Here is a 142,416-nt window from a genome sequence, read left to right as displayed (position 1 = left end):
TTAGCAGTCAATTACATTAATCAAAACTAACAATCACATTTCTACTTCTTCTAAGACTTGAGACCTTTGCTTCATTAACGTAGTCGTCTCTTTAGCCACATCAGCCGTCATAAGCGCATCTTTGTTCTCCGGGGTTGTACAGATGGTTGACTTAGCCATGTCGTATGCTGAGCGAGATCCGTAACCTTCTTCAGATGAAATGTAATTCTCACAAGCATTCTTAACGTTTTGGGAGCCATAATGAGGGTTAGCTTACTAAAAAAGTACAAAAAAAAAAAACTTATAAAAGGAGGACACAATGATGAACAATGTAAACAACATAGAGTACTACACGAATGCCACTACACTACAAGTTTGTTTGATAGTGTGTTCATGCACTGAGGCTTGTTCACAGCTCGATTCAAAATTTGATTGCAAACCTTGTCTATCAGTCATTTTTTTTTTTTTTTTGTGATTTGGGCATTCATAGGTAGAGATTCTGCTGTAGTTAGGGCAAGGCTAGATGCTAATATATTGCCAAATGCTTACTCTGCTGATGGATATCCAATGATGCATCTCTTCCCATATCTTCCTCCCTTCCACGGTACATGATGATGGTAACCTTGTATCTTCTCCAAAGCTGTTAGCCTCTCTCAGTCTGCTGGATTCTAAGGTGTAGCTTGTGCTGTCATTGTATCATATCAGCTATTAGCATGTAGCGGTTAGTGTTACTGTTATTTTGAGTATGAGATCAAACTAGCGTGTGTGTCCCCCACCCCATTTCTCGATCACACTCTTGTTTTTTATTTCCCTGGCCTTCGTTGCGCTGTGATCTGTCCAAGGTTTCTTCCACAGTAAAGTCCAATTGTTTCCTCGCCGCTATGGCAAAAGTGTTTGCACGTGGGTGATTGTTGAGTTTGTGTAAATCATCTGGTCCAGACCTACTGTACATGGAAAGCGTCAGCAATCGTGATCGGCCGCCAGCTGTGTCTTCAAAGAACGAGCGTCCTCGCTATTTTCCTTTCTGTTTTCTTTCCTCTTGGGAGGGACGGTCAGACAACAACCCGTCAGCAACATCTCACCCCTTTATCAGCCCCCCTCCTCAATTTGCAGGAGGTGCCGTCGCCTCTTCAACCATAGCGTTGGAATGGCTGCTTGCAAGTGTGTGTGTGTGTGTGTGTGTGTGTGTGTGTGTGTGTGTGTGTGTGTGTGTGTGTGTGTGTGTGTGTGTGTGTGTGTGTGTGTGTGTGTGTGGTTTGAGCCCGGCGGCCTGACGTTACTTTTCCTCCCTCGTTGACGTCAGCTCGCATTTTGTTGTTACCCGTGCTGCTGTCTCCTGCCGCCCTTCCAGTTAGCATCTACCATGGATAGAAGCTAATAAACAAAGCCCTGGCTGAATGTGGGAGGAAGAAGTTTGCTGTGTGTGTGTGTGTTAGCGGGGGGAGGGAAGCGTAATTAACATTTCATCTCGTTACAGAGCACAATGCAGGTCGTTATGAAGTACTTTTACTTTGAACGGTCAAATAACACAATAATACACCAACCAGCCTCATCCATGACAGAGCGCCATGCTCCTACTTGTTACTCTCAGTTTGTTTGAAAATGGATGTCCATACACACACACACACACACACGCACGCACGCATGCATGCACACTCTAGGAGGCTGGAATACACAAGAGTGTTTGACTGGAATACACAAAAGTATTTGCTCCTCACTCTTTTGTGTTTCAAGCGCAAACAGAAAAGGTCAAATTGAAGGAAGCTTTTCAAATACAGGTGTTTCGGGGCTGCAGTTCGATACTGACACAGTTCGTTATTCATTCATTCACTCATTATACACCCCTTAATCTGCGGGGGGGCGTCACCCTCTCATTCAGAACTGCAACTATTCACCCTCTCATTTACACATCACAAAGATTGTTTAAGAAATTGTTCATCCTCTCATTCCTTCGTCATAGAGACATGCAATCATTTGTTTATTCACACATCTCCAATGACCCTCCTTGCATGCTTCTGGACTGCGGGAGGAACCCGAGAACCCTGAGGAACCCCACGCACACACAGGGGGAGAACATGGAAACCACACAGAGAGGCTCCTCTGCGGGAATCCAACCTTTTTTATATAAAGCTGATGTAAAAAGCTAAAATGCGCTTCTCTTTTACCTCGGGTAATGATTCCTTGGATGGCGATGAGCGCCAGTCCCATAACAACCCCAACCGCGGGTTCTGAAAAACCTCCAGCTTCATATTTGTCACTGTCACGTCCGGGCGTTCTCGCCGAGCGCCGGGGGCGAGGGAGGTTTGCAGCCAAGCGTTGGAAGCAGCGGGCCGAGCGTGGAGCGGCGAGCGGCCCCACAGCGGCGGATTTGCAAATCAGTCTTTGTTATTGCAGGAGGCCAGGAAGGAGAGCAGATGCTTTGCTTATTCAACCATGCGTGGCATGCTGGCTGTGGAGCGCCGCCGCTTTTACAGCGCTCTCCCCTGGCTGTCCATGGCCGTCTCGTGCATGTGTGTGTGTTTGTGTGTGTGTGTGTGTGTGTGTGTGTGAGTGTGTGTGTGTGCGTGCTGCGGGAAAAAGAAGTTACATCTGGTATCTGGTGCTAATCTGAGCCAGGTGTTGGAGGAACCCACTGCCATTGTCACGAATGTGACAACAAACTGCACCTCCAGCAGCTCACACACACCGACCCCCCAGCATGGAGGAAGTGTGTGTGTGTGTGTGTGTGTGTGTGTGTTTTACCCTGAAGGTATCTTAATATCCTGAGAAGACGAGGGTGAACCATCAATTGAGAGGCTCGTTCCTTGGTTATCACCTAGCTTTACTTGTGTTTATGGACAGACAAAGGAGAGAGAGAGAGACGGAGACCTGATTTAGAAGGAACTCTATGCTGACTGTCCCTGTGTGTGTGTGTGTGTGTGTGTGTGTGTGTGTGTGTGTGTGTGTGTGTGTGTGTGTGTGTATTATCGCTCAAGCTTATTTTGTCCTTTCATATTTGACAATGGAGAGAGAGAGAGAGCGAGAGAAATGTATGGTAACTTTATTCTTGTATATGTGTGTGTTTATGTGCAAGCATGTGTGTGTGTGTGTGTGTGCATGTGTTTTATCATCCTAGCTTTATTTGTTCTTGCTCCTTTGACAACATAAAGAAAGTGAAATCTATGGTAACTTTTTCTCCTGTTTATATGTGTGTGTGTGTGTGTGTGTGTGTGTGTATGTGTGTGTGTGTGTGTGTGTGTGTGTGTGTGTGTTTGAGTGTGTGTGTTTCATCGCCCAGCTATATTTGTTTACTTCTTTCCTTGAGAAAGGATAAAGGTGGACCAAACCAATTTTTAGAAGGAAATATATGGTAACTTTTGTGTGTGTTTGTGCGCGCACGTGCGCGTGTGTGTGTGTGTGTGTGTGTGTGTGTGTGTGTGTGTGTGTGTGAAGCTCACCCGTAACTTGGCACACTGGGGTGATCAGGGTCCTGCTGGAGTGTCAGCAAGTGTCAGAAGGCTGTTTACCTACCATGACGGATGGGAGTGAGGTCACCACAGAGGCAAGCATTTCATCTCCCACCAGCTCTGACCAACACACACACACACACACACACACACACACACACTCGAAGACAACCGCAAGCCCAATCTCATTTCTCTCCATTCACTCATTCAGATATTTATATTTCACATTTTTCCGACAACGGGCGCGGCATTCATCAGCCGCATGTAAATCTGGCACGTTTCCACGGCAATTTGTTTATTACCTCATTGCAGCAATTTCATCCCACTCCCACGAGGAAGCACTCTGAAACCCGGGGTCCGTCGTCCGCCAGATAAAACCCACGTTACATTTTTTTTGAGAGCTGCGTGGCGCTGAGTGCATGAGAAACGCAATAGTATGTAATTGGTAGCCATATCAGCCGGTGGGAGGTCGGGGTGAATGAAACAAACGCGCCTCGCCAACAGGTGAGCAAAATTACAGCAATTGAAGCTGGTTGTCTGGTTAACATCGGCATGGCTAATGCAAATTCGTCTGCGTGTGGTGCATGTAAGTACGTGTGTGTGTGATACATCCCCTTTGCAAATAGCTAATGCAGATCTGCAAGTGCGTACACGCATGTGTGTGTGTGTGTTTTGCAAAGTGTATCTCAACCAATATAACTACGTAGATCCCTCCGATCAGATGTTCAGTGATTCAAATCCCAGCCCTTCCAACTGCATGCAGACGTACCCTTGAGCAAAACATCAACCCCGCCCTTGGCACCTTGCATGGAGCATCTGTGTGAACAGATAAATACAAACAGGTCAAATTGCTGTCCAGCAGTTCCTTGTTAATCGCGGGGCTCCACAACCAGCCGTGATAAATCCGCAAAGTAGCAATTTGTATTTTTATTTTCTTATTTATGTATATTTGAAAGCTTTACGACCCTCACCACACTCTCATTAACCTTTCATATACTCTAATAAACACTTCTTCAGATGCAGAGAATGATGTCACCGTCGCTGAGCCAATCAGAGCCCAGGATACAGAACACCGTGCTTTGGTTAGAAAATGCTTATTTTACCCTACAAACGATTGAAATAAAAAATATAAAAACATTTGTTAAAAATGTTCAAAAACAATTTCAAAAATAGTTGAAATAGTAGATATAGAAACATTTATTAAAAATCCCAGTGTTAGATTGGGATATGGCGACGGACAACTGCATAAGTTGAGAGCATCCACCATGGCATCAGGTGAAGTGAGGAAGGAGAGCTTAGACTCCAGAGACGCTTCGCCACCAACTTTGGCACCGTAGTCAACTGTGTGTGCGCAAAAAAAAAGAAAAAAAAAAAGAAAAGAAAAAATAATCCTGACAGCCGTAAATCTCGTCTTAAAAACAGTTTTGATGTTTAATCCGTGTTTTACTGCATTCACGCTGCGTCCTGTTGCTTCCAGTCTGCTGGCGGGAGGAGCCACACAGAGTGGAGGTTGGCTTCACTCTGCTCCAACAAAAATTAACAATCCGGCTGCAGGAAAGCGATTCAGTTTTGGTTGGCATTGCAAGCGCAGAATGCACAAACACCCCCACACACCCCCACACACACACGGGGCTCCCAGTCTGCTCCATCCTGACCTGCAGGCCTACGGCTGTGAACCGGGCTCGCCCTCCTTTCGCCGTCCCTCTCTGCCAGCGCCACAAGTGTCACATGACGAAACATGAAGCCATGGCTGCGGCTCCTGCAGAGAAATATTGGGAGGTGGATTTGCCCCCCCAAGATACCCCTCAGCACCCCCTCTGTCCGGATAGCTTCAACCGGGAAGCCCGAGGCGTCGACGGAACATTAATCCTTTCAAACCTCAACAATTTAAGCTGTTCTGCCATTAAGAGCCGAAAGCATGCGCAGCAACAAGAGCAGGGGACGGCTTCCCTCCATCCCATAATAACCCCCCCCTCCCAACACTGGTCTCTCTGTCAACTCGAGATGTGCACTTTGAGCAAACATCTACCGCAGGCCAAGATTTTGACAGATCCAACCTGTGATTTTGTTAAGGAAGGTTCTGGAGCCCCGCCTCCATGCCGGCACTAGCTTTGGGTTTTGGGGAAGCAGCTGACGGCTTTGGTTAAATCCCCCAACGGATTCTTCAAAAAGAGGCTTACGACCGGAGAGGGTGGCCTCTGGTGTCCAACGCCGTTTTTTTCGGACGCGGTAGTGAACGCCTCCTCACCCGCTGGCAAGTCCCTGTTCGTGCGGTCCAAGAAAACACTCGACTTCCTCTGTTTACTCCTTTTGTTTTCTTCCTCTTCTTGAAAGGTTTACACATTGGGAAGAAAGAGACAGACTGACGGACGGAAAATCAACTAATCTCAAAAAGCCCCCGCCACCGCTAGTTAATTATAAGGAAATTATGGCTTTAATTGCTGTCAAATAGCTCCTCAGCTAATGAAAGCTTAACTGACAGCCTCATTGTGTCGCTCATTTGCCTCGCCAAACACAGATCGCGGCGCCGTCCACGCCATCTTCAGAAAGGGGGCGGGCCTGACGGGGGAGGGGAGCGAGACAGCGGTGGATCCGTCTCCGCTGCTGGGGTGGATGGCGACTGTTTTAAACGCCAGTGAAAGTGACCACTCCTTCCCTCGGTCACCTAGGAAAATATTTCACGGGTCCTCATGTGGGCAGAACAGGAAGAGGCCACAGTCCAAACGTCATTCATGAAGCGATAACTTCTCACTTTTTCGACAGCGAGGCCATCTATTTTGAGATATTCCGCTGAACCCGTCGTCACGGCGACTCTCAAAAGTCACGGACGTGCGCGTTGCATAAATCCGGAAACATGGAGGAACCTCGCAAAGCCGACACGGCGCGTCCTTGTCGTGTCCATGTTCCGGGCGCTAGCTCTGACAGCAGCACCCCGCTCCTGTTAATGATAACCCGAACCCCTCCCAGGGTCACAGTCATTTACCAGGCCTGCCCCCCACACACACACCCACACACACACACACTCACACACACACACACACACACCTTATTCCATGGTAACAAAACACAGCCGCCATTCCTCAATATCACAAAACCCTGAGCAGCGGAGACAGGTCGTATTTGTCACACTAAGGCGATGGCAAATGGCTCAGGCTAACATGCTCCACACACACACACACACACACACACACACACACACACACACACACACAAACATACACCCACTTTCACAGTGAACGATCAGTGAATATCCGAGAAGCCCCGGTAAGCGACTTGTCAGGGATCTTTGTTGCTTTTGCTGAAATATTAATGCACCAAAATACAAACTGTGGTGAGGCAACACGGCGGCAAGAAGCAAGAAGAAAGTCCGCGGTTCAATTCCCACAGGAGGTCTTCCTGGGTGGACTGTCATTGTTCTCCCCGTGTCTGGGTTCCACAGTTTCCTCAAACAATCCAAAAACATGCAGTGGTTCATTGCAGACCCTAAATTGTCCAGTACATGTGAATGAGAGGGTGAATGGCTGAATGAGAGAGTAAATGGTTGCATGGTCTATATCATTGTTTCCCAGCCTTTTTTGAGCCACGGCACATATTTTACATCAGAAAAATCACACGGCACGCCATCAAATAAATATGTTAAAAACAGTTTTTAAGGAATTAGAATGAAACCGTAGTCTCAATTTACTTAGTGTGAAATCTAATATATCTAATATCTGTAGATTCATCAAGTTGCAATGCAAATTTCCCACCGATGTGCAACTTTTCCATAACACTTTTTTCAATGTCTGAAGACATGTCATCAATATGTCTGAAAATGGTATTATTTGAGAGAACTCTGGCTTTTTCTTTATCAACGCCAGAGCCGAGTATTTCTTCTACAATGATTTTGCCGGCAGGTAGTATTAATGTTTTGCTTCGATGTGTGGCTGTTAGGATTTAGATGAGTTCAGCAACTTTGTAGCAAGCTTTCAATGCTTTCTCACCCGTCTTGGTAGTTTTCAACAATGCGTCCTATTTGTTTACACAGATACAAGTACTTTTTATTTTAAAAATGTATGACGCAAAGCGTCTCTTATCACTCTGATACACAGATGCACCGGTTAATTCACTACCCGTTGCCATCGAATGGGCACGCTGCCCACATAGACATAGGAAGACACATTATTTGCGTTGGATAAATAATTTTCGGACCAATCGGGTGAAAGTGGGCATTTTTCCACGGCACACCTGATGATCTCTCACGTCACACTAATGTGCCGCGGCACAGTGGTTGGGAAACACTTGTCTACATGATGTGTAAATGAAAAGCGTGAATGGTTGTATGTCTATCTATGGCATGTAAACTAATGAGTGAATGTCTTTACTTGACATGTGAATGAGAGGGTGAATTTTTGTCTGTGTGTTTTATGATATTCAAATGTCAGAATGGTTGTGTGTCTCTATATAACGTGTAAATAAAAGGGTGAGAGGAGAATGTTTCCGTGTCTCCACATGACACGTAAATAAAACGGTGAATAGTTGTACATCTTTACATGACATGTGAATGAGCAAGCGAATGTGTCTGTAGGACATGCGAATGAGAGGGTGAATTGCTATCTGCATTTATATGACATTCAAATAAGCAAGAGAATGGTTGTATGCTTCTATATGACTTGTAAATTAGTGAATATTTCCATGTCGACGTGACATGAGAATAGTAGTATGTCTAAATATGGCATTTAAACTACTGGGTGAATAGTGGCACGCCTCTATATGACATGTGAATGAGAGGGTGAATGTTTGTAAGTCATATTATGTGGCCCTGTGATTACTCCAAGTTGTACTGTGCAGTATAAGCCATATAGATAATGAATGAATGAATAAATGAATGAAAAAACTGCCTGAGCTCCATGTGGTCCCGTACCGTTATACAAAAACTCCAAAAATCATCAGAAAGGCGCTGATGTGGTCACTTTTTCTTTTTTTTCATCCAGGAACTCAGTCACCCGGCAACCTGGAAAGAAAAGACATGGGACCTGTTGGATCTGACGACCGGCAAACTTCATCACAAAGGTAAGACGACAAGTCTTGTAGAAACTATCGATCTTGATGGCGATTTTAGTGTTTGAAACGAATGAGCCGACTTTATTGATGTCTCCTAAGGGTAACATTGGGTCTCGCCTCTGGATGATGCTATATAAAAAAAATGATAAAAAAATTAAAACAAGATAAAATGATAAAATTAAGATAATCATAATAATAGTTAAAAAATAATAAAATTAAATACAATAAAATGAAACAAGCCAATAATATAAAATGAAATCAATTAAAATCAAAAATAAAATCGCGGGATAAAGAGCATTGGGTTCTTTGGCAAGCGCTTGATGGAGTAGCCAAAAGGAAAGAAGAAAAATAAAATTACAAATCTAAATCTGATATTATGTTACAGTGTTATCTGTTACTTATTTTCTCATTATTTACATCCAGTTTATTTTGGCTGCACATGGAGCGCAGCGTGGTCACACTGTCAATATATGCAAAGCGGCTAACAGCTCCGAGGGCCCACCTTGCATACGAGTGTGTGTGTGTGTATGTGACAAGACAAACACCAACCGTTACATTCACGGAATCCATAAGCACCGTAAAAGAACGGATAAAGGAGAAAAATAGCCATTTGCTGTTTTATTGAGTGAGCGTAGCGACCGATCCCTCCGTCTGTCCCACAGGGGTGTGTGACACTGCTAACTGTAGCCATATGGCACTTTCTATGGCTAAATGTGTGTGTGTGTTTCTGTCACAAACCAGCGGTCGGAGCCACCGACTCCTCACAATTACGGCCGTGAAAACCCTGGTGACAGGGAAGGTCTGGTAGAAGGAGGTGGAATATTAAAAAGCAGTGGATGATCGTGAAGTTTTATTTATGTAAGGAAAAGTTTGGGCGATGTTTGCTTAGGATTCAAAGAGAATATTTTTTCTGTGCAATTTAATTCCCACGGCAAATTACCATCGTCTTTGTTGATTCGGAATGCGTGTGTGAGGGGTTGTATGAGCGAGTGAATGAGTGGGTGTGTATATATATGTGTGTGTGTTTGTGTGTGAGATCTCAGCTCCCTGCGGTCAAACCGTAGGGTGTCGGTGAAACAAAAGCAACCATGTTTTCCCCGCCAGAAGCCAAGCATTCCTTATTGACATCTTCGGCGTCTTCCTCACCCGTCCCTCCGCCACCCCCCCCACCCCTCTTCATCTCCATCTCCCAGCCTTACTTTACATCAGAAAAGGAAGCAGCATTTTCAGCGCGTTACTAAAAGTCTCCAGAGTCCTCCCCGGTGACTTACTCTACACTTATTCATGTCTTGGGACGTGGACCCTCCTCTATCCCAATAACTAATCCCCCCCCCCTCCCGTTGGTGGGGCTTAACGGACTTGGGGCTTAGAACCTCACCGAGGGGGAGAGAACTATCCCTCCAGATTCTTTATGTCAAACGAGATTTGCGAGAGATTCCCGATAGGTTTCCAAATCAGTCACGTGACGTCTAGGGCTATTTTAAGTGGTTACCAGGTGTAAACAACACATCAGTGGATGGATGGATGGATGGATGGATGGATGGATGGATAGAATTGATATCTATCTACACACATGGATGGATGGCTGGATTACATACTGTATACAGGACTGTCTCCGAAAATTAGAATATTGTGATAAAGTTCTTTATCTTCTGTAATGCAATTTAAAAAACAAAAATTTCATATTCATGATATTCTTATATTTTGAGATAGGATTTTTGAGTTTTCTTAAGATGTAAGCCATAATCAGCAATATTAAAATAATAAAAGGCTTGCAATATTTTAGTTGATTTGTAATGAATCCAGAATGTATGACATTTTTGTTTTTGTAATTGCATAACAGAAGATAAAGAACTTTATCACAATATTCAGATTTTCTGAGACAGTCCTGTATATGTGTATCAACACATGGCTGAATGAAGAATATATATATATATATAGGTTGTTTAGTTTTTGTTTTTTTTTACTGTTTATACAATTTCCTACTATTATTTATTATTGTTATGTTTTACTCGAAACTCTGGCACAACAATCTCCTTTGGGATAAATAAAGTTGTTCTTATTCTTATTCTTATTCTTATTAGATGGATAACGCATACTGCACATACATATATACACATGCCAATATTCATTTACAGGCATAGACGGATGGATTGAGTTTCTTCATTCGAAGGGGAAACTAGTGAATTGAATATTCGTTTAATCGTCCCACGGTGGGGAAATTTAAAGAAAAGAAGGGAGAACAAGGGAGAAGAAGAGGGGAAAAAGACACTCAAAAAACTAGGCTCCCATAGGGGGGCACAGTGTGGGATTAGGAAAAAAAAACACCTCAGCATATAAGCAACATAATAAGATGTTACATGACAGTACTTGAAGACTTGCATGTGAGGGAGAGGGGATGGGGTCGGGGTGGGAAGGTGTCACAGCGCAGACGCTGCAGGCCGTGCACGCTGCCTGACGGAGGCACTCGCACAGGCGAGAGAAGAGGTACAAGGATGATGGAGGGACAGGAAATGAATGAGTGGAAGCCAAACCCAGAGTAACTGAGCAGAGAAATAATCCTGATCCGTCCGACCTGAAGGCAAACAGCTGGAGATCGCCAGCCATCCCGTTTGTGGGATTAGAGCGTCCACCCTCCAAGAGTTTCCAAATCCCTCGAAGCTCACGGACACTCCTCTGATTTTAGCTCCTGCTCCAAGGCAGGGTCTTTTCACACCCCCGCAGGAACTCATGTGACGGTGGTGATTGGTAGAACTCATAAGCCACGTCTTTTGCCAGACAACCCTTTCGGATTGCGTAGCGCCATTTTTAAAACCAATCGCGATCACAAAACGGGCAGAGCAGAGAACTAAGCTCGGACAAAGAAGTCCGAGCTCTTCTGGCCTGCTAGGTCACAGAAGTGTGGCTAACAGCTAAGCACAGTGAGAAGATAAAAACACTTCAACCCATCTGATGGTCCATGAACTGATAGTCCACCTCTGCGTTGTCCATGTTGTTCCTCTTCTTCTTCTTCTTCTGTGGTTTGTTTTTGCGCTTAAGGTCCATCATCGTCCCTCACTGCCTGTGGGAACGCAAAACTAAAAGGTTCCCCTAGAAGAAGACGGTAGTTCCTGGAATGGAATTCAAGCTGGGTAGATTTTGGAACTTTTCTGTCCAGAAGCCGCCGTAGACTCCGGTCTCGGTGTTGTTGTTTACACCCAACACACCCCAACGATCCAAAATTGCATGAGTCACTCATACCGATTAGCGATGTTGTGCACTGGTGTACATTTGAGGAGAAGCTTGAAGCTTCAACGCGCTGGCACGTGTATTCGCGGAGCTCTCGGCCAATGAGGATCGGCGTAAACCGCCATTTTGATTATTCTTTTTCGTTGGTTTGCCTCTGAAAGTCGTGGTTTCTGGATTGTCGCTCCAGATCGGGCTCATGTTTGGACTAATCTCGCTGTCAGAGTTGTTCACATCCACCCGTTCCTTTAACGCAGAAATGAGTGACAGCCCCGAAATCAGCCAAAGCTCTGGGCCGAAGTTCTGAGGAATTCAGAACGGAGAGCCGACGAAACCCCCGAAACTATTCCGTGTTTTGCCGTCGGACTGCGTCAGGATTCTTTCCAAAGCAAAAAAAAAAAAAAAAAAACAACTTTCCGACTGAGTCATTGCGTAAAAAAACTGAAAAAAAACAACAACCGCATGAGCACTGGCCCTCTGCCGTCGGGAAAACACGAATCCAGATTTTGCAATCATGCGATGGTTCGACGCCGGCTCCGCCCTCTGTTTGTACAACTCGCCAGTTTCGAACAGGCGGCATGTGCAGACGCCAAAACGCTAAAACCACCAGACAGCGGCGAATCTTCAAAATTAGTCATTTACGTATCGATTCGTCACATTTCCCAATGATCTCCCTTTCCAATAACCCTGCGTTATAAAACGTTAAAAAGGACCATTACAAGTGGTTAACCTCTCTTTCGGTGTGATTAGTTCCTCTGCATGGCAACTCTGACGCCGGGCGAATGCAATCCAGTGTAAACCGCTGAAAATGCGAATCGACCAAAAAGCGCTCTATAAGTGACCATTTAGCTAATTTCCCTTGCAGTGTCATTATAATCTGTATTATTGCTCCCATTCCGCTGTTCTTCAACCTGCATCATTCTCTGGCATGAATGAGAGGGTGAATGTTTGTATACCTCTATTGGACGTGTGAATGAGAGGGTGAATGTTTGCATGTCTCTCAGTGAGATGAAATCAAATGTTTGTTTTCCTCTATATGTGACCCTGTTTTCGACTCACGCCCCGTCCTGGGTGAACCCCAAAATCACCCATTGACAGCTAAGATAGGGGACCCTGTTTGCAGAATGAGCAATATAAATAATGAATGAGATCCACAGCAATTTATTATGGGTACAGCATCAACAAGCGATTTAAGGAAAAACCAGGTGTTTTCGCTTAGAGTTCTTCTATTAATTGCACATAAAATGATCACAGTAAACTGGCTCAAACCCCACCCACCTACCCTGGACCAGTGGCGTCAGAGGCTTAAGGATGTAAACTGCATGGAACGCATGACGGCAAACTTACGACTTCAGACAGACCTATATCTTGACAAATGGGCACCCATTAAAAAATATTTGGAGAGTTGAAGATATTATCTCTATTTGACTGAGTTGGATGTTTTTTTGTGTTTTTTTTTTTTTTTTAGTTTTATTTTAGTTTTCGCTTGCTATTGAGGAAATAAGTGACCTATAAAGAATATTGTATAATGTGTATCTTGTTATGAGGTTTTGTAGGAATGTGTATGACTCTGCTAAGGAACCTGTTCTAATAAATGATAAAAAAAAAAATGAATGAATGAATGAATGAATGAATGAAACTGATAAATTGATAAAGCGGCGTCCAATGGGAATGTGCGAAATGACTCGGGAGGAGATGTGAGGTTACAATGGTGGGACGTCAGATGAGATTGAAGGCGTGAGAGAGGTGCATCATGGGATGTCTTTCACGAGGGTAATAGCAAGGGGCTAGGAATGACTAGCAGGTGACGTAGACGTCTGACAGGTTCGGCGTCGGGAGAATTGCAGAGCGGCAAGCCGGCGCCGTGATGCGTTCACTGTCTAGAACGTATAGTGATGACAGGCTTCAGAAATCCGGTGCCGCTGCAAGGCCTCTTTGCAGAACAATGACCCCGTGATTATGATGCGCCGCTTGTTTTTCCAGCGGAACCAAAACAATGCTGGCGTTCCGCCACCCGACACCGACGTCCCCACGGAGCGTTCGTGTAAACACAGCGGCGTGTAAACATGGCGGCGCGTAAACACGGCGGCGTTGGCGGTTCGGATGAGACATCCCGCCGCTCCAGCTGTCCTTTTCTTACACTGATTGAATGCTACGACTATCGTGGTTTGCCGGAGCGCAGCTTTTGTGAGCAAAGCGAGGCGTGACACTGTTGCATTTCCCAGCAGCGTGTGTGTGTGTGTGTGTGTGTGTGTGTGTGTGAGTGAGAAACAATCCAGGCGTTCCTTCCGATCTCCTCTGTAGAAGCCGACGAGGTGACTAGCTTACAGTTCCAGCCCCATTCAGAGGAGCGGTGGTCTTTCACACATACACACCGGAGGCCCCTTTGTCATTCGGCAACATCCTTACACACACACACACACATACACACACACACACACACACACACACACACACACACACACACACACACACACACACACATTTGTATCCAGCCGAAGGAGGTTCCAGTTAGTTAAACAGGCCCACTGGGGTAGAAAAGAGAAAAAAAGGGAGATGTTTATTGTGTGTGTGTGTGTGTGTGTGTGTGTGTGTGTGTGTGTGTGTGTGTGTGTGTGTGTCACACAGGTACACATATTATGACACACATTTTTTGTGACACCCCGAAAAGTATCTTTATATTGCGAGGGGCGCGTCTATTAATTTGCTGTTTACTAGCTTCCCCTTCAACACACATGCAGTTGAGCGGTGTGTGTCTGTGTATGTGTGTGTGTGTGTGTGTGTTCCAGCGCATTCCGCTCATTCAGGGACATAAGCACGGCCCCCAGACATTCTTGATGCCCCCCTGCCTCGCTTTGTCTTCGCCCCGTCTTCAAAACGCTCCGTCCCTTCGCTGGATGCGGATTCACCCTCGCGCTACTTCCCACCAGCCACAACACACAAATGACCATTGTGTTGGCCCCCTCACCCCCCAACACACACACACACACACACACACACACACACACTTTGTTTCTCCATCAATTTAGACCACACTACAGTTTCCTTGATCCTTTGGCCTTGGACAAACACCATTCATCAAGGCAGGCTGATGTTTGCGCGTCTAATTCAAACAGGAAAGTCACACTTCTCCTGAAAAATGGCATTCCTTATAGGCTGGAGGGGAGCATGTGTGTGTCTGTCTGTCTGTGTGTGTGTGTGTGTGTGTGTGTGTGTGTGTGTGTGTGTGTGTGTGTGTGTGTGTGTGTGTGTGTGTGTGTGTGTGTGGTAGCCCCGATTCCGTCCTCCCAGTTTCTCCCGATGTAAAAACATTTGGGGCAGTCACGCGGGAGCACATGTTCATTAAACACACACACACACACACTCCCATACCCTGTCCGTCCGTCACACACACCTTCCCGCAAACGTCCAGGTGCAGAATGTCCCACTGATAAAGGCCCGGCGGGTCGGGGTCAGGGCGGACGGATGGAGATCGACTCCCCCAGCTCCTCCTGATGGATGTGAACATGGGAAATAACACGGCTGCAGATTCAAACATTTACATGGTGGGACGGCATGGGCAGGATGGATGGCGTGATTTCCATCGGACGGGAGAGGAGAGGAAAGCAAAGGATAAGAGAGGAGAAGCAAGGAGAGGACGAAAGAGATAAGAAGAAAGGGAAGTGAAGGAAAAGAGGAGGGGAGAGACGAGGAAAGAGAAAAGTGGAGAAAGACCAGAACCACCTGTCAGGTTACCTATTCTCATGTTCTGACCTTCCTCTATGGCACCCCCTTCTGGCCAGATAGTGTGCGTGTAAGTATGCGTGTGTGTTTGTGTGTGTGTGTGTGTGTGTGTGTGTGTTTGCGCGCACACATGCATGTGCGTGTGCGTGCACATGTTAGGGGAAGTTGAGGACGTGTGAAAAATTTTTTCTTCTCCTGTCATCCATAGAGGAGGTGTTGTCAGGGCGTCCTGACTCAGTGCTTTCACTGCCACCGGCCAAGTAAAGCCCCTTTTTTTTCCAGCCGCAACTGCCTGATTTGAGTAGTCCCTCAACCAACACACACACACACACACACACACACACACACACACACACACACACACTGAAGAACAAAAACAAAGACGGTCTCTCGGCTCCTCCGAAAGGGAACCTGCACCTTCAGGACCACGGGGGTCACCCATTCCGGGGGCCCCTCCACCCCCTGGAGGGCTCCGGCCCCTTCCAACCAACGGCTGGGACCCCCACACAAATCCACCCTTTGCCCTGAGTGACCAGGGGAAGCGGCGATGGAAGCATCGGTCAATAATTTTGCTTTGTGCGCCATTGATTCGTCATGCGGGGACGACTTGTCCGCATCCCATCCCACAGGGTGATGAATTACTAATCAATAGGAACAGTTTGAGGACCCCCACCCGTCCCAACCCCGATCTTACTTCCCGATTCCCCTTGATGTGGATCCGATGAGGGGGGGGGGGGGCCTTCTTGCATCCAGCCGCTGTTACCACGGCGACCATTTGAAGGAAGGCAAACTATAAAACCACATCTGTAAATAAGTAATCAGTTGGGGAAGAGCGGTTGCTTATTTACGACAGGGATAAAAAGGAAAAAAAAATTGTGAAATATTGCCACGGCGACGCATTTGCTGTTCATTTGCTTAAGTGAGCGGCTAGTTGATGGAGAGGGAGATCTGCGGAATGGCGAGAGGGGGCGGGGCTTGGGTCCCGGCGACGGTCTACCCACCATCCCCGCAGTTGATTGAGGCGCCAATTAGAAAGATTAAAACGAAGCCAGCGCTCATGGTTATAAAAAAAAAAAAAAAAAAAAGAAAACAGAAATGTGGGTGCCCTCATTAAAGCCTGATAACGGCGTCTCCTCTCGGGGCGCCCCCGCCCCGCCTCCTCCAGGAAACCCCGCCAAATGTAATTACCCAAATGACTCGCTGTGACCTTTGGCGCCGCAGCCGCGTCATCCCGTTTGTACAATTTGTCATCGGTAATTACATATTTAGAATCTGCATGCAAGTGAGTGTGTGTTTGTGCCTGCCGCGGGGGGGGGGAATTTACAATTTCATGATCTGACACACACACACACACACCTCCCGTGGGAACGATCGAAGTGTTTTTATTCATGTAACCCTCTAATCTGGGTGTGAGCCCAGGGGGAGGCGGGGCTTCTAATCCATGATTCTGTACGCCACCTCAACGACAGCCGCCTCCATTGTGGCCCCAGTCGATCACACACTTATTACACCGGCGCCGCAAATCCTAGCCGTGCAGTCCCTTCCAGATCATGTCCCTGCCAGGCGTCACTAACGCGGCCCCGCCGCCGCCATCAATGTGTCCGGAGCGCGTCGCGCAAACAATAGCGCCTTCGGGCGGCGTGCTCCCCCTTGGGAGCGACGGCGACTGTTCCAACCACCTGTGATTACTCAATTTCATTCGCCTGCCAGCGAGCTGCCACGCCATTGGAAGATCGGACAATGGAGGGATGGGGTATCGCCGCATTTGCATGATTGCCGTTTTTTTTTTTTTTTTTTTTTTTTGGTTTAAATCTGTGCGGGTGTTTGCAGATAAAAGAATGGCGCTTCCCCCTCAGGGGTTTGTTGCGGCAGCCCCCCCCGCAAAAATAAACAACAAAACCGCCGTTTCCTTGATTTCAATTGGCTGTCAAGTATGTCTCGGCCTTTTCAAGTGAGCCGGCCAGGCACACGTCGCCACAATTAGCCCCGTCGCTAGGGACCAGTTACGACCTGCCTGCCGACCGACGGGAGGATGCTGTTAGACGGAAGGGAGGATGAAAAGGGGTGAGGAAAAAAAAAAAAAAGGACAAAAGGCATATATGGAATCCTTTTACCTCCCGCGGTGTCAGGAAAGCTGGCAACGACCTCAAGCCCAGTTCCTCGTTGCTCGGCAGCGGTGGAAATCATCAAACCTGGCAGCCAGGTGAACAAATGGAGCTGTTTCACGAGCGATGATTGTCTGAATTTGTGTATTTTCTCAGAAGGTTATGGTTGTTCACTTTCCCAGCAGCGCTCTGCTGCCGTCGCCTCTTTGGTTAATGTTGATTTTCCCGGCTGCGGTGCCAAAGATTTTTACGACAATGCTAATTTTACAGGGCTCCGGTCCCTGCAGCTTGTGGTTCCTCTTGTTTAATTAAGATGTTTTCTGCAAAGTCGTCCATTTGTGTTGATTTTTTTCTTGTAGTTTTTTGCAGATAATGCCCCATTTGCACATTTATGATGATAAGGGGGGGAAACGGGTGATCATTGCGGGAAAAATCAAATTAAGTGGTTTTAGTGCGTCGGTACAGTCTTGTGATGTACCCCTGGTCAGATAGCTTAACTTTAAATACCCCTCCATCCGTCTTCAATCTGTATTCTTTTCCTGCGGATTCGTAGCCAAACGAAGAGAAGAACTCACCGTGCACATGCACGGCCTGAATCAAACTCTGAACTCTACACTGCCGCCTAGTGGATGCGTTGCTTAACAACTGTGGCAATGCTAAGCACAGGTGCGAAGTATGGCTACAGGGATGTTTAAAACAGATGCGCCTTTTAGATTAGCATAGTTGGCTTTGTCTCTTGACATTAGCTTTGTGAGATCTTCCAAATACGTAAATCAACCACGCTTGCAAATCAAATTTTGTTCATGATTGAAGTCTCAAGTTCGCGGTCTTGGCTGTGCAGGCTGAGCCTTTAGCAATGAATGAACAAATTAATAAATGGAGATCTGAAATTTCATGAGGAGCAGATGCAACCTGTCACTCACATTCACGCGATCACGTGCTGCATGGACTACACGCCTGCAGATTTGGTCTCCCATCGGGAGCAAGGTGCTAGTTAAAAACTAAATATTATAACTGTTAATTAAGACGTCCAGTCATGAATAATGCAGTTTCCATTTCCACCACCAAAAAGACATGAACACGCAGGACTTTTATATATTAGCATTAGCATTGATCGCTAGCACCACTGAATTCAGCAGATAGTATTATCAGCTTTTGTATGCAACCCAGGTTTTTATTATAACTATTTTTTCACACGTGAAAGACGGGCCTGCCTCCGGACCATCGTGCCCTGCGCAGACTCCATCACAGGCACGTTTTGCAACGACGCCAACGAACAATTGATTCACCGAAGTCCCTATTTCACTAAACAGCGTATTAGAGGCGCTCTAAAAGCTCAGACTGAACACTGTATATAATTACATCATTTCATTTGCCGTGGCAGGAGATTGCATTGCCCGAGTGTTACGTGTGTGTGTGTGCATGCGTGCGCGCGTGTGTCTCAAATCCATCTCGCCGAACAACCGATACGGGAAAAGACTGGGCCGGTTCATTTGCAGATGGAGCGTCAAGGTTAGAAATTGAAAATGTGAAAGTTAGACAACGTGCGTCACGCTAATGCCTACGACGGTTCTTTTTTTCCGTTTGTTTCCGGGATGATTTATTCACGGGATCGGCAATGCCGCCGCCACAACGGCTATTTAAGTGAAATAGGAAGGGGTGTCCAAAAATGTGTCTGGAAGATTAATTGATAAAAGGGCTCCATGAGCGACTGGCGAGGAGAAAAAGAAATTGTAAAGAGCTGTTAGCATCACAGTCAATATACACAAACCCATTAACACGATTGCTCTCACTGCCTTCTCCTTTTTACCCATTAAAGTGGCCGTCGCTCTTCTTCTAGCCAGCAAACGGCGGGAAATGAGGTCAAACATGACTCAGATTCCCCTCCCTTCCGCCGTCGTCACCCAAGGCTACCTTCACCTTCTCCTCTGATCTGCTCACCTTTGGGTATTCTGGAAACCATTTTTAATAAATCTGATAAATTTGTCCATATATAATTTATTTGATTTTTTTTTTTTTTTTTTTTCAATGGATAGATTTTTTGTATATTTAATTGTCCAAAGAGAAAGCAAAGAGAGCAGTAAGATGATTCAAGATGTTGAATTAGCGGGGCGTTGCAATGCTTAGCGCTTCCACCTCACAACCAGAAGGTCCCCGGTTCGATTCCGACAGGGGGTTCTTTGGTGGGGGGTATGAAACGATCAACAGAACTAATGAGGCGACGAGAAACAGGTGGACCGGCACGAGGCGAGCGAGAAGCTGAGTGGACATAAGGAGCAGGCCAGATGGAGCCTGATAAGATAAGGCACCGGTGACTGAGGAAAATAAAGTGCGGGGGGGGTTGGAGCGATCCATAACTCGACGTGGGGAGGGGGCGGCAGATGGCGAGAAGAACGCGAACGATTTCAAAATCCAAAAGCTCACGTCGCCGTCCAGACGGGACAGGGGCTTGGAGCTTTCTCGCCAAATTCACTGGAACTTTTATCACCGGGAACTTATTTCCCCGTGGAAAACAGTTCCTGGTGAGCCCTGATCTGCGTTCGGCAGAAGATCACGCATCAGATGGGGTACGTTTTGGTGTTGAGGGAGAGTTTTGTAAAACTTTTCAGAACGAGATGATTTTGTTGGTGCATTTCTTAGTGCATCGGGACAGTGGAGGAACCACAATCCTTTTACGTTTCCATAGGAGCTCATGAGACAGGAGCTTGTTGATTGGTGGAATTCACAAGCCCCGCCCATTATTAAATACTTCTTTGCGAACGGCGGAGCACCGTTTCTAAAACTGATCCAAGCTCTTCTGGCCTGCTGCTCCACGGAGGGATTTCAAGGCCTCGCAGAGGAACAGCAACATTTAGGCAAGAATAGATAGTCGGCCAACGACAGGGTTCTTTACACGGCGAAGCAGCGCAGGGAGATCTGATAGACCGTTCTGATACTCCATGTTTTCCGAGTTGTCTTCCTCTTCTTCTTCTTCTTCTCCGGTGGTTTGTTCTTGAGTGTTGCGCTCAAGGTGCACGTCCTGGTCCTTTACTGCCTATGTGAACACGAAACTAAATAGTTCCGAGTTCACATAGAGGAGGAGGAGGCTATTTTCTGGAACCAAATCCGAGCCGGACACTTCTTCAAACTGTTCTCCCGGGAAGCAGCTATTTCCTGAAAATATGCTGTAATCCTGTTGTTTTTTTAATCTTACAACCATGAGTTTAGGATGTTTTCATATCCATTCATTTCTTAATCCAGAGTTTTAAGATTAGTTTATTATGCCGACATCCCGACAGGTTATCGGTGGCGTTGGCGGCCCCATTAAGACGTTTTTCTCGCTTTGTAAACCGGATGTTATGTTGAGCTTTGTGAGATTGCTCTCTTTCTTCCCCTCCTGCCTGGGGGAAGGGAGGAGGAGGGCGGGGGGGCTCCCTGATTGACGCCATTGTCTATTAAAACGGTTTTATCATTTCAATTTAGCTGTTTCACCTCCCGCATTGTGTTTAACCGCTGCCAGAAAGCGCCTGGGCTTAGCCTGAGGGGGATTGGAAATCAGCTGAATTCCAATATTTCCATCACCCTGCCACAGAATGGCTGAGGCATCAAGGGTACAGACAATGTCAGCCGGAGTTGCACCGGCAGCATCCCGCAAACCCGCCACACCCAAGGCTTTTAATGGGTTTTTCGCTCAATAACAATGAAAAAGACAAGAGATCGCCACGGAGACGGATTCCCCCGGCCTTCTCTGAATCTCAATGAGGCCCCGATGCTTTTTTTTTTTTTTTCCCGCTCCACGTAGACGCCTCGCGGGCTGCCAATCAAAGGGGCAATCGTTTCCAGTCTGGTGAGATGTTTGCACAAGCAGCCCCCCCCGGGGATCATCCTACGCATCTGCAATCCAAAACCACGGGGTTTAAACCCCAGTTTTTTTTACTCTTTCTTAATTGGTTTCGGCGGCACGTATCTCTGTGGTTAGCACTTCCGCCTCATGGCAAGAAGATCCCCGGTTCAGTTCCGACAGGGGGTCCTTTCTGTGTGGAGGCTCTCGTGTTCCCAACATTTCTTCCCCACGCGGTTCCTCCGGGTTCTCCGGGTTCCAGAGCAGGACGAGCAAAGCCGAAGCTGATGGTTGTGTGTCTCAGACGTGTAAATGACTAAATCCCTTCATTTGGGCAGTTGGAGGGCAGCATAAGGGGTTGCATTGTAACTCAGAACATATATACAGATATATAAATAATAGAAATATGATAAAATGAATATATAGTGTAAGGGTTAAATGAAAATAGGGTAAAAATAAAATGAAAATAAAGTGAAAAATAGTGAAGTGACTCCAACATCTATAAATAAACTGTACATCAGTGGAAAGTGATAGTTTTTATAAGAGGTATGAATGGGAAGGTGAATAGTTCCATGTCTCCTTAAATACCGGTTTCCTGCTTTTCCGAGTTACAACATCAGTCATCCAGCGAGATGTTGAGGTTCCTCTCAGCTCCGTCCTTGCATCGAGCAGCGTTCCACCAGAACGCGTTTTCCATTATTGATGCGTCATGCGTGCCACCTTGGACACGTGGCGTGCAGTATGCCTCACACGAGGGTTGTGCAGAAACAGACGAGCAGGTGGCGGAAGCCCAACGGCAGATGCTACGATGCAGGAGCTGCTGCTTCCGGTGTAAAGTAGGTCAGTGGGTCGGAAACACACACGGGAAGGAGCCGTGTACGAATCTGAACGCTCTCTGCTCCGCAGTCTGTTTGTTTCCGTCACATCCTCGCGTCAAGAAATGCTGAGTCACGGAAAGGGAGCACGGTTTCTCAAGGGAATCAGGCCGCGGGAAAATGTCTTGATCGCGTGTGAATGAACGGGTGAACGGTCGTACGTTTCCAGCTGAGGTGTGATCCGTGATTGAGAGGATCAATGGCTGTGTGTCTATATTTGGCCATGTGATTGACAGGTAATTGATCCAGTGTCAACCCCGCCCAATCACAGCTGGGACAGACCCTCCAAAGTCCCTGAGCGCAGGATTAGCAACAGGCATCATGAATGAATGAGCGCGTGAATGAAATGATCGCTGACTCATGAAGCGGAGCTTCCTGTAAAGAACTACAAACAATATGGCAGCTTCCCAGTGCAAAACTACACTTCGCTAACTCCTTGCAGCCCATAATAAGCAGGTTAACTGTTTTCCATGGACAGACAGGCAAACTTCATCTGAAGCGCATTAGCCTCTTGCTAATTATCAACAACCGGGTCCTGCACGCCTTGGCACTAAATTCAGCTAAGTTAAGCTAAGCTAGGCTAAAAGTCAAAGGCTAAAGGCATCTTGCAAAGCGAGGAATGTCCCAAGCGAAAATTGTTTCACCCCCTTTTTGAAAAAAAAAAAAAAAAAAAAAACGAGGGATGCATCCGGAGGAGGGATGAAACATTTATCGGAGGGTGATTTTTCATTACGGCAAGGAGCGCGCCCCCATAAATATTTCATCACCACGGGCACATACACACACACACACACACACACACACTCACACAACCTCTCACACTGCTCTTTTTTTAAATAACCGTAAATCTTCCACCATGAGGGGGGGCAGATTAAGGATTAGGATTGGATTCGGGGCGAGACCGCGGCGCTGTAACGGTTTGACCCCGTGTCTCCTGGTTATCGATTTGATTATTGGTTTGAGCTTCAACGTAAAAGTCGCCATCGTCTTGGACTGTGTCGCCACGGTGATTCACGTGACCCCCCCCCCCCCCCACCCGCACGTTCTCAGCTGTCACACCTCTTCAGAGTCCGCCGTGCCGGTTTTAGTCCCCGCCATCAAATATTCATGGAGGGTGGAGGCGGGGCTTTACGTCCCTCCAGTCACGTGCTCCTTAAAACCCCTCGCCCTCTGTAAAGAGCGAAGATGCGAGGCATTTGTTACCGTGGCAACCGCTGCCATGAAATATGATGATAAAGATTCAATGGGGGGGGGGAGAAAAAATGATGAGTCGGGAAATCGGCCTTAATTTGCCGGAGAGAAAAAGCTGCCGGGTGTAAAACAGGAAGCAATGAGCCGAAACACGGGGGGGGGGGGGGGGCTCCGCCCACCGGGGCCCACGCCGGAAGCTGATTGGCTCGGCTTCGACCCGGGTGAGCCGGCGTGAGAAAACTACACTTAAGTAAAGCTCGTGTGTTTCCTGAGGCGTGGTGGCGAGGACTTCCACATCCCTCCAGGGGTTGTGAGTGAGTGGGGGAGGAGGAAGAGGAGGAGAGAGATGAGGGGAAGATTTCCCTCCGCTCTTCATCCTCCCGTCATCTTCCTCCGCCTGGACTCATGGGGGGGTTAGGGGGGGTAAAAGCGAACATGAGTGGGAGTGACGGAGCCAGGAAAGATGTTGGGGTTAAACACACGTGTAATGGAGAGGCAAAGATGTGTGTGTGTGTGTGTGTGTGTGTGTGTGTGCGTGCGTTTGAATATTTGATCATGCAGTTAGAGTGGATGGGTGGAAGGTGGAGGTCCCAGAAGTCCTTGAGATGAGCGGGGCTGTAAAAATATTTATCTTGAATACGTGGCAGCGGGAGCAGGGGAGAAACACCCTTCCTTCATTTTTTTTTTTGCATTTTCTTATTTTCCTTCCTTCCTTCTTCATTAACATCATTCATTTCTTCTTTTTTTCCTACCTACCATCCATCCTTCTTTCCTGTCTTCCTTCTACTATCTCCCTTCCTTCCTTCCTTCCTTCCTTCCTTCCCACCTTCTTTCTTGTCTCCCTTCCTCTCTCTCTCCATCTTCCTCCTCCCTCCTTCCACCTTTCCTCCCTCCCTCCTTCCTTCCTCCCCTCTCTCCTTCCATCCTTGTTTCCTTCCTTCCTGTGTCTGAGGGTGAAGTGTGCACAGGAGGATGAAGGGATGTTTCTGTTCTGTGCCTCTGAGGTGCGGAACGGGGTGGATGAAGCGGGGAAAGTAGTCGTTTTTCGTATTTGGACGAGTCCGGTTCGGCAGCCGCAGGCCGTACGAGGACACGGGCGACGAAGAGCGAAGCCCCTCCTCTTCCTCACCTCCAGAAACGGGTCTCATTCTTTGTTTACATTCCCGAAGCGCAGCTGACGGCAACAGGGTGAAGGAGGCAAGAAGGGCGGAGTGGATAAGGATCACCTGAGTGCGTCAGGTGGCACCGGGAGCCCGTATCCGCGGAAACCGCCGTCTAGGCGAGACGGCGGTGGCGAGCGGAAGCCACATCACCAAGCCAGCATGCCGCAGAGCCAGCTGGCGGACGTGCACGCTCACCGCCAATCTGGATACACTTGCCGCCATCGGCAATGGAGGACGCTCATCTGTTTGAGCAGAATAGAACCGCTAACTGAGGAATGCGATAGCATAGCTGCTAACCGCTGCTTTGCTAACGGCTGGGTTCTCCTTGTGTTCTCTCCACGTTCTCTCGCCCGGGTTCTCTCCATGTTCTCCGTCTTCCCCCCACAGTCCAATTTGGACGAGTATGAATGGTGGATGTGGACCCTATGATTGACAGGTGACCCCTCCGGTTAAACCCCGCCCCCTCGGTTGAACCCCGCCCCCTCCCCTAGCACCCCAGGCGTCAGTTAGCTCAAAAAAAAAGAAGGATCCTCATGACAATGCAGGAAAAGTGAAGATCCAACTCAATTATTTTTTAACTCGTCTACACTTGCATTTCACTCTCCACACAAACACACACACACACACACACACACACACACACACATCCAATTTCCTTCTCAGGGAAGGCAAATCCAGCACGTCCTCAGCAGCTCTAACTGTAAACCTTCGCCTGATGCCATCTAAGCCCGCCGAGGTCTTTCCCCCAAACACCCAACCCCCTCCCCCTTGATGAAAACATCAACCCTCTCCCCTCCCGTTGGTGTTTTTGGTTTATCCCGAGTGGTGAGTGGCTTCGCCCCCAACTGACATCAAACGGCTGGCGAAGGGTTCGCTGACCGGCTGGCGCAGATGGTCACAATCAAACGCCACATTCTAATGAGAGGCAGGTAGGACATTAGCAGTCTGTGTGTGTGTGTGTGTGTGTGTGGGTAGGTGGGGGGGGGGGGGGGGGCAGCATTCTCCCACAGCACACATGCACACACACATATATACACACACAGAGTGATCCCATTGCTCAGTCAAGCACCATGTCGGAGTTAAAACAGCATAAGACAGGCTCATATCTCTGTTACGGCGCAAGAGGAGCGAGGATTCTGTCCCCATGGGGAGGGAGGGGGAGGAGGTGAAGGGGGGGGGGGGCGGGGGTTAATGGGTTCATGCACCCCCCCAGTCCACGGCGGGTGACTGCTGCCACCTAGTGGGTTTCCAAGGTGAGGACCCAACCATGCAGCGTGGAGTGGGGTGATCTAAAACGGTGCATTTTGTCTCAGGAGACTTCCAGACACCACCTTCTGCAGAGATTCTGGTGTTTTTTTCAAGCAGACTCACGTAACCTGTGATCCAGGTCACATCTCTATATCTCCATGTCGTGTTGATAAGGAGGAGGTGTCTCTGCAGGTCGGCCTTTGTTTTTCTTTCTGGGATTTTTGAAACCTTAGAGAAAAGTGGGTAGTTTTGGGGAAGAAGGGATGGTGAAGCCCAGGAGGGTAGTGGTGGTGATGGTGGGGCATCACTGAGAGACAAATAACCCATGAGGTTCACGAATCAGAGGAGATGAATCATAGCGCATCCATGATGGGATTACCACTTGGTATTTTGGGGTTTGGATATTGTTGTTGTTTTGAAAAACATCCGAAAAACCCCAGTTGCCGTGGGGAGCGGCTGTCAAAAACAAAAAAAGAGAGTCCAACCAGTCGGACGCGGGAAGGGGAACTTTTTCCGAATGAATATTTCATGAATTTTCCCGCGGCCTTTCAGCACCAGCGAAGGAGAAAGAAAGGGGAACGAGAGGGGAATCCGATCAATACTTTGAAATTTAAATGTTTTATAGAGGAATTCATCTGGGCTGAGCGTCTCCGTCCACCTCCTGCTTACCTTTCCTCCTCTACTTGGAATCGTCGAGCGTTTCCCACCCGAAGCGCCACTAGAAGGCAGCATTTCACCAAAAAATACAGGGTGTCCCTGAAATGTGGTCCTCAGGCAGCGTTTCTCCGCAACCGGTTCTGCACCAAATGGTGTTAATCTGAGAGGAATGTTGACTTCAATCCCTCCGCGGTCTCAGTTCGTTTCGTGCTAATGGTTCGCGACCCCATTCGCGACCACGTGGCAAATCGAAGATAATAAAATACGAGCGGGTGAGCGGAGTGGAAGGGAAGGGAATGGAGGGCCCTCAGTTTGGAGAAGACTAAGAGATTAGAAGATTCGCCCGGGGGGTCTTTGCACAGCAGTGATGGATTAGGGAAGAAATGATTTGGATGATGGGAATCAAGCAGTAGATCCGATCTTTTCGCTCAAAGCGTTGCTGTCGAGGTTACCCCTTTTTTTTTTAAGGGATCATAAAATTCATGTGTATTCATTCATTCATTGGTTTTGGGAGGGAGGCGGGGTTCAACTTGGAACAGTCACCTAGAGACATCCAGCCATTCATCCTCACACACACACACACACACCTTGAGAGCATGGAGACTCGACCTGCTGCAATTCAACCAGGGGAAGCACTAGCCACTATATGTCTATATTTTTTTTATTTTTCATCTCAGTTTTTTGATTCACCGCTTTACAGCTAAATTTACCCACTGCACATTAAATACATTTTTATTAATTTGTGTTTATTTAATGGATATGCACACACACGCACACACAGGTGAAGTGGTTTGGCCTGCATTGTTTGCAGCGTTCGGCCAGCAGAGAGCAGCCTTCAGCAGCCGATGTCTTTTTAGAGCAAACCAGGAAAAAAAAAAGGTTTGTTTTTGGTTGTTTGGGTTTTTTTTTTTTTTTTGAAGCACAGAACAGTGGCTTGTGGGTAATGCTGCATTTGAGGTCTTTCTGTAAAACTCTCCGCTCCGGAGATGGAGGAACAACAATGATTTGGTTATTAGAAAGACGGATCGGAGACTAATCGATCGGAGGAAGTGGCAGCGAGGAGTTCAGGGCTGGAGAGGTGTGTGCAGGTTGTTCGAGAGGTTTGGGTAGGTGTGTGAACCCAAACCTCTCTAACAACCTGTATGTCCGCCTGCCTGTTCGCATATCATCTGTCTGTCTGAGCATATGATGTCTGTCTGTCTGAGTTTCTTATTCTGCCGGACCGTCCGTTTGTCTGTCTCTCCATCCATTTGTCTCTGTCCGTCTTTTCCTCTGTCTGTCTGATTGAGTGTCTTCCTCTGTCTATCTGTATGCTACAATATGCCATACTGTTATATTTTACTATACTAGCCCTGTAGTATACTATATTATATTTTCTGTATTATATTCTACTGTACTATATTATATTTCACCATACTATACTTTATGATATTTTTTCTATACTAGACCTACACGAGTCTATTTTATATTTCACTAGACTAAATTCTATTCTACTATACTAGCCCTTTAATATATTAAATTTCATTATACTATACTATATTATATTGTACCATACTAGGCCTACTATACTTTTTTTATACTTTTTCACTATAATACACTATATTATATTGTGCCATGCTATGGTAAACGATATCTTACTGTTTATTTTATTATTCCTTTTAAATCTGTATTTTGTGTATATGTATGTCTGTGCAGGGTCCTCGAGTGTCTATGAAAGCACCTTATATAAAATGTATTATTATTATTATTACTATATTTTCCTTTACTGCACTATACTTTACTCAAGAGTCTCAGAGTTCTTTCTTAGCGGAACCGTCTCCCCTGAAAGTCATTTTCCCCGATCGGGACCTTGAAAAGCTTAACACTCCCACGGGCCCCGAAGGCCCCACGAGACGGAGGTTCTTTTCCAGGCAGGGGAGCAGACGAGCTACCGGGTAACATTGGCATCTGGTTGTCGAAAAAAAAAATGGGATTAAAATCCGCGGCTTCACACCTGTTGACTTAATCCATATTTTTATTTTAATGCATTAATTGGCTTCCCCGGCCTTTTCCCCGCCGTTCCCTGCCGGCCCCTTGGTGCCGGAGTTGCTCCAGTTCCGTCAGAGGTCTTGTCTGTTGGTAGTTACGGGCCCCCCTGCTCTGCCGTCAGCCGGCCTGGATTTATTAGACGTGTAACACCGATAACTGGATCCAGCACCGGGGGGGGGGGGGGTATGATAGACGTGTCTCTGGGCAGTCCTCTGGTGGGCTACGATTAGCCGTTAGCGGCAACGCAGTCCAGACAGGTGCGAAAATATGGTAAAAGTCAGATTTCTGAGCACCGGCATATGTGTGTTAAAGGTGAATTACATTTCCCATGTGTGTGTTTTAGCTGACCCCCCCCTCCCACACACACACACACACACATACACACACACACGCCATGCCTAAAAATAGTGCCGCAATATCACAGCAGTCATTCTGTTTTGTTTTCTTTTTATTTTAACCCTCGTAAGTGACTCCGCAAACCCGCCGCTGAACTCGATAGCGATCGGTGCGTAAACGCACTGGGGTTTTTCTTTCCTTTCTTTTCCCCCCCACCCACCCACCCACCCACCTCCTCTGCCCATCTATTTTGCGGCCCGTAAACTGGAATCATATGGGTTCACCGCGGGTTGAAATCAGTCACAGTCCGTCTCAGTTAAGTGGAGCAGACAGGGATGATGGGCTTTAGGAAACCATTCATTGCACCCAACATACACTTTGCAGGCCCCATTGAAGCGCTGACCTCCTCAAACGATCGGGGGAGGGCAGGGGGTCGTGTGTGTGTGGGGGGGGGGGCAGGGTATCTGCGGCGGTTAGCTTGCCGTTCGCCCGACAACTCTCCGAATCCATTTTTATCTCGTACGTAAAGCTACGCTAGCTTCCTTTAGCTTCTCCTTTAGCACATTCCCCAGCGGCTCTCTCGAGCTCCTGAATGCGCCATGGTTAACATGGAGAATGAGGAATCGGCGTGTAAGTGTGCACGTGCGTGTGCGTACGTGGGTGTGTTAACGTAAACTGTTGCATCAGCGTGTTCATGCATCTTTGTACTTTCCACCCAAACTTCTCCATTTTTTTTATTTGCAGTGCACATAAAAGCCTTTTTGTTCCCATTCTGCCTCTGTGTGTATGTATGTATGTGTGTGTGTGTGTGTGTGTGTGTGTGTGTGTGTGTGTGTGTGTGTTCTCCATCCCTGCCAGTGCCGAGCCAAGGGCCCATCTGGCTCCTATGAGGGCCGCTTCTTCACGGTGCCTAAGTTTGATTCATGATCACTGGACAGCCTCAGCTGCTCTCCCACTTCCAGCCCTCTCTCCATCGCATACCTCTCGGAGCAGCGCTCTCCGCATACCTCCCGGCTCCCGCGTCTCCTGCGGCGTCCAATCCCGGCCCTTGTTTTCCCCTGTAGGTAGAGAGCCTTCCTTTACGACCGTCCGGGCCCGAGGCTCGTCTTGCTCGCGCTCGGAGAGACCTCCTCTGCTAAAGCCCCCTTTGTCTCGCTCCACCCCTTATCTCAGTCCCAGGGATTACCAATCCCATCTCGGAGGTCCTCCGCGGGGATTCCAACAGAAGTCCACTCGCAGGAAGAGCAGCCTCGACTTGTATCGCGCTTTCACACCTTCACCCATTCACCCACTGATGGTGGTGGAGACGCCATTCAAGATGCTGAGCAGACCATCTGGAGCAACTTGGCAGTTCAGTATCTTGACCACTTTGGGTTTGGTGTTTTCTGGGGTCCAAACTTTACAAACTTTTCTATCGCAAAGTCGTGACCTGAGATGTCGTGACCACACATTCAAATGTTTCCCACTCACTGTATCCGCCTTTGTCGGAACAAACCACAGAAATCTGGTCAAACATCAGCGCTGGAGACTCGCTGCCAGTAAGTACATCAAAACTGAGCCCCAAAACCTGACTAGATGTACTTCCTTGTCACGCCCTATTCTGCATTTATTCCCCAAATACTCGCTCGTCTGTTCATGATGTTACAGTCGCCGCTTTCCGACAGTAAAGTTCTGAGAACACAGTTCGAAGAGGCGTCCAGCTCGAATCCCGTTCAAGGAACTACCCTCCTCCTCCTCCTCCTTCTCCTCCAGGGAACCTTTTAGTTCTGCATTCCCACAGACAGTAAGGGACCGGTAGGGGCCGGTGTGACGCAAGGGTCTGCAACAAGCACCTTAAGCGCTACACTCAAAAACCAAAAACAAACCACCAAGAAGAGGAAGATGACACGGACGACATGGAGGTGGAAGCTGTGTTTATGTTCTGCATGGCGGGAATAATAATCACGGACTATCAGATGGGTTGGGGTGTTTTTATCTTCTCCCCCGTGTGAAGAACCCCGCAGTTAGCTAACTCCGGACTTATTTTGTAGATGTTCCTCTGCGAGCCCTGGAAACCGCTCTGTGTCGTAGCAGGCCGGAGGAGGTCGGACCTCTTCGTTGCTCCATTTCTTTCTGTCCATTTTGTAGCAAGAAAACTGCTGACCAGACGGCATTTAAAAAAAAAAAAAAAAAGAGTTCCTCCAATCTCTGAGCACCATTGTCACATTAGTTCCCATGGAACTGTAAAAAGACCCTGCATCAGAGACGGAACAACCGAGGTTGTAGGACCTGAGGTTCATGTTCCTGGTTCCTCTGTTTCAAGCGCTTGGAGGAACGGCATAGTTTCTGAAAATATTCTAGGAACTGCAAAAAGTTCCCTCAGGACAATTGTTGCTGGGATGTTTATTCCCCTGGAACGATAAATCGTGGCCAATCTCTGATAGGTGACAACTAGGAATCGGTTGTCCTCTTTTTTTTCTCTTCCTTATTCAGGTCGTTGGCCCACGTCAAGATCATTTTTTGTTGGCCGAGCTCATGACTGACATGTCACTCGATGGCTTTACACATTGTACTTCAGAGAAAAGCTAACTTTTCCCACAGCGCCTCGCACAATCGATCTTCGGCGCCCGACTTTCATCTCCTCATCTCTCGGCTACTGTACTTCCACGCTCCTCCTTCTCCTCCGCCTGCAGTCTCTTCCAACAAAAGAGCCAGTATCTCCCACCCGCTGGTTCTCTCTGTAAGTGAATCACAAACGAAGTTAGGGTTCTTTTTTTAAAACGCAGATGAAGCGAGACTCTGTCTTAGGCTCCGTCTTCCCTTCCGATCAGCAACTTGGCCAAAATAGAACTACAGAATTACTCCTGTCGCACCGCTGTAACTTGTTTGCGTCGCCCTTTGGAGTTTCCCACCACCCGTTTACTGAATGCCACTGATGCGTCGACTCCCAGAGATTGTTCCCCCGCAGAAGGCCGAATGCATAAAGCTGAGGCTCGGAGTTTACATCAGTGACTACAAATGTGGATGACGTGCGAACGCACATATGCGCGCGCCCTATAAGTGCAGGAGCCGCCTTAGCAAAGGGAAAAAGTAGATCCACATGAGCGCGGGTTGGCCGACAGATGTCTCTCCACCGGGCCAGATGACTGTCAGGAGAGATTATACCGAGAGGAGCCGCTGTCAGGACGTCTGTTTCGCCTTGTGATGTTTTCCCTCGCTTTCCTGTTTGTGCTCGCAATCAGGCCTCCACCGCGCCCGGCTGGCAGCCTCTAAATCGTTTCTGGCATGTTATTGTGTCACGATATTAACATCGGCGCTCAGGTGACGGCGGGGAGGAGCGAGGTCGCCGTCCGTGGCCGCTTCCGAGGATTCCTGCTGTCGTTGCTCTCTCACAGCGGCGGCAACTCACTTGGTACCCTCCAATCGGAAGGTTGTTTTCCTTTGAGCAGATACCGAACCGACTGTTGCACGCCGGTGAATGGGTGAATACTACCTGGCAAATTTGAAACCGCGAGGCGCCAAAGCACAAATAAATGGAGACTAATCATCTGGTGCCGGCATGGTGTGGTCCTCCCGTCCCTTCGTCCAGCTTCAATAATCCAAGCATTACTACCTTACTTCAAAATCTCACTATGATGCCGCGCTTTATTGCGTCACAATACCGGAGTTCCATGGAGTTACGGTTCCTGGAGAAGGGAACCCAAAAGTTTTGAACCCAAAAATTGGTGAATAAGGACGAGCTGAGAGGGAATGACCTCAGGACACATCAAGAATGCTAGTTGTGAAACAGATTCCTGGAGATGGTGTCACAGGACGCCAGAGGATCCTCGGGGGGGGAGGAGGCTCTTCGGAGTAGCTCAGTCTTGTTTTTTTGCAATCCTCGCCGGGCTCCGTACCGCCCCTCTTCGTGTGGTCTGCGACAATGCCTGCCCATCTTCTCCCTCCTTCGCAAGGAAAAAACCATGCAAATTTGGTAACAACCATCAAAACAACCCTGGATGCGCCGCGGGTCCGTCGTCGCCCGTCATGTGATTCCATCGCAATATGAATTACGTCATATGCCCATTCTGTGGGGGTTTCTTCTGCTCCACCGCCGTAAGGGCTTTAGAAAGTCGCCTCGATCATGCTCTAGGGGACTTTGTTTGCATGTGGGGGTTCTAAAGTCATCTGGTCATGGGGTTGATCGTCGTCAGATCTCTATTTTGACCCCGACCGGTCAAGGCAGAAGGTTGCCCGAGTTGAGCTGGGATCTGTCCAAGGTTCCTGCTTGGTGTTTCCAGCCACTGTCGCTTATGCTTATTCATGGGAGCAGGAATGTTGGGCTTCTGTAAATCCTTTAGAGGAGTGTGGACCAGACCTGCACTTCAGGAAAGTATCATCTCACAACTGGTGATGGTTGGGATGTGGCACCACATTAATAAAATCTGACTTGATGAAGGTTCCTTCAGTCTTTACCTTCTGGTGTTGAGAGTTGGCTATCATTCCAAGTTGAGGTGGCTCGGTATGCTAATGATTGAGTTGTTTTGGAGAAACTAGGTCTAATGGGATTTTTATGCAAATGCAGCAATGTTCTGTGAACAAAGGTATGACTTCCAGGACACTCACCTGAGTTACAATCTGAGCAGATAATTGTACGGCTAATGCTTATGCTAACATAACAGGTTCGGGTATGTACCTGGAGAGCTGAAAGCCCAGTTGCCAGAAGAGCAATCCTGGACTTCGCTTTCTTGCTGTTTTTTTTAGTAATAATAATAATGTATGATAATTTATACTTTATTAATCCCTCATGGGGAAATTCCTTCTCTGCATTTACCCCGCTATGGATGAACCATGAGCAGTTGGCTGCTGTCCGTCAGCACCAGGGGAACAGTTAGGGGTTCAGTATCTTGCTCAACAACACTTCGACAGGCTAGGAGGAGCTGGGAAACAAACCGGGAATGTTCAGTTCCAAGGACAATCGCTATGCCTCCTGCAAAAAACACCCATATGTCATTCATAAAAATCCATCCATTTCATACCCAAAGTAGCATAGTTAGCGCTAGCTCATTATCATTTGACCTGCTAACACTACCCGTTACAGAGACCCCAATTATAACTTGTATCGCATGCTTATCGATTTTCCTTTTCATCATTTCCTGGTCCGTGTCTCTTTGTCCACCCCATTCCAGTCAGTCTTGAAACTAATTCCCCATAAAAAACGAGGCCGGCAAACATCAGGACCTACGATGCCTCCGCGCCCTCTGCCGTTCAAAGCGCCGCTACTCGAAGTGATCTGATAACGTGTCCCGTAACGACATTATTATTACGATGCTGTCGCGCATACCGCTATTGTCCTCTCGTTATTTCTAATGCAATAACTGAATCTAATTTAATCCTTGACAGACTCTCTTTATTGCCGCCGTCGCCACGTCTGCCCCCCCTCCCCCTCCCCCCTGCCACTCCGGTACCTCTGATACTTCAAGAGGAATTACGAGTTCCCACTCACGTGCCTTGGCAGGTGAGCCGGAGGTACCGCACCTTCTCCGCCACGGCCGGAGTGACAGCTCGGTCGCGCAGGTGGCCGGAGAACCCAGTGGCAGCCATGAATGACGCTCTTGTCATGCTCGCACATGAACACGTGAATACTTTTGGAGTATTCATGGTGTTTCTTCCACTGGGCCCAACAAAGACCAATCCAGTAAACATTTCTTTTCTTTTTTTTTTTTTAACTTTTAACCTCCCCGCTGCCGATGAGAGAAACCCTGTCTTTCTGCTCCGCAACAATATTTCTCATTGTGCCTCTTTTAGTTCGTCGTCAAATAAATCAGGCTGCGGCTCGACGGCGGATAAATCAGAATCAGAGGATTGTGATCTCCTCTGGAGGCCACGGGGGGAGGCGAGGCAACAGCTGAAGCGCAGCAGGAAAACACTGAGCGGCTTGTCGGATGGAGCTGCCGTGAACGTGGCCAGGGATTGAGAATGTTGTGCACGCACGCACACACGCACACACACAAATACACACAAACACACACACCATCCATCGCCGACTGCTCCTGCCACCTCATCCTCCTGTTTTTCACGTCCCAGCATCCCACCTCCCAACCCCAAAGCATGTGTCGGCGCCCGGGTCCCGGGAATCGTGGTGACGGAGTGTGTGAATACCAGGCGGGGTCAAAGGTTAAACGTACGAGGGGTCGGAAGGTGGGGGGGGTGGAGGAGAGACCCCCGAAACGCTTCTTCCGAGGGTGGCTGTACCTCCAGAGGAGGAACCCATTCTTGGTTGACACGATTACGCAGATTGCAACCGCAGAAGGTCAGATTTATATCGAGGAAGTAAACGTGTTGTGATAGCCTCTGTCTTTAGCTGGTGTATCAGTTTGTTGTAGATTTTGCTGCTGTACACACACACAGATGTGCGCACACACACACACACACACACACACATGCGGACAGACAATGAGAACATTTAGGGTTCACACACATTCGACACGGCGAGAATGACAGAAGCAGCTGCCGGCGTGATCTCGGGGTCGCGTCGGAGCAAAATACTGAGGAGAAAATGAATTCTTTTAACCCCGGAGGGGGGTAGGGGGGGTCTGTTATCACATGGTTGCTCCTTCTGCATGTGTGTGTGTGTGTGTGTGTGTGTGTGTGTGTGTCCATAGAAGGCAGTGGTTTTGAATGTGTGCAGATGATCTGCTTTGGGATTTTCAAATGTTACAACAGGAGTGGCTCTAATGGCGATAAAGCAGGCATTACAGGGACAGTGGATGCATCACGGGCGCCAACGCCACGTCGTGCCCATCGTCAGCTCTGAGGAGTGTTAAAGCAGCACAGTTGAATTAGCTGGTTTAGCAAAACACATCTCTGGCTCTGTCTTATTCTGCATATATAGAGGGGTTTGCGTAGGGACAACAAAGATGGCGGCAAGCTTCACTTTGTTGTCCATTTGTCGCTAGTCGACGAGCGGGAAAAGGGGAGGGCGCATGAATGAAATCGACACGCTCATGATGTGGCCAACGGGCCCTGACGGGCCGATGTCCAACTTGGCATGCCGTTGTCGTAATTCGCGAAGTCATGTCATGGTACTACGCTTTCCAGAGAGTCACGCTTTTCCGCACCAGGCGCCACCGGTGGCCCCCGGTTTGGTCCAACGGTGTTCGCTTCAAAAACTGGGAATGCGTCCGCAGGATTCGAGCTGTCCCTGAATGCACCGCCGGCCGGATCTCCTGCGGGAGCGTGAAGGAACAGCTCGTTCATCATCTCCAACCCGGGCCTGGCGGGCGAGGTCCTCCAACGGGCCCGTCTCCAGGAAGGGGAGACCCTCGCGGCCAGAATGATGGCACAGATGAAAGTGGAGCTTCTGGAGGAGGAGAGGGTGGAAGCCACTTCAGATGAGCTCGGTATTAAAGAGCAAGCAGAGACATCGGCAGGGCAGGAGGCTGCAGGGGTGAAGATGTGGAGGTTCCTCCTTTGGCAGCGAGGAGGACCGATAGGATCGGGAACGAGTGCGTCATGTTAGATGTTTTGGGGATAAAGTCAGACTGAGAAGGTTTGTTTGCAGAGAAGAGATGGTGAAGATCTGGGTGGAAGGATGCTGAGGTTAGAACGAGAGGAGGACCACTGAGGGAAGGAGAGGACGGCTTCTCTCCTTGCGTCAAAAGCTGCAAATCGATTGGCCGACGGCGCCGGAGCCTGTGCGCGAGGGCCAAAGTGGCACCGGAGCAACAACGACCTCAAAAAGGAATAAAAGCCGCGATTATGAAGGTTATCAGGTTCTTCTCGAAGTCCACCAAGTGGTCGTGGAGCGGAGCTTCTCGCGTGTCCTGCGTTCCACCGAGGATTCTGCTTGTGATCTGTTTTGACGTAAAAGCCCCGAGACGAGATAAGAATCTGCAAGCTTTCTGGCGAGTTGCCGCTTTGTTTTTATCTGACTCATTAACGAAAACACACAAACACACACATACTCACACTGCAGACCGTTGGGCAATTCCATTCAAAAACAGTCTATTGAGCATACAATTACATTCTTTGACAGTTTAACCCAACTAATCTTATTTAACCCCTTTGGTGCTCTGGAGAACCCCAAGGGAACACACACACACACACACACACACACACACACACACACCATCAGCACGCCACCATGACCTAGATCGGAAGAAAATGAATGGACGCGCTTTTACTTTTGTTTTTTTGCTAGGACAGAGGAATATTTCTTTCCCCAAGTTTTCCAACGCTGATCCGCCCTGTCGAGCGAGCGTCATTTTTTGCCAATGCGTCGCCACCGGGCGTCTGCGCGTCACACTCCAAATCGTTTTGATATTTGTTTATGACGCTCTCGGGCGCAAACAATCGCCTTTTCACCGCAAAAGGGTGGCGAAAGGTCATTAATAAAAGTAATGCGGTGGGATTTGGGGGCAGTGATTAGTCTTCATCTTCGATGGGGCAGGGCTGGTTAGGAAAGCAAACAGTGTGTGTGTGTGTGTATATGTGTGTGTGTGTGTGTGTGTGTGTGTGTGTGTGTGTGTGTGTGTGTGTGCATGTATATGTGTGTGTGTGATAAAACATGTATGCTCCGAGCAGACAGGTACACGGGAGTCGCATCCGCATGCCGGAGGCTGCGTTTCCATGCGCTGGTGGTGATTAAGGCATCACCGCTTGTACTTTTCCAGAGCGTCTTGTGGTGTGTGTGTGTGTGTGTGTGTGTGTGTGTGTGTGTGTGTGTGTGTGTGTGTGTCCTCAGCCATGGCTAAATCATTCAGACTTAGCAAACACAGCTGACAAGACTGAGTGATCCGTGGCGTTGTTATTGACTCAGACTGTATTTATAGAGTATGTAACACACACACACACACACACACACACACTTAGCCACACACACTTAACCTTCCAAGGCCCCATCTAGCAGACACAATTAATCAGAAGAGTGTTATAATTAGGGTTAATTCCCCCCGGCAACGTGAACACACACACTCATACACACACACACACACACACACATGCAAACACAGACCCATACGCATAGAAACAACATTATATGTAATGTATGAATGCTTTTGGTGCAGTTGTACACACAGAGGGGGCCCTGTAGGGGGGTCGGGGTCCGGGCCCGAGGTGGGGGGGGGGGTGTTTTGGTGGCGCTGGGTCTGCTGTTTGTCCAAAATGCTCTAAGGCTTGTTCTCCTCATCTGAGCGGCCGCCAAAACAAAAGTCATTTTGTTGCAGTGGTGGTGGCGGGGGCGGTGGGGGGGGGGCAGAGGGGGTATTAATACACACCAATGCAGATGCCTGAGAATTTACAGCCGCCTTTAAGAAAGGCCGTTGTGTTCGGCGTCCAATCGAATGTCTGGTGATCCCCGTTTGGCCGCCGACTATTTTGGTTGGGGGGGTTCACATGAGCTGCCTTCAAAGTACACATTTGTTTCGGAGCGCGTCTGGCGTTTGACGCCGGCGACCGAAAAATAAACACAAAAGGGACCCCATTAAGCCACCGGGTAGGAGGGGACAAAAGAAAACAGCGGGGTAATTTTGGGGGATTTTTTTTTTTTTTATTTCATTATAAATAGTAGTAATAATGCGCTTATACACGTGACGTTATGTCATATCGCTTTGTCAGATAATACAAAAAAAATTATAATAATAATAATATATCAAAGGGCTAAAAGAGCTGGTTCATTCTAACATAAACAGATGTACAAAAAAAAAAAAAAAAAAAAAAAACACAGAGTGCTGGCATGGAGGGTTTTTCGACGCTGCGGCGCCGTGGAATGGTTGACGGGGACGCCGTCGGTACACTCGCCGCAATAAATATATCTGGAATGCATTGCGGGCCGGATCGGGGAGCCTCCCGTCCATTTCCTGTGTGATCCTGACATTCTTGGGGAGCTCGCCAAACGGAGCGGTACTGCCCGGGTCCAGGGGGGTCAGTGTCGCGCCGTATGCTCGACAAGCAAAAGGAACATAGAAGTAGAAGACAACATGGCGTCGGTATAAGCAGAGAGAAGAATTATCCCTGGTTGGTACGGCGGCTCGTTGTTTATCGCTTTCTTCACAGCAAGAAGGTGCGTGTTGGATTCCGACACTCAGAGGGGCTTTCTGTGTGGAGTCTCCACATTCACCCGGTGTCTCCGCGAGGTTCCTTCAAGTTCTCCGGGTTCCTCCCAGAGTCCAAATCCATCCAGCAGGTTCACCGGAGATCCTAAATTAGCTGTACACGTGAATGAGCGAATGCTTGCATGCGTCTCGATGTAAATGAATGAGACGTCGGGATATGAAGGGTTGTTTGTCTCTATGTGATGTGTGAATGATCGGGTGAATGTTTTCATGTTCTTACATAAGTACATGAATGAAAGGTTGAATAGTTATACATCATTGTACATGTGTTCAACCGGGATCAGTCTAAGGTGAACCCTAACTCGCCCAATGACCAACGGGATAGGCTCCGACCCCCTTTTTGCCCCGAGGTGTAGATAATGAATGAGCAAATTAATCATTTTCTGTCCACATGAATCTACTTCGCTGGCACTTTCTTAGGGTACACAAACGGAACTCGGAAGTGATCTCTGCACCGCCCTATGGTCGACATATAGCACAGCAGCCACGGTGACGTCGGAAACGGCCGCACCTGTTTACGTACGTGACCTGAGCAAGAATGCGCCTTCACACAGAGGCAAAACAAAATCAAGGCGAAAAGAAAAGGTCCCATCAAGACAAAGAAGAAAAAAAAATAGGGTACAACTTTGGCTCCGGTGTCTGTTCAATGGCCCCGGAGGTCCTCCGAGGCTCGCGGTTGGTCTTCATCTAAGGAAACTTTAGGGGGCGAGATTTTTCCTTTGGGCATTTTAACACCCATCCATGGATAGATGGATAGATGGCGGTGTAACAGCAAGGTTGAGATACGTGATATTGCACTTCTTGGGAAAAATGGCTCTCTTCAAACTCAAGTGTCTCGCAGTCGTGACTCGTGACCCTGATCGATCATGCCTATCACCCTTCCACCCTCCTCCTCCTACTCCTTCTTCTTCTTCTTAGAGCCATCTCTCCGCCGCCCTCTCTCCTGGTATCTCATCTGTCACTTAAAGTCAACCCCCACCCTGTGACCTCCTTTGCGTCCTCTCCGCCGCCACAAAAGGGCCAGGATCCCCCCTGCCTCGCCGCTCTGAAAAACTTCAATGAGACCTCTGGGAGGAGGAGGAGGAGGAGGAGGAGGAAAAGGGTGCAGAGAGGCTCCAGTGAACCCTCTTTGAGGCACGTCTGCAGAGAACATCAGCGTTTCTGAAACATTTGTCCGTGTTTGCCTTCGTTGAATCTCAAAGAAATGCCATATTTCATGAACCCCCCCCTCCAGCAGACACAGTTTGGGGTAGTCGGGCGGGTCGGAGAGGGGGGGGGGGGGGGGGTCACGTTGGCGCTCCGCGGGATCCCGTGCGTGGTCACTCGGGCCTGAAAATGTAAACGTGGTGGCTTCGGTTGGTGATTCACTATCACAGCAGAGAACCGGCGGGGCCGGGCAGGCGCGGAAAGTCAAGATGGCCAAAGCACCGCAACCGTGGCACCGCCCTCAAAAATTAAGCGCTTTTTTTGTTTTGGGTCAGATATTCCTTTTCTCGGGCCCCTACCCTTCCTCTTCTTCTTCTTCTTCTCTTTCATCTGCATCCATTCCTCCGCCAAAGAGCTAATAATCCAGTCCAGCGGTGGAAGGCAGATAGATAGAATGGTTTCCGTGCACGTTTTGGTCCAGATAATGAATGATTTCCGTCACTGTACACACACATACACACACACACACGCATACACACGTGCACACACGCACGTGCACTATCTTACAATCAGGTGATCTCAGGCCTCAGATAAGGAAGGGCACCTGGAAAATAAGAGGGATAAGACAATTGTAAGATTCCTTATCAGAGCAGAGACGGGATTTCTCTAATGCAGGTGGGGGGAGATGACGGGGGGAGATACACATATGGCTGCTGTTAGCGCGCCGCCGCCGCCGCCGCCTGACGGTGGAGACGAGATCCCGTTTGTGAAATATCCGACGCAATCATGCGTTCACCCGGGGCCAGCAAGGCGGCCATCTTTAATTCCACACGTTCTGCTCGACCGTATTCAACAGGACGGGGAACGACAGGTAACAACCAGGAGCGGCGATACTTTGCAGCGAAGGCGCCGTGGCGCGGCAGCGTAGCCGAAACGTCCGATGCTACACCGGAGCAATACCGTCACCCTCCCTCCCCCGGCTGACCTGGGTCCGAGCACCTGTTTCCAATCGCTGCCCTGCCAGAGGCTATTAGCATCCGCCCCCCCCCAGAGAGGACCTTTCCTCTGCTGCACACCAGCGATCCAGCCGCGCTGATTAATCACATCAAGATGGACGGCTCGGCCACGAAACCGTGTGGTGGCAGTGTGTGTGTGTGTGTGTGTTTGTGTGTGTGTGTGTCGCCCTCGCTCTCTGCCCCGTCCACTCCCGAAACGTTTCGACGAGTCCCATCATTAGGCGTTCGCCGCTCTCGGATAAGTCCGATATCCATTTGATACCCGGCTAGCAAGGCGCCGTCTGATTCGCTGGCTCGTTGCCACGCTCCACGAAGGGCCCGGTCGGGTTAGCGGATGGACCTGATTGGTTGACCCCCTCGTGGACCGAAATTGGAAACGGCGGCCGCTGTAATCACACTGTGACCCAGGGAGGGGGCGGGCGGTGCGCTTAAATTGTCCGTTTGAAGTGGGGTACGCGGCTAACCCGGCGCTAATGCGAAGTGAAAAGGCCCCCTCAGGCTCGGACAGGTGGGGTGTCCCCTCGGGGCGAACGCTACCAGGCACATGACTGGATTTTTAGCCGTTTTTACCGCGTGGCATCGATTTGAAATAAACACGAACGGGGCTTTTGCCCACTGGTCGAGAATCAGAAGAAACCTTGCCGATGGATTTCCCTCCGTGTCTGCACTCGTGTTATCAATGCATTATTCATTTATTTATAAATATATTTTTGTCACCTTAGTTTTTTCTTTTAATTATGTAATTTGTGTTTATATGAGTGTCTGTATGGTGTCCTTGAATATCACATAAGGCACCTTAAATAAATTGCATTATTATTATTATGATTAATAATAATATAAATTGCGGTTGCTAGAACCACTATTCCAGCCATCAATTGCCATTTCTTTTATAAGTATTAAAGCTGTGATCGTATCAAATCGGGTAGCGCTACTAGATTTAATAAGGGGAGATAATTTATGCCTCACCACCCTCTGAAAACCCGGTTAATGCCCGGTTAGCGGCTAGTTGGCGCCCGCCGCTTTCAGTGTGTGAGTGAAGGGTTGACTGTGTTAATGGCTGATAAAGTGCTTTGAATGATGCGATATTTGTGGTCTCTGTTACGCTCCTGCTTTCTATCTCTTGGGTCGAGGCAGAAGGCCGCCTGCGTTGAGTCGGGAAGGTTTCCACGGCGGTAAAAAGTCAAGTCTGGTTTCTGTAGATCAACACCGCACTTCGCGTGAGGTGTCATCACACGACTGCGTTGCGATCCGGCGCCCATTTAAAATAAAATCTGACTTTACTTGACTCCACCCACCCTCCTCCTCCTGCCCTCACCACTTTCCCTAAATCAATTTCACATGAAGAAATATCAAACTGCCGGGGGAAGGAGGAGGGGAAAAAAAAAAAAGAAGAGGAGACTAACTGAAAACATGACTCCTCTCATCTCCGCTAAAAGCCCGAGATGATCGGCTGGCGGCGGCGCCCGCGTTTTCGTTCCCGGGGCACGTCAAAACGTCGACGCGGGTTTTGGACGACCGGCCACGTTCGAGGAAACGTGGGAGGAATGCGGAGAGGGCCTTCGTCGGTAACACGTGTTAGCCTAGCGGTTTTAGCGTCCCCGCCTCCTGTGATAACAACCCCTGGATCATCCGGGATCCTTTGAGGCGCCCGCCAAGAGCCGGAGGGGAGAAGAAGATGAAGTCTATTGACCTTACTTTGTCCGTACTGGCCGTACTGGTAGGACGCCATGTGGTCGACGGTGTAGCCCGGCGAGCCGTAGGAGGGGGGGCAGTAGGACTGCGAGCTGGGCAGCGAGGGCAGGGCCGACATGGAGGGAACGCTGGTGAGGCCCTCCAGGCCCTTGATGTGGTCCATCCGTTGGCTGCAGCTGGCCGCCATGCCGGCGGGCGGCTCCAGGCCGCCGGTGAGCGGGGAGATGGCGTAGTCGCTCTGCGGTTGATGCGGGACGCCGCCCGGGTTCAGCAGCCCCATCACCTGAGCGGGGGAGAGGCAGCGTCACCGAACCCCGAAAAAAAAACAGGCGATTTGTCTCCGAGCCTTTCGGAAGATACGGCGGTAAAGATAACCCCCCTCCTTCTCCCCTCGCGCTCTCTCTCCGACCTTCGCCGTCGGAAGAGAAACGCGCTCAGCTCTTGACCTGGTCTTTATTAGCGGCCAGATAATCGAATTTGAGCGAATATTCCTCGGCCCGGCGAAGGAAGGAAAAGAGCCGCGGGGGTGTGATGGAGGAGGGGGGCGGGCGAAGGGGGTAGGGGGGGCACGTCAGACCGATACCACCGCCCACCTCCCCCCGCCGCCTGGATAAATATACCTGTCCGTCACCAAAGAGCTCTGTAACACTTTAATAAGAAATTGAGGTTTGTTTTATCACTATAAAATTCCGACTCAACCTGCTACCTCTAAATGCGTCACATCCCACCTCCAGAACAAGGCGCGGGCCGGGGGTGTGTGTGTGTGTGTGTGTGTGTGTGGGGGGGGGGTCACCAGGCTGTTCCAGCTGTCTAATCAGAAGCAGGTACAAGGCTCTCCAGGTCCTCCCCGGCCCTCTAAGTGACATATTATTCTACATCCACTCGCGCGCACACATGGTCCTGCTTAAATCATTTCCCAAGTCGGGGAGGTGAGCGGAGGGAGCCGGCGTCCGCGCCGAGAGGGGCGAGCGGTGTTTTTTTTGCGCCCGGCGACCGAAGAATTAACCCGGCGGTTGGAAGATCCAAGCTCGGGCCAGCGGGGAGCCAGGTCGCTTCTTGAGCACTCGGTCGTTTTAGCTACCTTTACGTGCCTTCTTTGCATCGTCGTCCACGCCGGGGGAAGAATGTCAGGACGGGTGGAGGTGCAGGGGGCGTACGTTTACTTCCCCCTCCCGCCGTATGAGATATATACAAATAAATTAGAACCTCGGCGCTCACGTGGGGACTATCAGGGCAAACATTTTAAGAATGCAATCACGAGAAGTCCCTCCGGGCCGTGGAGGAGCATCCAGCATGTGTGTGTGTGTGTGTGTGTTTTCAAAATGCAGCCGCTCTTTGTCTGAAGCCCCAGTTCGGGAAAAAAAAAATGACAGGAACTTCCTGTTTTGCGCGGCGCCCTTGGAGTGCCCGCCGAGACGAAGCCAGGACGAATCCTCGGGCCGGAACGTGTCAAACCGTGTCGTGTAAAAACTCGTGCGGAGGCGTCGCGGGATCGCTGATCCTCAGACATGCCATGCAGTCGATCAATTATCTCCGGCGTGTGTGCGCGACCGAGCCGGGGCCGAAATCTCATTTTCTGCCTGTTAGGGCCCCCGTCCGTCCGTCCCGACCCACCCTGGCCCCGGCCCCGAGGACCTCGGGACTTCGCGCCTCGGGGCTAATCGGCCGTAATTGTCTTTTTGGCTTCCCATTCGTCACGCACGCCGCTTCCAAGTCATCTGCCCCCCCCCCCTTTTTTTTTTTTTTTTTTTAATTTTTAATGTTTCCACTGAAGGGCGGAGGAGTGTGTGTTTTCACACTGTTTCTTTTTTTCCCCACTTAAATCAAATTATTATATAAACCCTGCAAAGGATAATCATGGCGGTTTCAGGAGGGGTTTTAATTATGCATATACAGAGTTTATTCCACGGAAGAGCGTCTCACCTGAGGGGAGAGTCCATTTCCGATGGCGGGGTTCATGGGGTTCGCCGGCCCCCCGGGGCCCACGAAGCCGTCTGAGTATCCCGAGAAGGAGTGCCGCCCCGAGGCGAGGCAGTAGGGCGAGCCGCCGTCCCCCTGCCCGCCGCCGCCGCCGCCGGATGCCTGGTGGCCCGAGGAGGGAGGGAGAGGCTGGGGCCGGTGCAGCGTGCTGGGCGGCTCCGACACTAAACCAGACCAAGGTCGAGGATTAGTTGCATCGGCGGCGAGCGGTTTAAACACACACACACGGATATCGTAAGAAGAGGTGTTGTTATTGCCTTATAACAGTCGGAACATTTAAAAGTTGCAATATTAACCTTAAGAATTATTTAGATATATTTCACACACACGTGTTTTTACATTTGCATATCAACCCGCGTCTGTTTTGAAAAATTCAAGGAAAAAAAAATTGACACAGATATTTGCGTGCATTAACATGTTGATACAGTAATAACTTTTGCATTGCAATGTAGTTTAGTTTTGAAAAATAGAAATAAAAAAATAGCAAAATAGCTTATCCAAATTCAGTCCATTGTTATAATACCAAAAAATAACTATTTCCGAAATAAATATTTGAAATGTTCCTCCATGACAAGAACTCACATACACAATTGTGTGTATATATATATATTATATATATATATATATATATATATATATATATATGTATATATGTGTGTGTGTGTGTGTGTGTGTGTTTTTACCATGTAATAACATTGGCATTATGTGCTTTTTAAAAAAGTTTTGAAGAATAAAACTAAGAATAAAAATAAAAATAGGTTAGATGACTGTAACCTGTAGTTTAGCATAAGTTAGGAATGATTTAAAACTTTCTGTGATCGCACACACACACACACACACACACACACACACACACACACACACACACACTTACACATATGCGGATACTGTGTAATAACATTAACATTTAACTAAGTCAATCAGTTGGAAAAATACATTTAAAAAAAAGCATAAAAGATTATAAGGCTGTTATCCATTGTTTAAAATCAAAGAAAAGTAGGAGAGGAATCATTTGAAACTTTCTTCTGTGACACACACACACACACACACACACACACACACACACACACACACACACACACTTATACATATATATATATATAGTTAATAGTACATAGATAGTAATAATATTTTCTTTGCGTGCTTTTTGAAGACGTAAATCACAGTTTTGAAAACTGAAAATAAAAAAAAGCTTTTGCACTTCAACCCTAAGTCACATAAAGAAAAAATGGGAAAAAGATGTTTTGAAACTATGCCCCCTGACACACACAAACACACACACACACACACGCACGTACATGCCTGTAAATATATGTATATTTAGTTACTGTGTTAATGTACATAATTACAAACTAGCATGACGACCATTTGGAATAAATACATTTTTTTCTAAAAATAAAAAAAAAATGCTCATGAGATAATCCTGATGAGTTACAATATAAAGATGACTTTTTTTAAACGATTAGTAGATTGGTGTGAAACCGTCCTCCGTGACACACACATACACACACACACACACACACGGGTACACAAGCACGCAGGTTAAACATGGTCGATAGAGAAAAATAATATCCTCCAGGTGTTTTATGTCAACTGCAAAATGAAAAAAAAATGAAACAACAAATAATAAGGTGGCTGGATTTAAATTGAAAAAGTAAATAGGAGTGGAAGTGTAAATGTAATTAAGTAATGATAAAACATTCTGCATGGATTAGAGTGACGGGTGTGTGCGGGGCGGCGGCGGCAGGGCGGGGACGCGGCGTGCAAATTCAACATGACAATCACGATAACTCAATTTAATGCCACTTTTAGGATTCTTCGTTCTAAAAGATCACGCACGGATCAGGATGGTTCTGACCTCCTGGGGAGGTCAGCCGGCCTCGCCGCCGTCCCCCATCGGCGTCTGGGGTGACTTTCGTACCTTGCGCGATGGACGACGGCGGGTAGGCGCCGTCGGACAGCTGGTAGGGCGAGATGCCGGACATGGCCGAAGGCGGGAACCCGCCGGGGATCAGGTGATTGAACGCCATCAGCTGATTGGCTCCCGCTTGCTTCCTCCACCTGGCCCGCCTGTTGCTGAACCAAACCTGGGAAAACACGACTTCCTTTGAGTGTGTGTGTGTGTGCATGTGTGTGTGTGTGTTGCTGCCTTCAGGATTTCATGGATCTCCTCACCGCAGAGGTGAAATTTAAAAACCCTCTAAGCTGTCCATCACTAGAACATGCTTGCTCTGTGCGTCTGTGTGTGTGTGTGTGTGTGTGTGTGTGTGTGTCTCACCTGCACCCGGGCCTCGGTGAGTTTAGCCCTCTGCGCGAGCTCCTCGCGGGTGTAGATATCGGGGTAGTGTGTCCTCTCGAAGGCCCTCTCCAGCTCCTCCAGCTGCTCCGCCGTGAAGGTGGTGCGGCTGCGGCGCTGCTTCCTCTTCAGCGGCAGGTCGGGCTCCGATTCCACGTCCGAACCCTCGTCCGAGTGACTCGCTGTTCGGAGACGGAAATCTCGGCCGTTAACATTCTTCGCACACGCACACACGGTCAGCAGCGTCAAGTGTGTTTTTTCGAAATCGCATAAAATGTGTGTTTTATTTCGCAGGGATTTCTAACATGTGACATCAAATTAGCTTATAATGAAACACACACTGGTAAAACGCACAAAAACAAAAAAAAAAAAAAGCTGTTGCGGTCTGGACAGAGAAGGGGGTCAGCAGGGATGGAGGGGAGTGAAGGACAGAAACTGCAAACCACCTTTTCACGGCGCCGCTTTCATCTGTGTTAATTACACGGTTATTACATTGTAATAAGCAGCAGAGAGAGGAGAAAGCGATTAACTTCAGTTCCCGGAAATATTTCAGTACACGTATCTGTATTGATTAGATCAAACCAACACATTTCTCTCTCTCTCACACACACACACACACACACGCACACGCACACGCACACGCACACACACACACACAGAGGTCTGCTAAAACAGCATCTCATCACTAATAAGGATATTCAGTTGGTCTTTTTGGGGCCTGATCTTCAGCCTGGCTTCTTGGCAGACAAGTTATCAGACCTGACAGAACCCACCCCACACACACACACACACACACACACACACACATACCCCTTTGTCACATCCCATTTAATTCTATTGTTATATTCGCTATCATCCACCATCTTGGTTTTTTTCCCCCCTTTTTTTTTGATTCCCTGATTCAAACGCTCTGTCGGCTCCCTCTTAGGTTCCCTCTTAGGTGCCCACTTTTTTTTGTGTGTTACACTTAATTAATTCCCCCTCGGCACAGGGGAAGTTTTGTGTGCAACACCAACACTGTATTAGTTCCCCCCCTCTGCTGCCCCGCAGAAGCAACAATAAAATACAAGGGAATCCAAATAGCTCAAGGCCCCTCGTGTGAAACTGATCCCCCTCCCCTTCGGCAGCGACTCCCTCCAACCCCGCCACCCTCACCCGCTGTCGCCACGACACCAATAGCAGTGGGAGTCAACTTAACATGCATTAGGAGTAAATTGGTAAAGAAACATTCACGCATGAGGGAAGCAATAAGTAAAATATTTTCAAAGGGGGCTGTTGGGGGGGCGCGGAGACATCGCTTTGACCCCGTTACCGAATATCTTGCAATTTCACACCCCCGCGGCATGGTCGGCTCTTTGCCCCCCCAAAAATCCTCATCCTCCACCTACGCGTTTCAGCGTTTTCATCGATGAACAATCAAAAAGAGGAAAAAAAAACAACTTGATTTTTACTTCTTTTTTCCCAACATGGCAACGCAAAGGTTTTCCACATTGGGAGGAATCCGACGTTCGGGCCGAGGGGGCTTTGGAGTTCGGACAGGACGACTGAAAAACAAGAGTTGGGGGTCTTTTGTTGCCCCCCCACACACACTCAACACACACACACACACACACACACACACCTCCTCCCTTCTTTTTTTTGCCCCTCCACCCCTCCAACGTTAGCAGCATGCACGTTCCTCTGCATTTCACAGGGATTTGGGCCCTGGGAAAGCCGAGGCGGCCGGGAAAATCCTTAATCACTTTGGAATTACCTATCGGTTATGACCGCTACCGGAGTTCGGGGAGAAGAGGGGGTGCTTTTCAAAAGAAGCGACAGAGTGGCACCTCTAAAAGTCTCGGGCGGAGGGTGGAGGTGGACGGAACGGTCCCGGTCGCTCCGCGCGGGAAGACGCCATCGCGCGGAGGCCGGGCCGCCTTACGCTCCCAGCCTTAAGGCTGGTGAGGAAAACACTCAATCTTTCGCCTTCTTCATCGTGCCTCGAGACAAGCACCGCCAGCTCCTCCTCCTCCTCCTCCCTCCGTCTCCCTTTGTCCACCCCACCCTTTTTTTTTTTTTTTTCCCCTCCACCCGTATTTCTCCCCTGACTCCCAGGCCTCTTTGTCGCTGCCGAGAGCCCGGGGTCTTTGCCTGCGATTTCCACGCTCCATCTGTGGAATCCGTCATGGCTCCCTCGGCCTTCACAGTGGAGGGCTGTCACCTGCCCCATGGGAGAGCTGGATTGGGAGGAGGAGGGGGGCATCCACAGGCTCCACAGAGGGATTGGGGCACAGCCGGGGGGCATTCCCCCCCCCTCCCCCCCCCTTCCTTGAAAGAAAACCCCCTTTTCCTCCAGAGGGGGGAAGGCGAGAGCACCTGAGGGGGAGGACGGGGAGGGGGCCGTCGGCGTAAATGCCCCCGTGGGGACGGTCCGTCTGGGCATCTGTGTCGTTTTGGCCGCCGTTGCCGGTAGTAACACGAGATGTCCCTTTTTTTTTTACCGGAAAGGACGTAAACCCCCAGAACCTCTATGAGTTAGTTGTTTATAATGTAGTTACTAACCCTCCTGCACCACCTGGTCGCAGAACTCACCTGTCGGGATTTTCCCTCAGGTGAGCTTGTGAATCTTTTCCTCCGAGCTCGGAAAAACCAGCCAATTATCGTGAATTATATAAAATGCATCAACACACACATACACACACACAAACAAACCCTGTTGCTCCCAATGACCCACGTTAGCACCTTGAATGTTAGCTCTGCCGCCGTGAGTGTGTGTGTGTGAACGGGTGAATGTAATTCAGTTAGCGCCTAGCATCGCAGGTCTGGCGCTAATGGGCGTGTGCGTGTGAACGAGTAAATGGAATCAAGTTAGAACTTAGCGTGGCAGATCTGCCGCTTCGGGTGTGTGCGGGATTGTGTGTGTGTGTGTGAATGGGTGAATGGAATCAAGTCAGCGCTGAGCATGGCAGTTCAACCGGGTAGTGTGAGTGTATATGTCTATGTGAGAATGGTCTCCAGTTTTTCCCTTGCTTGACAGCTGTGTGAGCGTGTGTGTGAATGGGTGAATGCTATCTAACTCTAACACCCCAGGGTGCAAAAGCCCTCCAAACAGTATTTTTTAAATTTTGCCGTTGCCGACGCCGCTGACGTAGCGGAGGCATCGGACAGAGCAACCTCACCGCGCTGCAAACGAACACAGCTCTGAAATCTATGGCCATATACCTTGATTTATTGCCGCCTCCCAGCTGCAAATTACGACCCCCCACCCCGACCCAAAGAAAACTTTGGTCGACATCTGTTGATCTAATTGGATGAAATGTGCGCTGTCTGTTTTTCCTTGCTAGCTTTTACGGTGGTCAGGCGGACCGAGGCCAAGGCTGGCGGGTGGAGCGCAAGATGGGGGGTTGGCATCAGTGTCATAGTAAACTAGTAAAGAAAGTGCATGAACTCTAACGGAAGTTACATATATTATATTATTCGTATTATAAAATGTCAGCGACAGGTGACGTGTATTGTCGCCTACCAATAACCGCTTATCGCCTCCTGCGATGCTTTCAAGTGGGATCTTTGCAAACAGTGAAACTCAGGGGACTGCGTTACCTTTTTGGAGATGATGGAGTAGATGTGGAAAAGGAAAAAGGGGGGGGGGGGGGGCGAACCCTTCCCCCCCCCCCGGCCTGGTAGACCTGCGGTTTCGGAGTGCCCCGCTTCCCGTCATCGCCTCGCTATCCCCGGCGATCTGATCACGTCAATTTGGCACGGCCACGTGGCCCCCGGCCAATCAAATTATCCACTCTAACCCTCGTATCTTCCACCATCCGTACGCACACACAAACACACACGCTACGCCTTAAAACGCCCCTGTAAACACTTGACTTTTCCCCGAGTAGCTTTTGTTCCACCTCCGCTTTAAAGACTCCGTGGGTGGAGGTGGAGGTGGAGATGGAGGGGTGGGGGGGGGGGGGGGGGGGGGGGTGGGGGGGGCAGACGTCCAACTGGCTCCAGTTACTTCATCGAAAAATGAGAAAATATGAGCCTTAAAAAGGCGGGGAAGGGGGGGGGGGGAATTATCTGAGCGGAGAAGGCCCCGGAGAAGCGGTGGAGCCGGGGAGCATTAAGCCGCAAAATAAGGGAGAAGCAGCTGGTTGGAGGAGGAGGGGGCGGAGAGGGCTGGAGGAGAAAAGAAAACTGTTTAATTTAACCAAACCGAAGCCCGGAGAGGCGCGGCGCACGGCGACTCCCGGGCCAAAACGGCCCCTCTCGCAGAGCCAAGGCGGACCCAAAATGGCTCCTGCCACGCAACGCCGTCCCGAGCGAGGAGAAGGAGGAGGAAGAAGAGGAGGAGGAGAATGGAGGATTTAGCTGAAACAGACTGTTGGAAAGCCTTGCTGATTTTTCTTTTTTCAAAAGATAGAGCAGGGGGAGTTGTGTGTGTGTGTGTGTGTGTGTGTGTATAAGCAAGACAGGGGGGTGGCACAAAGGCTTAAATATGTCCACTGAGACATGAGACAGTATTGCGAATGCATGCATGTGTGTGTTTGTGAGTGTGTTTGTGAGCGTGTGTGTGTGTGTGTGTGTATGTGTGTGTGCGCACGCCAGGCCTGGAGAAAGCAAAAGGGGACGTGTCCGACTTGAGTTCTGGGCACTTGGGGGAATTGACTGACCATATGTGGACTATTTACACCCCCTTTTTTTTTTTCTTCCACGTCCCCGGTAACTCAAGTGGGGCTTTGGTTAATAGCAAGGGTAAATTGAGGCTGTGACATGTTGCCCACCCCCACCATCCTCCCACTTTTCTCCACCTACCCTTCTGAAAACACACAAAACAAAAGGCAGAGGAGACAAACGCTGCGTTTATTTGGGGCGGGCCGGCCGCAGCGCTCCCATTCAGGGCGGCGGGGCTAAGTGACTAGCCGACTGCATTAAACAGTACATAGAAGTCACCGCCGGCAGATGCTCGCTTGCATAATGGCTTTACTGACAGCTTACGCACCCATCTGCGACTGTTTGGGTGGATTTTTTTTTTGTTTGGAAGCGCGTGTGTGGCGGCGGTTTTGGTGGTTGTGTGCATGTGTGTGTGTGTGGGGGGGGGGGGGGGACTGAACTCACTTGACTTGTGAGCAATCTCTTTGGCCGGCCTGCAACTGATAGCGAGGGCTAACATGTGACGCAGAAAACACTGAATTGGAAGAACTGCGGAGGTGTTTTGAATGTGTGTGTGGGGGTTTGTTCCATTCATTCATTCATTCATTCATTCATTATCATGCACTCGGGGTCATATGGGACTGGAGCCTATACCACCTGTCAGGCATTCAACCATTCATTCTCTTATTCACATGGAAGCACAACACTCACTCATTCATATGTCATATAGACACTCCATTCACTCTCTTGCCCACGTGTCATTTTGAGACAGACAACATTCAATCTGTCATTCTCATGTCATAGGCATACAAAAATAATTCAATCATTCATGTCATATAGATATACAACCATTCACCCTCTCATTCACTGGTCACTAAACATACAACAATTCGCTCATTCATACATCTTAACCTTTCAATCAGTTATTCACATAGATAGGCATTCAACAATTGACTCACTCAGTCACGGGATATACAACCATTCATAAACTCGACAATCGACTCAGTCATTCACACATCATATAGACATACAAACATTCACGCTGTCATTCACAAATCCAATAGACATACAGTATAACAATTCACTCATTCATTCCCGCGTCATATGGAGACCTTCAGCCATTTACCCATTAACTTACTCATTAACTTGACCGGAGAACCTGGAGGAACCCCACGTAGACACAGGGAGAATATACAAACTTGTCGGAATCCAATCGGGAACCCTTTAACTAGCGAGGTGGCGGTGCTAACCGCTAACCCCCTGCACCCGCCGTTGCCTCCCGCAACCCATCATGTACGGCTAAATGTGTTTCGAACCCTGTTTCCTGTTTCCTCCGCAGCCCCGAACAACCCGGCAGCGACCGGAAAGAACCCGATCCGGATCTTTTAGCCGTTTGGCCGCATGTGACGTCCCATAATGCCGCATTCATGGCGGCAAATATCACCGGGGGAACTCGTGTGGTTCTTGGCGACGCAGTGCCACCTGAGCGAGGAAATACCTGAGATCTGGTTTTCACAGAGCGGGACATTCATTTCCAAAATCCCCTACAAGGTTTATTATTTCGTCACGCACTTCATCAGATTAGTGTGGAGCTCGATGGAAACCGCAAACGTGCACGGAGGGGGCACGCACGTGAGCCAGTTGTCACCGAAGCAGCTAGGGGCTAATTAGCTAACAAAATGGAAGTCAGGCTTCGTCGGTCAGGTGATTGACAGCCACGTGTGTCCCCCCCCCCCCCCCCCCCCCCCCCCCCGACATCAGCGGCAGGGATGCTGCGTTTACTGGCCTGTGTAAACTTTGACACCCGGCCCTAACCCCAAGACGGGTGCACACACACACACACACACACAAACACACACACACACACATTGACACACATACATATTGAGGAAACAATACACAGGCACATGACAAACTCACACAGCCTTGCCTAATTTCTCAGAAACACACACAGACACTCATGCACATTAAAAAACAACCTCTCTCTCACACACTGTTACACACACACACAATCACACACACACACACAAACTCCCCCCACAGCTGTTGTGCCTATAGTGCATACTTGGGCCAGATAAAGAGAGGCCTTATTCTAAGGCGAGCCATTCTACTTGACCTTCCCCGGGCCCTTTTCACTCTTTCACTCCCTTCAAACCGTCTTTGGGGCGCGCTCACTCGCGGCTCAATGTGGCTAGTCCATCACGGGTGAAGGCTGGGGTGCTGGAGCGGGAATACCCCCCCGCAACCCCCCATTTCCACACACACACACACACACACACGAGGTCCCCCCCCCACCCGCTCCCGAATATCACCCTGACTTCAAAGTTGGTGTGCATTCATTAATTGCCCTTTGAATTGATATCAGAGGGTCACAATAAGAGTGTGAAAGGAAAAAGAGGCTTTAATGAAGTATAGAGCAGCCATTCATCTGCAGATAACTATGTTTTCATGCTCGGGTAGTCATCACGCACGGGCGAAAAAGGGAGCTCGGGGAAGAGGGAGGAGAGCGGGACGACGGGCGAGGGACACAGAGAGCCCCGGGGTAGAGGAGAGTGATTTGGTGCCTCGCCACTTTGGCCCCGGAGCCCCCCGACCAACCCTTTGCCCTCCTGCCCAGAGACTCGCTGAGTGACACATTCATTCTTTCAGTGGACAGACAGAGCCCTCTTCAGCATGCACTTGGCTCAGGCGGCGTTAGCGGAACGATAGCTAGCGTGAGACAGTCCCGGACCAAACCGGGGCGGGGGCGCGGGTGGGGGTGCGGCAGTGGGTTGGAAAACAGCGTATTCGAGTTGCCGCGGCGTGAAAACAAACAAAAACAAAAACATCTCAGATCTGCGTATAAACAGGTGAATGCTATCTAGCAAACAGCTTAGCTTAAATTGAGACCATTCAGCGGGATACTTTCTGGTAACAGGCTGGGTTTTATCAGCAAATGCTAATGATGCTAATAGCTACAAGTGTGCTCTCCAGATGTCGGTGTGTGCATGTGAAAGCAAGATAGCAGAAAGAGCTTTGACACCGCAAGGTGGAAACGTGCCAATTGGTGAGTGAACAGGTGGATGCTATCTGGCGTATGGCTTAGCTTTGATACCCCGAGTTGCTAAAGCGCTACATAAGCTGAGAAATATCAGTGGGCGTGCAAATGCTAATGATGCTAATGGCTACAAGTGTTCTCTGCCGCAATCAGTGTGAGTTTGTGTGTTATGTGAACGGGTGAATGCGATGCAAGGCCCTTTGACAACGCAAGGGAAGAAAGTGCAATTGATGCATGAATGCTAATAATGCTAATAGCTACATGTGTGATCAGTGTGCGAATGGATGAATGTCGACTGTGAAAGGCATTTCACAGGCATTCTGAAACTAAGAAATTGAAGAAATAAAACATCGCTTTATGAATGGACGCATAAATGCTTATAATGCTAACAGCTGTGTAAGAGTGTGTGTGTGTGTGTGTGTGTGTGTGTGTGTGTGTGTGTGTGTGTGTGAACGAGTGAATGAAAACACAAGGTGCGAAAGTACTGTATAAGTTGTGACCATTCACATGCATGCATTCTGGAAATACAGTGGATCTTAGCAATGGATGTGTAAACGCTAGTGCTAATAGCCACAAGTGTGCAAACACCGTTGCTGTCATGGCCCATGTACCGCTCATTCCCTATCACCCCCCCCCTCCTCCTCCTTCATCCCTCCTCTCCACTGGCACTGACCCAGAATGTGCCAGCATATTAAATCTGCACACACACACACACACACCTACGGGTTCGGGTCATCATTATTTGCATGTTGGTGTTATTTACACAAACGGACTCCAGCCCGGTTTCTGTGACAAAAAAAAGAAACAGCAAAATCTTTACGGCTCTTTGATGTATTGTGTGCCTGCGGTTCCCCTTTGTCCCCCTAGCCGTCGGCCCGGGCCACGGATTCAATGAGCCCAGCAGAGTGAGGGCCGATTGAAGGAATGCGCCTCAATAAACCTAATTATGACATGATGACTGCGCTCACCATGGTAAGGGCTTTTTCAAAGATCCTGGGCTTATTCAATTAGCCCTTTCCAGGATCCTCTTTCACCAAATAAAGTTATCCCTTTGACTGTTTGCATTGCAAAGAGGAATGTGTGCATGTGTGCGTCCGTGTGTGTGTGTGTGCGTGTGTGTGTGTGTGTGTGTGTGAGTGTGTGTACAAATGCGGCCCAAATGGAAACGCGTCGGCCCTCGACAAGGCTCCTCTGTATTATCTGGCTAATTTCACCTAACGAAGTAAGGGGCTCTAAAAGATACACTGTGAAAATGCAGAGCAGCCGCGGAAGTGTGTGTATGTGTGTGTGTGTGTGTGTGTGTGTGTGTGTGTGTGTGGACAGGGCGGTCAGCCATCCTTAACTTCATCTCAGGTTAGTTAATGCGAGGCAGAGGCCTCCACCACCACCGCATTGGACTAAAAAAAAAGCAGATTAAATTTTCTTTTCCACACTTACTGCCATTTCTCTATCAAGAAAAAATCACCAATAACTTATCAATTAATGAAATTGATCATCAGCTTCTTTTGGCACGGCTTACATTATTAATTAATGATTTATGCTGTGCCATTGCTTGTTCATTTATATACAGAGAAAAGGTCATTTTCCAATTGAAAAATTAAAATGGAAATAAAATAGAAAATCAATTCAAATTAAATAAAACATGAAAACCCCGTTGAGAATGAGCTTCCTATTCAGGGCAGGACAAAAAAAAAAAAAAACAGTTTTAGAAAATAAATAAATAAACCTTTTAAGAGCATAATTAAAAACGTGGTGTCCATTGTTTGGGGGCCCCGGGGCCCCCGGGGGGGTGGAGGGGGGGGCAGAGGGCTGACACAAACAGAGGGCGGAGGGGCGGTGTCGCTCCACAGATGAAAGTGAGATGAAATAAAAGAGTCGATTTAATCTGCTTGAAGAGATTTGGAGAGCAAGTGGTGGTGGTGGAGGAGGAGGGGGGGAGGAGGTGGAGGAGGAGGGCCGGTTTTCGGAGCAGTGCGCGGGGCCGGACGGGTGGCCGAGGGCCCCCTCATTGTGAAGCAGCGCTCCGGGGCCGGAGCGGGGGCTCTCCGGGGAGAACATTGGCCCCCATTCAGCCGCACACACTCTTTAATACACTCCTCCCGTCATTAGATGTGTCATCGCACAATATCCACATCATTTAGAAGACATTATTAATGTTCGGGTGGGGGTTTAGGGGGCATCAAAGAATCAATTACAGATCATGAGTTGCAGACCGGAGATGTTTCCTCTCCTCGGTGTCCTCTTCCTCCTCATCCTCCCTCCCCGGGACGGAAGGCTGGGGAGGTGGGGGGGGGGGGTAACTAAAAAAAAAAAAGGATTTTGCACAAACCGCCTTAAAACGACGGAATAATCAGGTGGATAATTAAGCTTGAAAATGATCGTAATTATAACAGTCTAAAAATATAGATATGTGTAAATCCTCGATGTGAACATTTAAATGTATTTATTCCTCTTCGTTATTCCGTTTAACCGTGCTGTTATTCAGTCATTCATTCACTCATTCGTTTATTTATTTTTTCTATCTGTATTATCCGCTCGTTTACGCGCTTCTTTACTCATTTATTCAAATCGCATTTGTAAATTCACTCATTCATTTACGCACACAGGTTATCCTAAATTTCCTCTAACCATGTCATCGTTTCTCATGTGTTCATCCATTCCTTCCTTCCGTGCGCGTTTTCATCCAGCATCTCACGCGTGAATGTGAATGGATGCTGGTTCTATTATCGGACCAAACCCCCACCAGGAAACAGTTTTTGAATAATTTATCCTTCATTGCGGCCTCGCGTTTGTTTTGTCGGACTTTTCCTTCTTTCTCTCTCTCTCTTTTTTTTTCTTTCTCTCCCTTTTTTTTCTTCCTCCTCCTCCGGCTGAATGATAAGCAGCCCCCCCTTCTTCCCTTCCGCCCCCCCCCCCGCACCTTTGTCCACGCAGCCGCGGATGGACTCCCGCGCCTTTGTCTCCCAAGTTCATCCCCCCGCGCGTCCCGCCGTGCGCGCGAGGCGCGCCATTGTGCGTGGACGCGGACGCTGAGCAAATGTTTGATCAGCTCATCCGGGTCCGCGTCGTGGACACCCCCCCCACACACACACACCCACCCCCATCACTACCAACCTCCCCCTCCCACATGCCCCCCCCGCCACTTCACCCGCAAACAGTTTTTTTCCATCTCACGCACAACTTTAACGCAATCAAACTACAAACGACCGGAAGTTAAAATTGTCCCGTGCATGCGTCATCAGACGTCGGTGTTAATCGCTTGGCACCCCGGAAACACCTGCGCACTGGGGCCCCCTAAACTGCGTCAAAAGAACACACACTCACACACACTCACACACACACACACACACACACACACACACACACACACACACACACACACACACACACCTGTTCGGTCTTCCCCGCGCGTCGAAATGTCCACAAATCACGTGAGAAAAAAATGTAAAATGACTTCCGGCGGGAAGTGTTTACGTGTGTGTATTTGTTCATGTGTGTGTTTGTGTGTGTCTGTCGTCCATAGACGACAAATCTGGACTTTTAACGATGTGGCGGCTTTTACGGCCCTGGCTGGCGTTTAAAATCAGATGCGTTAGTTAGTAAGCGTTATTACACTATAATGCGTGTTATTACAATGTAACAAGCATATGTTACACTGTAATAGGAGTTCAGGACAAATCCTGTCGGCTGGATATTTTGGGCCAAAAACTTTGAAATCGACTCAAAAATTGTTAAAACTTTCGTCATTTTAATCCAAAACAGGAATAAGAATAGGAAAAAAAATATAGGATTAATAGTTGTTCAACATGCAATGTATGTTTTGTTTGTTCGGCTTCTCGCCGAATCGGATCGAATATTTCATTAGCCGCTCGAGATGGACGGAGTTTAAAAAGAGGATTCAATGATTTCATCAATCAATTTATCGAGCAATGATCGGTAAATTAATCGATTCGTTTATTTCGCAATTACACGCCTTAATAATGGGGCTAATTTTGATAAATACATTTAAAGATTTGGGACGGGCCCTCCTCTGGGGCCCAAAAAAATAAAATAAAACACACACGCACGCGCGCACACACACACACACACACATATGATTTACGGTTGGCCTCATGGGAAACACATTAGCCTTCAAGATATGGTCGATAAAGAATTCCTGACAAAAAAAAAGACAACACACACACACACACACACAAACACCACCCCCCTTGACAAGTTTACAGCTCCTCTCAGAGACACTACCAGGCATACACACACACACACACACACACACACTCCACCCCCCCTGACAAGTTTACAGCTACCCTCGGAGAAGCTACCCAGCGTACACACACACACACACACACACACAAACCATCGACGCGGGCAACAGGTTGGCGGTTTGAAAGTGGGTCTCAAAAACACACCAAACCGATGCGTCCCTGAACGCATCAGAGATGAAAATAGGAAAATCTTGTATTTTTCTTTTCCACCCCACCTCCCCGTGGTGCGTTCACTTACATCTGTCCCCCAGGATGCCCTCGATGCTGTGCTTGGCCCTTCGCTCGTTGTCCTCCATCTCGCTCTTCTCTATCTCGTCCTCGTCCTCCTCTTCGTCTGCTTTACCCCCGAACTTAGTCCGCATGATGCGACTGATGGCGCTCACTGCGACGCACAAACACATTATTCACACACATACACACACACACTCGTACGGGTATTTTAAAAAGTGTTAAATAACTATTACAATTTAAAATTAACAGTAAAGGAGAATTGACCAGGAAAAAAAAAATAAGAAAAGTAGATTTTCTTTCCTTTTTTTTTTTAATTTTGATTTATTTTATTTTTTTACCTGAAGGAACATTGCTGCGGTCACACATCCCATCCTTCAGTAATTTATCCCGAATCTCCCAGCTAAACATACCCGGGTTTTCCCGCTTGTAGTCTTCTATTCTCTTCTCTACGTCCGGGGTTGTCGCCTGCTTCGGGTGGAGGGGGGTGGATTTGGAAAAGGGGGGAGGGGGGGAGAAAAAGTGGTGGAGGAAGAGGAGGAGGAGGAGGAGGAGGAGGAGGAGGAGGAGGAGGAGGGTGGAGGTTATTGGTTTGAGCCCCAGGGATGGAGACACTTTCAGTTGCGATTCAATCGATTTCTCGCGGTGCGTTCAGGGACCGGACGGAAAACCGGAGAGCGTAGGTCCGGATAATCCCCTTCCTACCTTGGGTTTGCTGCCCCCGATGGCCCCGGGTCGTATGGAGCCCGTCTCCTGGTACCGGCACAGGATCTTGGACACGCAGCCGTGGGAGACGCGCAGCTGGCGGGAGATGACACACGGCCGGATGCCGTGGTGCGCCATCTCCACGATCTTGTGGCGGATGTGGTTGGGCAGGGGTCTGCCGTTGATGAAGACCCCGCCGAGCTGGTTGACTCGGCCTTGACCCAGCGGCGTGGACACTGGGGTTTAGAGGGGAAAAGCGCGTCAAAACACACACACACTCACACACACACACTCTCACACAGACGCTGGAGCAGGTTTTCATCTGACGCACCGAAGGCCCTGTATTTTAAAACTTGAAAATAACTTTTAAAAAAATTATAATTCTGGATAAATGTAAAAAAAAAAAAAAAAGTTGATTTAAATCCGATTATGAATCCAGATTGTTTCCGGTAACGGCAAAGAAAAGTTGCGTAACTTTTGCAGCGGAAGGAAAAGGCGGCTGCGGGGTAGATTTTATTTTATTTTCTAAAATTCCTCACGATGTTTTTTTTTTTTTTTGTGAGCGGAGAGAGCCTTGGATAATTATACTTTTATTTAAAAAAATATTGCTGTTGTCGTTACCTTCTAGGGGGAAGCCGCTACGTGGGTAGTTCTGGGCCAGCGTGGGTCGCATCATCCTGGGGATCGACCCGGCCAGCGTGGTCATAACGGCGCCTCCACCGCTCCGGCCGCCGGGCCGGTACACGGAGACCCCCTCCAGGCGGGATGCGACTCTCTTTTCCGGTAAGACGAGGCCTCGGTTGTGTGGGTCCGGCACCGCGCCGAGGAGTGACAGCGCTGAAGCCGGGCTGAGGCGCGGGGAAGCCGGGCAGCAAGGACGCCGGGGTCCCGCCCCCGGGACCGGGGGAGGGGGAGAATCCGGGTGGGTGCGGCCGGGCCGGGCCGGGTCGAACCGGGCTGGGGTTGCAAGGGGAACCGGGCTGCTTCTCCTCCTTCTTCTTCTTCTTCTTCTCCTTCTTGTTGTTGTTGTTGTTTGTTGACACCGGTTCAAAGTGAGCGGTCGCCGTCAAAAGTCGCCGAGCTTCTTGTGGCTCCCGGGCGGCGCTCCCGGCCCTGATTCGTCCGCCGCTCACGCCCCTGGTCTGCGGGCGGCGCAACGCGATTGGTCCGCGGGTTGAAACTTTCAGCCAATCAGGGCTGTTCTTACAGAGGACGTGTGTGGATGGAAGAAAAGAGGGGGGGGCGTCTATTCACTGGAGCGAAATGCTCGTCGTCCCACCGCGAATAGCAATGAATCGGCGAGTATTTACCGAAAACACCGGCGGGACGGCGGACACATGACCGCCGACCCGCCGTTGTTATCCCCTCCGTTCGGCTGTTGTATTGGGACTTGAACTGGATGCGAGATTCTCTACCCTGTGCGTAATAAACCTGTAATAAACGCGTAATAACGCATACGCCGTGGTAATAACTTCCAAATTTGACCCAAATAACGACGCTTTTTTTGTTGTTGTTGTCCCTCATCTGTGTGCAAAAGATGGAGGGGGAGATATGAAAGTATGATCATAAAAAAAATGTAAATCCCTGGAACAAATGGACATTTATATGGTTACATAACATAACCTTCCTCCCTTTTCCCCTGGCGGCTGGTCTGCAGGAAGATTTCAAATAATTATTAATTTCATAACAACTATGATTAAAGTGGAAAAGTCCCCCTCCCTTTATTTTTAAAATTAGATACATGTTTTTATTTTGTTTTTCTTCCAACTTCTCTCCGATCCTTACACCGTAAAACGAAGCGGCCCTACGGTGTAAACACACCCGGCCGTGTGCGTATAAGTGCATGTGTGTGTGTGTGCGTGTGTGTGTGTGTGTGTGTGTGCGTGTGCGTGTGCGTGTGCGTGTGTGTGTGTGTGTGTGTGTGTGTGTGTGTGCGTGTGTGTGTGCGTGTGCGTGTTCGCACCGTCCCGCATCTTAATTTTTTAGACGCAAATGGTGCGTAAATTGTGCCCAGGTTTGCAGGATATAACGATTTTTTTTTCTGGTTTTATTTCTACTTTTTACGTTTATTCTTTTATTTTCCACACGAACCCCCGATCAGATGGGTGGGTGGGGGTGTCGGGTGGTGGGGAGGTGTCTGGGTGGAGCGTCACAGCGGGACACGACGCCACGACGGCCGTAAAGCCCGTCTGCGCCGAACAAGCGTCCTCATAATCAATATGGCCCAAGACTCAGTGAGCAAGGCAAGTTTGTTTGGGTGTTTTGTTTGGAGTGGAGCCAGTATGTGTCTGGGATTGCGGACACACACACACACACACAAACACTCACACACACACACACACACACATCGGGGTCATAAGATCGCCAAAACGTTCCTGTGCTACCAAATGACCGACCTAACCTATGATTTGCACATGCGCATTATCATCTTTTTCTTGCCCACCTCCCTGCATGAAAAAGCAACCTTTTATCCATCTAGTTTGTTTCTGCACATTTTGATATTTTTGTGTTTATTTATTTTCCATAATGCGCCAGTGGCCTTCTGTGTTTGCCCGACTTGAGACATTGCGATATTTCTTTCGAAAAAACCTCGAGCACCTGATCTCCATCTCACAGCTATCGCTGGAGGGGTGGCATAGGGGGTTCTTTAAGACAATCACGATAAAACCCCGCAAGTTGTTGAGGCCCTCAGTCCATCCAGGTAATAAACTAATCCATTAATTAATTAATGAATGAATTAATACCGCTGGATTATCGTCATGGATTTCGGTAGATCAGGTCCACACAGCGTTCGTGTAACAGTTCAAAAATTGTTTACACACACACACATAATCTGTCATTTTCTGAATTTATTTATTCATATATAGATACAGATAGAAATATGTATATCAATTTGGATGATTTAAAAAATAAATTGGAAACTGTAGTATATATATTTATACATATTTTAATATGTTATGTTAATTTATAAATATCTTATTCTCTTTTTGGCTTTTCCCTTCAGGTGTCGCCACAGCAAATCAACCTTCTCCATTTAAACCTATTCTCTGTATCCTCCTCTCTCACACCAACTACCTTCATATCCTCTCTCACTATGTCATTAGATCTTTTTTATAAATTCAAGAATTTCTAAAAATAATAATGATAATAATAATAATAAATAAAAAATAAAAATAAAAACAAAAAATATATATATATAACCTGGATGTATCTATCCATTTACATATATATATATATATATATATATATATATATATAATTAAAAATTATTTTTTAAATAATTATCTAAAAGTTATTGAAAAAGACAAGACCTGATCCACTGAAACCTCACACAAACCAATGAGAATCCCACAGGTTTAATTAATGAACTACTTATGCATAGATGGATGGATAGATAGAAAGAAGGATAGACACGCGGATAGATATAATAGTTGTAAATGTGTAAAATGTGATGTTATGATGTAAAACGTTGGGATTCGGTGGCGTCAGCGAGTTTTATTGAAATTGGATATTAGGAGCAGGGAAAGAAGAAGGGGGGGCAAATAGAGGGGGGCAAATGGGAAACAGGGGCAGGAGGTGGGGGGGGGGGGGGGCATGATGCATACCTCGGACCTTTAGTTTTTTTTTTTTTTTTTCAAGCGACACAGAATCTCCGTGTCCAATCCATTACCGGCAGAGGGGGGGAGGAGGATGAAGCTCTGAGTCCGAAATCCCGCCTGATGAGAAATAAACGAGTCGGCGTCACGTGTTCGGCGTGGAGGCCAATTACACAACACATATTTGTCAAATCAATTAGTTTCCACGGCGCACAGAGGAGGCGGGGGGAGGCGTGGAATTATTCTGGAACTCTCGATGAGTCGGGCCTATTTATGGGGTTTGAGCTTCTCATCTGCCAGCACTGGTGGAAATCTACCAGGGTATATTCATGCTACTTTGGCGTTGTAATAAACGTGTATTAACAGCGATGCAGGCGATATTACATTGTCGTTACATTGTATTACAGGTCACTTGATGTTGTCATTATTCCGGTCATTCTTTTCAGACGTTTTAGAGTTTTATTGGAGAGAAAATGTCTATTTCAAGAATTTAATGGGGATTTTACAGACAGGGATGTGAAGCTGTGGCAAAAGAAGAAGAAGAAATGGATACTGTAGCCGTCTGACTCTGGCCGGCGAGGTCAGTTTATTGGACTCGAGGATAAACGAGCCCGGCGAGCGGAGACGAGAACGTGTCGTCTGATTTTGTTTGTCACGCCTCATTTGCTAAAACATGCATTTGCCTCCGAAAGATGTCCCGGTAATGAGTGTAACTGTGGCTAATTCGAAAAATACAGCTGCGGGCGGAGGCTCACAATAGGCCGCAGTGTTGGCCCTCATCACCGAATCCACCAATCAGAGAGACACGTTGAACGCGTCTAGTGTACGTATGGCTGTGGCGTGTGTGTGTGTGTGTGTGTGTGTGGAATCTTACATTACCTGGTCTGCTGGCTGGTAGTGACATGGAATGATCAATCTTGGACTTTTTTTATTTTTACTGCTGGAGAGATCATGTCATCAAACTGAGTTTGGCACCTTGATTGATTCATTCATTCATTACCTCTTCCACCCATCCTGCTCTCAGCAGTTGCTCAAGCTGAACGCAGCTGTCATAGGGTGGGTTTCCACTTCCCTGTCTATCACAGGGCCACACATATATATATATATATATATATATATCACCATTCACCCTCTTATTGACATGTCTGTGGAGACATAGGTCCGTTCATAATCTTGTCCATGTCAGAGACAATGTAGACCATGTAGAGACAAACAACTGTTTACTCACTCATTCACACCTCACAGAGAAATTCACCCATTTACACGCCATATCGACACGTACAGCCATTCATTCACGCGTTTATTCCAACGTCATATAGAAACATTTATTTACTGCCTCATTCGCATGTCATATAGTGACAAACAACTATTCACTCACTCATTCACACTTCATATAGACACAAACACACAGCCGTTCATTCACTTATTGATTTATACCTCATATATAGAGGTTCATCCATTCACTCCCTCACGTTTGAGTAATTCAGGGTGTCCGATGAACCTCCTGCATGTTTTCGGACCGCGGGAGGAACCTTGAGAACCCCGAGGAACCCCACACAGACTCAGGGAGAACATGGAGGCCCCACACAGAACCCCTCGCCCCCGTTGGGATCCAACCAGGGAACCGTGAGACGGAAGCCCTACATTCTGAAACAAGACCTCACATAAACAAAATGAGTGGCCTCTCATTTGCACACATTTCAAAAAAGAAAACCTTCACTTTCACCCAGCCTGCAATTCCACTCGGCCTCCAGTAGGGGGCGCGTATGTGGCGCACAGCAGGACCTTCCACGCGTCACCTTGGCTCCTGATCCGGGTGGCAGTCCTGCTGGTCAGATCCTCCACTGACGTCCACCCTCGTGTCAAACAACAGGAAGTCTATTCACATCGCCTTTATTATTGAAATGCATTTATGTAAAACAGCACATAAAGAACATTTCTCTGTGCAAATGCCTTTTTTTTTTTTCTTCGAAACAACCACAGACACAGATTCTCATAAAAACCCCACAATATTCTCTGAAATAAATACAATATATATTTATTTTTTGTTTTTTTTTCTTCATTTATCGTGTCCAAAAAAAAAAAAAAAAGTAGAGGGTGAAAGTGCTTGGAAGTGTTGGATATGTCGAAGGGGCGTAAGGGTGGAGGGTGGACAGAGGGGCGTTCAAAATGTCATTTTTTTGCCTTTTTTCTTCCTTTAACCCCCCTGAGGCATTAAGGTAGGAGCTCCCATTAGAGTACAAGGGCCATAAGAGCAAAGGGCTAAGGATAAATAATGATAATAATAACAATAATAATTATAATATTAATAAAAGGACAAGACATTTCATACTTTGGTAGCCAAATGCGGATTAAAGGGCCAGAACGTGCGGAATCTAAATGCTTCTCAGGTGCTGCATTATCACGTATTGATCGTACGGAGTGTATCAATACACACACACACACACACGCACACACACACGCATCTCACTGGCCCCAAACTCCTTCAGGGATGGGGGACAGGGGGCCCTGCAAGAGTTGGGAATTATCTGTGCATTCAGAGCTGATTTGTCGCAGAAACCTCAGCGTCTTGGTTCCGATCCAGGCGGGGGGGTGGAGGCGGAGGTGGGGATTTGGGGGGGACGGGGGGGACGGGGGTCTCAACAGACTGGGTTCTGTTTTCTCGCTTCAACAGTCGTGCAAATCGGGGGCCCGGGCGCCCGGCTGTGTGGCGCTCCATCCTCCGGCCAACCCATGTCACGCTTCTTCTGCCACTTTTAAAGAAAGCAGGAGGCAGTGGAGAGGTGTATGTGTGCAAGTGTGTGTGTGTGTGTGTGTGACACCAGCTTTGATTGCTGAAATTTCCTGGATTTCTCGGAGAAAGGCTTGGACGGGAAGTTGCTGTTTGGGGGAAACCCTGTTCTTACACGTTCATCGGGGGACGGTTTGGGTGGAGAGGAGGAGGAGGTGGGGGGCAGCAGGTGACCGTGATTGCGGGGAAGCTGAGAACTTCGTCCAGCACCACGGCGAGGCACACGGGTTAGAGACGTGGCGTCCCTTCCATTAAAAAAAAAACAAAACAAAAAGCAAAAGCATCGGTCTCGACGCCCCCACCCTTCACCCAATCGACACAATTATCAACAGACGCCACTCCGATGTGCGGTTCACTTGGGCAAGGTAGCCTAAACCGCCCCTTCGAATGAATAGGTATTTACAAGTCGCGGGGAAGGTCGTGCAAACCCTCGCCCCCCGACCCCGACCCCAATACACCACCGGCACCACCCGGGAAAGCAAACACGGCTATAACACCTGTACAAATACAATAGTGCTCTGCTGAGATATAAGAGTGAACCACCATGGACGAGTTATCATACAGTGAGCGGCGCGGTGGAGCATTATCTTGCAAGGGCGGAGGAGGGTGGGGGACGCTTCACATTCAGTCTTCAACCGCAGCTTGAAACTCCCTCCAGGTGTTTTTGTTTTGGTCTCCACAAAACCGGAAGGAGCATCACGTGGGATGGGTCAAAACCGGAAGTTCCAGCCTGGAGGTGTCGCTGATCGAGGGCCATTCGGGGATGATTATTCCCAGAAGGGGCAGGAGGGGGGGGGGGGGGAGGAGGAGGGCCGCGGGGACGGTGGAGAGTCACCGGAAAGGGTCAGGCGTTCCTCCGGGAGCTTCCGGTGGCGGACGAGCGGCCCGCGTCCTGGTCCGGTCTGTACTTGAGCCAGCAGATGAGCCATGTGACCACCACGGAGAACATGGCCAGGATGCTGGCCACCGACAGGCAAATGGGCCCCGCCGGCGAGCGCGGGATGCCGTGGCTGTGCACGAAGATCAGGCCCATGAAGAGCAGCACCAGCATGGACAGGAAGGAGAAAATCACGCACACGCAGCCGGTGGTCAGCGCCACCCGTTTGCAGCTCTGGCAGCTGTCGTAGCGCACCGAGTCCTGCGAGAGCGTCGTGGCCGTGGACACGGTGGTGGACGGCGTGGCGTGGCTCGTCGCGGACGCCGACGCGCCGGACGCCTCCTCCCGGCGCAGCGCGACGAGAGCCGGGTGCAGCGGCGGCGGGTACGGCGGCAGCGCGTCCTGCGGGAGCGGGTCCGAGTCGATGTACAGCGGGAAGTCCTCCGTCACCTTGGTGTTGTTGGGCAGGTTCTGCACCCGGTAATCCGGCACCGGCGTCCGGTGGCGGCACACCGGGCAACTGATGCGCCACGGTCGCTCCTCCCGGAGGTGCAGCGTGTTGAGGCACTCCTCGCAGAAGGTGTGCAGGCACTCCAGGATCTTGGGGGCCCGCCGGTCAAGGTCGAAGTAGTTGTAGCAGATCTTGCACTCGTACTCCTCGTAGGGGAGCGCGGCGGGGGGCCCGCCGGGGGGGGGCTCTACCTCTGCCATGTCATCTTTCGCCATCCCCGGTCTCCTCCGGCGCACACAAAGGAAGCTGGCGGACAGATGCTGATGACGGCGCACGTCTCTCCTCCCCCTCCGCCTCTTCCTCCTCTCCCCCCCTCTCTCATTGAGTCGCCATCATCCCCGCCGATCCCTTCTTCATCTCCTATTGTCCTCCCACTGTTGTTGTTGTTGTTGTTGTTGTTTTTCTCCGGCGGGGCGTCGGCTGCTCGGGGATTCCGGTTAGATATTAAAGCGTTTCGGCTTCAGCTGTGAATGTGTGTGTGTGTGTGTGTGTGTGAAAGAGGGAGAGAGAGAGAAGGGATGATGTAATGGTGGCTGCGTTGCAAAAAAAAGCTAATCCTTCCAGACAGACCAGCATCCCACTAAACATGGAGAGAGAGAGGGAGGGAGGGAGTGATAGAGGATGATGTGGGTGGGGTGTGTGTGTGTGCGCGCGTCTCCGAAAAGTCCCATTTAAAGCGTGTGTGTGTGTGTGTGTGTGTTGTTGTTGCGTTTCCCTTCCTCCGGCTGTGCAGGGACCAGCTGACAGCCATGCTCGACCACAGTTACGTAGCCCCCCCTCCTCTCCCCTCCTCTGCAGCCAGACAGGATGCGCTTATTACTCGTCAACTGGATGGGGGGAGGGGGGGGGAGCGAACACGCACACGCACACGCACAGCGAACTTCACTGTAAATGCATTTACATCCAAGCGAAGCCACCAAGGTCAGGGCACATGATATGATGGGTGATAATCCAGGACTTCCGGTTCCGGGGGGAGGAGGAAGAGGGGCAGACAGCACCAGAGATCTCTCCGCCACTCAGTTCATCCCGAAATCCGTGTCGGAATCCCAGCGTAAACCGACGATCGGATTTTTTGTGTTTGCTCATAACACGGCTGTCCGATGACCCGCTCGATGGTGGCGGCCTTCTGCCTCGCCCAGAGGTGTTAGAAAGAGACACGGGATCAGGCACAAATGATTTATTGCTAATAATGACAGTGGCGCTAACAGTTAGATGCTAACAGCGAACATGATTCAAAGTGTTTATTCCCATGTGCACGGCTTAGAAACGTGATTCCCCACACAATTAAATTCGACTTATTTTTTACTTTGGTAATTTTTAGTTTTGCTTCTTATTCACTGCTGGCCGCAGTGCATCCAGATAAGTAACAAACCTACTATCATAACCCATTGTGACAACGCAGGGAAATGTAAATATACACAGCTATTCGAACAGTATGAGCAGTTTAAACAGTGTTGGGCAACATTTGCAAGTTAACGTTGTTCATAAAATTATACAATGGTTGCAGTAGATCAAGACCCTGGGAATCTGTGAGACAGGAGAGATCTGGGACTCGGGAGGAGATCATGAAAAGGATAGGAAAAACGGGAAGAATAATGGAGGAATATCCCTCATCAGAGTGGAGGCATCACCAGAGGCTAAGGATCGGTGGATGTTGTCGAAGAAGAACCCCAAATGTGGAGATCAACACCGGCCGAGCGTCAGCGGGACGATTTGGATTTGACCGGGAGATCTTCGGCCTCCGTAAAATGCAAAGAAATGGCTTTCCTGACAACAAAACCGTTGATAAAAGCGGAAAGTGGCAACAGGAAGCTGCACCCTGCACATCCAGCAGGATTACACAATTTATGTAATTCTGCTGTAGGTGCTCTTAATCCCAGGAAATCATTAGTTTGACCTCACGCACGTTGTCTTATTCTGAAGGTCACTTCCTGTAGCTTTGTGCTTCGAAACACATGCTGTTGCGCATAGCATTAGCTTCACACACACATACACACACACTGAGCTGACCCTCAGACGCCAGCCTACACTTGCAACATGCCGGTTAGCTGCCACGTGGGTTGGTTATGGGTAAAAGGAATAAACCTGTGGTTACCAGGCTAACCAGTAGCGACCAAAGCGGATGTGAACCCCTTCACCTGATCCCCCTTTTTTTTATTTTTACAAATGTGAACCTGCAACGGTAATTCATCTGTTGTTACGGGTAATAAAGTCTACTGTAAATGTTATCAAGTGATATTAAATGGCTTCATTAATGGCATCTTCATGATCATCCTTATCATCACGTCCATCTATTTAAGGGGCCTCGACAGGAGCTGAACACGCGCCATGTGTGCTATGTTTGGCTAATGTCAGTTAGCAGCTAGTTAGCGGAGCAGCTAAAGCAGCAGGTGGGAAGTGGGGGTTGGGAGGGGGTGGAGGGTTACCGGTCAGTTAAGAGGTGCCCTCCTGACCCCAAACATGTTATTGACATTAAGGAAATGATGTATGTTTCGACTGCAGGGCCATTGTTTTTCACTGATTCGACAGAAGCATGTGTGTGTGTGTGTGTGTGTGTGTGTGTGGGGGGAGGGGGAGGTTGATAATGAAAGCCAGCCACAGCCTCTTCATCATATCACACCCTTTCCCCCATGCGTCTACACCCAATCCCTACTGCTCTCACACACAAACACACACACACACACACACACACACACACAAGGCTGTCAGCCATTACAATGATTGACAGGTGAGTCATCTCAGCACGATGTTACACTTACTTCTATAACAACACAATCCCGGTACTACCCCTCTGAAGCCCCACCCCCACTGCGTCACACACCTGTGCCACAGCACACACACACACACCTCCACCCTTTCCAGGTGTTACCTGTCTCTCGCCCGACTTCGGGTTCTGCGCTCCCCTTCCTCCTCCTCTTCCTCCTGCTCCTCCTCCATGCTGGGTCTCCTGTCGTACCTGCAGGACCCGCAGCTGGTTGCGGGCTTCCAGCGGCGCTGCGGCCTCTTCCTCCTGGATCCCGCAGGGCCACCGTCCGCCCCCGGCCGATCACGTGGGCGCAGTGGGACGAGGAGGGAGCGCCAGGACTGTGATTCAAACTACAAACATGGCGGGAACGGATGCACCGACGGCGTGAGTGGATTATCTTCACTTTGCCCCCAATAATTGAAATTGAATCCCAGGGTTTTATTGTAATTTTAGTTTATTTCAAACTCTAAATGCTGAAAAGACCTTTTGACTTCTTCATCCAAGCCTCTCCTTGAACTGGCTTTTCTCGTTTGTCTCGCTGTTTCTCCGGGCAACCAGATCCCAATCTCTTTGATTATTGGATGTTTGGATTCCTCACCTTGTGCAGTTAATGATCACAAAGGTGGAGAGTGACTCTTTTTCTTTTTTAACCATTTCCTGATCATCTCACCTGGTGCTAGCTTAGCTTAAGCTAATGTTCACATTCATAGGTCGTTCATCCACCATAATGTGTTATGACATTACTGATGTTTAAAATAGCATTCATCCTGTCTTATTTTAAACATCTTTGATTCTTACCTCCCTTCCCTTGCGTTGCCTAGTGAGGTGAATGACAGTAAATGGTTGTATGCGTCTATGTAAAGTAAAGTAGGGAATGAATGTTTGTACATCTTTGTATGACGTGTGAGTGAATGAATCAATGTTTATGTGTCTCTATCTGACCGAATGAGGGAATGGTATTATATTTCTTTATGACGTATGAATGAGAGGTTGAATGGATGGACGTCTCCATATGACACGTTAATGGGAGAGTGTATCTAATGTTTCTTGTGTCTTTATATGTCCTGTGACTGAGTGAGTGAATGGCTGTATATCTCTATATAACCTGGGAATGTGAAGGTGAATAGTTTTATGTCTCTCAATGACATGCAAGTGAATGATTGTATGTCTGTTGATGATGTGTGTTGATTGATGTTGATGTTGAATGAATGGTTGTTTGTCTCTATATGATGTGTGACTGAGTGAATGGTTCTATCTCTCTTTACTGCTAATAACAGTAATAATTTATCCTTTATTAATCCACGTGGGGAAATTCGTTCAATGTCTGAATGAGAGCGTGAATTGTTTTATGCAGCCCTGTGATGGATTGGTGACCGGAGGGTGAATGGCTTTACATGTCTTTATGATATGTCAATGAGTGAATAGTTCCATGTCTCTAGATGACATGATGGGAGAGTGCATCTCGTGTATCTTGTGTCTCTATATGGTTTGTGAATTTATGAGTTTTTGTATGACCTCTAAATGAGTGACTGGTCTTATATGACGTGTGAATGGATGTGTGTGCCTAAAGCTAACGTGTGTCCCTAAGGCTAAAGAGCTTCATGCCGCCAAAACATTTAGCCTCGCCACATTTGACCAATGAAATTACCGTAAAGTTATGAAGCTTTTCAATTCCAACACTGAAGAAGACGACTTTAATGGTTTTCGTGGGAAGGAGGAAGCCAAAGATAGCGATCAGCTGGAGTAGTACAAAGTGGGGATAGAAAATGGATGGAAATTTTCCTTGTGTTATTTATTATTTATTATTCATCTTTTTCGTCAGCCATGTTACAGGCGCTGTTCGGAAAAAAGCATTTCCAGTACGTATTTGTGGATTTTAGCGGCATATATTTAATTAAAAGTTAAATAAAAATGTTTCTGTGTAGCATCTTTCTCTGTAAATATCTCATGTTACAATGCGGACACCTGCGGCTTATAGACAAGCAGCTTATATATGTACACATATATTTGTTTGTTTATTTTTAACCAGTGTGGCTTATATTCAGGTGCCCTCAATAGCCCGGAAATTACAGTATCTTGTGTCGTCATATGTCGTGTGAATGAGAGGGTGAATAGTTGTTGATGTCTATATGATATGTGATGACAGGGTTAATGGTTGTACAAATAGGAATTTAGGGTTTTCATGAGCTGTATGCAAAATCATCAGTATTAAAACAATTAAAGACCTGAAATTTTTCAGTTGGTGTGCAATGAATTGAAAATATATGAAAGTTAAATTTTTATCATTACATCATGGAGAATAATGCTAATTTTTTTGAGAAGGACCTGTACGTCTCTATATGTGATTGACAGTTGATCGGTCCTGATTGAACCCCCTCGCCCAATGCCAGCTTGGATGGGCTCCACCTCGCAACCCCTAAGTTGTATAGATGAATGAATAGTTTTTATTCTAATGGCACTGTTGTGTGTAGGAGTCTTCATCTTGTGTGTCACGATACCATATGACTGACAGTTTGCGTCTATCCTTTCCAGGTGAGCGATGCGCCGCGGTACGAGGTGAGGAACCAGCTGCTGCACGTCCTCTTCCTCCTCTCGGCCGGCTTGGGCCACGAAATCTTCTACATCACCTGCTTGCCCTGCATACACTGGAACCTGGACCCCTTCCTCTGCCGACGCCTCGTCAACATCTGGACCGTGAGTGCCGGCCGGAGAGAAAGTGTGCTTGTGTGTGTGTGTGTGTGTGTGCGCACTTACCAGTCAGGCCACATCATTCCTCTCCGATGCCAGCCTTCGGTCTGATGAGGTTCCACAATGCCAGCAGTCTTCCCTTCAAATTCTGCTCCCTCCCTTCACCTCTCAACCTCCTTTTGCACCCCCCTCCACCCCGCTGACCGGTCTGTGACACCGCGGCGTCCATAGATCCCTGGGCCCCGGGGCCAGCGGGGGCCACCGGTGGAGGTGGCGGCGGTGGGGGGCCCGAGCCGACCGGACCTCTGACACGCCATATACGAAGAACCGTTTCTCGCAAAAGGCTGCCAGCGTCTCCGAAGTTATTTATTCCTCCACAATAAAACACAAATCTCAGAGAGATGTCAAACTTATTCCCAGAAACGGGCTGTTTGACACTTCAGGGCGCACACATAAACACACGCACTATAGTGTGTGATGGGCAGTATGTTTTTGTGCCCTTTGTGTCTTCGCCCCGGGGCAATTGGTGGGTGCCCTCTGTCTGAACCCCCGGCCGGCTCCCCTCGGGGTGAGCATTCTTCTGGCATCCTGGCTGCACCAGGCCCTTGTGTGAACTCCTTTCAAACGCACACACACACACACACACACACACACACGTACACACTCCTGATCTCGCCCGCAAAACACACTCTTTGTCCTCCGTCTAGTTAGACATTACCAGCTCTCCTCCGTTTTCTCCTCCCCCTGGAGGATTTTATTGGCCTCATCATTGCTGAGATCGCTCTCTCTCTCTCTCTCTCTCTCTCTCTCTCTCTCTCTCTCTCTCTCTCTCTCTCACTCTTTCTCTCTTTCTCTCTCTCCAAACGGCCCCTCAGGGGCGTGGGGGGGGGTGATGATGGTGGCATCACCCTACACCTCTAACGGCACCCTGCTTTTGTGCTGCAGGAGTTATCTGAGGTTCACGAGGTGCTTTTGCACACTCCTCTCTTCAAGCCTCACACAAACACACGCACACACACACACATATACACATATACGTGCACACACAGCGGTCTAATTGCACCAGTGACTGAGGTGCACCCATGCATATTAAGACACTTGTTGGGCAAACACACACACGTGCCATGTACCCTCGTGCCCTTGCAAAGTGACTTTGTTAAACTCGAACTTAATGACCGCCACCGACCATGTGGTTATTAATTACAATGTTGCGATGTGTATTAGTGCACAGTCACACACACACACACACACACACACACACACACACACACACACACACACACACACACACACACACACACACACACACACACACACATACATAAACACATGCACGCCCACAATCAGCCATTATCTGAATTTAGATTTAATGTATAGATTTGGTAGATAATGAAAAAAATATGTACACATACACAACTTGGGCTATCTACCTATCTATCTATCTATCTATCTATCTATCTATCTATCTATCTATCTATCTATCTATCTATCTATCTATCTATCTATCTATCTATCTATCTATCTATCTATCTATCTATCTATCTATCCATCCATCCATCCTACCATCCATCCATCCATCCTACCATCCATCCATCCATCCATCCATCCATCCATCCATCCATCCATCCATCCATCCATCTATCCATCTATCTATCTATCTATCCATATGACAGATTGTGTGTGTGTATCTGCAACATACACACACCCAGGTCTATATGCTCAAACATTGTTATAAATGCATGTATAGTGTATTTATTGTGTGTATGTGCATCTATGTACCTTTTTGCATCAAAGCTATACATATGTGTGTGTGTGTGTTTGTGTGTGTGTGTGTGTGTGTGTGTGTGTGTGTGTGTGTGTGTGCCCAGCAGGCCTCCGGAGCCATTTTGAATGAGCATGCTCATGACGGAGAGGCTGTGTGTGTTATGTGTGGTGAATCCTTTCCTGGCAGCCAAAAAATACAGCCTCCCCATTATGTAGCCAGCATGAGTTCACCCGAGTCAACCAAACATGTGCGACTGGGCCGCGCACGGATCCGTCCACGCCAGCGTGTCGGACACCGTGAGGCTGTCAACGCAGTCGTCGGTGCGTGTTTCCTGGGTCGCCGTTGTTCCGACCTGGTATCTGTGTTGTTTCATAAATTCAATTTAGAAAAGCAACTTTTTTTTTTAATCAGATCAGGCCGCTGAGTGGAACAAACAAATCCCTGTGTATGTGTGTGTGTGTGTGTGTGTGTGTGTGACCTGTGCCACAGCACCCCTTCCCAACACACTCACGGACAAACACACTGACAATGTGATCCACATGTTGACAGATCAAAGTCCAATGGCAGAGTGGCCTCAATCAATACACTCATTCATGGGGAGACACACACACACACACACACACACACACACACAGAGGCCTGCATAGAGACCTTGTGTGTTGTCCCGTCTTTAAGTGAGCGTAGCCCTCCCTGGTCAGATCTTTCACGTGAGAGGTGGTTGCAAATGAAGGGTTGCGGGCTTTTCTCCAGACGACATGTGAATATGACATGTGTATTGAGACGTGCTCTTTAAGACGATGTACGGAAATTCGCTAATCCTCTTGGAGCGAGCAACAACTGCTTTCTAAAGGTGCGGAAACCCAGGACAGACCTCACCTCCCCCCATGTTGGCGGCCTTCTGCCTCGACCAGTTGGCGTAGGAAGAGAGAGGGAAAGGATGGTGGATTAAAAGGGGAAAGCGCTAAATTAACAGTTCATACTTATAGCTGATGTGATACAATAATGGCTTGTATGTTCCAAAAAGAAATAAGGGTGGGGGAGCCTGGTGGCACCTCCTGGTAACCTTGGAGGTTGCTATCATGCATTGATGAAGGAATGGGACAGGAAAGGCCCACTGAGGGTCTCGATTCATGGCAAGTTATCGCGATGCTATTCGACGTTTTCACAAAAATAACGTTGCGGCTCCGGCAGCCGTCCCTTCACCTCTGCAGTGGCTCGCTTCATCACCCGAGACCTCCTGCAGCGGCCTGAGAGCTCCACAGGGTCTCAGACGTCCTGGTGAGACGGTACCCACTTCCTGTCGGGCACATGGTGTTTTTTTTTTTTTCCCCCCGAATCACCCGCCCTCGTGCACTTCCTCCTCTCTTTTCTTATTTCCCATCTGCTCGAGTCAAATAAAACCCCATTCGCCATCACAACGCGAGCGGAGATGATAATAAACACCTTTCTATTCTTCTCTCGAACACACACATTACAGTCCCACTCGCTTCTCCCGCGCTCTGCCTTCCCCCGCTCCTCGCCATGACAGCCATTCATTAAATATACAAGGCAGAGCTTTAAATAATCCTGGAGCCGGAGCGGCAGTCTGCCCCTCCGAGGGCCCGCTGGGAATCTCATGAAAGAGAATAGGCGGTGTTTGGCAGGACACGTAGCTATACCGACACACACACAAACACACACACACACTCAGCAGCCTGCCCAGACCTTTACATCGTCAAACTCCACCGGGGTGAAGACGCAGCGTCAGCAAACTCTTTGCCTGCTCAGTTTTCTTATAGGAGACCTTGGAAGCGTGTGACAGCAGTTTCCTGTCGCACCAGGCCGGGCCTCGTACTCTGCTGCTGTTGAGCGGGAGCGCTAATAACTTATTCATCAGTGTTTGGTGAGATATACAGCCAAGCCTAATTAGGATGGAATCCCAGTACACGATTTCATCTTCCTTCATCTCCCGATTCCCGCATCCTGCAGCCGTTCGGTTTTGTTCCTCGTACTCGGAGTGAATCCCGAATCCACACGGCATGAAGCAATGCAAAGCTTCGGAACTGGAAAGTTCTACTCTCCGCTTTGAAATTCCGTTCCAGGAACTAACCTCTTCCTCCTGGGGAACCCTGTAGTTTTGGTTTCCCGGTAAAGCACCGCGGTAGGGATCCGCGATGTGCACCCACCTTAAGCGCCACACTCCAAAATAAACCACCATGACTGCGTAGAGGAAGACGACATGGACGGGTATGATAACCATGGACAATCAAATGGGTTGAAGTGTTTTTATCTTCTCTCTGCACTGCTTCGCGGTGTGAAGAACCGCGATGTAAGCTAACTCCGGACTCATTTCGGCATTAGTGCTGACGTTCCTCTGCGAGCCCTGGAAACCCCACTGTAGTGGAGAAAAGCTTGGACCTCTTCATTGGTCCATTTCTCATTTGTTCTTTGCATTTTGAAGCAAGAAAACAGCTGACGAATTCCGATGGAGCTGTGAGAAGATTCTTGCGAGGAGCAGGAGCTAAATGGGTTCCAGGAATTGTACGGAGAAATGGTCTGGTACCTGAAAAGGCTCCATCAAGTGCAAAAAGTGCTGCATGAATGATTAAGACTGATTGCTGAGAAACGCATTGTTGTGCCTTGCAGTTCGTGATGTACGTCGGCCAGGTCCTGAAGGACGTGCTGAAGCTGCCGCGCCCGAGCTCCCCGCCTGTTGTCAAGCTGGAAATGCGGGTTGACGCCGAATACGGCCTGCCCTCCACTCACGCCATGGCCGCCACCGCCATCTCCTTCACGCTTCTACTAAGCGCCCCCTCCAGGATACAGGTAAGTATCGCCGGCGCTCGGGCGGCTGCTCGACCAGCACTACGGCATCGCGCGGGTTGCTGCTGATTGGAGATGACAGGCCGGTTAGCTCAGAGTTGTCGTCCTCGGCTTCATCGCCGCCCCCAGAGGGGCAAAGTAGGTTACGTCATAGAGGGATATCAACATCGGGGTTCATCCTGGAAACCAGGGCAAGCCTACCAAGCCTAATAGCAAGGTACCGATGAAAAGCACAAACGCAGCGTCATGAATGGCAACGCTCCGTCAGTCCTTTCACACTGCTGTAATTTCATTAGCCGTTATTTAACAGCATCAATCGACATGAAATACCATTTATTGCTAATTACTGTCACGGTCTTCATTCAGTTAATTGGATTAGTGACACTTTCATTAACCCATAGAAGAGTCGCATCCTTAAGGACTATTTGTCAGAATGACGGTTTTGGAAAGATATTGACTGAAAGAAATGTTCTCAGAGAAGGTTAGAGACTTTTGTGACATCTGTCAACCGCCACGTTCCTTGTGAGTCCCGTGTGAAGTCACGTAAGATGCCCTCAACCGGGGAATTTTATGTTGGCCCCATTGGACATGTTGGACATTTAGTCGCTGGTGCTAGCTAGCAGACGTAAGCATGCCAACTCAGCTCTTACCAAAATGGGAAGCTCTTTCTTCAAATTACTGCTCTCTGCTGTATTATAGCTAATGCGAATGTTAGCAATGTGAGATTAGTTCAACCCCCTCATGTTTTGCATGGCTTAATGGGTAAAGCTACATATGATAGAACATTATGGATATTTATAGTTAGCAAACAAAAGGTTGCGCTTGATTTTATTGGTACCGATGTGTATGACAAACGGTATAAATCAATCACTGTTGCCAAATGATGCACGTTCACGTCGTCAGACCCGAGGCGCCGCCTTCGGCCAGCGGCGGTTAAGCCGCCGCCGACTTTTTTGTTAGCGTTTAGCGTTAAATGTCGAGTTTTGAAATGGATCCACATGCGTTAGTCGAGGCAAATGGGCCGGGGAGCCAGCGGAGGGCGGCAACCCCTGACTCAAGGGAAGACGGGAGGGGCCACGCCATCCATCGGGGTACCGACCAAGCCGCCGGACAATGGGCGGGGGAGGGGGCGGGGCCAGTGGTCGCCATCCGTCACCATCAGGCGCACCCGTCGAACTGCTGTTCAGTCTTCTTGATGGACTCGGCCGAGTCAATGACTGTCAGCCGGCGTCCCCACCTCCCGCCTCCTCTCCCCTTTATCTCTCCCCACCCTGCCGCCAAGTCAATAAACCCCCCCCCATCCACCCGGGGCCGCCGGGCAGATCATTCAGAAGATCGCCCCCATTAAATGGCGTCGACTCCTTGGTGGGGGGGGGGGGGGGGGGGGGGTCCTCACTCCTCTCGGCGTACAGTTGGGCGCTAAACTTTGGCCCCAAAATTCTTCCAGGAATCCCCCCTCCCAAAAAAACAAAAGGCCATGCACAGCTACAGAAGAGTAGCGGGCTGTTGGAATAAGCTCCTCAATGGCCGCAAGGCCCTGGGGGCGACTCGCACGGTTCCCGCAGGTCAGAGGCCACAACAGTCAATCACAGAGTGACCCCCCCCCCCCCACAACACACACACACATACACACACACACACCCGACATCCTTTGTGGCTATTCAAAAAAAAAACTCCCTTCATGAACTACCAGTGAATAGGCTTCCAGCTGCAAAAGGACAGGAAAAGACAGAGGGTTGGTGGAGGAAGGGGGGGGGGGGGGTGAATGGAGAGCCCTCTCTTCTCACTGTCATTCAAATGGAGGCGTGAGGGGGGAGGGGGTTAATGGTGGGGGGGGGGGTAAAACCTGCAGTCGTAGGTAAAAAGGAGGGAGGATGAGGGGATCTGTACGTCACGCTGCAGAGGGAAGTCCCGCCGTCGGGGCTGATGAATGAGTCCATCGCAAGAAGAAAAAGGTGCAGGGGGAGGGAAAGGGGGGGGTCAGGTCTCTAGGCAACTTCAGATCAGCGAAGATCAGAACTGAAGAACCCTCACGGACTTGGGGTGAAACGTCAAGTGAAGAAATTCGAGTCCAGTTGCCACGACATGAAGATTTCAGCAAGAATTCACCATGACCTGGATGACCGAGAACCTCCAGATATTTCTCTCCCACGGATTTCCATCTTCTCTTCCTGCCTGACAAGTGTAATTTTGCGTCCCAGTTCCAGTTCGAGGCCGGCCTGCTGGTAGCGGTGACGCTGTCGGCACTGGTGTGTCTGAGCCGTCTCTACACCGGCATGCACTCTGTTCTGGTGAGCACCCCAACACACACACACACACATACATATCGCGACATGAAACATTCAAGCCGGATTCATAATTCATGTTTGTGTCTGGTTAAACTGTCTGGCAGAGACTTTCAGTTCGGAGGGGCCTCCGCCTCTTTGGGACGCCTCCATCCCATAATAAGGACGTTTGACTCAAACGCGATGACTCGTCATTTGGAATTCGCTTATTGAATGGTTGCGACGTATGAATGAGAGGGAGAATTGTTACATGTCACCACATGACCATGTGATGAGATGGCGAACGACTGGACAGGCGTCCGATCCCGTGTTTTTAACCCTAGAACACTAACGTCGGGTGATTTTCACCCACACAATTCTTGTCATGTGATTTTCATTGCGTTGCCATTTTCTGCGTTTTATGGGTCCTTGGGTAGCTCCAGGCAGCTCACTGATGTTATTAATTGTATGTTTGTTTCCCTCCTCTCATCGGGCCATCTATAAATTGATGAAAACTGTATTTAATCCAGGATATTGCATTGGGTAAAATATACCCAACCTGAGTGATGGTGTTACTTATTTTAACGTTTGTGTTGGAGTGCTAGCAATCGGTGACACTGAACATTAACTTTCCAGATTCTTAAAACATTAGAAAACATTTAAATTAAGAACTATCTGACAGAATGGCTGCCCGTCCTCTTCCCTTTCTTCCCTTCCGGCCCGAAAGGCTTCAGACTTGGGTCTCCATCCTGGGAATGGAACCCGTTTTTCGGCTTCCAGACGACGCTCGCTTCCAGGAAAGGTCTTGTCAGTGTTTAACAGAATCAAGGCCGAACGTTTGATGGTGGCCAGAGCTCTTCGTCGTCGGACTCCGTCGGCTCCGGTCACCCGAGCAACGACAGTGTGAATACGGCCTATGCAGCAACGAGTAAAAACAGGATGCGACGGTCTCCTCGGGTTTTCTGCCGGGCCCAGGAAGCTACTTTAAGTGTCCCTCTCCTCCTTTCCAGGACGTGATCTGCGGTGTGCTGATCTCTGCCGCGCTCCTGGCCGCCACCTATCCTTTCTGGGAAACCTTCGACCGCCTCCAGCTCACCGGTAGCCTCTCGCCCGTCGTCTCCACGGCCACGCTCCTCTTCCTCGGCTATGCCTACCCCGAGCTGGACCACTACAGCACCACGCGGGGGGACACCACCACCATCCTGGGGGTCGGGGCCGGCTGCTCCGCGGGGTACTGGGTCAACCAGCAGCTGGGACGGACGTTCGAGCCCGATGGGCCGCTGCCAGCGCCCCTACCGCCCCTGACGCCACAGCTGCTGGTGACCGGCGCCGTCCGATCCATCGTAGGGGTGGCGGCGTTGGTGGGAACCCGGCAGGCGGCGAAGGCGGCGGCCCTGCGGTCGCTGTGCTGGAGGTACGGGGTGGAGACCAGTGACGAGGACGCCTGCAGGAGGAAGGAGATCGAGGTGCCATGTAAGTTTGTGACGTACAGCGCAGTTGGGCTGGTCCACACCGTCCTCGTCAACAGAATACTCCTCCTCATCGGTCTTTTATGAGCCGCTCGCCGGGGAAAAGTCACCTGTGAAATGTAATCAGACTTACAGGGATGGCACTCTGCGTTCCAATTTCACCAGAAGGGATTTAAAAGTACAGTGGTTACATCATCAATTCCTACGCGGATGTCTTTCCATGTTGAGTCTCCGTGTTGTCTTGCGTGGGTTAAAAAAAACGTGCAGGTTCTTTGGAGACCCTAAATGTGTCCAGATGTGTCAACAAGAGGGTGAAAGTCGCCGTATGAAAAGTGAGCAAATGGAAGGCTGTATGTGCCTATATGACGTTTAAAGGAATGAATGATGAATGGTTTTGTCTCTGTAAGTCGTGTGAATAAGATAAGATAAACGTTGTTGTTCCTTATAGGGGAGCTTCTTTTCCACACCAACATAATGACTATTTTTCCCTATATGCAATGTTATTGAGAAAGTGTATCTTGTCTCTGTATGACATGTGAATGAGAGGGTGAATGGTTGCTTCCATATGTGGCCCAGTGATGGAGACCGGAGAGTGAATGGCTGAACGCCTCTTTGTGATGTGTGAATGAGTAAATTGTCATGTTTGATTTGTGAATAGACAGGAGAATGAATAAATGGTTGTGCTTGGAGAATGAACGAATGTATGATTTCAAAGTGTCTGTCACTGTATGTGAAGGTATTATTCAGTGGATGATTTGTGGTCTGGTCACCACCTCAAGACGTGCGAGGATATGAAAACACAAGACGGCTCTTCGCCGGCGTTCCTTCACACACCATGAGGAGGAAACATCAGGAGGAAGGTCTGGAGGAACGCCAGAGCACCTGCTATAGAATCCCAGGTAAACTGGGAATATTAGAAAAAGAAGGCAGAGATAGGTGTGATTGAGCTTTATTTATCAAAGGATGGAAAGTCTTAAAAACCATCAGAGGACGGTCAGTGTGGCGCATCGTTCCCTCTGCGACGGGACGGCAACTAGATCTTGTTGAAGGCGGCCACATCCACCGACTGGACCAGCTCCTCGAAAGCGGTGATTGCCTCCTCCAGCATGTCGGTGCCCACCTTGTCGTCCTCCACCACGCAGCCGATCTGCAGCTTCCTGATGCCGTAGCCCACGGGGATCAGCTTGGACGGCCCCCACAGCAGCCCGTCCATGCGGATGGCGCGGACACGGGTCTCCATCTCGCCCATGTCGGTCTCATCGTCCCAGGGTTTCACGTCGAGGAGGATGGACGACTTGGCCACGACGGCGGGCTTCCGGGCCTTCTTGGCGGCATACTCGGCGAGCCGCTGTTCCCGGAGTTCCGCCGCCTCCGCCGCTTCGGCCTCGTCGTCCGAGGCAAAGAGGTCCAGCTCGTCATCGCTGGTGGCGGCGGGTAGCGGTGCCGGGAGGACGAACTGCTTCTTCGCCGCCGGGAGGCCCGCTCTCTGTTGGCTGAAGGACTTTATATGGTTGTACCATCGCGAGAGGTGGCAAAGGGCGGGTGGGGGCGGGGCTGGGATGGCGTCGAACACCGCCGTGTCGGCCTGCGAGGCCACGAAGCCCTCGATGTAGCTCTTGTCAGCCAGGAAATCATCGACGGCTCTGAGGCCCTGTGGCGTGCCCACGTCTCCGAACACGGTCCTGGTGGAGGCGGCGCAAGGCACGGGCCCAAGCGGAGGTTGGCCTGACGCTGGGAACCGGCGCGCGGCGACTTCCTGTGCGGTGACGTGGTGCGTGAGGGGGTTTTCAGCCGAGGGGCCGCTGGAAGAATCAAGGCAACAGATGATGAGTCACTGAGCTTAATCACCCAGCGTCCCCTTGGGAACGCCGTCCCAAAGCAGGACCACGCAGGAATGTGCACGCCCACACGCAGATGCATGCCACTCACACTCACACCCAAAACACAATGGCGTCTCAAGAAACGTTTAATTCCTCTAACTTTAAGCAAAAACGGTCTCATTTCGCCGGCGACAGGGAAAAGGGGAGGAAGTGACCCCTTTGTTTCTTAAAGCTAGCCGGATTCATCTGGAATACTCAAGAGACGGAAGTTCAGGAGGGGGAAATCACAGGAAGGGCTCGATGTCCATCTCCAGGGCGGCGCAAGGCATGTTCAACTCAAAGCGGCCCACAACGTCTGGGTGGATGACCCCCAGGCATCCCACGCTCCGCCCGCGCACCAGGATCTCAGCGCAGCGGCCAGGGAAGAAAGTGGAATCTGAGGAGGGGAAGCAAGAGAAACAGGGTTTCAAAAAAGTTCTCAGCTTGGCCCCGCGGCTACTTGCACTTAATTCTTTGCAGCGTCAGACGAACAGCTGGGACTTTTTAATTTTTTTTTTTTTTTAAATTCTTATGTCGTGTTGCCATGTGACCCGCCGGGATCTGGTTTCTGTGATGTCATCAGAATCCCCCCGCGCATTTACTGGATAGCGAAACGCCCTGATTCTGCAGTAGCACAGGTATATATGCATCTCCGTGGCATCACAGAGGGATGTGGTTACTGTGCAAACAGGAAGTAGGAGTGCAAAGAAAGTTATCGTGCAGCGGCGGCACCACCAGACGGTGATAATAGCCGTTTTTGGACTGAAAGGTTCTGAGAACTGTCTGGTTCGAATTCCGTTCCATGACAAGGCCAGCTCCTCCTCCAGGGAACTATTTAGCTTTGCATTCCAACAGGCTGGGAGGCACGCGAGAGTCTTCCATGTGCGCGTAAACACCACACTCAAGAACTAACAGCCGAAGAAGAAGAGGAGAAAAACGATGAATATTCATGTTCTGCAAGGTTGTTTTTTTTTTTAGATGGGTTGTCTTTTCACCTTCTTCCTGCACTGCTTCAATGTGTGAAGAACCCTGTTAACTGTTAGCTAGCTCCAGGCGTAACTTGGCTGAAATTTTTATGTTCCTCTGTGAGTCCTGGAAACCCTGTGGTGGCGCGACGGGCCAGAAGAGTTTTGACCTCTTCGGCACTCCATTTCTCGCTGGTTCTGTCCATTTTGTAACAAGAAAACAGCCGACCAGCGACCCCAATAGACTATGAAATTGACGCTCCTTACTCAATGGGCATGGCTTATGAGATCCACCAAGCACCTAGCACCGAGGTCCCTGGTTCCTCTGCTGTCGCAATGCATGGAGGAACTGTCTAGTTCCTGAAAAGGTTCCAGGAACTGCAAATAGTTCCTACAGTGCCATGAGATGGTGAACACGTTTCTCTTGCGTTCATCAGAAACAGTCGATTATCCTGAGTCTTCTTATTGACTCCTTTTTTCAGATATCTGAATTCGAACCCGCTCCGGTGTCTCCTCGAAGTTTACATGCTTGTGCACACCTGGGCTGCCGTCCATCACAGCTGAGCTGTGCGCGGAGAACGGCTGCGGGGGACCCTGCGGTGTCTGGCGCTAACGGGATGAATGTTAAGTCGGATTTTCGCTGTTTAGCATTAATCGCTGACAGCAGCGGGGATGAGAAATTGTCACACGCTGTTACTTGGCGACGGTGGGGGGGCGGCTAGGGGCGACTGGAGCGCAGCTGGTTCCCCTCCTCGTACCCTCACCAGAGTTTCACCTCAGTATTTTTATCAAGTGGCTGAGTCTAGCTTTGGCTTGGAAAAAAAAACCAGAATAACAAAAAACAAAAAAAAAGGGCCGGTGATGTGAGAGGCGTTCACTGTCTGCCATCGGCAAACACTGACGCGCGGACGGACGAGACTCACTGAGGGATTTTAACAGGAGGCTGGGGTTGCCATGGCAACGTCCCCCACGCACAGAGAAAAAGGCATTCTCCCGCCGTGCACTGCTTCTTCCCACGCTGCCTTGCTAATGGGTTCCAGAGCCCACTGCCTGGACGTTAAAGCTCATCACTATGCATGAAGGCTGGGAGGGGACGGACGGTGTGTGTGTGTGTGTGTGTGTGTGTGTGTGTGTGTGTGTGTGTGTGTGTGTGTGTGTGTGTGTGTGTGTGTGTGAGGGAGGGAGGAGAAAGAAGGAGAGAGAGAGAAGTAGCGACTAAGGGTTGGGGGGATTCTGCCATTCACTCCTGTCAACGTGTCAGTCGTGCGTCGGCTAACGCGTCATCTGCTTGCACCGTGAGCCGGGTGCCATGGCAACTGTAGAAATAGCTCCGGCGCATCTTTGCCCAATCAGTCAATGAAAGCTCTCTCAGCCGGAGCCGGGGCTCGCCCACTCTCATTCCAGGGAGAGAGAGAGAGAAACAGGTGTGCGAGGGGGGGAAGAGGCCGGAAGGAGGCCTGACAGACGTGACATTCGCAGTTTCTGGAGATCATCTCCTCTCTTGGGAGTGTTTTTTTAAGTCCCTAGAACCTTTTAGCGGAAGTGGACTGCATTCAGACAGCAGGGGGACCAGAGTCGGGAGTTAGCTCAGACTCTGTTTAACGTCTTTATACGGTTTCCTGGAAACTCAATAGGGCGCAGGTGATTGGTGGAACTCTTAAGCCACACCCATTTCCGGATAAATATTGCTGACTACAGGGCACCATATTTAAATACTGTTGCAGTCGCTGGTCGGCTGTTTTCTTACAAAAAAAATGGACAAAAGCAGCGAGGCAGAGTGACGAAGAGGTCCAGGCTCTTCTGGCCTGCTACACCTCAGAGGGTCTCCAGGGGATCGTAGAGGAAAAACATGCTCTTCAAAATGAGTTCGATAACAGGGTTTTTCAAACATGCAAGGACAAGATAAAATCTGTTGGTTATTATTCCCTCCCTCAGCTAAATAGTCACTGACGCTGGTGGATTTTAAAGGTGTTATGTTTTAGGTTCCGGTGCAGATCATCGATACGTGTCCTCCTGTCAGGTGTTCTCCACTGAGGGTTTATTTTTCCGAGTCCATTTGACCCGACCGCGTGCTGCTAACTTGACCGGGACCCGAGAGAATGACTTCTAACGACCATCTACGGCAATTAGCCTTTTCTCTTACTGGCGCTAATGGAGAGCGGGCGCCAGTGAACATCACGAAGGATGATGAGCCCTTCAAGACTTAGCGCTCTACAATCAATACCTTGTGGGGTGGGACACACACACACACACACGACAACCATGTGTGCGCTAACAAGGGGGTGTGAGACTGGACGTCCCATTGGACACAGTTGTTAAGTGAATCCCAAGCATCTGCCTCTTAAATGGGCTTCTTCGTCTTAGATCCCCCCCGCAGGAAACCGAGCTGACGTGCACTCTGGGGCCGGATCACCGTTTTAGCCCCAATGATGGACACATCCTGGGGATGTGCGCGCCTTGTGTCAGGTGAGTTCTCACGGTGGGGTCGCAACCTTGTAATGCGGTTAAAGGAGGGCGGGGGGGGGGTGTGTGCTGACATACGCGGCAGGGATTAGGCTAATGGTGCGCAGAGTGCGGAAAAAAAAAAAAAAAACAGTCGGGGAGAGACGATGTGCATTAGCCCGTGCCGAGTCCACTTTGGCTCGCTAACGTGTGTGTTTTCCGCCTGTCAGGTAGACATGAGTGTGGGGAATGGACAAAGTTCCTGTCTGTCCTGCTGAGCGGAGTGTGTAAGTCCCATGTTTCCTTGCACCTTGCAGACTTTACATGCCCTCGTACGCGACTTTCTTACCCCCTGCTCCGCACCCGCAGTACTTTTCTGCACCCCCCCCCCCCACACACACACACACACACACACACACTCCCTCCCCCACTGACACTCGAGCCTATTGATTAGGTGTCGGAATGGGAGTGAACATCCTGCAGTTTGACCTTGGGGCGTGTCAGCCAATGGGCCGCGAGAGAGGAATCAATCAGATTCTTCCTGTATTCATATTCGTCGTATTTCAATTTAAAATACAACGTAAACTTTCACTGTGTGCATTAGCCTTGTTCGGTCATGTGACCTGCTGGTTCGATGAAGGCTTTGGAGGCCTTTTAGCATGTGGACCGGACACACCGCGCGCTGTGGTCACATGACTTGCCGCGGACATTCTACTGTCACTGATGTGTTCTGTCACTCCAAACAGGGCGCTTATCTCTCACGCCATCAAGAGTCTGGGGGATAGACACACATGAAGAAGGTGCAGCAGGAGATGTTTTGCCAATCTCTGGTAGGAGGAGCTAACCTTCCTGTCAACTGCAACGGGTCAACCAATAGGGTCGTAGCCGGAATGAGGTTAAGTTATCCTACAACTGTTGCTACCATGGAAACCATCTCGCCACAGGAGTCTTTGCAGTACAAAGTTTACAGTGCTAATGATGTAGCCCTGTGTGTAGCGAGCAGGAGATCAAGTATCTGCGATGTTCTATATGTTCAGCTTCACCATCTGCAACGCAGAGCCGGATTGACATAATCTCAACAGAACCTGCTTTCTGACCTCACATTACAGATTTATTTGTCCGCTGGCGTGGCGGCTAAATAAATAAGCTCTGGATGACAGGAGCACGTTGGGATTTTCCCTTACCCGCATCAATCCACTCCTAAGATGTTTACCATCCGATACGGGACTTAAGCACTGGTTCACTGCTATAGCGCACGCACGCAGGAACGCACGCATGCATGCACAGTGGGCTTCTTACCCTCCATTGCCTGGATGTGGTAGCCCTCGCCCCTGGCAGGCTTCACCTCCAGCAGCTGCATGGTGCGGTCCAGCAGGCCGTGGATCACCTCGAAGCCCGGGCTCTTGTTGTAGTAGACAGCGCAGAAGCGCCGGCTATTCCGCGCACCGACATCTGGTTGGCAGGATTGGGGGATGTGGGGGGGGGGGGGCGGTTATCCTCATTCGTCATAATATTGCAACATGCTCCACATTCACATTGCAAGCGGAGTGCCATTACGATTTGTCTTTTCGCTCCGCCACTTCGTGTCCTCGCTCACCTTTGGTCTCGTCCTTCAGCACCACATCGGATATCTCAAACAGCTTGAGGGGAAGGGGCATCTTCCTGTTGGCTGCCACAGTTTTCAACAGGCCCGGCAGCAGCGTGGTGCGCGCCACCTGGCGGACAAACACAGCGCCGACATTGGAGGCGGGGTTGCGGTCTTAGCAGTGAGCGGAAGAGCTCCCCCTTGTGGAGTGATAACAGTACGACATGACACTTGATGCTCGTCAATACGCCCGCGGCCATGGGGGTTTCGGTGGATGTTCTGTCACCTGGAACTCCGCCGTCTTGGGGTTGGCGATGTGAACCGCCCCTGTCTCGGATATCTTCTTGCCGAGCTTGTCGGCGATGTCTTCTTGCGAACACTGTGAGGGAAGATGTCAGTGAATGAACGTCTGTGCTTCCCGTTGGGGAGCGAGCGCTTGCGTTTGTCCGCGCATTTCTTACGAGGGCGAAGTTGAGGGCCTCTGTGAAGCCGGCTGCTGCGATGTCTTGCCGCAGCAGCTCCGTCAGTTTATTCAGCGGGAGCTGGAAAGGAGCAGCATGTCGTGAGCGGCGTTCGGTGATGCAAAATGCTCGATGGGGTGAGCTCAGGTACCTGGTTGGCGACAGTGTAGGTGCGCGGTGTGGTGCGGGTTATGTTGTTGAACCCGTAAGCCATGGCCGCGTCCTCCATGATGTCGCAGGCGTGGATGACATCGGACCGAGTCGGCGGGATCTCGACCTCGATCTCGCTGCCGGCACCCGTGGCCTGAGAGCGCAGGCACATCCGCGTCAGCAGCCGGGCGATGCTCTCCGTCGATTCACTGTCAAGAGATGCACGTGTCTGTGATCAATATGTCGACACACGGCAGTACCTGTTGTTTAATTAAAAGGGTAAAATACTTACTTAATGCCAACTTTGGAATTGATAAACTCACTGGACAGCCTCTCCTTCCTGTAGGCCAGCTCCTGAGACAAAGAGACGGGAACAATGGAAAAAGCTCCACATGATGTTTTATGTAACGTGCCGGCGAAAAGAGGATTACGGCGACCGCAGTACCGGGTATGTGTGGGTCTTGCCGTCCGGGTAGACCACCTCAGCCTCCTCTGCTCTGAAATACGAGACACAAAATACAATCCCCTTCTGTACACAAACTTGCACTTCAATCCCCGGGTGTGCGGGACGGACAGAAAACCACAGGAACGGCTGAATGCTGTTAGACAGCGGCCATATTGAAAGGCGCTGGGAGACGGAGGGGGGAAAGGCATTTTGTGGAGGTCTGCTGGATGCATTTGACTGCGGCAATGAAGAGGAGAAATAAAATGTTTTAACAAAGTCCAGCTGACAGCTGATGGAGAGCAGCTGCTGTGACGCCATTCCCCCCAGTAACGGGGGGGGGGAACGGCCAAACCCGAGCCCGCTGTCATTGAACATATTTCGAAACTTCTTTTTTTTAAAACGCGAACTTACGTGAATGGTTGTGCGCAGTACTCGCTGAACATGGTCACCATCATGTCCAGCACGATCTTCGCCTGAAGGTGGAGAAGAGGGGAAAGGGGGGGAGCTGAGTCCCTCATTGGCCGGCATACCATAAACCGGCGTTAATCTTTCCGCTTGTTACCTTGGTCAGGTCGGTGGCCGTGCACTCGATGAAGACGTTTCTCGTCTTCAGGCTGATTTTCGAATGATCCCCTGGGAGGCGACATGGGTTCGGCATGAGCGGAAGGGAACGGCGATTCGGAATAGCGACGTCCTGTGTCGCTTTCAGCTTCATTTTGACAGCGTTATAAGATGTTCTGACATTGAACCCATCCAGATTTAGTCAACAAAACCTATGACAAGCTGTATTCAGCACTGAGGAATGTTTCAATAATAAGATAGATATTCAGAGGAAACATTGTGTTCTTTTTGGATCCATGACATGCCGTCATGACTCCAACACTGGAAAAGCGAATGCATGCATAAATTGACTTTTTTGTGATTGTACTGCCACCTTTATCTTCATCTTGAAGGGTTAGAGGGGCATTTTGAGGATATTCATGTCAAACAACAGAGCTCTGTGATGCACAACTGGCCCCGAAAACACACCCAACACGTTTAAATCTTAGTGAATCAGAAGGTGGTTGAACCTGAGCCCCGGACTTTCTTTTCTATTCGAAACCCCGGGGGTTTGTGAACAGACGTTTCTCTAACTGCTGTGCGAGGTTAAGATGTTTTCAGATGCACAATGTTTTTTGGCCCTCCTGCATGCTAATGGAGACGAGAGCGACAAGGCCAGGGAGGAGAATGTGATCTGGGGGCTCACCGTTGATGATGGGGGGCATGGAGAGGACGATGCCATTGCTGTCATAGATGACAGGGTACGCAGGCCGGTCTTCGATAATGTGGAGGTACTGTTTCAGGTGGCTGTCCGTCTGCAGGGGCCAAAGCGGGGAGAAGCAGTCGCTCAGCAAAAGTGCGACACGCTGGTCAGAGCGAGAGGCTCTTTATCTTTTCACCTTGTAGAGGCTCATGAGCTCCTCGGCGGTGTATTCTTTCGCCTGGTTCAGGGGTTTGAAGCGAATGTCCCTGGGCGCCTTGGCCGTGTAGGTGAAGGGACCCGAGATGGTGTCCAGGTCATGGGTCCCGATGGCCACCAGGGTCCTCTTCCTGCAAATACACTGGGACTTTCATACCACTTCGATCGCGGTGGCGTGCTCATCAATTATGCAGGGCGTTGCACCACAGCATTTTATTGGCTTTCAGTTTAATGGAACGATGATTTATCCGGAACAATTGTCTTATAATGAAACACGTAGTGCATTAATAAGGCATTGGCCTTTCACCGGGAATCGATACATGTCCGGAAATCAATGGTTCTTCGGATCTCTTTGCTTTCTTGAAAAGAAGTAGAAAATACAGAATTCACTCTGAAAGGAACATTATCTTTTCATTATCATTATTTCTTTCTTTCGGCAACTAATGTAGACAACACCCGCTTCAGAAATGTTGGTATGACATTGTACGGGGGCCTTGCTGTAACTGTCACTTTAGCAATGAAACACCCATCAGAAACAAGTTTGGCTGACTGTTAAATTCCAACAGACCTACTTGCACTGCCATTGATTTCAAATCATGTTGCTCGGCAACTGGAAGAATGTGCTCCGGGGAAGCGGGCGCAACTGTCGTTGCAGCAGCCGGTCTAACCTGCATATGTTCTGATGCAGTTTGTCCTGGAGCTCGATGAAGCTGTCGTAGCGATCCTGCGTGAACGTGATGTTCCTCAACACCGCCGCCACGGCGTACGGCCGCACCACCGCCGTCTGTGAGGAACGAAAGAGCGTGGAAACCGTCACACCTGACCAATAAAACCAAAACACGAGCGCCAAACTACAATTGCATTCTGCAAAAAGAAATTTACAGATGCTGCAAGATGCTATCCCACCTCTTTGGTGATGATTAGCCTCTGACGGTCCCCGCTTGCGGGGCTGATCCGTGTGTAGCGAGGGGCCTCAATCCTGGAACAGTAATTCAATCAATGTAGCAGCAAAATAGAAAAAGAGGACAATTGTCTTTGTCAATACTTAGGGGGATTATTCTATTAAACATCAGCACACACTTGTTCTTAAAGACTTGCAGTCCACGGACCAAGCCCTCCAAGCACAGCAGGTCATAGCGGTTTGCCGGCACATCGATCTTGTAGAGGGTGACATCTGACGCCCAGGCTGCCTTGGAGTCGCCCTGCTCTCGGCTGATTATCTCCTTCTCGGAAGTCTGGGTTCACAAAGCACACAGAAGGAGCAAGATACTCAGTTTCACTCAGCCATACAGTTGAATTAATGATGGTTTGACTCCTTTCAGAAACGTGCTCACTCACTATTTCATCGAGCTCCAATCCGAATTCGAAGCACAGCTCATCGAACTCCTCATCAGCTGGAAACGGAAATAAATGTACTATATATTTATTTTATCAAAGGGCTTATAAACTGGCAGTACAACTTCCGGCCCCCTTGCGAGCACTGGCATTTAGACGGCAGCAGAGCGCCTGACGCAATCACGGTCACATCCAACGTAGAGATGTCAGGACACTCATTTACACTTTATTCCGATTTTCTTTATTATTTTTAAAGGGCGTCAGGACACGATGATACTCAAGACTATTCTTCTTCTTTAAAATTAAACTATTTTGTTTGTTAAGTCAAAGTTAAGTGAGTAGCTCCAGAGGTTGCTAACATTGAAGGCGAGTGAGCTGCCGCTTCCCGGCTACACATTCAAACACTGCCTTGTATTTTTACTTGAAAATCCGACCGTTGATTTGTTAAACTATATATAGTTTAATTCATTAAAATGCGAAGGAATTATGCCTCACTGTATTCTTTGCCCAACGCTTTGAAGAGAAGATCCCTCTTTACACCGACAGTCGGCATGCTGGATGCTAATCTCTGCTAGCCACGGATGGAAAAGGACCCCAGCAGCCGGCCGTGGCTGTCCGAGGACGTGCCTGACTGCAAATCTGGTAAGTGCCGCGTCTTCGCCGACCAAGATTTAGTTTTAATCGCGGTTTGTTAACTTATTTATTTTTTTACATTTTAAATGTTACATCTGTAATTATGACGAATCCGTATGTGCACCCCTTTGACAAATAAATGATTTCATTGTAAAAGAAATCCAATATAAATCAATACACGCTAATGTTAAGCAACCATTAATCATGCAATTACGAATACTTGAAATGAAATAATGTATTGAATTAAAATGAACTACATTGCTTATTTATGACCTCCAGCGAGACTACTACTATCCTAAATCCCAGGGTGAAAGAAAGAAGTGTTAGGCAATTCTCATTGGTATTTAGAAAATCCTCCCTGTGTACTTGGATGCCATTCAAACTCAACTTGCTGAAATCAGGGTCAGGGTTTAAAGAACTGCCATCATTAATAAAAAAAAAATAAAAAAAAAGGCTTGCTAAAGCTACTTTGTTTCAGAAACATGGCGATGATGTGGGTTTCCATTTGTACTCTTGACAGTCTAATACTGCATTCTCCGTCACGTGTTCATATTGTGATTTACTTTTTAAGTAGTTGTCCGGCGAGAAATGTTTTTGTGGGATTGTTGATGGTGAGAGATGTTCAGAATGTGCCTTCCTCATCTGACAAAACGGGTGAAGGGAGCTTCATTTTATCTAGATGATGGATTAAACCGTCAATCAGATTATTGCACACACACACATCCTCATGGAGTTTCCATGCTATATATAAAGATGGCAAGTAATGTGGAACAATATTTCTGAGGGAAAACAGGGCGTTGATAATGCTTCCTGACAGATACTACGCTCAGAGACATGCACAAGTATTCATAGAAGGTACTCGTGTACTTCTTTTGGCATTGCTTTACATATGTCCCTTTAGGAGAAATGAGATTCTTATTTGTAATTCACCTGAGCCCACAGATAACCTGGACGAAACGTTCTCTCTCTCTCTCTCTCTCTCTCTCTCTCTCTCTCTCTCTCTCTCTCTCTCTCTCTCTCTCTCTCTCTCTCTCTCTCTGTGTGTTTGCAGCGCTCCCATTTCCAGTTAGCAGGTGTAAAACCAGGGGTCAAGGCCCTTTCGCTTCTTACCATCCAGATAACTATAGTGGAACTGCCATTTATATATCTGTTTCAAAATACACTATCTATCTATCTATCGTTCAGTCTATTGGTCTATCTATGTGTGTGTATTGATAGATACCTGTATGTATGTTATCTATCTCCCTGCCATTCCTCCTTGAGAGAATGGAAACAAATTAGTTTTGAGAGGCCCGGTAGATAGCCAGTAGCGGTGATACAGATATAGTGCAATATATGTGTGTGAGATATGCACAGTACACAGGTAAAAAATAAAAAGTAATGAAATAATAAAAATAAGATGAAATAAGAATGCAAACAATAAATAAAACTGTGAACAATAAACAGGAGATAATACAGAACAAGCACGGTTGATAAAGTTGCTTTGTACCTATAGGTCAAGTATATCAAGTAAAATTCCAAAGTTATCTATCTGTTAATCTATCGAGTGATCAAACTATTTATTGAGCAATCAATCTATCAAACATCTATCGATCTATCTATATGTGTGTATAGATAGATACCTGTATGTATCTGGAGTGGCCAAGAAGTATGCTAGACTGGTTGCAGGACATGTATGCTGGCTGTGAGACAGTGGTACGGTGTCCTGTAGGGGTAACAGAGAAGTTCAGGGTGGAGGTGGGACTCAACCAGGGATCAGCTCTGAGCCCCCCTCTTAGCACCCCGTTTGCAGTGGTGATGGACAGGCTGACGGATGAGGTTAGACAGGAATCTCCATGGACCATGATGTTTGCAGATGACATTGTGATCTGCAGTGAGAGCGGAGAACAGGTTGAGGAAACTCAAGAGATGGGGTTATGCACTGGAAAGGAGAGGAATGAAGGTTAGTCGCAGCAAGACAGAGTATATGTGTGTGAATGAGAGGAACTCGGGTGGAATGGTGAGGCTACAGGGAGTGGAGATCAAGAAGCTGGAGGATTTCAGGTACTTGGGGTCGACAGTCCAGAGCAACGGAGAGAGTGGAAAAGAGGTGAAGAGACGGGTTCAAGCAGGTTGGAATGGGTGGAAAAAGTGTCAGGGGTACTATGTGATAGAAGACTATCAGTCAGAATGAAAGGAAAGGTGTACGAGACAGTGGTGAGACCAGCGATGCTTTTACAATGACGAAAAGACAGGCGGCAGAGCTAGAGTTTGCAGAAATGAAGATCCTAAGGTTCTCTTTAGGAGAGACCAGGATAGATAGAATCAGGAATGAGTCCATCAGAGGAACAGCACATGTTAGATGTTTTGTAGTGAAGGTCAGAGAAGCCAGACTGAGATTGTACAGAGGAGGGATTGTGAATATATTGGTAGATGGATGCTGGAATTGGAGCTGCCAGGCAGGAGGTCTCGAGGAAGACCAAATAGAAGATCTATGGACGTAGTGAGAGAGGATATGAGGTAGTTTGTGTGAGAGAGGAGGATACAGAGCATAGGGTTAGATGAAGACGGTTGATTTGCTGTGGCGACCCCTGAAGGGAAAAGCCAAAAGGAGAGGAAGATGTATGTTATCTAGCTGGCTGTTTGTATTTATAGATATAGGTACATTCTATCTATCTGTTGAACTATCAAACCATTGAACGACCTACTGATGGATCTATGTGGGTGTATAGATAGATAACTGTACGTGTACGTTACCTATCTGCCTATGCATATATATGGATAGATAAATGGACATGCTATCTATCTATCTATCTATGTATGTGTCCATATTTAAAAACGTGTGTGTTAACACATACTGTTGATTGAATGACGGCTTAAAGAGACGATATGTAATCCAGGTGCGTGCGTGTTTCTACGCGTATTTAGATACGCGCGCACACACGCGCGTCCATGTCCAATCCGGAAATCATCCGGTGCACGTTGACCGAGTGCGCGCACAGTAGCCGCGGCCTCGTGACCGCCGGTAACCCTTCGCAGCCTCCTCGAGCCCTCCTTCCGTCACAGCCCGGCCCCGCAGCACGCGCCACCTCCACGAGTCCAATCATCGCGCGATGGCAGCCGCCTCTCCTCTCCCTCCTCTTCCTCTTCTCCCTCCTCTTCCTCTTCTCCCTCCCGCCGCCGTCTGTCCGCGTTTTCGGACGTACGTCAATGCCTTCAACGGCGGACCGTGAACGCAGCACGGTGGAAGCTGAGGGCCGGACGCAGGTGAGTCTCGCACGCCCGCCCGGCACTTCCGGCCGACCCAGATGTTCGGGATGCTGCCGTTGTCAAGGAGAAACAGGAACGACTCCCGGAGCAAATGCGCGTTAGTTACTTTTACAAAATAAAACCGAAGGGGTTCCCTCTCTGCCGGCTTCCGGCAAAATCGAACTGCTGCGTTAAACACGTGATATCGCGAACCACGCGTTAACCGGAAGCGGGTGTCTGTGTGTGTGTGTGTGTGTGTTTTTTTTTTTTAATTTATTGTTTTTTTTACAGTCACACCGATTCCGCCTTTCGTCTATTTCCGAAAATTTAGCAAATATCGTGACTGGAAAAAAAACAACAAGAAATAATGTGAACCGATATCCAGATGTTTTATTTTAAAATCCGTCACCGGATGTAGATCCCCCTGATTCCGGTTATCCCATTTGTTAACTCTAGCTTTACACGAGTGTCTCTTCTCCCAGACAACAAAACAATAACAGCTAAGTTTCCAAGTGAGTTATGCACTTTTGCGGGACGATTGCTGAGTTATTAGTTTTTATTATGTATTATGTATTTACCTCATGTTTTATTACTCATTGCAGTTTCACTGGCACATTTTAATTCCTTTAAAAGGTCCCATACATTCCTTATATACAAGTCCCCGGTTAGATGAGGCGCAGGAATGATTATTTCTGAGAACTCGCAACAATCCTCTGCTTTCCAGTTGGCACTGCCAGAGCGATGTCAATCTAGAACTCACAAGCGCACACTTTTCCTGACCGTCTTGACCAGATATTCGGAGGCGGGTCCAGATTGTTCCAATAACCACAACAGGTTTTTCTGTGTGTTTTGTGGTGCCAAAGCACATTATTCCCCCCTTGTTTTAATTTCATGCGCAAATATAATTCATCCTCAGGTGGCACCGAACAGCTCCATAAATCACTGTTATGCAGAGTCAGGGGAGCTTAGGGCCTGCCAGAGGGAATTGAGAAACACAGCAGTCTGATCCATTAATCAGGCCACTTGCATTTCAAGCTTTCATTACTCAATTAAATCTCACATCCCCCACTTTGTGTGGATTTATTCTTAAATCGTGCACTCATAGTTTGAAATGTGTGGGAGCGGCCCATGTGTGCGCATCTCTCCAGCGTCGACCCCCCACCAAGGAAAACCGCCACAGCCTCTTGTTTCTTTTCAACACGCACAGTCTGACCCCTCGGGTCCCGGGCGTGTGTGTTGGGTGCGTCACTCGGGCCACAATGGCCGTGTTGATGTTCGCTCAAGACTTCAGCCCGCCTGCTTCACCGAGTGGGAGACGGCACTATGACACTACGACACAAAAGACCCCATTCACGCAAACTCTTAAGGAAGCAATCATTCCCTGTCACACACACACACATGCCTGCTCACCCCACCAGCACGTAGACAGTGTCAGAATATTGCACATTAATCCATGCCCACTCGCATAAAGCCACCCATTGAACGGCCACGCCGTCTCGCGGTCAGCGGCTTTCTTGCTAAAAGGTAGCGGATTAACAAGGTTGCGTAAATTTGTGCGGCACCTCCCGACACAAAAACACCCGGGTTGCTTGTTCGTGAGTTTGGGTCGTCGCCGTTGGAGCCTGACCCATGTCCTCTGGCTTCCGATTGACTTAAAGGGGTGACGGTAACAAGAAGAGGGAGCTCCGGGGGATTATGAAAGGAGCCTGGTCTTTTCCCCACAGGTGCGTTCAGGTCCATCCACTTTTTTATATGTGAATGTGGTTCCCATGGATGCCAGTTGTAAACGCAGCTCCCAGGTGTTAACAGGTGTGACCTGTTAGCCGTTTGTTAATGATGACTCACTAAATGTGATTGATGGATCAGATAAGAGGATTTGTCTCTCTGCAATTTCCCGGTTTCTGTTTTTCCTGTCCAACACTTGAACTCCTCATGTTGAGGAGGATCGTGAGTGGAAAAAAACAGTCTTGTTGTTGATTGAGTTGAAGCTGGAGGCCGTTGTCTCGAGTTTGCTGTTTGTCATGTTTAGTGGCGTCGTCGCTCTCCTCACCCAATGATCAGGCTCCTGATGTGACCCCATCGGCTTCACAGCCTCTCAGCAGTGCATTGCATCACAGCGGGGCTGTTACATCGCAAAGTCGCATCATGACCTTTTGAGCCGGGCGACCTCCTTGCAAATGATACTTGTCCGTTGCTAAGTAACCTGTTTGCAAATAACGACGTAATTAACGTTGAAGACCGCATTCATCCAGTGAATGCCGGTAAGTTTTGGGGTCAAAGCTCAATCATAAACCCACCTTTAACTGAGGATAAACAGCACAGATGGTGGAGTGTGAATGAGAGTGTGAATTGTTGAATGTCTATATGATGTGTAAATGAGGGAGTGAATTCTTGTCAGAACCTTCTTCTCATGCCAGCGGGACTTGATTTTCTTTCCTTGGGGCTGGTCGGAGTTGCGATGTTTTGTTAAGTAAATGAGAGAGATGTTTTGCAGATACTAGTGTGGGGGCTACACCTTGCGATTTTCCTGTCGCAGACTTAAAACTGGAAGTCAGAAGGAAGTCTTAAGACTTGTATGGGAGTCTTACTGGAGTTTTGGCCATTAAGTGTAAGCTTGTAGTCTACTGGTCTTAGCGCAGTTGTAGCTCAGTCTTTGCCTCGTCTTTGGACTGACGACAATATCAAACGCATTCAAGATTATCGCAAGTCTTTGCGTTACATCACCGTAAGGACTGAATCAGCAACCAATGGACAAAGCCAGAAACAGAAAACCTGCTTTACGCATGAAGGGAAAATAATCTAGTTGTAGTTTTCACCATGGTGAAGAATTCCCCATGACCTTGATGACTGAGAGCCCCCACAGAATATCAAGTTGTAATTTTCCATGTGCCTTTTCAAAATATTCACAAAGTCTTGAGATGTAAGACCTATAGTCTTCAGTCTCAGACTGGGCTGAGACTTGAAACTCTAAAAACTAGTCTATAGATGTGAGCTTTTGTGGGAAATTCTCAGAAAGTGAACCAAAGGAGGGAAACCCATTTGATCACATGGTCTGAGGCTCAGGTGGCCGTCACTGCGTCTGGTTCCGGTGGTGGATTGTTCTGGGTGGTTTGGAGGGAGCAGATAGGCCTGGTCCATGTGAGCTAATCTGTCATGGGATGGATCCGATTACAGCACTGTATATGGGCCAAAGGTTGTGCCTAAGGCCCCCTCCTCTGTTCAGAGATGATTTTTGCATTCTGACAAAGATGGCTCCGCTGACCCCACTCTTGACCCATCTGCCTTCTCTGGCTGGACATCTCTGTCCTCAGAAGGCCCTTGTCCTTCAGATCTAGGTGAACCACCAAGTCCTGTCCTGAAGTGGTGGCTCTGTTTGGCCATCCGTTTGTGCAGAGCTTGTTTTGTCTTGCAGATGTTGTAGATGTCCTCACAATCCTCAGTGCAGGTGAAAACATACACAACATTTTTGACCTCGTGCCTGGGCGTTTTGTCCTTGGGGTCTTTGCCTAAGGGTGTTGTGGGATTTGAAGTTTCCTGGTATATGGTGTTTGTATTACAGTTTTTCCGAAATTCCAGCAACATACGACGTGCCTGTGTCCTTCCGTTCGTTACCGTCCTCCTCCTGTTATATTTGGAAAACTCAGTTCGAAGTGAAGAAGCCCCTCGGATGATAGGTGAAACGTCTTCAAGGGAAGAATATCCAGTCCTGTCGACAAGACTTAACCATGAACTGGGTGACTGAGAACCTCCGCAGAGAGTGAATGCTTACGTCAATGTGTGACCTGTGAAGGGTTGCATGTCTCGATTGCTCCCCAATCTACACTGCGGCCCGTATTGCACCAACGTTACTGTTACTCAACGATAAAAAAAAAAAAAACTGTCCAGAACTGTCCCGCTAATGAAGCAAGGCTTCCTGTGTGAGTAATGGGACTCCAGCGGAACCATGTCAGATCTGAGGAAGGAGTTCACACCCCTCCGGGAACAGATGGCAACATCACTGATTTATTTATGAGTCTCGAAGGGGAGACTTGACTGATGAGTGTTTGGCAGGGAGATGGCGGCCTCCATGACAGTGGTCAGTTTTTAGGGAGGAGTTAGGGAGGATGTAGCACTTCAGGGGAGCAAGCTGAGCCTCCGCCTGGCATGAATAATGAATTCTAGCACATGGACTGTTTGGTCGTTGTGTGCCGCACAACGGCTTCGATGGGATTGAGACACATTGCGTGCCGGTCGGTGCTTCCGCCTCATGGCAAGGAGGTCCCGGATTGGATTCTGGGATGGATATATATATGTATGTGGTGCTCTTGGTGACCATTCCAAGCATCATCAGGACCCATAGTGCAGTACGAGTGGTATAGATAATGTATGAATGAAAGTCAGCTTTGCATGTGTCCAAAAAATAATAACTGTTATCAGGGAACTTAACACTTGACCTTTTTGTATACGGCGCAACCGAAAGAGAATTTTTCGTTTTCAGAATAATCTCAACCTTCAGTGGCGCCAACCGCGTCAAGGTCTTCGCTGTGACGAGTCAAACGCGAGCCAACCTCCAGGAACGCGTCCCCAAACTCCCCCCACAGAGAGTGGACAAAGGCAGGTGCAAGGCAGGTCACGGCCCAGCACCCTGGACAGCTCCCAAGGCCCCACCCAGGTGTGTGTCCACGAAGATAGAATAAAGAATAAAATAGAGTAAAAGAGATAAAAATTATGATAAAATGAAATAAAAAATTAGATTAAAGTAAGATCAAATAAAATCAATTCCATCTGAGCACCTCCCCCCTCCCTTTACTTCTTATGTCATGGAGTTGAAGGGTGCAGCAGCATATCTGCTACTTGATAATACAAGAACTGCCATTACAGCTTGTTCTCTGTGTGTATCCCCACCCGGCAGCATGTGGCGTGGCAACACACTCCTTCACTCCCCTCCTCCCTCTCCGTCACAGTCAGTGTCACTTACGTCTGCTGGGGTCAGCCTGTTTCCTCTTTGGTGTCTCTCACTTTTGCTCTATTTTCTTCACTTCCACCCCCCACACCCCCACCTCTCTCTGATACTAACAGTGGGCGACGTGGCGGTCTCGCCTGCTGTGCTCGTCACCGGAGCGAGCACTGGATGGAAGGAAGGTTGTAAACACGGGGCCAGCGCGGCTGTTTTTGCCACCGCTTCCCAGAACTGAACTCACCCTTTCTGCTCCCCGAGAGCCAGAATGAGCGTTTTCTTTCACTTTCGCATTGAATCGCACCAACTGGACGTTGACCAGAGGAGGTTGGAGCTCCCATCACACTTTGAGTGTGACTCCGAGAGCTTCTAGGTCTCTAGGGTTTCAAAACTTCCTTCCCAACCCTGATCAGTTCCTGTTCTGAAAGCGCTTTTCTTTTTCAGGAGGAGTGTGGATCGCCATAACCGGGCAGGAGCACCAGCAGCTCTTTAAAGGAGTCCAGGGAGTGTGACCTTCATCGTTTTTCTTTTTTTTTTGGCTAATTCACCGCTTCACCGAGATGAAGCTGAAAGAGGACCTGAACCCCGTCTTGCTGCTCCTCTTCCACCTCATGGTTTGGACTTACAGCGTCGTCAGCTTTCTGCCCGCCTACCTCATCAGTTGTCTCTCGGGTCCGGACTGCGGCTCCTACGGCTCAGAGGAGGAGCGTGCCAAGAGGCCCAAGGCCAGCTCCTACCTGGGCTGCCCCGAGGGTCCCTACAGAGCCATGAGTGCCACCAAGAGGCTGTTGACGTCAGTGCACCCAGGTGTGGACACCCTGGACAAGATGTTCGAGTACGCTGCCAAAATGTACCCCCGCCGGGACTGTCTTGGCACCAGGGAGGTGATCAGCGAGGAGGACGAGCAGCAGGACAATGGCAAGGTGTTCAAGAAGGTAAATGACGAGGGGATGAAGATCAATATAGTCAATGAGGAGCAATAAATGGCTTATAGGTAATAATGCCCATTGCAGCCAGATTTTTTCCTAGAATGGGCTGAGTTGAAGCAACTATAGATATAGTATATGTAATATTATAACACAAAAAATATAATAATTATTATTTATGATATAATTATATATTTTTACACACACACAGGTACATAATATATGCAATATATTAAGAATTCTAGTGTGTGTGTGTATATATATATATATATTTATGAAATTATTATAATCCTATATACATAAAGAAATGTACCTCTTGGGAATATGGATGGTCAGACTAAAAAAGTAATAGATTTAATATGTACTTTTGACAGGTAAATAGAATAAATATATATTGTAAATTGTATACATACATACATCTATTTTTGTATGGATTATTTCTCATGATATTATTTGTTGTAATATCAATGGCAGCCACCAGATGTTGGAGCACAGAGTGTAGACTCGGAAACTCTGACTCTCACTGTTTTGTCCCCGGAGTGGGAGTCGGGGTTGGAAAGGAAAAAACACTTTGTCAGTACTTCAGTTGACTGAGATATTTTTCTTACCTGCATATGAGTATTTTCACAGTTCCTAATGCAGTGCTAATTTCAATTGCCTGCATGCATTAGGTTTTTAACCAAGGGAGTCAGTTTACTTGCATACCACCTTCCACATACTCAAAAGAGCACAGACCGGCAATGATGAGTTGTAGGCATGTATCCAAGTACTCCCGAGTAGTTTTCTTCAGAAGTAGGATTGTGAATCATACTTTGTAATACACTTAGGGACGTTCGCTGTGCAAGAATCAGCAGCAACAGCGAAGAATCTTATCTAAGTGGCTTCGCGTCATGGCCCCATTTCACGTTCTCCCTTGGCTCCTTCTGCCAAATGAAAGAAAATGCCGATATGTGCACTCAAAGCACCACCCAAGTCCCTCGGTTGTCCTGGAGAGACAACACGTCAGTCTGCTTCCTGACCCAGATTCCCGCTGACCTCTGAGGACAAGAGGAGCTGGAGATGTTGGTGGTGGAGGAGGAGGGGCGGGGGGTCTGCAATGGAAAAATAGGAAGCATGTAGTGGCCAGTGAGGAAAGCGCTAGAAGTTTCTGGTGTATCAGCAGCCGAGTTTCACATTTCCTTGGCGGCCATGCCATTAAACGCCCACCGAGTTACGCCACTAATCCCCCCCCACCCCAAGTTCTATTAAACCTCTGGCTTTTGAAACCCTTACTGCTGCTGGAGAGAGAGCGGGTTTGTTGCCCAACTGTGGAAAAACTTGAGTCGTCATGGTTACCATGCATGCACTTAGCCGCGGTAACCATTAGGAGCCAGTATTACCATGCAAATAATCCTGCAGGGAGACAATATGTGAGGAGTTCAGTAAAGCATCCCCCTGACTCTGTGATTATGGGATGCCACCCCCTCCTAGTATGGGACAGCTGATATGCCCCTCCAAAGCTGTGCTACTTCACATGACACCCCCCACCCCCGCCTCTCTTGCAGGTTGTCCTGGGTGAGTACCGCTGGCTGTCCTATGGAGAGGCGTTCTCCGCCGCGACGCAGCTGGGCAGCGGGCTGGCGGCGCTGGGCCAGCGGCCAAAGAGCAACATCGCCGTCTTCTGCGAGACACGCGCCGAGTGGATGATAGCTGCCCAGGCCTGTTTCATGTACAACTTCCCACGTGAGTTAGCTCCTGTTGTTAACCTGCAACCCTGGTTGGATTCCAACAGGTGGGCCTTTCTGTGTGGTTCTCCCCATGTCTGCATGGGGTTTCTTTGGGTTCCTCACACAAGCCGAAAACATTTAGGAGGTTCATAGAAGACCTTTAGGTTATGCAGACACGTGAATGAGGGAGTGAATGCTTGAATGTCTCCATTTGTGGTTCTATGATGGACCGGCGACCAGTGCAGGGTGAACGCTGCCTCTCGCAAAATGACAGCTGGGATGGGCTCCAGCACCCCCTTCTAACCTGAGCGCAGGATAAGATAAGCATAAATTAATGTATTTAATCGACAATGATCCAGACTAATGGACACCCTTTAAGATCAACTCTTATCAGTCTGACAGTTATATAACAAACATGGAAATGCATTGTGTGAATTATCAACAAAAAATAACATACAACCAGATTTCCCCGACACATAGTTCTGTGTTGAAGCATCTGTGACCCCCCCAGAGGGTCGATCCCAATGGAATTTTAGGATCACCATAACTCACTTTTCATGTCCAGTCCTTTCAAGCAACTGGCCGCGTATCCGCAGTCTGCGGTCACGTACCGAGACTTGGATGACTAATACAACGATGGAGCATGCATTGACCAGTAGCAAGGGCTAATATCATTGCAATGATGCAATGACACGCAGTCTCACAGGCGAGACTGGCAAGTCAAGCCCTTCTCTCTCTGACATCCTGCAAGCCGCGACATTCAACTTGATTCTGTTCTCTTTATCCACTTCCCTCTCGCAAGCCGTTCCCGTCCCGCATCCCCCAAATCAGACTCGGTTAGAATCTATTGCCTTCCATTGTATGTGTGTGCGTTTGTATGCCCACAAGCGCCTGAGAACATTTTGGAGTTGCGGCAGGACGACTCGCTCGCACAGCTGAGCTGAGACGGAAGAAGGTTATCTTGTCCCTTATGTTTGATTGTTACATAAGTGACCCGTTTCTCCCTGTTCACTACTTCACATGCACGCCCACTCTTATTTTGTGTGTGTGTGCGTGTGTGTGCAGGATGGAAACACACTTAATTACGCACGCCGGGACATTTTGGTCTGAGGCAAGAACATTGTGGAATTCATCGATAATTCTTTTTTTTTTTTTTTCCAGAGTGACACAAATGTGGTGTAGCGCATCATTATGTCACGGAGGAACCGACCTCGGTATTTTCGGCACATCGTCACTCCTCTCTGTTAGACATGCGATATTATTAAAATGAATTAATGTACTCTGGAGCCGCTGCCAAAAAGGTTTTTTGTCCAGTAGCCATGAACTCCTTTCAACCGCCGAACCCCGATCTGCCCGGGCTTGTGTCCGAATCTGCAAGAAACTTCTCACGGGACGTTAGCTTACCTTGCGATGCCCCCCCTCCCCTTTGTTTGCATCCAGCTAACGAAACCAAAAGCAGTTGGATAGATGATCCCGCTCTGACAGAAACCATAATATGTTTCTGGATCTTTGTTATCGCTTCGGCGATGCACTGTGAGTGAAAATGCTAACACATAATGTTGGGTGGGGTGGGGGTTGGTGATGGAGGTCGGGGTTGGGGATGAGGGTCAATGGTCAGAAAGAGAATGGAAGGAAGAGACAGAGGAAGGCCGGGGGGAGGGGGCGATGGCGTCAAAGTCGGGGTTGAGAGAGTCTACGTGAGCATCTGATGTTGACAGAGGCATCAAGGAGTCAGCCAAATCCCCCCGATGAACTCGAGCTCTCGCTGCGAGTGTGCGTGTGCGCACGTGTGTGCGCTTTTGTGCTATTTTAGCCCCGTGACATAAAAAAAAAAAAGAGGGAAAATGTGCCTCTTTAATTGCAAATCCTCCACACTTGTTACTACAACATGAGATAAAGTCATGGAGTAACAGCAGCGCCGGTTTTCTAGATAACGGAGGAAAAGCTGGGGAACACAACCGGGGGATTTGACGTCTAAAAAAATGCGTGCGTGCGTGCGTGTGTGTGTGTGTGTGTGAGAAGCTGGGGAACAACCTCGTATTTAGATCTCACGGCTTGAGGTGTCACGGCCCTCATACACACACTAGCCGAGCAGGAAATATCGGAGCTGAGTGACGCAAGACATGCGTGTCGGCTGGACTTGGTCCAGGAAACCCGAGCGGTCTGTGTCAGCGGGGAGACACCGGGCGACACACACTCCCTTTACCTCCCTCCTCGCTGCAGTGGAGATGTTTGTTTTCTCCCCCTCCTCTTCCTCCTCCTCCTCCTTTCTAATCCCTCACTTCCCATCATCTTCTGCCACTGGCTGATTGGTGTCTGGTGGTTGTCATGCCCAGCTCTCCGCAGAGCCAACATCTAAACGCCCAAACACTTTAATGGGCCTAATTGATATTGAATCATGTGTGTGTGTTTGTGTGTTAAACCAGTCCTTGTAAATACTACCCTCCTGGGGCTCATTTATGCTCAGGTCATGTACGCCCATTCAGACGTTGTCAAGCATCACCGCCCACATACTACCAAGTGGATGCTAAGCAATTCATCCACTAGAGGGCAGTGCAGAGTTCACACTTCACCTCCAGGTACATTTTCACCAGCTCCTCCGTCAGCATGTTTGCTATTGCCTGAAATGGAACTGGGAACTTGGAAGTGAATTCTATACTGGACTCAGATGGGAGTAGTTTAGCAAGCATGGCAACGTAAAGCACTTACGGGAAATACGTTTGACGGCGTCTGACCTATTTACATGCGTAACCTGAGTCTAAATAAGCCTTCGGGGAACGCTCGTCAGGCGAAGTCGATCTGAGCTCCTGGTAAGGGGTCGAGATGGGATTAAATTTAGGATTAGAATTGAATAGGTTAGGGTCTGATTCTGGATGATTGTGCAAAACCTCGGGCCCAGAGTCTCCGCCGGGTCTGAACACAAGCTTCCCTCTGAGCCAAATAACGGATTAAGCTGCTTTACCTCACCTGACCTGCGACAAACGGGAGGTGAAATGCCGCACACAAACCGTGTGTTTTCCGTTGTTGGTCTCTGAACCTCACATGGAATCACAGCTCCAAGGCCAAGTCAAGTCAGATTATATGGCATCTGATGAAACTTTCCATGTAGAGCTACAGAAACACCCCCCATGTGGAAACAACTGCCTTCTGCTGGTGCAGAAACCTCAGATAGATCCTAGCTAAATGTGGACAGCCTTCTTCCTTGACCAATTTGTATAAAAGAGACAGAGGAGGATAGAGAGACATAATCTTGACAGAGGGGGTAATGAGGGTGGGAAGGGACAGGCTAGTGTAATTATATATATATATATATATCTTATATATAACCGTAGCATTTACAGTTACATGCTTATTGCAGACTTTTATTAACAATGGTGGCAACTATCACTCCATCAAGCCATGGCCCCTGGGAAACTGTGAAATTGAGTGAGCTCCAGGACTCAGGAGAAACTATGAGGTTCTGTCATGTGCTGATGAAGGGACATGAAGTGCTGATAGGATAGGAAGAGTTGGAGGAATTAGCGGTGCATCATGAGATATCCCTCAATAAAGTAAGCAAATGGCAGCATAACTAGCGGTTAGCCTAGAGTTAACTTGAAGTATCCTCAAAAAGAAAGGTTTTAAGCCTGTTAAACATGTGCTCCACCCCGCCCCTGAGATTGGATGATGGCCAGGGATTGGACAATGGCCAGAGATTGGACGATACCATAAAAAAACTTTATAGAGTGTTCAGCTAAATAAGTCACAGTGTCATCCAGTCACTACCACGTTGTTGTGGATCGATGTCAGGTTAAGGGCTTATCAGTCAGGCTGTCTGTCAAATCTGTTGCCATGGCTACAGATGAAGAGGGCTGTCCATCCATTCATCCATCTTCTACCGCTTATCCTGCCCATAGGGTCGCAGGCTAGTAAATGTAAATTATGTAACAGAACTCGTAGATGTGGTATTTAGTCTTTTCTGTGTGCATGTGCTGCATTTATAGAAATATTTGAAATCTCCATCCTCTTTTTATTATGGCCTGTTGTATTCCCAGAGGAACTGCCATCGCAGCCTGTACTCGAAGGCGATGTTGAAATATGTCTCATGGATTAGTTTCAACTCTGCCCCAGAAGAATTAGCGGCGTCCTTCCACACTGGGCGAACGGTGCACTGTGCATGAAGTGGCATTACAGCAAGCGGAGGACAATGTGGCAAACTCTGAAGTCTCGTCTAAAATGCGATTTTTACTCAGACGTGATGAGTCATTGATTCTGAGTTTTAATGACCCCAAAGTAGGCAAAAACAGGAAAGGCCCCAGAAAGGTTTCCGGGCATAGTTGCCCGCATGTTTGTTTACCAGAATTTCACATAGACGGACGGAATGTAACCAATGCCATGCTGGTTCGTTCCAATGAGCACGACATCTGAAATACCAGCGTTATGCGGTCAAACATGAACTCAGAACAGCTGAAATAACTAGTGTTTGAATGCGCATGTATGAAAACACACACATACCAGGTCCTGTTTATATCCCCAGTGGAGCCTATCCACTAGTGAGAGCTTGTGTTTTAGTTGCCGGGAGGCTGTGATGAGGTCTCTCTTGAGATGCAGATGATGTCACAGGAAAGGGGGTGGAACCAAAGTAAAGTTGTGAATCTATCCACAAGAACACTATTAAAATGTCCATAACTTAAATTTACAACAAACCCTATTGTGCACCTAAGGTACCTCTGTATATTGGTAAATTACTATGTATGCATAACCGGTACATCTGTGAGCTAATGTGATGCCATAGCATTCATGCACACACTCACACACCAATTGCAGCAGAGCCTATGTAGCAATGGTTACCATTACGGGATCCTTTTGAAGGAAAGTGCTCCAAAAAGTTCTTTTTGTTCGTTCAGTGCGCCATCCAAGCTTGTTTGCCATGATGTGCTCCACAGTGGCTACTCTCTACTCGACGCTGGGGGGTCCGGCCATCGCTCATGGTCTGAACGAGACACAAGTCACCCACATCATCACCAGCAGAGAGCTTTTGGAGACTAGACTCAAGGTTAGAAAACACCCTCAGATAAATATTCACAAAGATAATGTGCGTCGAGAATTGTTTTTTCCCCTAGAAATCTGGTTTCCATCAGGTGCTAATGTGTGTCCTTGTCCCTCAGGATATCCTGATCGAGGTTCCGAGGCTGCAGCACATCATAGTGGTGGACAACCAGCCCACCTCTTGGCCTGCCTTTCCCCGCGGCATCAGCGTGCACAATATGGCCGCTGTTCAGAAGCTGGGCGCCAGACCAGAGAATGGTAGGCCATCAAGCCGAATTATGTGCCGTCTCTAATTCTTGCTCAAAGTTGTTGAGGTGGAATTATTTTGCTGTCAAATATTATCATGGCAACTAAACTTGTTTTTTCACCTCTCATTCGAGAAGCTCTTTCAGTTTCGAAAGACAATGGAGAGTTTCTGGCATACAACTTCTGGGGTTGGGTGCTAGGTGTTGGTCAAAGTCCATTATGATAATGGAGTTGTTTCTCCACTACTCTATTCCGCTCGCTTGTCATACTTGAGCATACTGACGACACTGCCCCCCCGGCCACGACTTCGGTTGGTACTACATTTGCTACGTTTGGCCAAGCATTTGTGATCTCCCCAAAAACAAAGTTTTTATGCCCAAGGTTGTTCGCAGCGTGTAGACAGATCCGTTATGTGTGTGCTCTTCTGTCTTTGGATGTATCTCAAAATGGTTATTTCCCCAGAAATCGTATCTTTCTTCCCAAACCAACACACATTAGCAAAACAACCCCATCCAACCTAGTTTCTGCAAACTCAATTAAATAACGAACCCTCCCAACTTAGACCAACACCCAACCTCAGCAGTTTTATACCCCAAAACTCCCCACGGTCCAGTAGAACTAAAGAAACCCCTTGTTTGAGAGGAGCAACACCTTCAAGGAGCGAAACAAAGTCCGGTTGCTATTCTTACTCAAATGGGGAATATAGAAAGTCTTTAGAGGTCACAGCCTATTAGAAGGCGTCAATGTGATTTAATTAATACGGATATGTCTCCGCTCTGTCGTCACGTCTGCAGATGAAGAAGGCAGATAGATGTGGATTATGTAATACAATACATAAGTGTTCTGTTTGAGATCAGTTTGGATCGAGCTACCGCTGCTCCTGCACTTCTTGTTTTGTCTTATTTTGAAAGAGGTGAAGACCGTCACCATTGACCACCAAGGCCCAGGGTGGGTTTCTCTGTGCAGTGGGGTGGGGGTGGGAGGAGGGTCAGATTGGTATCGGTCCCGTTAGGTCATGTGAATAAGGAAGTTCTCATACATGCATCAGATTAAGGTTGATAAGACGCGTACTTTGTATAATGGATGGGATCAGGCGAAATGTTCACCTCCCTTTTCTTTTGGGTTTGTTTTTGTGTTTTGTTTTGTTTTTCCCCATTTTCTGACCCGAGAACAACTATGGCCAGAGACCATGTTGCGGTGGTACACATAGTAAGCCAGAGCGACAAGGAAGTGGGTTCATAAAGGGAGGTCAGAGCAGAGGGATGTAGGGGAGGGTCATGTTTACACACAAAATTGTTAACTTCACATGACATCAACTCTCAGAACACACACTCCTACACGCCTCAAGTTCCAATATGAGGAAGACGAGAGGCCCTCCCCTTGTGACTTCCTCTCTTCCGTGCCCCCCTTCAACCCCCCGCCCCCATTTGTTTGTATGTTTTCTGACCTCCCTGTGCTCACATGTTTTAATGCGCGCTGGCATTTCTAGCAATGATGGACATCTAGGATCTTCTCCTTCTTCCGGCTTTTCCCTTCAGGGGTCGCCACAGCGAATCAACTTTCTACATCTAACCCTATTGTCTGTATCCTCCTCTCTCCCACCAACTACCTTCATATCTTCTCTCACTACGTCCATAAATCTTCTCTTTGGTCTTCCTCGAGACCTCTTGCCTGGCAGCTCCAATTCCAGCATCCGTCTACCAATATATACATCTATCCCTCTTCTGTACATGAACAAACCATCTCAGTCTGGCTTCTCTGACCTTCTCGCCAAAACAACCAACATGTGCTGCTCCTCTGATCGACTCATTCTTGATCCTATCTATCCTGGTGACTCCCAAAGAGAACCTCAACATCTTCATCTCTGCAACTTGTAGTTCTGCCTCCTGTCTTTTCGTCATTGTAACAGTTTCTCGGCCATACAGCATCGCTGGTCACACCACTGTCTTGTACACCTTTCCTTCCATTCTGACTGATAGTCTTCTATCACATAGTACCCTTGACACTTTTCTCCATCCATTCCAACCTTCTTGAACCCGTCTCTTCACCTCTTTTCCACACTCACCGTTGCTCTGGACTGTTGACCCCAAGTACCTGATATCCTCCAGCTTCTCGATCTCCACTCCCTGTAGCCTCACCGTTCCACCTGAGTTCCTCTCATTTCACACACATATATTCTGTCTTGCTGCGACTAACTTTCATTCCTCTACTTTCCAGAGCATACCTCCAACTCTCTAGATTTTCCTCTACCTGTTTTCTGCGCTCACTACAGATCACAATGTCCTCTGTAAACATTATGGTCCATGGAGATTCCTGTCTAACCTCATCTGTCAGCCTGTCCATTGCAAACTAGAAGGGGCTCAGAGCTGATCCCTGATGGAGTCCTACCTCCACCTTGAGCTTCTCTGTTACCCCTACAGCACACCATATCACTGTCTCACTGCTAGCATACATGTCCTGCACCAGTTCAACATACTGCTCTGCCACTCCAGACTTCCTCATACAATACCAGAGCTCCTCTCTTGGCACTCTGTCTTATGCTTTTTCTAGGTCTAAAAAACACAATGCTTCTCTGTACCTCTCTATTAACATTCTTAACGCAAATACTGAATCTGTAGTACTCTTTGTAGGCATGAAGCCATACTGCTATTCACAAATGCTGACTTCTGCTCTCAGTCTAGTTTCCACTACTCTTTCCCATAACTTCATTGTATGGCTCATCAACATTATCCTTCTATAGTTGCCGCAATTCTGCACATCTCCTTTATTCTTAAACATAGGCACCATCTCACTTCGCCTCCATTCTTCAGGCATCGTCTCACTCTCTAAGATCCTGTTGAATAATCGAATCTTCCTGTAGTTGACATCCATTTGTGTGCTGGTGTCTTTTTGCCCCCTCCCCTCGCCCGGGGGAAATAGTGGCACAGGAGCGGAAGCTGCCCCTGCCCTCCGACATCGCCGTCATCATGTACACCAGTGGGTCCACCGGTGTGCCGAAGGGTGTCATGATATCCCACAGTAACATCATTGCTGGTATCACGGGGATGGCCGAGCGTATACCCAACCTGTGGTAAGCACCGCATGACGTCCTGTACCAGGAAATGTTATACTTGCAGTACTCATGCAAGTAGTCTAAAAGTATTTGTGTATACACTTGGGTAATATTCCCAGTGGGCTTTTCAGTTTCAAGCTCTTGCGGATAAGTTGCTGCCTAGCAACAAAATTAAATTCATGTTTCTATTTGATTTAATTACATGATATTCCAATAAAACCAGCAATGGTATTTATTTTGGCATAAATAGATAAAGTTAAGGCCAGTGCAGTGGCACAAGTTCCCCGGTCTCTGCATGGGCTCGCTGGTTTCCTCCGTCGGTCCAGAACACACAGCAGGTTCATTGCGGACCCTAAATTTTGCAGATGTATAAATGAGAGGGTGAATGGTTGTATGTGAACCCCAATTCTCATCCATTGACAGCTGGGATAGGCTCCAGCAGCCCTGCGATCCTGAGTGCATGATAAGCTAATGTGCAAGATAGCTAATGAATGAATGAAAGAAAGATAAAATACATGTCTCAGTATCAACATGCAAAAGCCATTTGTTAATTTACTTGTGCTACTTCACTTAGCAGGAATAAAAAGTCTAGATTAGCATCAAGCAATCGAACAAATTTGACAATTAGGCAGAGCTAACCAAATGGCGGCTAGTGCTATTGCTTGTCATGACATTTAAAGACCTCAGCAGCGTAAAAGAGAGCTGGTAGTATGTGATCCTGTTTCCTCTGACTCATGGGGTTCCGCACCGTTTTTTTTTTTTGTTTGTACATATAAGGACAGCAGTAAGGTTGCCTCCAGGCCGGGCCTTCTGAACATGTGCGGAGGTATGAGTCAGTGAGATCGTCGCATTCGTACAGTGGTGGACGTTATCGTATTAAAACCAAGAGCGACCCTCCTTCCCCCCTTCCTTTCTCTGGAGACATGAGAATGAGAGGAAATGGTGGCGGGGGGGAGGAAGTCTGAGCCTCCTCCCCGCTAAATGCATCTCATAAATTACAAGCATGTTCATCCCTTGGACTCTGGATAACAGATCGTTCATGTAATTATATAAACTCGGTAAATTACATTTAAATAGAGCCAAAAGAAGTATTTTGCTGAAGATAATTAACTTTCAGTTGAAGATACATATGTGTATGACATGTTGATGAAACTGACTTTACTGATGCTTAACTTGTGTCTACAGCGAGGAGGATACCTATATCGGCTACCTTCCGCTGGCCCACGTCCTGGAGCTGAGCGCAGAGCTGGTATGCATCTCCCACGGCTGCAGGATTGGCTATTCTTCGCCTCAGACTCTGGCTGACCAGGTACACAAACACACGAGGACTCAGAGAACCTGATCTAAACTTTCTTGTTGACCATGACGTTCGAACAGATCGGCATCTGCTGCATTTTTCCGCCTGTTAAAGTGGGTCAAATACCCCTGGACCGTCTGGCGCCCGAGCTGACTGTGAAACGGGAAGTGGTTAGTGCTTTAGCCAGAAGGTTTCGCGGTTCAATTGCAACACGAGGCCTTTCTGTTTTCTGTGTGGAGTTCTCCTCTGGATCCTCCTGATTCCCCTGGTTCCCCCTGCAGTCCAAAAAAACAAGCAATATCGTCAACATCAATTGAAGACTCTTAATCCCCCCCATGTGAATGAGCGGGTGAATAAATTCATTAATGGTCGTATGTGTCTCTGTGATTGATAGTGAATGGATGCATTTCTATATGATGTTTGAATGAGAGAGTGAACGGTTCTGTTTCTATATGTGGCCCTGTGATTGACTGGTGACCGTTCCAGGATGAACCCTGCCTGTCACCCAAACACAGCTGGGATAGGCTCCAGCACGTCTCCAACCCCCAGTGCAGGATAAACTGTATAGATTATGAATGAAGCACAAGGTGTGTTTGTCTGACAACAGTTATCCCTCAGAATGTAGCATCTAATGATGTCGGGAACCGCTGAGCCCGGATGGTCTGAATGCCATGAGAAGGTAGAACATTTGGAGAAGTTGAAAGCAGCATCGGGCTCTTTGACTCCTCAAACATCTGTCATTAAAACATGTCTTCTACTCAGAAGCGATTGTTCTGAAAACAAACATCTAACAACCTTTTGCCTGCACTAGTCCTCAAAGCGTTGGGCGTATTCGCTCTCAGATACAGAATGAAACTGCTGACTCAACAGAGGCGCGAAGACTTTGAGGAAAAAAAAAACCCTTTAACCTCCAGCATGGTTCAGTTAGAGGCTGGAAACAGGAAGTGTCCGAGTACCCCCCCCCCCCACACACACACACACACACACACACACCCACGTGACGCTGTTTATTTTCTTCCACCCAGTCAACGAAGATCAAGAAGGGCAGCAAGGGAGACACCAGCGTCCTGAAGCCCACTCTGATGGCCGCAGTCCCGGTACGTCAACACAACACGTGTAGGAGTGTGTGCTGTTGCTCCAGCTGCAGGGACGTGGACGTGGCGCCTCCTCAGATGATCCTCCATCTGGACTCCAGGGTTGCACATTAGGACAGGCTAGCTTTCGCTACTTTCACAGTTTACGGGTAGAGGATGGTGTACTTTCAATATCAGGGAGCGGCGTTGTTTATTCCAGCGTTAAATAGCCACCGTGTCCAGACTTGGCGCTTTCCCCGCTGCACCATCTCGCCATGAGAGCCCACCGCCACCCAACCCAACCCAACCCCACCCCCATCTCCCAATGGATGCAGTGTAGAGGGCAGAGGGTCCCAGTGTCTGGAATCATTCACAGCTGTGAACAGAACGTGAGAAAGCCCCATGTGGTCATCCTCACGACTCACACACACACGCATTCACGCACACATGCACACACATTTGTTTGCTGTGATATGACAACAGGCTGCTGCATGAATCCTGTGCCGACTTCCTCTCCCACTGTAGCTTCTTTTATTGTTTCTTCTTCTACGGCCTTTCTCATTTCAACTGCGTCCGGAGTTAAATAATTAAGTGGGTGCTTTACGGGGGAAGCTGCATTGCAGGTTATATTTTTTTACGTCCCTGCTCTTAATTCACTTGTTTGTAACCCGTGATGAAGGTTTAATTGACCGATAATTCACGCGAAACACCGCTATTGTTAAAAATTCCGCCTCTCTAAATCATATCGGCCCGAAGCTGCGAGTCGACGGGATATATTTTACATCGACAGACGCTAAAAGGGCGGATAAAAGAAGCCAAGGCACTGTTATTGGCGTAGGATCTGAGCCAGCACAAATACATGGTTTTGTTTTCATTTGGCGGTAGCTCATACGCCGTCCCAGGTTCACCATGTCAAAGAAGAAAACCCTAAATTTAGTCTAATTCAGCAGAACATCATTGAATTTGGGCCGCTGCATTGCCTGAGCGGCACCAGTTGAGCAGTTAGGGGCTCAGTGCTTTGCTCAGCAACACTGGGGACAAGCTAGGAGGAGCTTGGGAATGGAACTGATGATCAACGGGTGATCAAATTAGTTTCACAGGTACATTGGGGGAATTCAGCGGACACTCTGCCACGATTCCACGCCAACTTGTTTTGATTTTAGCTGCTAATAGAGGCTATCCAGACTTGCCTTTGACGTCACACCTCTTTGCGCCGAAGAGTCAAGTGTCTGGAGTCTAGACGGACATGCTTTTCGCACGCTTGTTAAAGTGTAAACATCTATTATTATCCGTAAACCTGGGCGGTCGTGTCCTCTCGTTTCCCAGGGTGAGGTTCCCAGACAACCAAGCTACAGTTTTTGTGCCCGATGCAGTGTTCTTCCAAAAAGTCCCAGACGACACTGCTGTGGTTTCTTTCCGGGGGCTCCCCTGATTTGGTTAATCGGCCATGTATCTGAGCTGTTATGTAACCATGCTGGTTCCGTTCGATGGACTCGCACGACATCTCGTGATTGTTCTGTTTCTCCATCCAAATAATACAGGAAAACATTCCTGATGTGACTCAGATGTTCTTGGCTTAGTCCCCATCAACCACTTGCTCCTCGGTTGTGATGGAGGTTTCTCCTTCCCTGAGTTCCTGTCCTCTTTCCCTCCATCCATAAACCTCCTCTCTGGTCTTCCTCTAGACCTCCTACTTGGTAGTTCCAACCTCAGCATCCTTCAACCCAGATCCTCACCATCCATCCACCATCCTTGTCCAAACTGTCTCAGTCTGATTTTATCTCCAGAGCATCTAACATGCGCTGTCCCTCTGATGGACTCATTCCTGATCCTCTCCATCCTCCTCACTCCCAAATAGAGCCTCAACTTCTTCATCTTTGCCCCCTTCAGCCCCCCCCCCCCCCCGCCTTTTCCTCAATGTCTCCAAACCGAACACCACGGCCGGTCTCTCTTCTGTCTTCTACACCTTTCTTACCTTTCTGTCTGATACTCTTTAATCCGCCCTGACACTTTTTTTCCACCTGTTCTAGTCTGCATCCACATGTATCTCCTCCTCTTGTCCACCCTCTCCATTGCTCTGAACTGTTGATCCTAGATACTAAAAATCCTCCATCTTCTTTCTCTCCACTCCCTGTAGCCTCACCCCTCCTCTTGGGTCCCTCTCATTCACACACATGTATTCTGTATTGCTGAGGCTAACATTCATTCCTCTCCTCACCGGGACATACCCCCATCTCTTGACTTTCCTCCACCTGCTCCCTGCACTTAATATAGATCACAATGTCATCTGCAAACACCGTAGTCCACGGAGATTCCTGCCTAAAACTCTTCAGTCAGCCCTTCCATCAAAATTGATAAACGAGAAAGGGCTCAGTAGATCCCTGATGAACCCCCAAATTCAACTCCAACTCCAAATTCAAAATCCTCTGTCACACTCACTTCTCTGCCATTCTCATTTGGTCCGCTCCACCTTCAGGAGATCATGGATCGCATCTATAAGAACGTGATGACCAAGGTGGAGGAGATGAACTGCGTTCAGCGAACCCTCTTCGTTCTGGCCTATAACTACAAGTTGGAGCAGCTTGCCAAGGGTCACAGCACGCCCCTGTGTGACAGGTAGCCAGGGCTGCTCCAGTCACTTTGATTTAACCTAAGATTAAAATATCAATAAGTTAATCTCTGTTTGTTTTTCATTTGTCCAGGCTGGTCTTCAAAAAAGTCCGCTCTCTCCTCGGCGGCCAAACGAGGGTGCTCTTGTCAGGTGGAGCGCCGCTCTCGGCCGCCACGCAGCGCTTCATGAACGTATGTTTCTGCTGCCCAGTGGGACAAGGGTACGGCCTGACGGAAACCTGTGGCGCTGGAACCATAAGTGAACGTAAGAGGGCACGGTGGTCTCCTGGCATCACACGCGCGGCTCTTCATTCTTTAATACAAAAAAAAAAATAGCAGCTAGTCACAATACTAGCTAGGAACCTTACCAGAACCTCTCAGATGGCCATGTTTACTGTGCGGTCTTTGCATGTGAGGAGGAGGAGCTTGTGCTGTATGCCAATTACGGACAGTGAGCCAGCGGAGGTATTGGAGGACAGGGTTGATATGGTCTCTGGAGTCGGTGGAGATGAGTTTTGTATATATTGTAGTTCTGGGAGGTCAGTAGAGGGACGGCCACAGAGGGAGGTGTGAAGACGGGCGGTGCTCCTGAGGTGGAAGAATGAAGTCTTGGTGATTTGGGATTTGCAGAAGAGGGTGGAGTCCATTATGCTGCTATGGTTGCACTCTGAAAGGGGATAGAGTGACGTTGTGAAGTTCTGGGTGGAGGCTCGGAGAAATTCTGGTCCAGTGATGAGGATTTCTGTTTTTGTCATTGTTGAGTTTCAGGGGCGCTGGTCTTGGTGGAGACCACATGCAGTTTTGTGTCATTGGTGTAACAGTGGAAGGCCATGACAGCGAATGAAGTTTCCAAGGGGCCGAATGTAAGGGATGAAGAGGAGGGGGCCCATAATCAAACCTTGGGGGAGTCTGTTGGTTGAGTTCTTCAAACTCAGCGGGTTGAGGGCAAATCATCGTTTTCTAGGGAGAAGAACTTCTCGATTGTTAAATTATTTCTTTTGAAAAGCCTACATCACATCTGCAAATAGTGCGTGCCTGTAACTTGTCCAGCATGGTGGTGTAGAAGGACAAATGATGAGCCCAGGCAACAAGACAGTACCGTTGTGATGAAGAGGAGGAATGAACACGAGAACTTCGACCCGCCTGTTAGAAAAGCTAAAACGTATTTAAAAGTCTAATTTATTTTAACAAACAACACTTTGTTTTGTTTTGTTGTCAAACCGCGGGCCGCGTATGAATCATCCATAGCCCTTGTGGTCATGTGACCAGGGTGGTTTTGATCGTGCCGCCTCTCGCTGCAAACCAAATCATTCCCAGCTTCTTCTTAATCTTCTTTTTTTTCCCAGGCAGAGCAGCAGGCAGCCCATCACTCTCCGCTGTGCTCATTTGAGCCAGAAAAACACTGTTCTGTCGCATTCCTTTGGGATGCAGCCTCCATGGCGATGGAGCAAGTGGGGTCATGTTGCCGTGGTAATGAATGTTGTGCCTTGGTGCTCGTGTGCTTCCTGATTATGGTGTGTGTGTGTGTTGTCTATTCCAGTGTGGGATTACAGCACTGGGAGAGTGGGAGGACCGCTGGTCTGCTGTGAGATCAAGCTCAAAGACTGGGTGGAGGGTGAGTCAACACACACACACACATTCACAACATCCATCAGATCTATAACCTTCCAAAGAAAAGACCAGACCTTAGTAGAACTCTCCATTGTTTTGACGATGACGTTGTGAACTCCGCTTCCAGGAGGCTACCGCACCACTGATAAGCCGCACCCTCGCGGGGAGATCATGATTGGCGGGCCCAATGTCACCATGGGCTACTACAAGGCTGATGACAAGATCCAGAGGGACTTCTTCGTGGATGAGAACGGCCAGCGCTGGTTCTGCACCGGGGACATCGGCGAGTTTCATGAAGATGGGTGCCTCAAGATTATCGGTGAGTGGACGCCAGTCGGGCGGACGTTCGAAAAGACAAACCGAACCACAGCTATAGTGTTTCTGGCTTTTGGTTGCAGATCGTAAGAAGGACTTGGTGAAGCTGCAGGCGGGGGAATATGTCTCCCTGGGGAAAGTGGAGGCCATGCTGAAGAACTGCCCCCTGGTGGACAACATCTGCGCCTACGCCAACAGGTGTGCTGGGCGGGACAGTCGTAAACACAATAATACTGCGGGAGCAGAGTTTGGGTGGATGAAGGGGCGAAGAAGCTGCAAGGCATTGATGGCTTCTGTCTGGGCTTATGAGGTGTTCTTCAGCACATCATATCCTGTCAGGCAGCCCGCGGTGGCCCAAGAAGCCGCCGCGCCAAAGATTTTATTTTTCTTTTCAGCGACTTGTGCTGCTGTCTTTTATCGCATCAAATCCGAGACCTTTTCCATAAAACCCTTGGCTGCAGTTTAATCTCCCCTTTTTATCTGCGCGGCGGCTGCTTTCCCAGCCGGCAGGCGCGGTTTCAGTACAACACGACGCACTGGCGGCTCGGCTGTTTCCATAGCGAAGACAAAAAAAAAAAAAATGAAACGAAAAACAAGAACCCTGACATTTTTCTTGGAAGCTCGTCCAGACTGAAAACAAACCTAAGGGCCTGTATTCGGCAAAGCACCCTCCCTCTCTCCTGTCCAACCTCCTCCAGCTGTAAACACCAGGCGGTCCGCTGACTGAGAGGGAAAAAAGAAAACACCTGGCTGGGTGCTGCTTAGAGGCCTTCAGAGGTGCACTGTTTCCTCAGCTGAGATGCTTTGATCGCTAAGATAATACACGCCAAAATGAAAACGTGGAAGGAAAGTAGCACATTTAGCATGTTTTAGCTCGTTATCAGATATCATCGCCTTGTGGCTGTCACGCAAAATATAAGAACATTCTTCTCTGGTGTTTTTTATCTTGTTTCCTGAAGAAGTTCCCACAGCCCCTTCAGCACTTTGGGAACTTTTTGCACTTCCTAGAACTTTTTCAGGACCTAGGCCATTTCTCTGTGCATTTGGACAATATTGGAACCGAGGACCTTTGTTCCTAGAACCATTTTAGCTCCTGCCTCGAGGCAGGGTCTTTTTATGGTTCCATAGGAACTCTTAGGTGCTTGGTGGAGGGGTTTCTAGGGTTTGCAGAGGAACGCCAACATTTTGGTGAAAATAATCAGAGTTGGCAATCGTGAACATGAAGTCGGCGCCCTTTCTCTACGCATGCAAACCCCCTTCTTTTACACATGTGTTTGCCCTCTCCACAGTGACGAGACATACGTGATCGGCTTTGTGGTGCCCAACCAGAAGCAGCTTCTGGCTCTGGCCGACGAGTACGCCGTCCGGGGGTCTTGGGAGGAGCTTTGCAACAACGAGGCCATGGAGGAGCTGGTTCTCAAGGTCATCACAGAGGCAGCACTCACAGGTAGATGTCAGACTCGGAGTGTCGGCCTCAAAGAGCCCCGGCCGGGATCGCTCATCCCGTTTCGTTGCTTATTCTTCTTCCGCAGCCCAGCTGGAGCGGTTCGAGATCCCGCGCAAGATACGTCTGAGTCCGGACCCCTGGACGCCGGAGACCGGACTGGTGACTGACGCTTTCAAGCTCAAACGCAAGGAGCTGAAAACGCACTACCAGAAGGACATCGAGAGGATGTACGGCGGGAAATAAGGATGGCCACAATCAGCACCTGACTGTCGACGCCTCAACGACAACCTTTCGTTCTTCTGCCCCGTCAGCTGGAGAAAAAAAAAACACAAAGAAATACTGTCCAGAGACTGGGCTGCCAATCCCCCCTTATTAACCCAAAAAACAAACACCCCTCCTCCTCAGGTGTGACCCCTCTTTGCTCTTTCTCTCCTCCAGATGCGAGTTATGAAACAGACAGCTGATGTCAGCAGCCTGTGGAACTTTTTGTCTGAGTAGCTCAGAATGAGCTCTTTGTATGGGATTGTTGATTTGTGCTAAATGATGATGATGATGATGATGATAATAATAATGATGATAATACACTTGAACATGGCCTTTATCTTCAGTCTTATCTCTACTACACATGTCCAGTTTTCAAATTCCTTATTTATATTTTATTTTATTCCGCAACCAACATTTTTTTTTTCGGGTCATCTTTCCTGCGGGCCGGGAGAGAGTCGCCTTCCATTTCCCGGGTTTGTTTTACGAGGAGCTTGACACCTTGGCCAGCAGGACACCTCTCACATCACGTGAGAAGTCATTTGAGGGCAAAAGAAAGAAGCGCAGGTTGATGAAAAGCCGCAGAGAAGACAGAAAAGGAAGACGGTTCTTTATTTATTTTACTGACTTTTCCCACACTGACATATCCCTGTGTGCTGCCTGCCCCACGATGCATGGCCACCAGGCAGGACAAATAGGAACCGCTGTATGATTAATGTCAGATTTAACTTAAACCAATGCAAAATATTAAGTGAATCAGAAGGTGGTGTGTTATTGGAGAAAAACACTTTAAATAAAGCTTTTTCAAAATTGTGTTTTTGGAGATTGTGTATGACTATGTATTTGGCCCTGTTCTACAGGAACACAAAGTGTGAACAGGAGGCCTTCATGAAGTAAGAGTTTATGTCATGTAGTTCTTGTTTGTACGAATAAACATACATAGGACTGTAAACACTGACAAAGACCTACAGTATACCCATTTAATTGATTTCTAAATCTATATGATCAAACACACAAATGTACATCCAATATACATAAGTATAAATCTATATGCAATAATCTACAAAACTATTTACAAATCAAATCTTCAAATCCATAAATCTATGCCTGTGTATGTATGTATATGTGTATCTATGTATGTATGCTGAATATGTGTATATGTGTATGTATTTACAGTATGTTCATATATATGCATGATACATATATATATTTATATATATATATATATTATTCATATAAAACACACAACATAATGCATATATATTCCCACAAACGTGTCTGCAGATATGTTGTTATGTCCAGATTTTGAACGTATTAATATATGTAAAAGTGTGTATGATTGTAAGTACATCACAAACAAATATATTTTTGTTTGAATTTGTGTGTCGACATGTGCATATATGTATGGATGTATATATATATAAAACATACATACATACATGTATGCATTAATGCGTACATAAATACATCAAAACATTCATACATACACATCCATCCAACCATCCAATACAAACATACATCCATATGTACATATATACATACAAGTACATACATATATGCATCAGATAAACAATCATACATTCATACATAATTACAATCATCCATAAATCCATGCATGAATACATACTTACATGCATACAAATAACATAAATACAAGCATCAAACATCCATACATAAATGCATACATAGATACATACATATATGCATGCGTGAATACAAACATCCATCCGTCCATGCATATATACATACATGAATACATAGTTGCATGAATAAATACATACATTCATGCATACATCCATGACTTCACACATTCATCCATGAATTCATACATGCATGCATCAATACAAACATACATAGATACATAAATACAAACATCCAAACATACATATATACATGCATACATACATACATACATGAATACACAAATACATATGATGATACATACGTATATACAAACATATACATACATCAATGCAAATAAAAAAACATAAGCATCTGAACATACAATCATACATGAATATATACATACAGGTATATACATATATACATAAATCCATCCATCCATACATACATACATACACATATACATACATACATACATACAGAAATAAATATACCAATACATACATATATACATGCAAATATACAATCATCCATAATTTAATGCATGGAGACATACATTTATACATGCATACATACATGCATATATGAATACAAACATCTATCCATCCAGGCATACATATATACATGAAAACATATATGCATGAATAAATATACTGCTCAAAAAAATAAAGGGAACACTTGAACAACACAATGTAACTCCAAGGCAATCACACTTCTGTGAAATCAGTGTTCACTCAGGAAGCAACACAGATTCATTTTGACTTGTTTGAAGGACATTACATCACAGTTGGATCAGCCTGGAGTTTGTTTTTACACTTTCATTTTGAGTGTGAGTCTTATCCAGACCTCCATGGGTTGATACAATTGATTTCCATTGATCATTTTTGTGTGATTTTGTTGTCAGCACATTCAACTGTGTAAAGAGCAAAGTATTTCATAAGAATTTCATTCATTTGGATCTAGGATGTGTTTTTTAAGTGTTCCCTTTATTTTTTGAGCAGTGTACATAAATTCAAACATACATCCTTGACTTCATACATTCATCCAGGATTTCATATATACCTGCCTCAATACATACATACATATATATACATTTATACAACCATCCATATATAAATGCATTAACACATACATGTATATATATAAATACATACATACATACATACATACATACATACATACATATTTACATAAATACATACATACATACATGTGTACATATAATCACACATACATACAAACAAACACATACATAAATGCAAACATCCAACCATACCTTCATACATACATACATACATAAAAACAATAATCCATACATCCAGGCATGAATAAATACATACATGCATACATACATACAGTACATACATAATTACATGCATACAAATTACATAAATACATGCATCAAATATCCATACACAAATGCATGAAGACATACATACATACTTGCAAACATATATACATGCTTACATATGTACATACACACATACATACATACATACATACATGTTATTATACATACATGCATACATACATAAATAGATTCATACATACAGACATAAATACATACGTACAAACATACATATATTCATACATACAAATTACTTACATAAAAGCAACAATCCACCATACATAAATGCATGAAGATATATGTATGTACACACATACATACATACATACATGAACACATAAATACATACCAAAAAATAAATATACAAATACAAACCTACATATATGCATATGTACAAACATACATACATACATAGAAACAAACATCCAAACATACATACATACATACATATATATACACAGCATGCAATGATACACACATGCAAAAATCAACACAAACATACATACATTCATACACATATCAATGCAAACACATATAAATATACAAACACCAAATACCAATCATACATACATACACACACATACATATATACATACATTTATACATACATACATACATATATACATACATACATACATATAAACATATAAACATACAAACAAACATACATACATTCATGCAAACAAATAACATACATAAAAGCAACAATCCACCATACATTAATGCATGAAGATATATGTATATACATACATCCATACATACATGCATACATACATACATACATTCATACATATATATAAACATACATACGTACATACATGCATGCATATATAAATACATGCATACATATATACATACATACGCACATATGTTATTATACATACATACATGCATACATATGTACATACATTTATACATACAAATTAGGTGCAAATTATTTACATACAAGAATGCATAAATTCATACATATTACATACATACAAATATACATACACACATACATACATACTTATATACATATATACATACATGTATACATCTAGAAATGCATATAGACATACCTACATACATGAATGCATACAAGCATCATAGGTAAATACATAAATGCAGACATGCAAGCATACATCCATCCATGTTTGAATACATACATACCAACATACATTCATAAACACATTCATGCATACATACATACATAAATAAATACACAAAAACATTAATGCATACAAGCATAAATACATAATTGAATGACGACATATCTATATATATATATATATACACATACATTCATACATACATAGATACATGTTCTACCTATATACATACAAAATACAAACATGTAGCCATACATCCATCCACGCTTGGATACATACACATATACAGTCATACATATATAAGTACACACATAAGTAGATACATACATACATACATACATTCATACATACATACACACATACATGAACACATAAATACATACAAAGCATAAATATACAAATACAAACATATATACAGGTATACATACATACATACATACATACAATCATCCAAACATGCATACATACATGCATATGTACATACAGCATGTAAGAATACATACATATATACATACACACATACATGATCACATAAATACATACAAAATATATATATATACATATACAGACATAGATACATACATACATAAATTCAAGCATCCAAACATACATACATACATGCATATATACATACAGCATGCATGAATACATGCATTCAGCAATCGACACAAAAATACATACAATGATACATACAACAAACATACATAAATACATTAATACGAACATCCTTACATACATACATACAAGCATATGTACATATAGCATGCATGACTGCATGCATGATAAAATCAACACAAAAATACATACAGTCATACAAACATTAATGCAAACACATATATAAATACAAATATCCAGAAGTACATACATATATACATATAAACATACATACATACATACATACATACATACATACAAATTACATACAAGTTACATTCATACAAACATCAATCCACCATACATAGATATGTGAAGACATATGAATATACATACATGCTTGGATACAAACATACATACACACATACATACATACATACAAGTATACATACATACATACATTCATGAACACATAAATACATACAAAAACATATATATACCTATACAAACATACAGCTATACATACATACATAAACACAAGCATCCCAACATACATAGATACATGCAAATATACATACAGCATGCCTGAATACATGCGTGCAGAAATCAACACAAATTTATGTACAATCATACATACATCAATGCAAACACATATGTAAATACAAAGATCCAGAAGTAAATACATAATTACAATCATACATACATAGATACATACTAAGATATATACATAGATACATACATACATACACACATACATGAACACATAAATATATAAATAAACTTAAATATACAAATACAAACATACATACATACATGCATACATACATACATACATACATACATACATACATACATACATACATACATACATGCAAACAGACATACATACAAGCATACATGCATACATAAATACATACATACATGCATACATACATACATACATACATACATACATGCAAACAGACATACATACAAGCATACATGCATACATACATACATACACGAACACATATATACATACAAAAACGTATATATACATAAACCAGGCCTGGCCAACCTGTGGCTCCTGAGCCGCATGGGGCTCTTACATTCATGTCGACTTTTGTGTATGTGTTTTACATACCACGTGCCACGTGCTGCTCCAGTGTTCTCCGCGCACAGCAAAAAAAAAACCACACAAATACAAGAATCGACATGAACGTAAGAGCAGCATGTGGCTTGGGAGCCACAGGTTGGCCAGGCCTGACATAAACAAGCATACAATCATACATACATATATACATAAATACAAGCATCCAAACATACATACATACATGCATATATATATACAGCATGCCTGAATACATGCATGCAGAAATCCACACAAACATACATACAATCATACATACATCAATGCAAACACATACATAAATACAAAATTCCATATGGACAATCATACATAAGTACAATCATACATACATGCATACATACATATATACATACATACATACTTACATACATGAATGCAGGTAGTCATATATATATTTACATATATTCACTCTTTCACATACATACATAGATACATGTTTTCATGAATGCATACTCCATACATACATACAAAATACATACATACAAGCATACATCCATCCATGTTTGAAAACAAACATACATACATACATACATCCATACATCCATACATCCATACATACATACATACATACATACATGCAAATACATGCAATATGTAATACATACTTAAACATAAATGTACAAATACAAACATACATACATGCATTCATACAAACATGAATCCAAGCATCCAAACATACAAACATATATGCATATATACATACAGCATGCAAAAATACACATACGCAGAAATCAACAGAAACATACATACAATCATACATGCATCAATGCAAACACATACATAAATACAAATTTCCATAAGGACAATCATACATAATTACAATCATACATACATACATACATACAAACATACATACATACATACAAATAAGATACATAAAAGCATCAATCCACCATACATGAATGCATGAAGACATATGTATATACATACATTCATACAGACATGCATACATTCATACATACATACCTACATACATACATAAATACAAACATACATACATACAAATTACATACATAAAAGCATCAATCCACCATACATGAATGCATGGAGACATATGTATATACATACATTTATACATACATTCATACATACATGCATACATACATACATACATACATACATACATACATACATACATACATACATACATACATGTATATATGTATATAGTGCTAATGTCCTCTATTGTAAGTCGCTTTGGATAAAAGCGTCTGCCAAATGTAATGTAATGTAATGCAATGTAATATACATACTTATATGCATGAAGACATGTATATATATATATATATATATTCATTCATACATACATACATACATACATACATGTATGCATGAATGCATACTACGTACATACATACAAAATTCATACATGCAAGCATACATCCATCCATGCTTGGATACATACATACATACATACATACATGTATACATATATACAAACATTAATACATACATACATACATACTTACATACATACATACATACATACATACATAAATACATACATGCAAACATAAATACATAAATACATACAAACATACATACATACATACATACACGCATACATACATACACGCATACATAGATAAATGAATACATACATACATCTATCCATCAACCCATACATGTATCAAACACACATACATATATATATACAAACATTCATCCGCCATCCATCCATGTATACATACATACATACATACATTTACAAGCATTCATCCATACACAAATGTATGAACAAATACGTGTAAACATGCATACATCAATCCATCCATACAAAATGCATGAAAACATTCATAAATACCTATAAGCATTCCAACATACATTAATGAATACATGTATGAATGCATGCCATACACTGTTTGCATTCATGAATGAATGCATTCATACATGAATACATAAATACGTACAAAAATACATTTATATTTTTACAAACATACATATATTCTTCAATACAAGCATCCAAAAATATACTTATACATACATATATACATACAAGTACATACATGCATTCCTACATACATACATGCATACATACATACAAACATACATACATACATACATAAAATATATTCATAAACATAAATATACAAATACAAACATACATACATCTATTCATACAAACATGAATCCATGCATCCAAACATACATATATACATACATGCATATATGCATACAGCATGCAAGAATACACACATGCAGAAATCGACAGAAACATACATACAATCATACATACATCAATGCAAACACATACATACATACATTAATACATACATACCTACATACATACATCCATCCATACATACATACATACATACAAATTACATAAATAAAAGCATCAATCCACCATACATGAATACACACAGACATACATACATACATACAAACATTCATACATACATATATATATACATACATACATACTTAAATGCATGAAGACATGTTATATATACATATATTCATTTATACATACATACATACATACATACATACATACATACATGCATAAATAGATACATGTATGCATGAATGCATACTACATAGCAACATACAAAATTCATACATGCGAGCATACATCCATCCATGCTTGGATACATACATACATACATACAAACATTAATACATACATGCATACATACATACAAACATACATACATTCATACATACACACATACATACATACATGTATATATGTATATAGTGCTAATGTCCTCTATTGTAAGTCGCTTTGGATAAAAGTGTCTGCCAAATGTAATGTAATGTAATGTAATGCAATGTAATGTACCTACTTAAATGCATGAAGACATGTATATATATATATATATATATATATATACATATATTCATTCATGCATTCATACATACATAGATACATGTATGCATGAATGCATACTACGTACATACATACAAAATTCATACATGCAAGCATACATCCATCCATGCTTGGATACATACATACATACATACATACAAACATACATACATACATACATTTATACAAACATACATACATACATACAAACATTAATACATACATGCATACATGCATACATATGTACATACGCACATACATACATACATACATACATACATACATACATACATACATGTATATATGTATATAGTGCTAATGTCCTCTATTGTAAGTCGCTTTGGATAAAAGCGTCTGCCAAACGTAATGTAATGTAATGCAATGTAATATACATACTTAAATGCATGAAGACATGTATATATATATACATATATATATATATACATATATTCATTCATACATACATACATACATACATAGATACATGTATGCATGGATGCATACTACGTACATACATACAAAATTCATACATGCAAGCATACATTCATCCATGCTTGGATACATACATACATACATACATACAAACATACATACATACATACATACATACATACATACATACATACAAACATACATACATACATACATATATGCAAACATTAATACATACATACATACAAGCATACATAGATAAATGTATACATACATACATCTATCCATCAATTCATACATGTATCATACGCACATACATCCATTCGCCATCCATCCATGTATACATACATACACACATATATACAAGCATTCATCCATACGCAAATGCATGAACACATACATGTAAACATACGTACATCAATCCATCCATACAAAATGCATGAAGACCTTCATAAATACCTGTAAGCATTCCAACATACATAAATGAATGCATGTATGAATGCATGCCATACAGTGTTTGCATTCATGAATGAATAAATTCATACATGCATACATAAATACGTACAAAAATAAATGTATATTTTTACAAACATACATATATTCATCAATAGAAGCAAGCAAAAAATATTTATACATACATATATACATACAAGTACATACATGCATTCCTACATACATACATACATACAAGCATCCACCCATCCATGCATGAATACTTATAGACCTACATACATACAAACAAACTTCCATCCATCCACGCATACATAGATAAATGAGTACATACATACATCTATCTATCCATCATACATACATACATACATACATATATACCTGAATGCATACAATTATCATCCATACATACATAACTGCATGAAGACATATGTATATATACATTCATTTGTACATACATACAAGCATCAATCCATCAATACAAAAATGCATTAAGAGATGCATGAATACCTACATATATTCAAACATACATAAATACATACATACATTCAAAATACATACATGCAAGCATCCATCCATCCATGCTTGAATACATACATACATACATACAAACATATATAGAATAAGAATAAGAATAAGAATAAGAACAACTTTATTAATCCCGAAGGAAATTGCAGTGCCAGAGTTACAGAATATAAAACAGTAATAAATAATAAAAGAAAGGCAGAATTAGAAATAAAAATAAACTATAAACTATAAAGTGTTTCAGTGAAACTATAAAGTGTCTTAGTTAGCAGTGATAAACCTATAAGTGTCTTAACATTATAATGTAGCAGTTATGAGATGAGATGAAATATTGCACAGTGTAGCTGTTATGAGATGAAATAATGCACAGTTTCTGAATATTGCACAGAAATGAGATATTGCACATTTTTGTTTGTTTTTAAGTTAAAGATAGGTTGTTATGGTTGCCGGCGGCTGAATGGAGAGGAATTAAAAAGTCTGATCGCCTCGGGGAGGAAAGACCTCCTGTGGCGTTCAGTGGAGCTCCTCGGTGGTATCAGTCTACGGCTGAAAGAGAGATACATACATACATACATTTTGACAACATATTGATCTCCAAAGATCATCAAGTTTTCATGGTAGTTTTCCTAAAAAAAGTGATGAACCTGTCAGCTCCCATTGGTAGTACAACTCCATCTGGAGGTCTTCCTACCGGAGAGTATCGTCTTACAACCACGTGACTCTTAATTTCAGTATAAATACACTCTTGGCTCTTTTTCACTACCAGAAATTCCAGAAGAGCTGCAAGAGACGTCCCATGGTTCTCGACTCTGCGGGTCGGTGAGTTCATCCCTCGTCACAACATTACCTCTCACTTATCGATTGCTATTGATTGGTTTGCACGTGCACTCTGAACAGGCCAGCATATTATTATTATTATTACTATTATTATTATTATTATTATTATCGACGGTGTTTAGATACTTTCTCCTACACAGCGCAACTTTTATTCTCAACGGAGATGGATTTATTGCCAGTGCAACTGCGGGAAACTGCGTGATTCTATGCGTTAATACACCGTTTTAACACTTTTAAAACTTTTTTTCCCCAAGGCCGTCTTTACAGATCTTCTTGTTGGGTCTCTCTAGGTCTCTCTCCCTCTCTCTCATCCCGGGCCCTTGTCCCTGCTGCGGCGAAACGTCAGATGGAGAACCCGCAGAACTCCACGGAGTCCTCCAGACGCGTCCTCCAGCGCACCGCGAACCCCACGCACGGCGGCGGGAACGCGTATTTGTACATCCTCGTCGTCATGACCTTCTACGGCGTCTTCCTCTGCGGGATCATGCTGGGCTACTTCCACTCCAAACGTCGCGAGAAGAGGAGGAGCAACGTTTTTACGCGACTCGTGCACGAGGAGGAGCAGCGGGAGTGGGGCGCGCTCCCGAAGAGGCACGGCGCAGCGTTCCCGGGCGCCAACGTCTCCGTGCACTGCGGTAACCACGGCAACCACGCCGGGCATCCCCGCCACCACCACCCGCACCCGTACCCGCACCATCATCACGAAGGCGCGCTCCCGTTGCCGCTGGCGTGCGCGTTGTGCGCGGAGCAGAGCAGCGTCAGCTCCCTGTGCTCCTCCGCGGACGCGCGCTTCGCCATCGAGGAGGAGTCGGACAGCGGCACCGCGGAGGGGCCGGAGGAGGCCGCGAAGCCCGGGGGGGGAGCCGAGAACAGCGGGGAGGAGTCCGGCTGACCCCCGTCCCCCCCTCCGTGGGTGGGTGGGTGTGGGGGATTGATCACTTCCTGCAGCTTTTCCGATTTCAAATCGATACCCGCCGTGGGTGGAGGTGTTGCTGCTCGGGTGCAAATGGAAATGACTCTTTTTTTTTTTTTTTTTAAACTTTTAGTCATAACACACACACACACACACCCACACACGCGTGGACTACTTCCGGTGAGAGTAACGGGAGCTCTCCAGATGTTTTCATTGTTATTATTGTTATTTCTGCTGTTCTCAGAATGAAACCGCTCACATTCTGCAACTCCCACGGGGGTTGGTGTGGAGAGGGGGGGGGGGATTGACTCACCCTGCGGGGGGAAACACGAGTGGGAGGGGGGGGGGATCGTACCTGGGACCCACTTGAAGGAAAATGTATAAACTTCTTCTTCTCCTCGGAGCGTAGATTTACTTGATGGAAGTAGGACGCACTGTACATAACTTTTTTTTCATCCCGGGACACTTTTAATTTAAATCGAGATTAATTTAATCTGGAGGAGAGGGGGGAAATTAAAAAGAGGAATGAAATCTCCAGCTTCAAGAGTACTGTCCTGTCCTTGTCATTTCGACGCTTCGCCGCTAGAGGGCGCTGTTGTAGCGGAACATGACCGGTGGAGCTGCTGCGAAAACGACTGATTTCTTTTTGATGGGATTCTTAGAATACAGCTGGGAATAAATGAATGGGTGGCACCGGAACACCAAGATACAAAAACAAAAAAAGACTGGAAGAAGACTTATTGGACTGGATTCTTGTGTTTTCAGAGGGAATATCCGGTAATTTCTCTTTCAGGGAAGAGTTCCTCCTCAAGAAATAAAAAAAAACGGCAGGCCGCCTCTGGTTTTTCACTTTCACTGAGGCGTTGTTTTTCCTTGCGTGTTCTCTCTGCTGTGTCACCAAGCCCTGCCTCCCACACACACACACACACACATACACACATATCACCATCCCTGCAGGCTCCCTGGAATGACAGCTTGGCCACAGCGACACAAGTGACATTTCCTGGGGGAACAATCGCAACACTGACTTTATGACAGTCTTGTATTGACAGTGTAACACCCCCACCCCCATTCAGATAAATATTTTTGAAATCCTGGACGTGGCATCATTGGACTCCGCCTGGGCGACGTCTGTCCTGAGTCTCATATTCAAGATTTCCTTTATATGCTGCCAAATTGCAACACTGTTGTCTGATGACAGTTTCCAGATTTTAAGATGATTCACAGAAAACCAGATATCCCCAACACTTGTCTCCTCGTGAGTGAGCACTTGGCGACGGCGGCGAAGAAACTCTTGCTCAATGTTGGCGGCCTTCTGTCTCGACCGGTTAGAAATATGGGGAGCACAATAGGGATAGAACGGATGTGAGAATTGTATGGGAAAACATTAGCCCTAACAGTTAGATGCTAATGCTAATTAGGAACCTGCAAAATTAACCCAGGTTAGAGGACATTCATTCATTCATTCATTCATTCATTCATTCGTTCATTCATTCATTTATTCATTATCACTTTGGGGTGCAATGACAGCTGGGATAGCGGGAAAGCACACGATAGCATGCTGAGGTTGTAACAGCCAGGCAGGAGGTCTAGAAGAAGACCAGAGTTTGTTGGCGTAGGAGGAGAGGGTTAAATGGAGGCAGGTGATTGGCTGCGGCGCCTGAAGGGGAGCAGCCGGAAAGCAAAAAATAAGATCGGCGTAGAAGTTAAAGATGTTCCATACGACGCCGGTCGTCTGAATCACGTCGACTTTCACACAGGAAGTGGCGAGAGGACGATCAGGAGGCTTTTCTGGGTCGCGGAGCTCCAAGACAAGAACATCATCAAATCAAAGCAATTACAGGAGTGAATCATGTCTGCACCCCGCAGATCCTCCGTCGAGGAGCACGCCGGAAAAAAACAGAGAGAAGAAGTCATTTCGTGCCAACCTATCGCTGATTAATCCTTTTTTTTTACGTCTCTTTGAACAGAGATGGAGGTCAGATACACCACTGTCAATTCCAGAAGGTGCTATTCCACAGATCCAAACACGGTTAACGCCCCTCCATCTTGCTAACCTCGGCCTCATTGAGCGCAGACGCCCGGGAGATAATCCCGTGGAATAACAACGCTGAGCTGATGGGCCTCCGCCATCTTTCATGGCTCTTACACCGGGTATGAACTTCTGATCTTCATCTTCATCTTCATCTTCATCTTCAACAGGGGAGCCACCGGCGATTGTTATTAAGTCGCGTTTGCCTAACCAATGGCACCCGGTAATCATCTCTGCATCATCCACGGCTGCGTCCGTTGGTGGAGACTCTTAACCTCCTTGGAAATAAATGAGATTTCCAATTCTCCTTCAATTGGCGACACACACACACACGCACACACACTTGACCGGAGGATACTGGCCTTGTTGCACCCCTGAAACTCACGAGTGAACCTTTTTTTTTAACCTAAGAAGTATTACCGTGGAAGCAAACTCATTTGAAAAAGAACGATCCGGAGGGGACGGTTGTAAGAACAAGCTGTGACGCTGAAAACTCCAAATCCACGGACGGCTCGGATTATGTCCGATAGGCGCTCGAATTATTTCCTTCCTGCGTCGGTTCTATTCCTGGGATGCGTCTCGGCAAGAGGCGTCTCTACTGCCGGGGATTAGAACCAATTAACCTGTTTGCCTCAAAGTGCCAGTTTCTGGCTTTTCAGAGATTTTTTTTTGCATGCAAGTCATGCAACGTGTGCAGCTGTCTTATGTTTTATACGTGCACACATGTATCCAGTGCTCATGCACGCGCACATACACACACACTTGTAATATCTACAACACACTTGGAATTAGACTCACCCAGAGGTTTGAATCTGTAGTTCTGCGACATGAGGTTTACACTTGGGTGGCGCTGTGGTTCGCGCTTCCGCCCACCAGCAAGAAGGTCTCTGGTTGGAATCCATGTTCTCCATGTTCCTCCCATGTCTTCCTGCTTCTTTGGTTTCCTCACACGGCCCAAGAACATGCCGGAGGTTCAGTGGAGCCCCCAAATTGCTCAGACGTGCAATTGAACGAGCAGATGGAAGCATTCTCTGTACAAGGCATTTTTCTTTCTTCTTTTCATATTCTATATATTTCATTTTTTATTGCATATTACAGTCTTGTTCTTTTGTATTAAAATCATCTATTTGCATATTCTATCTCTAATTTTACTATTTCTACCCTGTAATGCTGCTTATCTTATCTTATCTTATCTTATCTTATCTTATCTTATCTTATCTCATCTTATCTTATCTTATCTTATCTTGTCTTATCTTATGATAATAAGAATTAATAATAATTTATCCTTTATTAATCATTCGTTGGGAAATTCGTTCTCTGCAATTAACACATCATGGATGAAACATGAGCTGCCGTCTGTCAGCGCCAGGGGAGCAGTTCAGGGATTCAGTGATCTTGCTCAACAACACTTTGACACACAAGGAGGAGCCGGAAATCAAACCAGGAATGTTCAGTTCCAAACTTATCTTATTTTATCTTATGTCGCGATATAAAATTATATGAGAGGGTGAATGATTGCATGTCTGTATATGTGTGAAAGTGCAAGTGAATAGTTGTATCTTCTGCCCAGTGATTGACGGGTGAACAGTCCAGGGAAAACCCTGCCACTCATCCAGTCTCAGCAGGGATAGGCTCTACAACCCCTGCAACCAGGAGAGAATAAATTGAAAACACCTAAAAATATATCTCCACTTATATAGCACATGAGCTCCCACGTAAGGCGCAAACAGTGCTGTTGGGAGCAACTCAGGGTTTCAATGTCTTTCCACAAGGAGAATTGGAAATGCAGGAATCAACCCCCGAACCTTCTGACTGGAACACATGATGTGTTATCCTTTTGCTGGGAAAAAAAAAAAAAAAGAAACGCCCAGTCAAACGGAGAGACGTCAGTTGATATAAGCCGTCCCTTATATAATGATGGCGGGGGTTGGTGGACATATCAAGCCAGGCAGAACATGTTTCACCCGGGTCAAGGAATACTTGTTAGCGCCGTGCACGGCTTCATTATGTCACCCCCCCGCCCCCTCCGCCAGTTTCGTCCGGATCGCTGCTAATGAGTGCAGTCATGGTTCACAGTCGAGGTGCAAGAAAGTAAGAATTTGCCATTATTTCCTCCGGGGCGGGCCGGCACTCTTGCAACTCGGCCCCTCTGATAGCAAACAAAGCATATCTTCAATTTGAAAGCACCTGCCTAGCAAACACCAATGGTTCAATTATGCAACGAAAGGGTTGCTCGCCTTTGGGGCCTGTTCCCATGACAACCACGACCGACCATTATCTTCATGGAAGCTGCGCCCTGTCGCTGTCATTAATTAACGCCGTTTTGTGAGACATAAAAGCGCTTTTTCTTGTCCTCGTCGGAAGCAGAAACAAGGCGCATAGGCTTCCAAAGGCTAGTTGTCTCTGAGCAGCTTTGGCGTGCAAACATGCTAAAGATACCACTTGTGCATGGGCTGAAAATGGGACGGGAGCGCCGCAACGCACATACTAACATGGCAATAGCCCATCGACAGGTGATTAGCGCTTTATTAGTTTGAAATATTGGGCCTCATGAGCGAGCAATTTACAGAGATAATTCAGTCTGGGGCCACTGAAATCACCAACGGCGTTTACGTCCGCAGGGTTCCAGGTGGAGGTTCGGCCGCATCTGTTTTTTATGCCTGTGTCGAATTTGTTCAGCGTCCCTCTGTCGGTGAATCGGCGCCGCGCTCCAATTCTTAGCCGTGTGTCTGCGCCCCCCTCGGTGACATCGGGTCAGATACGCCATTGCCACGGTGACGGCTTATCTAGTTTTGTGTATATATTTAAGTCTGCGTTTTGGCTCCCTTGCAAGTTTCAGTATCTCTGTCAGATGATCTGTTTAGCCGAGCCTGTTTCTTCTTTGCTCCTCGTATTTGCTCTTCCTGCCTCCGTCTCTGCCTGTGCGCTGCCTCTTTTTAATTCAATTGTATGTGTGTGTGTGTGTTTGTGTGTGCGCGCACAGAAAGGAGTTTTTCAGAAACCTTTTCGGAGTGAAATCACGTCCTTTCCGTGTCTGGTTGGGCTCCCCCGGGTTCTCATGTCCTCCTGCCACAAAGAGTAAACATTGCATGAGGTTACATGAAGACTGCAGATGACCGAGTGACAGAGTGAATGGTTTAACGTGTCGGTGCGTCGCCCTTTGCTAAGGGTCTGGGTTAAATCTCACCTCTTGCAGGACATCAGTAGGGGATTGGCTCCAACCCTCTGCAACCCTGCATGCATGATAAGAGGTAAATGAATGAATGAATGAATGATGAAGAAATTATATTGATTGTGTTTGCGGTGCCAAGGAGGTTTCTCCAATTGGCTAGTGTTTGAAATGTGTGAAAAGTGATAAGCGCATCTGAAGTCATGTTGGATAAATACATCTCACATGATCATTTTAAAGCCTCGGTTTATTCATTTATTCATTCATTTATTCATCCACTCACTCAGTCATTCATTCATTATCTACACCGCTTATATGCAGTCAGGGTGATGGGGGTGCTGAAGCCTATCCTGTTGTCATTGGCTGACAAGCGTGGTTCACGCATGGACCGGCCACCGATCAACCAATCTCTGATTCACTTATTATATAAAGACATACAACCATTCTTTCATTCAGTTGCATGTCATGTGGAGACAGGCAACCGTTCACCCTCTCATTTCCACATCATCTAGAGACAGGCAGTCATTCATCCCTTCGTTCAGTTACACGGTTGCCACGGTAATGACCTGACGACATGCAACCATTCGCCCTCCCATTCATGTGTCATTTTGGGACGTATAACAATTGAACCTCTCATTTGCACACCATATGACCACCATATGACTCTCCAATAAACACACTATCTTCCACACCACTGCACCACCAAGCCTTGGTTTGGTGTGTTTTCAACATTAACCATGCAGCTAATAAATCAATAGTTAGTCCATCTCGCTTGTTACCACCAGCAGCGGACGTGACACCTGTTTCCTTTCATGTGGATCAATTTCCCATAGCCTCATCACACACACACACACACAAACACACAGATCAGTGCATCAAAAACAAATGTGATATTAGCCAGTTATGGAGGCCCGTGTGTTCCACTGGCCGCTCCGTCCATTAGCAATGCTCGTCTCATCCCGGGATGCACAAATGAACCCGAATGGCGACTCCCGGGTACAAGGAGCCGTTCGGGAAACAAGAGCCCAAAATTTAATCATGCCAGCACGTCTGTGGCCTCTCATACGGCGAAGCGCTGATCGAATGAGCGCGTCTTTGTTTTTCGGGGAGACGAAGAAAGAGGTGGGTTATCCGGCGGGAGCAGTGGACTCTGACTCATCTGCTCCGGGTTGTATTTATAGACGGAGAGGGGGGAAAGAAACAAATCGTCGCGGATCGGTGACTTCACTGTAGGACGGCCGCCGCATCCGTCAGACGTCCATCCCGTGACTATTTTTGGGGGGGCACCTGTGGGGAGTTGGAGTCAGGTGACAGGTCGAAGCCAAACAGATGGCTTATTTGCACGCAGGGGCAGATGTTTGGTTGAACTCGTCATCTGCCTTCTTGAATTATCTCATTTGAAAATGGAAGATTGTAAATGGCGACTCCCAGGAACACGGTGGGATTGTTAACGTTGCATCGAATCTGTTCATATCACAGGGCGCTGGGTAATCGCATATCAGACATTTTGAATGAGAGAGTGAACGGTTTTATATGCGGCAGGAGTGTGAACGATTGTATCTCTTTACACGGCATGCAAACAATGGTGTGAATGGATGACTGTTTCTAAACGATGAGAGAATGACAGAGTGAATGGCTGTTTGTCTCTATATGAGCTGTGAATGAGGGTCAATGGTTTAATATCTCCAAACGTGTCCCTGTGATTGAATGGCGGCGGGTCCAAGATGAACTCAATGCACCCCTGTGACCCTGAGTGCAGTATAAGTGGTATGAATGAATGAATGAATGAATGAATGAATGGATGATATTTGCACAATATAGACACAAACAAGAGCATAATCCAGCATATTGGATCTAAAATCAAATTATTGTATCATACATCGTATTATTACTTGTTATAAATGTATAATTTATCATTTCAACACCAGTGGGTTTCTGTATAGCGGGCTAGCACGAGCTAGCGTGGGATGACTTCAGGGGATCTGGACTTCACTCGTGAAAAGAAGCACCGGGTTGTTCTTCGCCAGTTTACTATGCTCAACGCCGTGAAAGCAGATCGCATTAACCCTCCATGATGACATTTAGTCGTGAGGAGTCTCTGAAGTAAGCTTTTTTTTTTTTTAATGCATGAACCGAATCCTTTAAACCCACCATTTGAAGCCGAACTCCGCGGGCGCCTGAGGCTCAAAGGAATGGCTGTGAGCAAAAATAGCTGAAAAGCTTTTCCCCGATAAACGAAAAAGTTTATCTGGCAGCAAAAGGAAACTTCCCCAATTTTGTGGACCAATCCTCCCACGCAGTGGCCCCAAGGTGTTCCATCCAAGACAACACGATATTTGTTCCCCACCCCCCTTCCCTTCCGGCTGCAGCGCTCCTTTGTCCAACCGTAATGAGAACAGGCACCGTCAGACCGGCCTCCTCAGTCACGCAAAGGTTTTCTGGCTTCTCAGCATCCTCGAGGAAAACACAGAGGTGCCGAACATTCGCATGGAACGCAACCTTTTGCCAAATGCCCCCCACCCCCACCTCCACCCGACCTCCACCCGACCTCCCGGACCCCCCAACATCTCTCCTGGGCCGTTCTCATTGACATTTACAGGCTGCAATTACAATCACATCACGGGGCCGGAAATAGGTAAGGGTTGGAGAGAGGTGTAAAGATGCTGTCACGGAAGGGAAACAGTGAATCGTGACTGTGTCACCATATATCATCTGAGGGCGATGCTTCTCTGAGGTCCTTGGAAGGGTGCACTATTATTCAACTCGGATTCAAATATCTGGCGGAGAACACAAGTTCAGCAATCTGGTCATGGAATATATACAATACAGTTGTTCCTCGCCGTACCGCGGGTCACCTTTCATGGTCTTGCTGTATCAACATTGTCGATTTCTCGAGGAATCGACATTTCTCACAATCGCATGACATGAAATTAACAAAATAATAATGATAGCGTGCAAATTAATAGTAAGGTGCAATGTTACATTAAACAGTAAACATTAAACCAGGAGGAATGAATAGCACGCAGATACAGACTGATATTTGACGGTATGAGAGAGTAGTAGCAGACATTTTTTTTGTATACTGTTTAGTGCAAAGGTCAGTAAGTAGTACCATAATGGTATAATAATAGTGCAATAGCAGCATGATTTTCTCAGCGCAAAGTAGCAGAAGTATCGTAGATTTTTTAACTTTTTTATCTAATTTTATATTGTGGATATTCTGCTCTACCGCTATTTTGTGCAGTATCAATATATTTCTATATATTTATCATTTAAATTATATTTATGGTAAATTAAGCATTTCCTAGGGTGGCGACCAATCAGAGCATGGTGTTCGGTATCCTGGGCTCTGATTGGCTCAGCGACCGTAGCATCATTCTCAGCATCTCGTCCATTTCACATGGTCTTGCTGTAGCCACTTGTAGCATTACTTTATGAGTATAGGAAGTGTTTATTAGAGTATGGGAAAGGTTATAAGAGTGCTGGGAGGGTCATAAAGCTTTAAAATATATGTAAATGATAAAATAAAAATATGGTCGCTACTTCCCAGATTTGTTTTTATCATGGCTGGTTCTGGAATGTATCTCCATGCTAAACAGGGGACTACTGTCATCAAAATTCATCCATCCATCCATTCATCGTCTACCGCTTATCCTGCACTCAGGGTCACGGGGGTTGCTGGAGCCTGTCCTAGCTGTCATCATGCAAGAAGCGGGGTACACACTGGACTGGTCCCCAGTGGTCGCAGGGCCACGTATACAGATATACAACATTCACTCAATCACTTATTTGGGCCAATTTCCCAATTTTTTTTTTCCATTTAACCAGCTGCATTTTTTGGACTGTGGGAGGAAAAAACTAGGCGAAAACCCAGACAGACACAGGGAGAACATGCAAACTCCACACAGAAAGGATCCCTTGTCGGAATCGAGTCATCAAAATTCTCCTTATATATTTTCCAAACCAATGGACAGCACAGTTACTCATAGCAAGAGGGTAACAGGGGGGTCGTTCCTTGTTGAGTCTCCAGATTCTCCCCATGTCTGCGTGGGGGTTCCTCCAGGTTCTCCAGTTTCCCCCCACGGTCCAGAAGCATGCATGGGGGTCACCGGAGATCCGTCATTGCCCTGACGTCGCCCTGTTTATCTCTAAATAATGTGAATGAGAGGGTGAGTGGTTGCACGTCTTCGTACGTGGGCCTGGGATCGATCTGGGGGAGATCCCCGCCTCTCGGACAATGACAGAGCAGGGATCGGCGTCAACCCCCTGCGACTCCACGTGACGGATCGATAATGAATTTTATTCATTTATTTTAAAATGTATTTATTCATTATTTTCATTATTGATTTTTTTATTATTTATTTTACTTATTTTTAAATCATGTTCCAAACTTCTGATTGTCTTATTTTACATTAGATCCCCCCTTCTGCTTCTCAACCCTTCTTATCTCGTCCTTTACTTTTACACACTTCCTCCTTTACACTGGAACAAAACGAACATTTGAGTGCGCATGTCCGTGCGTGCTTGTTTGCGAGCGTACATGTGAGCGCTGCTGCCCCTCCTCTCACGATTCTCAGTGCCAGTCCAACATCAGAAGCATCACAAGCTATCTGCTTCTCTGGGGGGCGGGGGGTTCATCCAGATATGCACCGGTCGCCATGGCTACTGGCTGTGCACCTGGGTAACACGGAATACACCACAAGGCAATATATGACAACAGCTTGTGTGTGTGTGTGTGTCTTTCACATGAAGCTAACACGAAGCAGAATATTAAGGATGACACACTCGCCCTACCGATCATGCACGCACACACACACACACACACACACACAGAAACACACCTCCCTTGCACCTCCTCCGTCCCTCCACTGACTCAGTGTACTTGCGGTCATCTTTGCCTGTCTTTTAATCGAACTGTTTGCGCGGGCGTCAACATGACACGACACGAAAAGCTCGGGGGTCACAGTGTTTCACAGAAACTCGTA

At 47.1% G+C, this 142,416-nt stretch overlaps 6 protein-coding genes across 20 annotated transcripts; 3 read left to right on the top strand and 3 right to left on the bottom strand.

The window, feature by feature from the left end:
* Positions 1–40,440: 40,440 nt before the first annotated feature.
* On the bottom strand, positions 40,441–60,737 carry pax3b (paired box 3b). 7 transcript variants are annotated; one of them, XM_086143540.1, is made up of 9 exons: positions 60,519–60,737; positions 59,898–60,133; positions 59,534–59,663; positions 59,203–59,346; positions 47,025–47,224; positions 46,668–46,833; positions 44,690–44,910; positions 42,765–43,049; positions 40,441–40,662 (listed from the first exon to the last, which is right to left on the bottom strand). In XM_086143540.1, the coding sequence occupies exons 1-9, from the start codon at positions 60,601–60,603 to the stop codon at positions 40,645–40,647; spliced, it is 1,485 nt and encodes a 494-aa protein (XP_085999666.1). In that variant the 5' UTR covers positions 60,604–60,737; the 3' UTR covers positions 40,441–40,644. The 7 variants fall into 7 exon arrangements, with proteins under 7 accessions (XP_085999666.1, XP_085999664.1, XP_085999671.1 ...); XM_086143538.1 differs by having other exon boundaries at positions 42,770–43,049; XM_086143545.1 differs by having other exon boundaries at positions 59,606–59,663.
* A 4,635-nt stretch (positions 60,738–65,372) lies between these two features.
* On the bottom strand, positions 65,373–68,216 carry rnf228 (ring finger protein 228). Its single transcript, XM_086143534.1, has one exon. It carries the CDS (start codon positions 67,885–67,887, stop codon positions 67,129–67,131), a length of 759 nt encoding a protein of 252 aa, XP_085999660.1. The 5' UTR covers positions 67,888–68,216; the 3' UTR covers positions 65,373–67,128.
* A 1,846-nt stretch (positions 68,217–70,062) lies between these two features.
* On the top strand, positions 70,063–82,098 carry sgpp2 (sphingosine-1-phosphate phosphatase 2). The gene is made up of 5 exons (XM_086143533.1): positions 70,063–70,802; positions 72,951–73,112; positions 77,497–77,676; positions 79,875–79,964; positions 80,948–82,098. Exons 1-5 carry the CDS (start codon positions 70,608–70,610, stop codon positions 81,491–81,493), a joined length of 1,173 nt encoding a protein of 390 aa, XP_085999659.1. The 5' UTR covers positions 70,063–70,607; the 3' UTR covers positions 81,494–82,098.
* A 241-nt stretch (positions 82,099–82,339) lies between these two features.
* On the bottom strand, positions 82,340–92,706 carry farsb (phenylalanyl-tRNA synthetase subunit beta). Its single transcript, XM_086143523.1, has 18 exons — positions 92,603–92,706; positions 92,111–92,166; positions 91,853–92,007; positions 91,679–91,751; positions 91,441–91,556; positions 90,753–90,903; positions 90,560–90,668; positions 89,876–89,946; positions 89,725–89,786; positions 89,314–89,365; positions 89,161–89,222; positions 88,870–89,077; positions 88,719–88,799; positions 88,544–88,636; positions 88,270–88,387; positions 87,972–88,124; positions 83,515–83,662; positions 82,340–83,208 (listed from the first exon to the last, which is right to left on the bottom strand). Exons 1-18 carry the CDS (start codon positions 92,658–92,660, stop codon positions 82,440–82,442), a joined length of 2,535 nt encoding a protein of 844 aa, XP_085999649.1. The 5' UTR covers positions 92,661–92,706; the 3' UTR covers positions 82,340–82,439.
* On the top strand, positions 92,635–121,753 carry acsl3a (acyl-CoA synthetase long chain family member 3a). 8 transcript variants are annotated; one of them, XM_086143527.1, is made up of 16 exons: positions 92,641–92,749; positions 100,446–100,619; positions 101,349–101,839; positions 103,375–103,552; positions 108,462–108,571; positions 108,684–108,822; positions 111,730–111,880; positions 113,048–113,171; positions 114,185–114,256; positions 116,709–116,848; positions 116,935–117,107; positions 118,383–118,457; positions 118,581–118,772; positions 118,852–118,966; positions 120,058–120,215; positions 120,301–121,753. In XM_086143527.1, the coding sequence occupies exons 3-16, from the start codon at positions 101,465–101,467 to the stop codon at positions 120,456–120,458; spliced, it is 2,160 nt and encodes a 719-aa protein (XP_085999653.1). In that variant the 5' UTR covers positions 92,641–92,749; positions 100,446–100,619; positions 101,349–101,464; the 3' UTR covers positions 120,459–121,753. The 8 variants fall into 8 exon arrangements, with proteins under 8 accessions (XP_085999658.1, XP_085999653.1, XP_085999655.1 ...); XM_086143524.1 differs by lacking the exon at positions 92,641–92,749 and adding an exon at positions 95,902–95,986; XM_086143526.1 differs by lacking the exon at positions 92,641–92,749 and adding an exon at positions 97,477–97,692.
* A 9,507-nt stretch (positions 121,754–131,260) lies between these two features.
* On the top strand, positions 131,261–133,290 carry kcne4 (potassium voltage-gated channel, Isk-related family, member 4). 2 transcript variants are annotated; one of them, XM_086178724.1, is made up of 2 exons: positions 131,261–131,299; positions 131,608–133,290. In XM_086178724.1, the coding sequence occupies exon 2, from the start codon at positions 131,664–131,666 to the stop codon at positions 132,207–132,209; it is 546 nt and encodes a 181-aa protein (XP_086034850.1). In that variant the 5' UTR covers positions 131,261–131,299; positions 131,608–131,663; the 3' UTR covers positions 132,210–133,290. The 2 variants fall into 2 exon arrangements, with proteins under 2 accessions (XP_086034850.1, XP_086034841.1); XM_086178715.1 differs by having other exon boundaries at positions 131,271–131,295.
* The last annotated feature ends 9,126 nt before the right edge of the window (positions 133,291–142,416 follow it).

Source organism: Fistularia commersonii, chromosome 3 (genome assembly GCF_037954325.1).
Source record: "Fistularia commersonii isolate RoL2024-O1a breed Wild chromosome 3, RoL_Fcom_v1.0, whole genome shotgun sequence".
Lineage (NCBI taxonomy): Eukaryota > Metazoa > Chordata > Actinopteri > Syngnathiformes > Fistulariidae > Fistularia > Fistularia commersonii.
Note: the sequence above shows the minus strand (reverse complement) of the source record. Positions and strands in the feature narration are given on the sequence as shown.

Bases quoted from the DNA above. Each gene is read 5' to 3' on its own strand.
- pax3b (XM_086143538.1), bottom strand. From the start codon at position 60,603: ATGACCACGCTGGCCGGGTCGATCCCCAGGATGATGCGACCCACGCTG. The intron at 46,834-47,024 runs GTGAGACACACA...GTGTTTTCCCAG, and splicing joins TCACCGAGGCCCGGGTGCAG to GTTTGGTTCAGCAACAGGCG. The intron at 44,911-46,667 runs GTACGAAAGTCA...GGTCTGGTTTAG, and splicing joins GCCGTCGTCCATCGCGCAAG to TGTCGGAGCCGCCCAGCACG.
- rnf228 (XM_086143534.1), bottom strand. From the start codon at position 67,887: ATGGCGAAAGATGACATGGCAGAGGTAGAGCCCCCCCCCGGCGGGCCC.
- sgpp2 (XM_086143533.1), top strand. From the start codon at position 70,608: ATGCTGGGTCTCCTGTCGTACCTGCAGGACCCGCAGCTGGTTGCGGGC. The intron at 70,803-72,950 runs GTGAGTGGATTA...TATCCTTTCCAG, and splicing joins GGAACGGATGCACCGACGGC to GTGAGCGATGCGCCGCGGTA. The intron at 79,965-80,947 runs GTGAGCACCCCA...CCTCCTTTCCAG, and splicing joins CCGGCATGCACTCTGTTCTG to GACGTGATCTGCGGTGTGCT.
- farsb (XM_086143523.1), bottom strand. From the start codon at position 92,660: ATGCCGACTGTCGGTGTAAAGAGGGATCTTCTCTTCAAAGCGTTGGGC. The intron at 88,125-88,269 runs GTGAGCGAGGAC...CCTGCCAACCAG, and splicing joins GCTGAAGGACGAGACCAAAG to ATGTCGGTGCGCGGAATAGC. The intron at 83,663-87,971 runs GTAAGAAGCCCA...TCCCCTCCTCAG, and splicing joins CCACATCCAGGCAATGGAGG to ATTCCACTTTCTTCCCTGGC.
- acsl3a (XM_086143532.1), top strand. From the start codon at position 101,465: ATGAAGCTGAAAGAGGACCTGAACCCCGTCTTGCTGCTCCTCTTCCAC. The intron at 108,823-111,729 runs GTAGGCCATCAA...CGGGGGAAATAG, and splicing joins GGGCGCCAGACCAGAGAATG to TGGCACAGGAGCGGAAGCTG. The intron at 118,458-118,580 runs GTGAGTCAACAC...CTCCGCTTCCAG, and splicing joins GCTCAAAGACTGGGTGGAGG to GAGGCTACCGCACCACTGAT.